General features: G+C 45.6%; 1 protein-coding gene across 2 annotated transcripts; it reads left to right on the top strand.

Moving 5' to 3' along the window:
* Positions 1-13,067: 13,067 nt before the first annotated feature.
* Positions 13,068-131,246, top strand: LOC145350758 (synaptosomal-associated protein 25). 2 transcript variants are annotated; one of them, XM_080200022.1, is made up of 8 exons: positions 13,068-13,275; positions 85,616-85,745; positions 87,063-87,104; positions 107,118-107,166; positions 118,284-118,401; positions 124,179-124,304; positions 126,443-126,587; positions 129,999-131,246. In XM_080200022.1, exons 2-8 carry the CDS (start codon positions 85,674-85,676, stop codon positions 130,065-130,067), a joined length of 621 nt encoding a protein of 206 aa, XP_080056148.1. In that variant the 5' UTR covers positions 13,068-13,275; positions 85,616-85,673; the 3' UTR covers positions 130,068-131,246. The 2 variants fall into 2 exon arrangements, with proteins under 2 accessions (XP_080056148.1, XP_080056147.1); XM_080200021.1 differs by lacking the exon at positions 118,284-118,401 and adding an exon at positions 118,576-118,693 and having other exon boundaries at positions 13,074-13,275.
* Positions 131,247-133,616: the final 2,370 nt, after the last annotated feature.

The following is a 133,616-nucleotide window of genomic DNA, read 5'->3' as shown; positions in this document are numbered from 1 at the left end:
TTTTGCACCGGGAATGGAGCTTCCCAATTTCTGCCCTTATGTGTTACATATTCCACCCACAGACTGTGCGCAGACACATGACAGAGCAGCCAATGCGGAACCCATATGGAAAGGAGTCTTATTTACTCAGGACGCACCATCTGCTCCCTTGTCAGTGCAAGATTAACAAAGTCACACTCCACCAGAAACTGAAAAGCAACACTCAGCCGAGCACCAACTGCTAAACCGCATATACTTATTGCAACACAGTATTAGACAGTATGCAAGAATTAGTGATGTAGTGGTAGAAGATCGGGAAGGTGAGAAGCTGAGCCTCTCTGATGAAGAGATAGCACCAATGTGTGTGGAGTTTGCATATTCCCCCTGTGTCAGCATGAGTTTCCTCCGGGTGCTCTGGTTTCCTTCCATACTCCAAAGATGTGTAGGTTAGGTAGATTAGCCATGGTAAATAGTGTCTTAGTGTTCCAAGATGTGTAGGTTCAGTGGATTAACCTTGGTAAAATGCAGGGTTACAGGGACTTGATTTGATTTAGTTTTGTCACATGTATTGGTGTACAATGAAAACTATTGTTTCTTGCACGCGATACAGACAAAGCATACCGTTCATAGCGAAGGAAAGGATGGAGTGCAGAATTAGTGTCACAGTAATAGCTAGGGTGCAGAGAAACATCAACTTAATGCGAGGTAGGCCCATTCAAAAGTCTGATAGCAGCAGGGAAGAAGCTGTTATTGAGTTTGTTAGTACATGACCTGAGAGTTTTGTATTTTTTTCCCAAAGGAAGTAGGTGGAAGAGAGAATGTCTGGGGTGCGTGGGGTCCTTAATTATGCTGGCTGCTTTGCTGAGGCAGTGGGAAGTGTAGACAGAGCCAATGGATGGGAGGCTGGGTTGTGTGATGGATTGGGCTACATTCACGATGTTTTGTAGTTCCTTGCAGATTGGGCAGAGCAGGAGCCATTCCAAGCTGTGATACAACCAGAAAGAATGCTTTCTATGGTGCATCTATAAAAGTTAGTGAGAGTTGTAGTTTTCTTGTATAGGCCAGGATCGCTTGACTTGAACGCCTCAGACCTGGACTTCAGGAAGCAGTGGATATCCCCATTCATCCATGGTTTCCGATTGGGGAACACATGGATTTGCCTCACTGGGGATAGGGCAGGGGGAATGGACCTGAGCTAAGATGCTCTTTCAGTGAGTTGGTACAATTGTACTTCTTTAGAAAAGGGTGGCAGAGTGGTACAGTGGTTAGCACTGATGCCTCACAGTGCCAGGGAGCCAGGTTCGATTCTGGCCTTGGGTGACTAGAGTTTGCACCATATCACAGGCCAGTTTTTCCAAGTTAGAGACAGCATGTGCCAAACAATTTCGATAATAAAGATAGTGAATAACATATATTGTAGTTTCAGACCTATGTTTTTAGATCAGTTCAGCTTTGTTTTGAGTTCTGTGTTTCAAGATCAGTACAGGGGGCCGGCATAAAAAGCCAGCCTCTCTCCAGCTTTCCTCTTTCTTTTCTTTGTTGTAATGATTTAATTTTAAGTTCTTTTCTATGAAAGAAATTCATTTAAACTCCATCCCAGTGCTGTCTTCCTCTAGTCAAAGGAATAAATGGACCCCACACTATCCAAAATGTCTTCTCAGTCAAGGACCTGATTCTTAAATATGTATCACTATCGGCGATTGTCAGTCTGATAAAATTTGGAACCCCTATTAAAGTTTAAAGTTTATTTATTACTGGCACAAGTAGGCTAGTGCGATGAGATTACTGTGAAAATCCCCTAGTCACCACACTCCAGCGCCTGTTTGGGTACACTGAGGGTAAATTTAGCCTGGCCATTGCACCTAACCTGCACATCTTTCGGACTGTGGGATGAAACCGGAGCACCCGAAGGAAACCCATGCAGATATGGGGAGAACGTGCTGACTCCGCACAGAGAGTGACCCCAGCTGGGAATTGTACCTGGGTCCCTGGCACTGTGAAGCAGCATTGCTAACCACTGTGCCACGGTACCACTCTATGTGTTAGTAAGCACCTGTCAGTCATTCCTGTTTATTAAGAGTGCTACATTAAGCTTCATTGTGCGGTACTTCAACAGATTTGGCCCCTGGAACTATTGTATTAACATGAATTATTTTTTGGTTCTTACCCCATTTCACTTGCATGAAATGGAATAACAGCCTTTCCTATTTTGGTGTGTATTATCTCAGTGTTAGGCACTAGAGTGACTACCTGCTTTGGTTAGTAACGCTATGAACCTAAGGGACAGTAGTTAGCACTGCTGCCTCACAGCGCCAGGTAGGGCTTCAGGGAGAGTTACAGAATAAAGAGATCTAGGGATACATATTCATTGCTCCTTGAAAGTGGAGTCACAGGTGTACAGAGAAGAAGGCATTCGGCATGCTTGGTTTCATCGGTCAGAACATTGAATACAGGACTTGGAATGTCTTGTTGAAGTTGTACAAGACATTGGTAAGGCCACACTTGGAATACTGTGTACGATTCTGGTCACCCTATTATAGAAAGGATATTATTAAACTAGAAAGAGTGCAGAAAAGGTTTACGAAGTTGCTACCGGGACTTGATGGATTGAGTCATAAGGAGAGGCTGGATAGACTAGGATTTTTTTCTCTGGAGTGTAGAAGGCCGAGGAGTGACCTTACAGAGGTCTATAAAATAGTGAGGGGCATAGATCAGCTAGATAGTCAATATCTTTTCCCAAAGGCAGGGGAGTCTAAAACTTGAGGGCATAGATTTAAGGTGACAGGGGAGAGGTACACAAGTGTCCAGTGGGGCAATTCTTTCACACAGAGAGTGGTGAGTGTCTGGAATAAGCTGCTAGAGGTAGTAGTAGAGGCGGGTACAATTTTATGTTTTAAAAAGCATTCAGACAGTTACATGGACAAGTTTGGCTGAAGGGCCTGCCTCCATGTTGTAAATCTCTGTGACTTTATGACATGGGGAGAATGTGCAAACTCCACACAGACAGTGACCTGAGGCTGGAGTCGGAACATGGGCACCTGGTGCTGTGAGGCAGCAGTACTAACCACTGTGCCACCGTGCCATCTTTCAGTCAGTACGTTAGTTATTGTTGAGTTCGATGTGATTATAGTCCAGAGTTGACAAGGAATTAACGTTCTGCAATCTGCACTAAATCACCGCAAGAAAATTCTCTTTCAGGCAATATATTTATATACACCTTGGCAGTGACAGGGTGGCGAAGAGCAGCTATAATTAGTCATGTAGACACATGTCACAATGTGTCTGAACGCTTCCTTTCACATCTGCAATCTGCTTCTGACGGGTGGTCACGTTGAAAGGAGAAAATACCTCAACTGCCAGCAATAAATCGCCAAAAGTGAAAAGCATTTGCACCGTCTCAATTTACTTCTTATTAAACAGGGTGCATAACTTCTATAGTTCAGTTGTAAGTTGACAGTTTTATTCAGAAAAGCCATAAGCGTAGCAGAGAATTAAAGAAAAAGTCCCAGTGATGGAACAGGCAGCTCTGATGTTAAGGTGTATTTATGAAGTATAGTTGCAATCAACAAACATTATGCATGATTGGAATGTTTGATCTTGGCAGTGTTTAAGTTTTAAGTTTATTTATTTGTGTCACAAATAAGCTTACATTAACATTGCAATGAACTCACTGTGAAAATCCCCTAGTCTCCACACCCCGGAACCTGTTTGGGTATACTGAGGGGGAATTTAGCATGGCCAGTGCACCTAACCAGCAACCAAATGCTGAAAAGTCTCAGCAGGTCTGGCAGCATCAATAAGGAGAGAAAAGAGCTGATGTTTTGAGTCCAGCTGACCCTTTGCCAAAGCTCACCCCGCATGTAACCTCCAGGATTACAGGTACTTCCAGGATATACATTCTTCAAAGGCTTTTATCCAGCATGTTTTTTGAACTGTGGGAGGAAACCGGGAGCACCCGGAGGAAACCCACGCAGATGTGGGGAGAATGTGCGGAGTCTGTACAGCCAGTCACCCAAGCGGGGAATTGAACGTGGGTCCCTGGTGCTGTGAAGCAGGAGTGCTAACCACTGTGCCACCGTGACACCCTCTGCGCTTGACAGAATTCTGCATTTGCTTACTGTAGGCATCTCCCACTGAGCGAATTATTTTTAAAGAGAATAATATGAAGCAAGAGGGAAGTGACTTTGAAAATTGGCATGCCATACTGGAATGCTGTGCTCCTCGTGTAAGTCTTCCAAGAGTCTTCCATCGAAGACGACAGCACAGAATGGGTACATCCATCCCATTGTGTCTGTACCTGCACTTCCGAAGAGCAAGACAGTTAGTGCCATTCCCCTGATCCTTTTCATATTCTGCCCTTTTGGCTCATTTAAGTATATATCCAATTCCATTTTGAAGGATCATTCCAGACCCTAATCTTTCATCGCATTAAAAAAAAGTTTTTTTCATAGAAACATAGAAAACAGGAGCAGGAGTAGGCCATTCGGCCCTTCGAGCCTGCTCTGCTGCTCATTATGATCTTGGCTGATCATCCAGCTCAGTAACCTGTTCTTGTTTTCCCCCTAAATCCTTTGATCCCTTAGCCCCAAGTACAATATCTAACTATTTCTTGAAAACAAACTGGGGACAATCTTACCAAAAAAAAATCAAAATCCGTATGAACCTTGACAATATTCTGATTGTAGTGTTGAGAACTTCCACTCCAGAACCTGCTTCTAGCCAAGCTCTTCCAGTCTACCTACAGCACTGTTGTTTCCCTAACAAAGTACGGAATTGTCCAAGTATGTCTTGTCCACAAAAGGTTAATTCATGTTCGCTCTCGATTCATTCACCGATTGTAGAGATTCTGAGATTCGAGAAACATTCCTTTGCCAAGGAGAATGAGATCGCCAAATTGTTATATCTGGCTGACATTGCCATATGGACACAACAGTTTCATTTTGATTAGGGGTGGCATGGTGGCACAGTGCCAGGGACTCGGGTTTGATTCCTGGCTTGTGTCATCGCTGCAAGAGTTCCTCAGGATAGTTTCCAAGGCCCAGCTATCTTCATCAATAACCCTCCTTTCATCATAAGTTCAGAAAAGGGATGCTCACTGATGATTGCACACTGTTCAGTAACATTTGCAACTCATCAGATAGTACAGAAGTCTATGTCCATATGCAGCAAGACCTGGACTCTGGGCTGATAAGTGGCAAGTTGCAGTCATGCCACACAAGTGCCAGGTCATGACCATCTCCAACAAGAGAAAACCTAACCATCTCTCCCTGACATTCAATGGCACAGCCATTGCTGAATCCCCTATGATGAATGCTCAGGAGATTGCCTTTGACCAGAAACCTAACTGGATAAACTGTACAAATACTGTGAATATCTGAGCATGTTAGAGGTTGAAAATTCTGCAACTCCCCTCCTGATTGCCCACAACCTGTTCATCATGCACAGGCTGGCACAGTGGTTCGCATTGCTGCCTCGCTGCACCAGGGGCACAAATTCAATTCCAGCCTCAGATCACTGTCTGTGTGGCATCTGCATATTCTCCCCGTGTTTGCGTGGGTTTCCTCCAGATGCTCCAGTTTCCTCCCACTGTCCAAAGATGTGCAGGTTAGCTTGATTGACCATACTAAATTCACCCTTAGTGTCAGGGGGATTAGCAGGGTAAATGTGTGTAGTTAAGGAATAAGGCCTGGGTAGAATTATGGTCAGTTCAAACTTGATGGTCAGAATGGCATCCTTCTGTACGGTAGGGATTCTACGATTCTGAGGCACAAATCATTATGGAATACTCCTCACTTGCCTAGATGATTGAGCTCTAATGATACTCAAGAAACTCAACAACTTCCAGGGCAAAGCAACTTGTTTGTTCAACATTCATTCAACACCTTAAATATTCATTCCTGCAAACAATGGTAGTGCACAGTTAGAAGTCTCACAACACCAGGTTAAAGTCCAACAGGTTTATTTGGTAGCAAACGCCACTAGCTCACCCCGAAAGCTAGTGGCGTTTGCTACCAAATAAACCTGTTGGACTTTAACTTGGTGTTGTGAGACTTCTTACTGTGTTTACCCCAGTCCAATGCCAGCATCTCCACATTATGCACAGTTGCAGCAGTTTGTCTCAACTACAAGATGCACGGCAGTAATTTGCTAAGGTTCCTTTAGCGCACCTTCCCAACTTACAACCTCCAGCCCCTGGAAGCAGCAGGAGAATGGGAACACCACCACCTGCAACTTCCTCCCCACCCACTCACCATCCTGGCTTGGAAATGTATCGTCCATTCCTTCACTGCAGTTGGATCAAAATCCTGGAACTCCCTCTCGAACAACAGTGTGGGTGTTCCTCCACCACATGGACTCCAGCAACTCGAGGAGATGGCTCACCAACACCTTCTCAAGTGTAATTACAGTTATGCAATAAACTCTGGCCGAGCCAGCAACGCCCACGGCCCACGAATTATATTTTAAAAAGGCAATGTGTTCACACCTACATGTCATGTTAGTGTGTCATCCTTTTTTTTCTCTGAAAGCTGGAATATTGCAATCGGATTTCCCAATGTTACTGAGAGATACTGGATCTGAATGTTAACTTTGGGGGTAGAAAACAGGAGTCATGACTGTTTATGGGTCCAACAGCTCCCACCCACCTCCTCGGGGGAAAATAGTCAAGTTGAGATTTTGACTGGTATCCCATTAAATGGCATGGAGACTGGTTGCTATCCAGGTAAGGGGGCGAGTGACTTCTCGAAGCTGAGAGGCCAGTCAGTGGACTTCTGGCTTAAGAGGGCAATGGTGGACAGTGGTTAGCACTACAGCTTCACAGTGCTAGGGACCTGGGTTTGATTCCCGGCTTGGGTCACCATCCATGCGGAGTTTGCATATTTTCCCCGTGTCTGCGTGGGTTTCCTCTGGGTGCTCAGGTTTCCTCCCACAGTCCGAAAGACGGGCTGATTAGGTACATTGGCCGTGCAAAATTCTCCCTCGGTGTACCCGAACAGGCGCCAGAGTGTGGCGACTAGGGGATTTTCACAGTAACTTCATTGCAGTGTTAATGAAACTTTTACTTGTGACTAATTAATACACTTTTTTAAAGCTAGCTGCAGCAAAGGGTAAGGAACTGAGAGAGTTCTTGAACCCTTTCAGCAGCTTTTTAAAAAATAACAACTGAAACAAAATCGACCAGGCCACTTCTGTGAGGGTGGAGGGGTCGGGACAAGGCCTTTCTAAAGGACACCTTTGGGCCTAACTTGCATCCAGGCAGGTTTGTGGGAAGGGAGGGGAAGTGACAGGGGGGATGGAGGGTCCTCTATACATATCTGAAGTTAGAATCATGGAATCCTACAGTGCAGAAGGAGGCCATTCAGCCTATCAAGTCTGCACTGACAACAATCCCACCCAGGCCCTATCCCCATAACCTCATGCATTTACCCTAACTAGTCCCCTGACACTAAGGGGTAATTTAGCATGACCAATCCACCTAACCTGCACATCTTTGGACTGTGGTAGGAAACTGGAGCATCTGAAGGAAACCCATGTAGACATGGAGAGAACGTGCAGACTCCGCACAGACAGTGACCCAAGCCAGGAATCGAACCCCAGTCCCTGGCACTGTGAGGCAGCAGTCCTATCCACGGTGCCACTGTGTTCTGAAATCCTGGCCTGCTGCTAGCTGCCAGGTTTAGGCAGTTTACTTGTGCCACCCCCACCAGTTTAGAGAGTTGATTAGTGTCACAAGTAGGCTTGCATTAACACTACAATGAAGTTACTATGAAACACCTGTTCAGGTACACTGAGGGGGAATTTAGCACGGTCAATACACCTAATCAGTATATCTTTTGGACTGTGGGAGGAAACTGGAGCATCCGGAAGAAACCCACGCAGGCACGGGGAGAATGTGCAGACTCACAGACAGTAGCCCAAGCTGGGAATCGAACTTGGGTCCCTAGCTCTGTGGGGCAGCAGTGCTAACCTCCATGCCACGGTGCCACCACCCGTGTCCTGGAGGGAAACTGGAGGCCAATTGCAAAACCACTTTCTTACTTACCATTAAGAGGGCTCTTAATTGGCTGCTCACCCCAGAGCCCAAACGCACCTCCCTCAGGATGGCCGGGAATGGTGCTGGGAAATTGGCTCGTTGGCTGGCATTAGTATTTCTGGCCCTGTCCACCTTCCTCCTCCACCTTGGTGGAGCCAGAAGAACCTGCTTCAATGTCGCTGAAAAATTTCAAAGAACTCAGGTTCACACAGTTCCAGGCTCTGGCCACCGGGTGGTGCTTCAGACAAGAGTTTAATTTGTTCTTTCGAGCAAGGGCAAAATATTGCAGATGCTGGAAATCTGAAATAAAAACAGAAAGTGCTGGATATGCAGGGAAGATATTCCCGATGGTGGGGGTGTTCAGAACCTGGGATCATAGACTGAGGATTTGGGGTAGACCATTTAGGATGGAGCTAAGGAGACATTTCTTCTCCCAAAGAACGATGAGCCTGTGGAATTCATTACCACAGGGAGTAGTTAATGCCAAATTATTGAATGTATTCAAGAGGCGGCTGGATATAGCACTTGGTGAAAATGGGATCAAAGGTTATGGGGAGAAAGCAGGATTAGACTATTGGGTTGGATAATCAGCTATGGTGATGAATGGTGGAGTAGGCTCGAAGGGCCGAATGGCCTGCCCTCGCACCTATCTTCTATGTTTCTATATTCTCAGTGTCCATGGAGAGAGAAACACACTCAACATTTTAGGTCAACCATGTTTCAATGGAATTGGAGTTAAAGATGCTATAGTTGATTGGTTACGGTCTTACCTTGCATACAGGAAGATGATTGTGTCTGGCTAATCTCCTGAGCTCCAGGACATGGCTGCAGGAGTTCCTCAAGGCAATGTTCTGGGCCCAACTGTCTTTAAATTGCTTCATCGATGGATGCCTTCAACCAAAGATCAAGAAGAAATTAGGTACAGCTCTTGGGGCTAAAAGGATCATGGGATGTGGAAGGAAGGGTGAATCCGGATATTGAATTTGATGATCAGCAATGATCATAATGAATGATGGAGCAGGCTCGAAGGGCCAAATGGCCTACTCCTGCTTCTATGTTTCAATGTAAGTAGAATGCCCACTGATTGTACAATGTTCAGTTCCATTTGGAATTCCTCTGACACTAAAGCAATCATGCCTGCTTTGGAGCAGACCCAAACAATGTCCAGGATGGTGCTGATAAGTGCTGAGTAGCACTTGTGCCACATAAGTACCAGGCAATGACCACCTACAACAACAGAGTATAACCCTTTGACTTTCAATGAGACCACCACTGCTGAATCCCCCACCATTAATACCCCACAGGCCACCACCACTGACCAGAAACTTAGCGAGACCAGCCATGTAAATACGATGGTTACAAGAGTAGGTGAGAGTTGGGAAGTCTGCGATACTATTCACTTAGTGTTGTTCCTAAACCTGCCCACCTCTCCCACCCCCGGTGGACAAATTGAGAATGTTGTGCAATATTCTCCAGAAAGTTGAATGAATGCAGCTTGAACAACACTGAAAAAGCTCAACATTTTGGTGGTTAAAGCAGTCCAATCAATGAGCATCCCATTCACCACCTTAAACATCCACTCCCTCCTCCACCCCCCCACCATTACTGTCGCAACATGGCTGCAGTGTCATACCATTGACAAGAAGTACTGCAGCAACTGGCCAAGACTCTGTCAACACCACCCTTCAAATCCATGACTTCTAACACCTGGAAGGACAAACAGGTGCATGGGAACACCACCACCGGCAAGTACAAGTCACTCACCATCCTGGCATGGAACCGCAACACCTTTCCTTCACTATTGCTGGGTCAAAATCCTGGAACTCGCACCCTAACAGCAGTGTGGGTGCATCTACACCACATGGACTGCAGCAGTTGAAGAAGACGGCTCACCCACCACCACCTTATCAAGGGTAATTAGGGATGGTGCGGTGGCACAGTGGTTGGCACTGCTGCCTCACAGTGCCAGGGGCCCGGATTCAATTCCACCCGCTGGTCACTGACTATGTGGAGTTTGCATGTTCCGCCTGTGTCTGCGTGGGTTTCCTCCAGGTGCTCTGGTTTCATCCCACAGTCGAAAGATGTGTGGATTAGATTGATTGGCTGTGCTAAATTGACCCTAATGTCAGGGGGATTTGCAGGGTCAATGAGGGTTATGGGAATAGGGCCTCGGTGGCATTGTGGTTGGTACAGAGTTGATGGGCTGAATGGCCTCCTTCTGTACTGTAGGGATTCTATGATTTTTATGCTAGCGAAGCCAAGATCACCAAAGTAATGAATGATTGCATTTTTTTTAAAGGATTAAGCCTAGCTTTGTTTAAGCCATTCAGAAGCAGGGGGATAAAAGTAAATTACTGCTGGTGCTTGAATCTGAAGCAAAAAACAGAAAATGCTGAAAAATCTCAGCAGGTCTGGCAGCATCTGTGGAGAGAGAACAGAGCTGTTTCTCTCTTCACAGATGCTGTCAGACCTGCTGAGATTTCCCAGCATTTTCTGTTTTTGTTTTAGAAGCAGGGGAGAGTTGCTCTTTGCTAGTCATCTTTCTTCTCTCCAGTGCAGATAAGATAAACTGAGATCTACAGAGATGTTACAGTAATTAGCAGTAACTCCAACATACTCCATTGTAGTTCCACATCTAAGCAACCACATAACATTTTAAGTAACTTTCCAGTATTTTGTGACTGCTTTTTTTCTTAAATTTCAGCAAGCATTTCCATATAGAATCATAGAATAGGACCACAGAATCCCTACCGTACAGAAGGAGGCCATTCGGCCCATTGCGCCTGCATGGATAACAATCCCACCCTATCCCCGTAACCCCATATATTTATCCTGCTAACCCTCCTGAAACTAGGGTCAACTTAGCCTGGCCAATCCATCTAACCCGCACATCTTTGGATTGCAGGAGGAAACTGGAGCACCCAGAGAAAACCTATGCAGACATGGGGAGAACGTGCAAACTCTACACAGACAGTGATCCAAACTGGGAATTGAACCAGGGTCCCTGGAGCTGTGAGGCAGCAGTGCTGTAATCCGCGGCATTGTGCCACTGTGCTGTAATCCCCCTGTCAGATTAATTCACTCAGTCAATCCAAATGTTCAATACGATTATCTACATTTGAATACTGGGATCTGGGTAGCCTAGAACGAAACCATTTTAAGGTTAAAAAAAGCAAAGTTAGAAATAAGAGAAGTGTTAAAACAGAAATTCAAAGGGAGAATTAGAGGTGGGGAGGAAGGAAAACATAATGGAAAGCAGATAATTTTTATTTCAAATTTTTATTTACTTGAAATTTGTCAATAATAAATTATTTGTCAATAATAAATGACCAATTATTATTTGTCACAAGTAGGCTTATATTAACACTGCAATGAAGTTACTGTGAAAATCCCCTAGTCATCACACTCTGGCACCTGTTCGGGCACACTGAGGGAGAATTTACTATGGCCAGGGCACCTGACCAGCTCATCTTTCAGACTGTGGGAGGAAGCTGGAGCACGTGGAGGAAACCCCTACAGGCACGGGGAGAATGTGCAGACTTCACACAGACAGTGACCCAAGCCGGCAATCAAACCCAGGTCCCTGGCGCTGTGAGGCAGCAGTGCTAACCACTGTGCCACCATGCTGCCCCTAGGTGTTGTGAGGCAGCCGTGCCAACCACTGTGCCACCGTGTCATGTAGAGTTAGTACTTAGAATGCCAGTAAGCTAATGGTAGCTGCTATTTTCTTTTTTGCAAATTGTTAACCCATTTTTTGGTTTAGAGCACAATGACAATGTTCCACAATAAAGCTACTCCCTGACATCCTGGGAGCTTAACCCTTCTCTCATGGTTTAGTGAGCTGGTGTCTTTCACAATGCCAGTCTGGGAAGCTGGAATATTTAATGCAGGCCAATCCATAATGTGTAGTGTCCATCTGCCCTGGTAGCATCTGTCTAACAACCCTTGAAATTTCCAGACCATTTCTTGTCTCCAGCACTGGCGGTAGGTTTGAAATACTGTATTGCAATTGTGTGTCCATAATATACAGGGAGGGGGGAACTACCCCCAAGTGGACGTGAGTCCAAAATTATAACTTTGTTTTCCACTAAAGTGATAAGGCAACAATTCAACTAATTTACCACCATGTCACTGTAATGTGAGCATATGGGACATGTTTCAGCTGAATTAAACTCAATCTATGCACAAAGTCCAAATGTTTCTTTTAAGGTGAATAGATGGCATTAGGAATATTCCCTCTGAATCCCTTCTGATGGTGGAATATGGAATTATTGGGCAGCATGGTGGCACAGTGGTTGGCATTGCTGCCTCCAGTGCCAGGGACCCGGGTTCAACTTCTGGTTTGGGTCATTGTCTGTGCGGAATATACATGTCCTCCCTGTGTCTGCGTGCATTTCCTCCAGGTGCTCCGATTTCCTCCCACAGTCTGAAAAACGTGCTGGTGATGTGCATTGGCCATGCTAAATTCTCCCTCAGTGTACCCAAACAGGCACTGGAGTGTGGCAACTAGATTTTCACAGTAACTTCATTACAATGTTGTTAATGTAAGCCTACTTGTGACACCAATGAATAAATTTAAACTTACTGTTGGCGATTCCCATACACCAACTTGATAAGAATGCATTGGGCAACTCAACGGTGTCATTCAGTGTATTAAACGGGCTGCATTGAAATTTCACGCCCAGAGTCCACGGGGAATATTAAAGAGCTACGATGCATTTCAGTTCTTTTTACATATATTGGGGAATGAGTAGTCCAGCATTTATTGCCCATCCCCAATTGCCCTGAAGAAGTTGATATCTTGTCGGGCAGCTGGCGTGTTCTTGGAAGGGAAGGCGCTGCCATATCCCCCGCGAGGGGCACATACTCTGGAACAACTGTGCCAAGGGAGGGGTGGGGATGGGGTTGTTGGGAGGTGGGGGGGTGGTGGGGAGAGAGAAATCCTGGGAGCAGCTGCCGATGACTCAAAGCCAGTGTCTGATGTTGGTCTCTCAGCCAGGTCTATATAAAGCACTGACGTCAAAGGCGGACATGCTCGATGGGGACCAGAGCTGTTGCCATTGAAGAAAGAAAGAGAGAGAGAGAGAGTGGGGAGGGTTAGACAAGCACTTGCTACAGTCACACACACACACACACACACGTACTGAGAGGCATCGCTCGCAAAGCAACAGCGGCAGCGGATACCCTGTCTCTCCTACAACATCCAGCCAAGCTAACAGAAGTTGGGAGCTGCCCCCCAACATTTCTTCCTTCTACAAGCCCAGGTGAGAATATTTCGATTGTGCAGGACTTCCACAGCGCGCACGGGAAGTCCCTGGCCAGCAAGCAGTGCGTTAGCTATTTTAACTCAATTGCTAGCTATTTAAATTCTATTTCTTAAAAAAATATGCAGATATATTTGTAGATATCCTTTTGAATGGGACTTCTGGCGAATGCACCCAGTCATTCCCTGTGTGTGTGTTTTGTTTTAATACACGGGATTTAATCTCCTTGCTGCCTTTGGGAGATTTCAGTACCTTGGACAGCGGCAGCTGAGATCAAGGCAATCTGGACTGCTCTGTCCAGCCTCTCCAGTATGTTTCAGAACGCCCCGATCGCTTGTTCAGTTTTACCACAGACACGCCCAAGGTCTACTTTGCAAGGGAAGGAACTGGAAAATTCCCCTCTCCCCTCCACTCCCTCCCCCCCTCTCAACAAAGGGGTAAATCTCTTGTGGCTGGAGGAAGCGGGAGCATGTCCTGAGCTTTCCCCAGACCTGGGGGCTCTGTGGAAATTGCCTACTGCTTCAATTATTATTGAGCTTATTCTCCATGTTGCGAACAATGCATTAAGTTAAAGGCGTTTCCGATGGTCTCTCTCTCTCTCTCTGTCTCTCCGGCGTAAGCGCCTGATGTGTTATCCAGGGCTATTTAGCTCTTTCATCATTTGAGCTTTGTTAAACTTCCATGAGTAGCCACCTACTAATCTTCACGGAATTACGTCAAATAAAATCCTTCCACGTGTCTCCGGGGGAAATATGGACGTGGCTTGATCTAAGTGGAAAGGTTATTGTGTTGGGTGTTTTCCCATATTTGTGTTTTCATTGTGTTTTTTCTACATTATTGCGCTTTGTTTTTTTTTGTGTTGCACTGTGGCTCCACCTGTGGTTATTGTTCTCGGGAAATGTCTGGGGAGAATTCAGTTGCAAATCAAAGTTCTAAATTCAGGCCAGTTCGAGCTGGAAACTTCACCGGGGAACGTCCAGTGTCCTGAACGCTTGATGCCAGAGGGTCACCCAAGAAAATAGGATTAGGGCTGTGACATACAGGAGCATATTGGTCATGTTACTGTAGGCTACTGGAAAGGAAAAGGGGCTTGGGTCGAAAAGTGTGCTTAGTGTCACAAGTAGGCTTACATTAACCCTGCAATTAAGTAACTGTGAAAATCCCCCAGCCACCACACTGCAGCACTAGGGTACACTGAGGGAGAGCTTAGCATGGCCAGTGTAGCTAACCAGCACATCTTTCAGACTGCGGGAGGAAACTGGAGCACCCAAAGAAAACCCACACAGACTCGGGGAGAACGTGCCGACTCTGCACTGACAGTGACCCAAACCAGGAATTGAACCCAGGTCCCTGGTGCTGTGAGGCTGCAGTGCTAACCACTGTGCTGTCAGGGATTTCATGCTTTTAAAAGACTGGTGATCATTGTAGAGGTCTGTGGGGGGGCACTTTGATAACATTTGAAACTATTGATTGGATGGTTTCCAGAACCTCCATTCAGAGCTAAGAATGTCTGTTCATTTGAAAAACTGTTTCATGGTACACAAACCATCACCCCACCCCCATTGTCACAATGTTCCACCACTCCTGGTGACAGCATTGTCAATTCACAACGCTTGTCCCAACATTTTCCCATCTTATTTTGCTGCTTTGCAGTGTAGTTGTGAATTTTCAGTGCTAGGTGGCTGTATGGAGTGAGTTTTAAAGGCTATGGGCTAAATATTAAATTGGAATTAGAATAATTGGATAATATTTGGAGGTCTTCTTACTGTGTTTACCCCAGTTCAACACTGGCATGTCCACATCATTACTAAATTGGAGGCAGAGAGCGAGCGAGCAGGTGGATAGAGGTGAGGAAGGGCATTGTAACCCAGGGAGGGTCAAATGTATGCCCTGTTGTGGCTGATGATGCCCATTTCTGTCACCACTGGAGAGGCAATGGCCTAGTTGTATTGTCGCCGGACTATTAATCCAGAAACTCAGCTAATGTTCTGGGGACCCGGGTTCGAACCCCACCACGGCAGATGGTGGAATTTGAATTCAATTAAAAAATATACCTGGGATTAAGAATCTACTGATGACCGTGAAACCATTGTCAGAAAAACCCATCTGGTTCACTAATGTCCTTTGGGGAAGGGAATCTGCCATCCTTACCTGGTCTGGCCTACATGTGACTCCAGAGCCACAGCAATCTGGTTGATTCTCAACTGCATTCAGGCAACTAGGGATGGGGCAATAAATGCTGGCTGGTCAGTGACGCCTATGTCCTACGAATGAAATCTAGACCATAGATTGTAAGGCTTGGCCAACTGGCTGATAGGATGTTTAGGCCTTAAATGGTAGTCCAGACGTAGGAAATGGAGTGAGGAAGTTGGGGGGGGGTTTGGCAAAATGGGGTGGTAAAAATCTGAGACTGGTGGAAAGATTAGGGTCTGGAGCGGTGGGGAGATTGGTGTCCAGTGGTAAGATTGGTGAGGGGAGTGGAGAAGAAGATTGGAGTCACAGAGAAGACTGGAAGGTGAAAAAGGGATAAGATTGTAAACCAAGATAATGTTGGCGGCCAGTGTCAGGAAGGTTGGGAGTCTTGTGGAGAAGATTAGGAGAATTGGGGGGGGGGGTTTGATGGAGGGCAGGGTGGCATTGGTAATGTTGGGGGAGGTAATTGTGCACTATCTGACTTTGGGAAGCAGGTTAACTGGAGTTAGTAGCTTTTGCCTCCCTTAATCCTCTAGGTTTTTGGAGGTGCAGGGCTGACTGTTAGTGATTTAACCTGAGGATCGCAACACCTTGGGCGAGGAATAAGGTCGAGAAGGCAGGGCCTTCATGGCTAATCTCAGGCAGTACGGGAATTGAACCCACGTCGTTGGCATCACTTCACATCACAAACCAGCTGACCAGCTAACTGAATAAAACCGAGTAACTTGACTGCAAATAAAATTGATTAATCCTGCAATTAACTAAACAAATAGAAAACAATTTCATTAAATTGTTGAGGTTTTTCTTTTTCAGAATGCTGTACCTTTTAGACTTATATTGGGAACATTGAGATGGCCTGGTGACAAGTGGTTAGCACTGCTGCCTCACAATGCCAGACGCCTGGATTCAATTCCTGGCTTGTGTCACCGTCTGTGTGGAGTCTGCACATTCTCCCCGTGTCTGTGTGGGTTTCCTTTGGGTCCTCCAGTTTCCTCCCACAATCCAAAGATGTACAGGTTAGGTTCATTGGCCATGCTAAATTGCCCCTTAGTGTCGGGGGGACTAACAAAGGTAAATTTAGATTTCGGGAATAGGGGACCAGCAAGGGTAAATTGGGATTATGGGGATAGGGCCTGAGTGGGCTTGTGATTGGTGCAGACTTGATGGGCAGAATGGCCTCCTTCTTCACTGTAGAAATTCTATGGCTTCTGTGACTCGATGAAGTCATCTGATATGTTTATATTGTTGCAGTCGATATGTCTATTGAATGTGTTTGGACTGCATTCTGAACCTCACGGATCTGCAGGAAAAAGTAGCTAACAGGTTGACATAAATACAGGAATGTGGCCAATGTCCTAAATTCCAAGCTCAGAGCATTTTAATTCCCAGGCCTGATTTAAATGCCAGCAGTTCACTTCCCACCTGGAACAAGCATACCAAAGTGCCAGAGAGGCTATCAGTCGGAGGGATAGCAACAATGGCCCTTTATTTTTGTGTATTTTGCAGGGGTGAGGTTAAAGTAGAGTCTTGTGAGAGTGAGTCCAGGTCAGATGGGGCTGTGACTTTCCTTGTGGAATTCACAGGGAATTCCCGCCTCTCCTGTAGCTGAGACAATCGATTTTTGACTTACCTAACTTGTTGCTAGACCTGTTTCAGCCAAATTAAGGGGGAAGCTGAAAGTGTTATGTAAGACGACAGAAATGTGAAGTTATCAGGTAAGAAAAACAGAGTGGCAGAGTATTAATTAAATGGTGCACAAACAGAAAATGCTGGAAAATCTCAGCAGGTCTGACAGCATCTGTGATGAGAGAATAGAACCAATACTTCAAGTCTAGATGACCCTTTGCCGCTCTGATGAAGGGTCACCTAGACTCAAAACATTGGCTCCATTCTCTCAGATGCTGTCAGACCTGCTGAGATTTTCCGGCATTTTCCGTTTTTGTTTCAGGTTCCAACATTTTGCTTTTATGTTACTTAAATGATGATAGATTGGGTAATGTTGAAGTATAGAGGGATCTGGGTGTCCTGGTACACCAGTCGTTGAAAGCAACCGTTCAGGTAAAGCAAGCAGTTAGGAATGCAAATGATCTATTGCCTTCATTGCAAGAGGACTTAAATACAAGAGTAAGGATGTCTTACTGCAGTTGTACCAGGCCTTGGTGAGACCACAGCTGGAGTATTGTGTGCAGTTTCCCTACCTAAGATAAAATATACTTGCCAGAGAGGGAGTGCAGCAAAGGTTCACCAGACTTCTTCCTAGGATGGTAGGATTGTCATATGAGGAGAGATTAGGTCAATTAGGCTTGTATTCACTGGAATATAGGCAAATGAGAGGAGATCTCATTGAAATGTATAAGATTCTGACAGGGCTGGACAGACTGGATACAGGAAGGATGTTTTTTTCTGGCTGATGAGTTTAGAACAAGGGCTCATTGTCCCAGGATAAGGCGATAGCCATTTTGGACCAAAGTGAGGAGGGTGGTGAACCTGTGAAATTCTCTACCACAGAAAGTTGTGGAGGCCAAGGCAATGAATATATTCAAGAAGGAAGTAGATAGATGTCTATACTCCAAAGGGGACAAGGTTTCAAGAGTATAGGGGCATTGCACTGAGATAAGGGAATAACTCTGATCATATTGAATGATGGAGCAAGTTTGGATGGCCTAGTCCTACTGCTAGTTTGACCGCACAAATCTAAGAGGCTCTCACCTGCTGGAGGTGAACAATAAAAGATGAGGAGAAACTGGAGAATACATCTGTGGAAACTTAGTATATTTGTCCACTCATTACTGAGGACAAATGCCCCCGTTTTCTTGGACGCAAATCGGGAATGCCAACTTACCTACGATTCATGGTATTGCTTGAGATCCTGATTAAACTTTTGCTTCCCTGTCTGCCACCTCCTTCCTAGTAGAACAATGGAAAAAGAGGTTCATTCCAGTGCCAAAACATGAGACTGTATTTAACCCTCCCAGTTTCTCCTTCTGGAGGATTTTGTGAGAAATCCTTGTACAGATTCTGCTGTTATGCCATGCTATTTTGCAGTTGGTACAGATCTCTGCACCTCCGCTATAAATATTATGTGCCATGATGATTGGCATTCACTGCTGGCCAACCCTTGGGTATGAGATGTGTGACAATATGAATTCTGACTTATTGCCCACATCCAGTAATCTTTGTCTGATAAAGATGCATTTTTACATATTTGCCTTCAGCTCAGGAAGGCATGTTGAGTATAATGCATTGATTCAACCATTTTGATGACAATCACATCCTAAATCATTTTCCTGGCAGGGTGCTAAGTGTTCTGTAACAGATTGGTGGAAAGCCGGCGTTGGTGATTCACTCTCATACTATCTGACATAACTTTGTGAAACTACAGTGGAAACCCTTCAGAAATGGTGCAACCGTCAGTACTTAGGTGTTCCCACCACTCCTTTGGGAGACGTGTAGGTTAGGTGGATTGCCCACGCTAAATTGCCTCTTAGTGTCCGAAGATGTGTAGGTTAGTGGATTGGCTATGGGAAATTGCCCCTTAGTGTTCATAGGTGTGTAGGTTCAGTGGATTGGCCATGCTAAATTGCCCCTTAATGTCCAAACATATGCAAATTAGGTGGATTGGCTGAGCTAATTGCCCCTGAGTGTCCAAAAATGTGTAGGTTAAGTGGATTAGCCATGGTAAATTGCCCCTTAGTGTCCAAAGATGTGCAAGTTAGGTGGATTGGCCAAACTGAATTGCCCCTTAGGGTCCAAAGATGTGTAGGTTAGGTGAATTAACCATGTTAAATATGTGTAGTTATGGGGATAGGGCCTGGATAAGATATTCTGTCAGTGAGTCAGTGGGAACACAATGGACAGAATGGCCTCTTTTGCATTGTAGGGATTCTATTTATTTTGTATGTGTATGATGACATCTCAGCAAGTTGATCCCATGAATCAATACTGTTGCACATCGATTGAGGACAGCATTGTGTTCGGATTTGATGCCTGCACAGTAAAACGGCCTGCCACTTTCTTTTTCCATCCCTGCTATGGCCAGGCCTACCACAGGGAAGCGGTGGGCCAGCTAAAAGCGTTCGTTGAGTTACGACGTGTCTGGAAGATCCTAGCGGCAGGTGGGGTTGGAAAATCTCAGCCATTGTCTTGACATACACGTGAACAACGGTAACTTAAATGTGTTGCCAGATGATCCCAATGCCCAACCATGCAATCGTATCCCAGTATAAACATAAACACTTTAAAAAAACGAAAAGGGAAGTACTAGAACTGGTGAATGAAAATGGAAAAGTAAAATATTAGCTATCTTATTCTCCAGAAATTCTTCAATTTGAGGGACAAATAACAATAGCCTTCTCCCCCTATCATTTAGAACCCTCTGGATTTTTTTAATAACAGACCTTTATAGTTGTTTTCTGTATCCATTGGGGAAAGATGGTGGATTTCATTCCATAAAGGAAAGAAGTGAACTAGACAGGTTTTTACAATGTTCATTGATATGTCTAGGGTTACTATGGGCAGGGGGTGTCCTTGTGGTATTATCGCTAGTCCATTAACCCAGAAACTCAACTAATGTTCTGGGCAGATGGTGGAATTTGAATTCAATAAAAAATATCTGGAATTAAGAATCTACTGATGAACATCAAACAAGAACTAGGAGTAGGCCATCTAGCCCCTCGAGCCTGCTCCGCCATTCAATAAGATCATGGCTGATCTTTTTGTGGACTAAGCTCCACTTAGCCACCCGCTCACCATAACCCTTCATTCCTTTACTGTTCAAAGATTTATCTATCCTTGACTTAAGAGCATTCAATGAGGTTGCCTCAACTTCTTCACTGGGCAGGGAAATCCACAGATTCACAGCCCTTTGGTTGAAGAAGTTCCTCCATTGTCAAAAAAACCCATCTGGTTCACTGATATCCTTTGGGGAAGGAAATCTGCCGTCCTTACATGATCTGGCCTACATGCAACTCCAGAGCTGCAGCAATGTGGTTGACTATCAACTGTCCTCCAAGGGCAACTAGGGGTGGACAGCCAGTGATGCTCATATCCCATGAATGAATAAACAAAGTCAATGGGATGAGATTTATTAATTGAATCAAGTCTGCAATTTGATTGCTATCTCTGTCAATTTTATTTTTCTTCATTCAGTGGTAAGTTCTCGGGGCTATTTTTCCTAAAGCCATTTTCTTCTACTTAATGAAGCAACCATCTGCGTCTCAACCCCTCTGACTTTCCCCAACCACAATCCACTAAACTTCATCCCAGCTGAATTGCCGCAAAAGTTGTGTTTCATTGTGTTGAAAAATGAAGAGTGGGAGTGTAATTACCAAGGCAGATATTCACTGATTTTCAAGGTACACGCCCAAAATTGTTATTTTTTAAAGCATAATAAATACATTTAACCAACTGGTGTGGCACGGTGGCACAGTGGTTAGCACTTTTGCTTCACAGTGCCAGGGACTTGGGTTTGATTCCCAGTTTGGGGCACTGTTTGTGCGGAGTGTGCATGTTCTCCCCTTGTTTGCGTGGGTTTCCTTTGGGTGCTCTGGTTTCCTCCCACAGTCCAAAGATATGTGGGTTAGGTGGGTTAATGATGCTAAATTGTCCCTTGGTGTCAATGGGACTAGCTAGTGTAAATATGAGGGGTTATGGGGATAGGACCTGGGTGGGATTGTGTTTGGTGCAGACTTGGGCCAAATGGCCTCCTTCTGCTGTGTAGAGTTTTATGATTAAATAGAAGAAAAGCTCATGAATTTTCTATTGCACATCTGAATGCTCCAGCTAGTTTTTTTCCCACATGGTCTGGTATACACTGGTGACCTCATGAACATCCCCTAATGCTGTGCAAAACATGATTCATCCTATTCAGCTGTTTACCAATGCAAGTATTGCATCTGAGAAAGGCCACGTGCATCGAGAGCTCATTCTTCTCAAACTTTGATCCCTTTGGTTGTCTGCTGTGCCTGTGCCCGAAAAATAATGTACCTGAGGAATGTTCACAGGTCACTAGGTTCAACACAGTGCATAGAAAGACAGAAAGCAAGATAGTGTGTTTGGGGAAAGTTGGAGGGATTGAAACTTGGCAAAATGGGCTTTGCGCAAATGGATGGCTTCATTAAGGAGAATGAAAAAGCTTGAGGGAAAATAGCTCCAAGATCTTACCACAGGATGAGGAAAAGCAAAATTGACAGATGACCATCAAGTTGCAGATTTGATTCAATTAATAAGCCTTGTCCCGCTGATGGCAACCATCAAGTTATTAGAGAGAAGGAGAGACAGAGAAAAATAGATGGATAGAAAGTGTGTAACAGGATACTGAAAGTGAGAAAAAGTAACCAGCGAGCAGATTTAGGAAAGATCTTAAAAGTGTAAGAAATAGAAATAGGCGTGTGCCACATGAACCTTCAAGGATCTTGAATTTGATGATCAGCCATGATAAAAATGATGGAATGGCACCATGGAACAGTGGTTAGCACTGCTGCCTCACAGCGCCAGGGACCCGGGTTCAATTCCTGCCTTGGGTCACTGTCTGTGTAGAGTTTGCACATTCTCCCCATGTCTGCATAGGTTTTGTCCAGATGCTCCAGTTTCCTCCCACACTCCAAAGAGGTGTGGGTTAGGTTAGCTGGCCATGCTAAATTGTGTCAGGAGGGTTAGCAGGGTAAATATAGAGAGTTGCAGGAATAGGGCCCGGGTGGGATTGTGGTTTGCGCCATCCCGATGAGTAAATGACCTCCTTCTGCATGGAAGGATTCTATGAAAAATGAATGGCGGGGCAGGCTCAAGGGGCTGAATGGCCTTCTCCTCTTTCTAGTTTCTATACTGCTATGTAAACCAGCTTTATCATGGCTGATCTTTGAAGTCAACTCCATTTTTCTATCCAATCTCCATATTGCTTCACTCCCTTACAGGCAAAAAAACTCTCCATCTCAGCCCTGAATAGCCTCAATGACTGAACTTCCACAGCTCTTTCGCTGGGGTGGCATGGTGCCACAGTGGTTAGCACTGCTGCCTCACAGCGCCAGGGACCCCGGTTCAAACCCCAGCTTGGATCTGGGTGGAGTTTGCACATTGTCTGCGTGGGTTTCCTCCGGGTGCTCCAGCTTCCTCCCACATTCCAAAAGATGTGCTGGTTAAGTTTATTGGCCGTGCTAAATTCTCCCAGAGTGTGGCGAATGGGGGATTTTCATGGTAACTTCATGTTAATGTAAGCCTACCTGTAGCATGAATAAGCTTAAACTTTAAAGCCTCTGGGGCAGAGATTTCCAAAGATTCACAACCTTCTCACTGACAATTTTCTCCTCAGTTGAAATGGCTGACTCCTTATCTCTACGGCCTAGAGAAACCATTTCCCTTCATAAAGATGAATCATAAATGCACAGGTTGGGAAGCGTAATGGAAGTATACACAGAGTTCTAAAACGGAAGACTGCAGAGGCAATTGTACAGGAATCAGAGACAGAGTTAAATTAAAAACTGCACACGTAATAAAAAGGCAGAGAGTGGAAGATGTTTCAAGAGAATCAATTCATCTGTGAGCAATGCCCCAACAAATAACCTCTATCAGATATAACAACCACAGCTTACATTTATGTAGCACCTTCAATATCTGAACATCTCCCAAAATGTCTCTCAGGAGGGCTATCAAGCACAAAATTGGGTTTGTATTTCAATCTAGTCAGTGAAAGCCTTTCATTTATTATTTATTCTTCCAAGGGATGTGGTCGTCACTGGCGAGGACAACATTTTGTAATCCATTCTTTACAGCTCAGTTTGCTAGGTCATTTCAGAGGGCACTTAAGAGTCAGCCACATGTAGGCCAGACCGAGTAAGGAAGGCAGATTTCCTTCCCTAAAGTACATTCATGAACCAGATGGCTCTTTGCAACAATTGATGATAGTGTCATGGTCATAATGATGGAGACAAATTTTATTCATTGAATTTATACTCCTCTGGCTGCTGTGAGGGTTGGATTTTAACTCATGCGCTCAGTGCCTGGGCCTTTAGATTACTAGTTTAATGATATTACGAGATGATCTAGAGATCTGGTGATGTTCTGGGGACCCGGGTTTGAATCCCATCACGGCAGGTGGTGGAATTTGATTTCAATTGAAAATACCTGGAGCTAAGAATCTACTGGTGACCATGAAAGCATTGTCAGAAAAACCCATCTGGTTCACTAATGTCCTTTAGGGAAGGAAATCTGCCGTCCTTACCTGGTCTGGCCTACATGTGACTTCAGAGCCACAGCAATGTGGTTGACTCTCAACTGCCCTTGGGCAACTAGGGATGGGCAATAAATGCTGGCCAGCCAGTGAGGCCCATGTCCCATGAATGAATTTTTAAAAAATGACCACAATGCCACCATTGCCTTGCCAACAGAAAGCTAGTTAGGCGTGTGCTAGTTCTGAAGTTCAAGCAGTTTTAATTCCATCAGAGCATTTCACTAAGATTAATATCAACAACAGTCTCTTAAATATATGAGTTCAATTAAATTTTTATGAGTGTGAAGTTACATTCAGTTTGTTGTTGTTGTTGCGATTCAGTGACCTGGATCCGGGTGGGAAGCAGGTCCTGAATTCACACTTGCAATTTCACCACAGGGCAGCCTCCTAACTGGTTGCCTCCATTCCCAGTATACAATTAAGGGCGGCAGGGATGGTTCTTGTTGCTGCTGGCCCAATCAGGAGGCTGATACCTCAGTAGTGTCACTGGGAAAGGTGGTCACTGGTGTACAGGAGAACACATGAGGATGGGCCAGAGAATTTTAAAGACAAAGGCCAGAGATAAGGGCCATCCATTTGGGCGTTTGTGGGATCTGCCTTTCCTTCTCGCGGTTCCTCCCCACTCAGTCTGCCATAGGGAGGTGGCACGGTGGCACAGTGGTTAGCACTGCTGCCTCACAGCGCCAGGGACCCTGGTTCAATTTTGGCCTTGGGTGACTGTGTGGAGGTTGCACTGTGTCTGCATGAGTTTCATCTGGGTGCTCTGGCTTCCTCTCACAGTCAAAAAATGTGGGTTAGGTGAATCAGCCATGCTAAATTGCCCCTAATTTTTTAGCCCCTAAATTGCCCCTAATTATTGAGTTGATCTTTCTCTACACCCGAGCTATGACTGTAACACTACATTCTGCACACATGCCTTTCCTTCTGTATGAATGGTATGCTTTGTCTGTATAGTGAGAAAGAAACAATACTTTTCACTGTATACTAATACATGTGACAGTAAATCAAATCAAATCACAAGTTGTGCTGCACCAGTAGATTATTGAATGAGAGGAATGATGTTGCCAATATAGAAACATAGAAATATTCACAGTACTGAAGAAAACCATTTGGCCCATTGTGTCCCTTCAGGCTTACAAAGTGCTACCCGGTCTAAAGCATGCACCTCTCTTCTATACTGCAGTAGGAGCTGAGATGAAAAGAAAATATTGTTTCCTTTCTACAAGGGGATAGGGGGGTAGAGCCTGGGTGGGATTGAGGTCGGTGCAGACTTGATGGGCCGAATGGCCTCTTTCTGCACTGTAGGGTTTCAATGATTCTATGAAGGGGTACTATAGGCTCCCCATGGTTATAAGTAATTCAAACAAAGGTGCAAATTTGAACATATTCCTTTTATTGACAGAAAATGGGTCCTAGTGTATAAGTATATGTCGCCTCCAGCAAATGAGCCCCATTATGAGCTCAACTGATTATCTTAAATTGATTATTAATGCAACTATTAGTGCACACATGATTGTTCAACAGGTGCTGCCCCATCACAAAATCACATCTAACTGCGGCTGCTGCAGGTCAATCAGTCTCTGAAATGCCAATCAATTTGTACCCTTTTCTTGTGTAATATAAATTGTTGTGATAGTTGGAAATTTGACATTCTTGTCTTTGTTCTGATGAGCGATTCTTGTGTCTGCAATAGGTTTGTTAACCTTGTTCATTAATAAAAGAAAACCTTAAGGATTTTAAAAGCTATAAGTAATGCTATCAAATGTGTGAATTCTGGATGAAACAGGAAAGGGGGCTTCGGCCACAGATCCAGAGAAGGTCAAATGAAACTCACTAAAATATTCCCATAACCCTGGGTCTTTTTTAATTCATTCGTGGGACACAGGCCAGCCAGCATTTATTGCCCATCCCTAGTTGCCCTTGAAACTGAGTGACTTGCTAGGCTATTTCAGAGGACAGTTGAGAACCAACCACACTGCTGTGGATCTGGAGTCACATTTGATTTGACTTGATTTGATTTATTATTGTCACATGTATTAACATACAGTGAAAAGTATTGTTTCTTGAACGCTATAAAGACAAAGCATACCGTTCATAGAGAAGGAAATGAGAGAGTGCAGAATGTAGTGTTACAGTCATAGCTAGGGTGTAGAGAAAGATCAACCGAATGCAAGGTAAATCCATTGAAAAGTCTGATGGCAGCAGGGAAGAAGCTGTCCTTGAGTCGGTTGGTGTGTGACCTCAGATTTTTGTATCTTTCCCGAAGGAAGAAGGTGGAAGAGAGAATGTAGGCAGATCAAGTAAGCGTGGCAGGTTTCCTTCCCCAAAAGGACATTAGTGAACCAGATGGGCTTTTCCGACAATCAGCAATTGTATTTTATAGAATTCAAATTCCACCACTTGCCCTGGCCGGAATTGAACCCATTGCTACGATTTGCACAGGATATGGTTTGGAATTGTAATGTTCCTTTAATTCTGGCCTCTTGAGCATCGCCGATTTTCTTTGCTCCAACTCTGGTCTTCAGCTGCCTGGACTCTAAGCTCTGGAATTTCCTGTCTAATCATTCCCATATCTGTAGCTCTCCCTCTCCTTCTTTAAGGCAGTGCTTAAAAGCTCCCTCTTTGATGAAGCTTTTGACCATCTGTCAGACCATTTCCCGCTGGAGATCAGGGTCACGTTCTGTCTGGTAGACATGACTGCGAAGTGTCTTGGGATGTTTTCCCACGCCAAGGGTATCGTATAAATACAATTTGTTTTTATTATTGCACCAGCATGCCTAATAAACCACAAACAGGGTAAATTGGTGGAGGAATTGTAGCTCTATCCTCTACTCCTGAGCTCCGGAATATCAGCCCCCACCTTGCCTGTTGGTTGCCCTGTTTTGATTTTAAGGACTTCAGTCATATTAAATGGCTTTGTACTGAGTTTGATTACTAGCACCAGATGGTACAGGTTTGTTTACGAGTATTATTTGCTGGCAAAAGTCAACCATTGCAGGTAAGACAACACCATCCGCAAAGTCAGTTGTGAATTTCATCCCCTTTTCGTTAGGCGCTGCGATTAAAGTTGCACTCTGGTGCAGAGACATCGTGAGGAGCACACACGACCAGTTGAAAATCTCCCTTTCTGCAACATTTCTTTGGAGAGGAGACTTTTATTTTCCCCTTTTTCAAAAGCGCTACTTTCGGCTTGTTATTTTCTATTATGTAATATGACTGGGACCTTGATGCTTATTAAAAAAAAGGCCACAGCTGCAGCCTCCTAGTCCCAAAGCTCTGAAAAATAATTACGCACGCTGGAAGCATGCTTTAATTTAACCGTTAAAATCAGAAATGCGCAGTCTAAAGCCAAGTTGTTAAGCTTGCAGAAATGTAATCTTTGTCCACACTGCTGGATTCTTGATGATATCCTATGTAGCTACGACCACAAGCTGCATCTTTAAAACATTCCGAGACAGAAGTATTAATCAAAGAGCAATGTGATTGCAGGACAGGGGACCTAAAGCTTTGTTAAAGAAGAATAGAACATTACCGCACAGAATTGAGCCATTCAGCCCATCGAGTCTGCACTGATTTTTTTCAAAGAGCCATCCAATTGCCCCCCATCCCCCTGTTTTCCCCTATTCCTGTACTTTTCTTTTGATTCTACGATTCCACTTGGGAGGTATGTCGTTGAATCTGTATCCATCATCTATGCCAGGCAGTGCAATCCGGGGCTGGCACGCTGGCACAGTGGTTAGCACTGCTGCCTCACACCGCCTGGGATCCGGGGTTCGATTCCCAGCTTGAGACACTGTCTGTCTGGAGCCTGCATGTTCTCCCCGTGTCTGCGTGGGTTTCCCTCTGGGTGCTCTGGTTTCCTCCCACAGTCTGAAAGACTTGCTGGCTAGGTGTATTGGCCGTGCTAAATTCTCCCTCAGTGTACCCGAACAAGCACCGGTGTGTGGCCACTGGGGGATTTTCACAGTAAATTAATTGTAGTGTTAATGTGTGCCAACTTGTGACACTAATAAATAAACTTTAACTTAACTTAAATCCTTACCACTGATTGCATGAAAACGTTTTTCCATGTGAATCCTTTGGTTTTTGTTAACCAAACACGTTAAATCTGTGCCCTTTTGCTCATCGACCCTTTAGCCTTTGGAAACAGTTCCTCCTTATTTATTCTATCTAAACCCTTCATGATTTTAAAAACCTCCATAAAATCTGAGTGCTCTAAGGAACGCTCTAAACCTTGGTGCTCTAAGGAGAGCAGCCCCATCTTGTCCAATCTATTCAAATAACTTTATATTTGTGCTAATCAGATTTGATTCCAGAACAGATCCTTCTTCAATTCTCTGAAATTAGGCCTCTTGCAATTAAGTGATTCCAGTCCTTCTTTATCCTGGTCTCTATGATACTATGATTGCTATTCCTGTGATGCTCCCCCTTTGTGATAGTCACCATTCGACCCACTCCAAGCCTGGGGATTTGATCCATCAATGTTTCTTCCTCAATGAGCAGGAAACATATTCATCAAGAAAATTCCCCTGAGCACAATTCTGATATCCCCCTGCTACTCTTCCCTTCAACACAGTCACTGCCCCATTCAATAATGGGGGTGTTAAAATCTCATGTTGTCACTACACTATTGTTCTTGCATCACTCTGTTCACCTTGTTTATACTTTTTAATACTACAGTTTGCTGCCCAATCTCCGGCTCATCTAATTCTAGCCCTCCCTCACAGCACTGGTGAACCTGGCTGCAAGGGGATTGGACATTGTTCTGTTCAGCTGTGATCTGTCTATCTTGAACCAGTCCCAGTGTCTCAGGAATCTGAAACCTTGCCTATAATACCATGTCTTTTGCCATGTATTGATCTACCATTTCTTCCTATTTCTGCTCTCAATGCGTAGCACTGGGAGTAATCCAGAGATTACTACTACCTTTTGAGGTCCTGTATTTCTTTTAACTGCACCCAAGCTTCTTAAACTCTGTCTGGAGTTTAAACTCTGCCTCCCCTGAGTGTTAAGCCAGGTTTGGGTTGAAGTATAGAGGATAGGAGCAGGAGGAGGCCATTCAGCCCTTCGAGCCTGCTCTGCCGTTCATCACGATCGTGGCTGATCATCCAACTCATGAGCCTAATCTTGCTTTCTCCCAATAACCTTTGATCCCATTCGCCCCAAGTTCTATATCCAGCTGCCTCTTGAATTCATTCAATGTTTTGGCATCAACTGAGGAAAGGCTGAGGGATTTATTTTCATTAGAGAGAAGAAGGTTACGAGGTGACCTAATTGAGGCATACAAAATGATCAAAGGATTGGATAGGGTGGACAGTGAGAGCCTTTTACCTCAGATGGTGATGGCTAACACAAGGGGACATAGCTTTAAATTAAGGGGTGGTAATTACAGGACGGATGTCAGAGGTAGGTTCTTCACTCAGAGGGTAGTAAGGTCGTGGAATGCCCTGCCTGCAGCAGTTGTGGACTCGCCAACTTTAAGGGCATTCAAATGGTCAGTGGATAGGCATATGGATAACATTGGAATAGTTTAGGTTAGAGGGTCATTAGATTGGTTCCACTGGTCGGCGCAACATTGAGGGCCGAAGGGCCTGTACTGCGCTATAATGTTCTATGTTCTATGTTCTAACTACTTCCTGTGGTAATGAATTCATGTGGTAATGAGGAGTGTGCTCCTTCCAGTTATTTGATTTGATTTATTTTGTCACATGTATTGGGATACAGTGAAAAGTATTGTTTCTTGCGTGCTATACAGACATAACATACCGTTCATAGAGTACGTGGGGGGAAAGAAAGGAGAAGGTACAGAATGTTGTGTTACTGTCATAGCTAGGGTGTAGAGAAAGATCAACCTAATGCGAGGTAGGTCCATTCAAAAGTCTGTTGGCAACAGGGAAGAAGCTGTTCTTGGGTCGGTTGGTAGGTAACCTCAGAGTTTTGTATCATTTTCCTGACGGAAGAAGGTGGAAAAGAGAATGTCCAGGGTGCGTGGACTTCTTGATTATGCTGACTGCTTTGACGAGGCAGTGGGAAGTGTAGACAGAGTCAATGGGAGGCTGGTTTGCGTGATGTATTGTCACCGTCCCTGTATTGTGGCTGTATGTCGATTTGAGAGTGTCAGACCCCCGGAGAATTCCTGCACCTCTTGACTCTTCCTACTCCTTTGTGTGGCCTCCCACCAGCTATTCTGCATCCTGTGTGGCTGTGTGGGCTGGAGGGTGGGGGAGGGGTAAAAATATCCTGATGTGATTCCTGGCTTGGGTCACAGTCTGTGTGGAGTCTGCATGTTCCCACCTGTGTCTGAGAGGGTTTCCACTGGTTGCTCCGGTTTCCTCCTACAACCCGAAAGATGTATAGGTTAGGTGGATTGGCCATGTCAAATTGCCCCTTAGCGTCCAAAGATGTGTGGGATTAGGTGCATTGGCCATGCTAAATTGCCCCTTGGTATCAGGGAAATTAGCAGGATAAATATGTGGGGCTATGAGGATAGGTCCTGGGTGGGATTGTGATTGGTGCAGGCTCAATGGTCTCTTTTTGCACTGTAGGGATTTTATGATTTAATGATTCTATTTTTCTATCGTATCTCAAGGTAAAAGATGAGTTATTTGCTCAGGTTCAACAAGACCCATTGGTCTTACAATAGTAATTGTTTTGAGCCAGAGTTCTTCGTGTTCTCCTGGTGACGGAGGCATTAAATAGCAGATGCCAAGAGTATTTCCATATTAAAGAGAAAGTCTTTGTGGAGACATTTTCATCTTCCTAGCTCACAGATCTTTAAATACTTCGATGAAAGCAAAATGCTGTGGATGCTGGAATCTGAAGCAAAAACAGAAAATGCTGGAAAATTCTCAGCAAGTCTGACAGCATCTGTGGAGCTCTGATGAAGGGTCATCCAGCCTCAAAGCGTTGGCTCTGTTCTCCCCCTACAGATGCTGTCAGACCTGCTGCAATTTTCCAACAGTTTCTGTTTTGGTTTCAGTTTCCAGCATCTGCAATATTTTGCTTTTATCTCAGTGTTTACCTTTTGGACCGTTTGCTTTGGGGATTTCTAATCACGTTACTCTGCTTTCGCCAGATAAAACTGCCAACATCGAGAACAAGTTCCATACTGAGCCAGTCACTGATATTGGCCTCAGTCATTGCAAAGGCTGTTGGAATTGACTTTGATATGTGGGCCCATTGAGTTTGCACCGACAACTATCCCACCCAGGACCTTACACCCATAACCCCACATATTTACCCTTCTAATCTCCCTGACACTAAGGGCCATTTGAACATGGTCAATGCACCTAACCTGCACATCTTTGGAGTGTGGGAGGAAAGCAGAGCAACCGGAGGAAACTGAAACTAAACTCATGGTCTACATAGAGCCATAGAATCCCACAGTGCAGAAGAGGGCCATTCAGCCCATTGAGTCTGCATTGACCACAATCCCACCCAGGCCCTATCTTCATAACCCCATGCATTTACCTTAGCTAGTCCCACTGATACTAAGGGGCAATTGGACATGGGCAATCCACCTAAAACCTGCACATTTTTCGTACTGAGGAAACCGGAGCACTCAGAGGAAACCCACAGAGACAGGCAAGAACGTGCGAACTCCACACTGACAGTGACCCAAGCCAGGAATTGAACCCAGGTCCGTGGCTCTCTGAGGCTGCAGTGCTAATCACTATGCCACTGTGTAAGTATAACTCAAGATATTAAGTTAACATAGAACGAACTAACAGCAATTATAAATAATCACCTTATACCTGAGGAGTTTCTTTCAACGAGTAAATTGGCTCTGAGTAAAACTTAAGTTTTACTTTCATGCAAATGCCACAAATACATCACAGATTTAAAATAAAACAAGTGTTTATTTTAATATGTGTACAATTCCTAATTTTGTAGCTTGTTACAGCAGAGGATTGTTAACAGCTGACAATAGCTACCCACCTCCACAAAGACTCTGCTATACAAAGTCCCTTGGCTGTGCTTAATCCTCAGGAATCTCCTGCGGCTGAATTATTCTAAAGCTGGAAACGGGGTCAATGGGAGAGCACCGTAGACTAAGAGAAACATGCGCACCAATGAATGTTGCATATTCATGTAAATCTTTCTAGGGCATGCTGAAGGCAGGCAGTGTTGGAATAAATAATTGCATTTCAAACAAGGCATGGTCTGGCAAAGGTCCGGAGCAGCTATTAATAGTACAGGGTCAAACAGTTTAATTCATCCCTGATTATCAGCACATGTTTGCAAAATTCCTCTGTGCCTTAAATTTGGGTTTTGAAGAAGGAGGTTCCTGAACTTGGCCAGTGTAGTGGACACAAGTCTAAATTGTTAAGTCTATGAATGGTGAGCTTTGTCTGTGTAGTGCGCAATAAATAACACTTTTCACTGTGTAGCCAATACATGTGACAATAATAGAATCGCTACAGTGCAGAAGGAGGCCATTCGGCCCATCGGGTCTGCACCAACAACAAAGAACAAAGAAAATTACAGAACAGGAACAGACCCTTCGGCCCTCCAAGCCTACACTGACCATGCTTCCTGACTGAACTAAAACCCCCTATCCTTCCAGGGATCATAATTCCTCTATTCCCATCCTATTCATATATTTGTCCAGAAGCGCCTTAAAACTCACTATCATATCTGCTTCCGCTACCTCCCCCGGCAGTGAATTCCAGGGACCCAGCACCATCTGTGTAAAATAAAATTGCCCCGTACATCTCCTTCAAACCTTGCCCCTCTTAAACCCAGGTCCCCGAGTAATTGACTCTTCCACCTTGTCAATCCCACCCTATCCCCACAACCCCACGTATTTACCCTGCCAGTCCTCCTAAGACTAAGTTGCAATTTAACATGGTCAATCAACCTAACCCACACGCCTTTGGAGTGTGGGAGGAAACTGGGGCACCCAGAGGAAACCCACGCAGACATGGGGAGAACATGCACTCCACACAGTCACCTGAGGCAGGAATTGAGCCCAGGTCCCTGGCACTACGAGGTCTCACTGCTATCCAGTAAGCCACACTGATAAATTAATTGGATTTAGATTCCAACAGTTGTCATAGTGGGATTTGAACCTGTGTCCCTACAGCATTAATCTGAGCCCCTGGATTACTGGTCCAGTAACATTGCCACCATCTCCCCTTAAATAAATCAACTCAAATCAAATCAAGTAAGATTAAGTTGGCCATAACTCATTTGGTCGTGTTTTTTCTTCTCAGTCGGAAGATTCTAGATTCAAATTCCGCTCCAGGGATTTAAGAACATAAGAACATAAGAAATAGGAGCAGGAGTAGGCCATCTAGCCCTTCGAGCCTGCCCCGCCATTCAATAAGATCATGGCTGATCTGTCGTGGCTCAGTTCCACGTTCCCGCCCTCTCCCCATAACCCTTAATCCCCTCGCTTATCAAAAACCCATCAACCCGCGTCTTAAAAATATTTAGCGAGGCAGCTTCCACCACTTCAACGGGCAGAGAATTCCAGAGATTCACCACCCTTTGAGTGAAGAAGTTCCTCCTCAACTCCGTTCTAAACCGCCCCCCCCTTTATCTTGAGGCTGTGCCCCCTAGTCCTACTGTCCTTTTTGAGCGGGAAGAGTCTCTCCACCTCTATCCTATCGACCCCATTCATCATCTTATACGTCTCAATGAGATCTCCCCTCATTCTTCTAAACTCTAACGAGTACAAGCCTAGTTTATTCAGCCTCTCCTCATAGCTCAACCCCCTCAACTCCGGCATCAGCCTAGTAAACCTCCTCTGCACTCCCTCCAAGGCTAAAATATCCTTGCGTAAGTGCAGCGCCCAAAACTACACACAGTACTCCAGCTGTGGCCTCACCAATGCCCTATACAGCTGCAGCAAGACCTCCCTACTTTTATATTCAATCCCCCTCGCTATGAAGGCCAGCATCCCATTCGCCTTCCTGACCACCTGCTGCACCTGCAAGCTGGGTTTTTGCGACTCATGCACAAGGACCCCGAGGTCCCTCTGCACCGACGCCTGCTGCAGTTTTTCACCACGTAAGTAATAATCCTTCCTACCATTATTCCTACCAAAGTGGACCACCTCACACTTGCCAACATTAAATTCCATTTGCCAGTTCCTGGCCCATTTGCCCAGCCTATCTAGATCCTTCTGCAGACTCTCCACACCCTCCGCACAATTTGCCGTCCCACCAATCTTGGTGTCATCAGCAAATTTCGACACCCTACACTCGGTTCCCTCCTCCAGATCATCTATATAAATGGTAAATAGCTGAGGCCCCAGCACCGACCCCTGGGGCATTCCACTAGTCACCAACCGCCAATCCGAATAGCACCCATTGACCCCCACTCTCTGCCCTCTATTTGACAACCAATCATCTATCCATGCTAACACCCTACCCCCAACTCCATGCCCCCTGACCTTCTGCAATAACCTCTTGTGAGGTACCTTGTCAAACGCCTTCTGAAAATCAAGAAAGACCACATCCACCGGCTCTCCTCTATCCACTGTCCTAGACACATCCTCATAGAACTCCAGTAAATTTGTCAGACACGACTTCCCTTAAACGAAACCGTGCTGCGTCTGCTCTATCAAGCAATTCCCCTCAAGATGCCTCGCTATTTCCTCCTTGATGACGGATTCTAACATTTTACCTACAACAGACGTTAAACTAACTGGCCTATAATTCCCTGCCTTTTGCCTGGCACCCTTCTTAAACAACGGCGTAACATTAGCCGTTTTCCAATCTTCCGGCACTTCCCCGGAATCCAGCGATGTCTGGAAAATAACCACCAAGGCATCCACTATCAACACAAAATCCGCAGGATGGTGCTCCGCCGTGGGAGTGTTCTGGGGGGCACGGATATCTTTAAACTAGACTCTCTGCCCTGTCAGACAGGTGTAAAAGATTGCATGGCTCTAGTTTGAGAGCAGGGGAAGTCCACCCAATGTCCTGTCTGTTATTTATTACTCAGTTAACATGAGCACCTTTGGTCTGTACACCATCAGGACCCTGACCTTCCGGTCGCTTGCCATGTTAACACACGATCCTGCTCCCATGCCCACATGTCTGTCCTTGGCCTGCTGCAATGTTCCAGTGAAGCTCAATGCAAACTGGAGGAACAGCCTCTCATCTTCCAGCTGGGCACTTTACAGCCTTCTGGTCTCAACATCGAGTTCAACAACTTGAGATGATTAGCTCTGTCCCACTGTGACCCCTTTGTTTTCATTCTATTTTGTTTAATTTTTAACTGTTCTCCACCTTTTCTTTCTTTATCGTCTTTCTTTATTTTTCTTCCCACCCCCCCCTACTCTTTCCCCCTATTTTATCTCCCTTTCCTTAACTTTTCTCCTCCTTTGCTTCCTCTTTCCGCCTTTTTCTCCATTTTACCTCTCTCCCACCCTCTCCCCACCTCCCCACAACTTCATCTGTCGCAGTTTACCCTCTGATTTCAGCTTCTCTGTCGTTTGACCATTCACACCTTCTATTCTCTCTGTGGACTGCCATTAGTAGCCTTTCCCCTTGTTTTTGTGTCTATGACTCATCTTCCTTTCCCTCACCTTACAGTATAAATATCTCCCACTTTCTATGCATTTTAGCTTTGATAAAGGGTCATCTGGACTCGAAACGTCAGCTCTTTTCTTTCCTTCCAGATGCTGCCAGATCTGCTGAGATTTTCCAGCATTTTTTCTTTTGGTGTCACAAAGATACAGATTATCTGGACATTAAATCGCTGATTACGAGAGCTTGCTGTGTGCAAACTAATTGTCTTCTTTCTCACCTTAGTGACAACCATGAAAAGCAGTTCATTAGCCAGAAAATGCTTCTGGATAGCCTGAGGATAAGAGGACACCGCACCAATGGTGACTAGTGGAGTGCCCCAGGGGTCGGTGCTGGGGCCTCAGCTATTTACCATTTATATAGATGATCTGGAGGAGGGAACCGAGTGTAGGGTGTCGAAATTTGCTGATGACACCAAAATTGGTGGAAAGGCAAATTGTGCGGAGGGTGGGGAGAGTCTACAGAAGGATCTAGATAGGCTGGGCGAATGGACCAGGAAATGGCAAATGGAATTTAATGTTGGCAAGTGCGAGGTGGTCCACTTTGGAAGGAGTAATGGTAGGAAGGATTATTACTTATGTGGAGAAAAACTGCAGCAGGCGACGGTGCAGAGGGACCTCGGGGTCCTTGTGCATGAGTCGCAAAAACCCAGCTTGCAGGTGCAGCAGGTGGTCAGGAAGGCGAATGGGATGCTGGCCTTCATCGCGAGGGGGATTGAATATAAAAGTAGGGAGGTCTTGCTGCAGCTGTATAGGGCATTGGTGAGGCCACAGCTGGAGTACTGTGTGCAGTTTTGGGCGCCGTACTTACGCAAGGATATTTTAGCCTTGGAGGGAGTGCAGAGGAGGTTTACTAGGCTGATGCCAGAGTTGAGGGGGTTGAGCTATGAGGAGAGGCTGAATAGATTAGGCTTATACTCGTTAGAGTTTAGAAGAATGAGGGGAGATCTCATTGGGACCTATAAGATGATGAATGGGATGGATAGGATAGAGGTGGAGAGACTCTTCCCGCTCAGAAAGGACAGTAGGACTAGGGGGCATAGCCTCAAGATAAAGGGGGGCGGTTTAGAACAGAGTTGAGGAGGAACTTCTTCACTCAAAGGGTGGTGAATCTCTGGAATTCTCTGCCCGTTGAAGTGGTGGAGGCTGCCTCGCTAAATATTTTTAAGACGCGGGTTGATGGGTTTTTGATGAGAGAGGGGATTAAGGGTTATGGGGAGAGGGCGGGAATGTGGAACTGAGCCACGACAGATCAGCCATGATCTTATTGAATGGCGGGGCAGGCTCAAAGTGCTAGTTGGCCTACTCCTGCTCCTATTTCTTATGTTCTTATGTTCAATGCATATCCTGCCTTCTTACGTTGGAACACTTGCCTTGCAAATATTTTTCTATCTGAATTCAATTTTCTTGGTTTTTTCTGAGTGGGGACTTGGAGTCAGTTGTATTAAATTGGGGCACAGTGGTTAGCACTGCTGCCTCACAGTGCTAGGGACCCGGGTTTGATTCTGGCCTTGGGTGACATTCTTGTGGAGTTTGCACATTCTCCCTGTACGTGCGTGAGTTTCCTCCGGGCACTCCAGTTTTCTCCTGCAGTCCAAAGATGTGCGAGTTAGGTGCATGGCCACGCTAAATTGCCCCTTAGTGCCCCAGGATGTGTAGGTTAGATGGATTAGCCATGGTAAATGTGTGAGGTTGCAGGGATAGGGCAGGAGGAGAGAGCCAGGGTAAGATACTCTGTGAAGGAGTTGGTGTGGACTCGATAAGCCAAATGGTCTCTTTGGCACTGTAGGGATTCTATGATTCTGTGACTCTAACCAATAAATATTGAATTAAAGGAGCAGAAGAACAGATGGATAGATAGAGGAGTGAGTCTGAAATGTCTCCAAGTGCTTTGATGATTTTAGTACTTCAAAAATGGGGGGGTTGATTTTTGCATTAGGTTTTACATGCTCTGCCTGCCTGATGGTCCCAGTGGGATGCCTGATTAATTATGTGGTGTTATGATCCCCGCAGAGACTGATAATTTTTAAAAAGAAATTTGAATTCCAGTGACTGACTGAAATGATCGCATTTCAAGTTTTAAGGCTTTTACTGTAACAAATAAACTAAAAGCAACATTAAATAAATTACTTCAGGAGGCAACTTTATACTCCAAACTACAGAAATAATCGGTGTCTTTAACCATCGTTACACTGTACTCTGTCCCGTACGTGGATACTTAATTCCCCAGGAAAAAGCCCCAAGTTTCTCAATTCCTTTTTTCCTTTTCCAGCCAAATAATATCTAGCCCCCAACTTGATTTTCATCGCCAAAGCTAGATAAGTCTTCCAGGTTTATTTAAACCCTTGCTACCTAAGTATCTTCAATCCAAGCATAAACTCCATCCACATTCTATATAATGAATAGTAGAGATTTACTGTCTTTATCTCTCTGTTGTCTTTCTTTCTCTCTCTCTCTGTCTCTGTCTCTCTCTCTCTCTCCCTCTCGCTCTCTCTCTTGGATTCTTGCAGACTGACTTGGGACATATAAGATAAACCCTTTAACCTGAGATTACATTGGCTTGCTATGGATGCTTCCCCTTTCAAAGCCCCTCTCCATGGCAATGTGAATCACATGGGCCTTGTATCCAGGCAGAGATGCAAATTAGCTATCTAGACCCCCAACTTCATTCTATCTTTGAAGTACATAGACAGTTTAAAGTATAACTGACATCCCTAATTCTGCTGTGTGATGTGGTAACGTCCCACTGGCCATATAGCTGCCCTGGTCATTGTTTACGTGTGTGAATATCTCACATCTTCTCCCCAGTAAGATAAACTGGGACCCTCTTCAACCTTTACCAAGCAAGTGACCCAAACTTGGTGTTGGGCAGGATTCAGATCAGGTCCTCATTCCTACATCTTACCCCAAATTCAAGAGTGTTCCAAAACACAGCATCCTTACAAACTTCATATTTGTAACAGTAAATAGAACAGGTGAGCTGTCAGTATTGAAGATGCTGTTGATCTGCACCCTTCATTTGGAATGCTCACAGGGGTGGCACAGTGATTGGCACTGCTGCCTGACAACGCCGGAGACCTGGGTTAGATTCCTGGCTTGGGTCACTGACTGTGTGGAGTCTGCACGTTCTCCCCATGTCTGCATGGGTTTCCTCCGGGTGCTCTGGTTTCCTCCCACTGTGTGGATTAAGTGGACTGATCATGCTAAATTGTCCCTTAGCAATGAGGGGGACTAACTAGGGTAAATGGATGGGGTTATGGGGATAGGGTCTTGTGGTTCGTGCAGACTCAAATGTTTATTTTGTTAGTGTCATGAGTAGGCTTACATTAACACTGCAATGAAGTTACTGTGAAAGTTCCCTCGTCACCACACTCTGGCGCTTGTTTGGGTATACTGAGGGAGAATGGCCTCCTTCTGCAGTGTAGGATTCTGATATCTGAGGGTGAATTTTAAGAATACATCTGGTAAAATTTGAGGTTGATATAAAAAAGCTCACAACAATGTTCAAACTGCATATGCTGTGAAATTGTGACATATTACAACAACCTGTGGAGATAAAAGCAAGTGTAATTAATTCATAAGTAACTATTGATTGATTGGATTTCTTCAATATTTTGGCAGGTCTCTGACTGAAATATTCCAAACAAACCCCTCTCAGTCTGCCCTGCAACTGAACAAGAATAACTTCTTTTGCTGATATCCATTCTGATCACTCACTGCCAAAGGGACACTTTAAATAACCTGAGACTTGCCACAGATATACATCAAAGCAAAATACTGCAGATGCTGGGAATCGGAAATAAACACAGTAAATGCTGGAAAAGCTCATCAGGTTGGGCAGCAGCAGTGGAGAGAGAAACAGAGCTAATTTTTCAACTCCATATGAGTCTGATGAAGGATAACAAAGGTCCCAGTGTGGGTGGAGAGAACAGTTAATGGAGCATATAGTAACCAGACCTTTATTAATAGGGGCATAGAGTACAAGAGCAAGGAGGTTATACTGAATGTATAGAAGATACTAGTTCGACCTCAGCTGGAGTTTAAATTCAGAGTTTATTTATTTGTCTCACAAGTAGGCTCACATTAACACTCTGCAATGAAGTTACTGTGAAAATCCCCCAGTTGCCACACTCTGGCGCCCGTTTGGGAACACTGAGGGAGAATTTAGCACAGCCAATGCACCTAACCAGCACATCTAATGTTGAAGTTTATTTATTAGTCACAAGTAAGGCTTACAATGAAGTTACTGTGAAATTACTCTAGTCACCATGTTCAGGCACCTGTTTGGGTCAATGCACTTAACCAACATGTCTTTCAAACTGTGGGACGAAACTAGAGCATCTGGAGGAAACCCACGCAGACACGGGGAGAATGTGCAAACTCCACACAGTAACCCAAGCTGGGAATTGAACCCAGGTCCCTGGCGCTGTGAGGCAGCAGTGCTAACCACTGTGCTGTCATGCTGCCCATTGTGTAGTGTGTACAGGAATATTGTGTACAGTTCTGGCATTACGTTATTGGAAGGATGTGAACGCATTGGAGAGAGTGGTCCCCATGATGAGAAAATTCAGATGTGAGGGTAGATTGGAGAGGTTGGGACTGCTCTCCTTGGAGAGAAGGCTAAGAGGAGAATTGCTGCAGTGAATCTTGTAGATGGGATACAATGCTACCACTGGAGGGAGTGAATGTTTCACGTTGGGAATCGGGTGTCAATCAAGCATGCTGCCTTGTCCTGGATGGCGTCAAGCTTCTTGAGTGTTTTTGGAGCTGCACCAGGCAAGTTTTTATTTAATACATTTGTGGGATATGGGCATCGCTGGCAACGCCAGCACTTATTACCCATCTCTAATTGCTCTTGAGAAGATTGAGCCACTTTCTTGACCCATTGCAGTCCATGTAGGAACATCCACAGTGCTGTTAGGGTGGGAGCTTCAGGATCTTGACCCAGTAACAGAGAAGGAGATGGGGAGTATTCCATCACATTCTTTCCTCTGGTGGAAAGGCTTTGGTGGCTAGGAAGTGCAGTATTCACTGCAGAATTCCCAGCCTCTAACCTGCTCTTGTAGCTACAGTATTTATCTGGCTAGTTCAATTCAAATTCTGGTCAATAGAAACCCCCCCCCGGATGTTGATAGTGGGGGATTCAATGACGGTAATGTCATTTTTTAAAATTAATTCGTGGGACATGCATGTCGCTGATTGGCCAGCATTTATTGCCCATCCCTAGATGCCTGTGATGGGTGGTGGTGAGCTGCCTTCTTGAATCACTGCAACCCACGTGCTGTGGGTTGACCCACAATGCTGTTAGGGAGGGAATTCCAGGATTTTGACCCAGTGACTGTGAAGGAACAGCAATATATTTCCAAGTCAGGATGGTGAGTGGCTTGGAGGGGAACTTGCAGGTGGTGGTGTCCCCATGTATCTGCTGCCCTTGTCCTCCTAGATGGAAGTGGTCATGAGTTTGGAAGGTACCGTCTAATGATCTTTGGTGAATTGCTGCAGTGCATCTTGTAGATAGTACACACTGCTGCTACTGAGCGTCGGTGGTGGAGGGAATGGATTTTGGATATGTGGTGCCAATCAAGCAGGCTGCTTTGTCCTGAATGGTCTCATGGGAAGGTGATTAGATTCTTCTTTTGTTGGAGATGGTCATGGTTTTATAAGAACACAGACTGCTTTAGTATCTGAGGAGTCAGAGATGGTGTTGAATATTGTGTAGTTTCTTACTTCCAATCTAATTCAGATCTAGGGTGGCACAGTGGCACAGTGGTTAGCACCGCTGCCTCACAGCACCAAGGTCCCAGGTTCAATTCCGGCCTTGGGACACTGTCTGTGTGGAGTCTGCACATTCTCCCTGTGTCTGCATTGGTTTCCTCTGGGTGCTCCGGTTTCCTCCCACAATCCAAAGATGTGCAGGTTAGGTTGATTGGCTGTGCTGAATTGACCCTAGTGTCAGAGGGATTAGCAGAGTAAATGCATTGGGTTACGGGAATAGGGCTTGGCTGAGAATGTGGTCGGTACAGACTCAATAGGCTGAAGGGCCTCCTCCTGTAATGTAGAAATGCTATGATTAACGATGAGAGAAGGTCATGGATGAAGAGCTGAAGGAGGTTGGCCCTAGGTCACTACCCTGAGGAACTCCTGCAATTGTATCCTGGGACTGAGATGATTGATCTTGCACAGCTACTGCCATCTTCCTCTGTGCAGGTATAACTCCACCTTTTTGCTTTTTAATTCATCCTTGGGATCTGAGCATTACTGGCAATTCCAACATTTATTGCTCATCCCTTCTTGCTTTGAACTGAATGGCTTGTTAGGCCATTTCAGACAGCAGTTGAGAGTCAACTCCATTGCTGTAGTTCTGGAGTCACATGTAGGCCAGACCAGGTAAGGGTGGCAGATTTCCTTCCAGATTGGTTTTTGTAACAATTGATGATTATTGTCATGGTCACCTTTACTGAGACTAACTTTTTATTCCAGATTTATTGATTGAATTTAAACTCCTCCAGTTTCCATGGCGATGTTAGGGTTCAGGTCAGAAACTCCAAAGTGTTTTATGAAACCTGCCTGGATCGCACATTTTGCATCTTGAATTTGGCTAGAATAAGCATGACAGGTTTCACTTTAGGTGTGATTCTAATGACCCACTAGGGAGCTTTTATCAAACAAAGTTTATTTAAGAATATAGTTAACATGTATAGTAAGAAAATTAACAATAACTTCTTATCAATTACAAACAACACCAAAACAATCACGATAATATAAGAACTGTCCCAATCAAACCAATCCCATAAACAAGACCCTTTACCAGGTTTAATACCACATAGACTAATGCTCACGTGATACTGGAATTGAGTCCTTTGAATTGAGTCCTTTGGAGTCTATCCAGTTCTCTAGATAGACTCAGAACAGTTTGAAGTCAGAACAGCTTCCCAAAACACCAGGCACTCGAAGCAAGCCACCAACAGCAGACTCCACCCTTCAGAAAGGCAGGACCTTGCTTTTAGATGACCAGCAGAATTTCCAAAACCAGGGAGGGAGAGACTTTTTTCCAGCTTGATGCCCCTTCTGAAACTAAAATTCAAACTAAACAGCAGCTCAAACTCAAAATGAAAGAACTCCTGTCCCCAGTTTTTTTCCTAACAATGCAGAGTCATAAGCACCCCAGTAAAAATAAATAAACCCCCATTTAAGCAGCAATAAGAAGACTCCTTCAGGCAAATTGGTGCCATAATGAGAAAACAACTAAAGCTAAAAAGGCCGGTTTACAACTGCAAAAAATATGATTTAGAAAATAAAGTACATTAACAACACAATGGGATTTGCACCCTTGTCTCCAGACGTTTGGTCTGGCCCTCTGGATTACTAGCCCACTAACATTAGCACTATGCTACTGTTCCTTTCTTACACAATCCTTAAAGGCAGGGCTTAAATTCACAGTCACTGAAGATGAAAGATTAGAATGATAATTAAGGAGTGATAAAATCCTGTTTGTTTTTTGCATTTCCATCACCTTATAAAATCATAGAACTCCCTACAGTGCAGAAGGAGGTCCTTTTTGGCCCATCGAGTCTGCATGGACTCACCGATAGAGCCTCTTACCCAGGCTGTATCTCCACAAATCTCCCTAACCTACACATCTTTGGGTACTAAGGTGCAATTTAGCCTAGCCAATCCACCTAACCTACCATCTTTGGATACTAAGGGGCAATTTAGCATGGCCAATCCACCTAACCTACCATTTTTGGATACTAAGGGACAATTTAGCATGGCCAATCCACCTAACCCGCATATCTTTGGACTGTGGGAGGAAACTGGAGCACCCAGAGGAAACCCACGCAGACACGGGGAGAACATGCAAACTCCACTCAGAGGCGGGATTTTCTGGCTGCGCTAGCCCTGAGGTTGGAAAATCCCATCCTAGGTCAACGGACCTTTGCGTGATCATGTCTCACCCACTACGATTCCCATGGTGGGCAGGTCGGGGAAATTCCACTCCGACAGTCACCCAAGGCCAGATCAAACTCAGCCCCTGGTGCCATGAGGCAGCAGTGCTAACCATTGTGCCACGGTGCAGCCCAGAGTAAAAGATTTAATTCTTAACTGTGGTTGTCACCGGCAGTGTTCGTAATGTGCTCCATTGCTTCACTGTCCTTGAAATAGGACATTGAGTCACTAAGTTGAAAAGATGTCTTTGCAGGCAGCATCACGATGAACAGAGAAAGGAAAACACAGCAGTGCTTTGTCCCCATTACTGGGCTGGAAGGAACTCACTGGACTGTTAGACTCCCAGATCCAAAGCACATAAAAGCAGACCAAAGAAGAGGAACTGAGGATTTAGGTAACCTTAAAGGAAACGCACCATTACTTGACACATACTGGTCAGAGAATGGTTTTGGAGTCCCGCACTCTGGATATATATGAGGCGGTGTGGTGGCACAGTGGTTAGCGCTGCTGCCTCACAGTGCCAGGGACCTGGGTTCGATTCCCTATCTTGGGTCATCATCTGTGCAGAATTTGCACGTTCTCCCCGTGTCTGCGTGGGTTTCCTCCGGATGCTCTGGCTTCCTCCCATAGTCCAAAGATGTGCAGGTGAAGTGGATTGACCATGCTAAATTGCCCCTTAGTGTCAGAGACATTAGTTGGGTAAATGCATGGTGTTATAAGGATAGGGCCAGGGTGGGATTGTGGTTGGTGAAGACTTGATGGGCTGAATGGCCTCCTTCTGCGGTGTAGGAATTCAATGGATACTCAGATCAACTGTAAGATGTCTGTAGAAACATGGTTTTATACTGTAAAGAGCACAGTACCAAGACTTTGCTGGGAGTTTGGTGAAATTCTCCCTGTTCCTTGTCGAGATCCATGGCTCCTTATACTAAGCCAAGCAATTGTGGGTCAATTTATGAGAAAGTATAGTCCGAGAAACTGGCAGCAAGTTGAAAGTGAAATTGTGGTTCCTCCAGCTCAGGGCACCATCCTCTGAGTGATGTTACACTGTTAGTTCCTGCACACTGTCTTCTAAGTGTTCCACTCTATTAACGTCCAGCGAGTGCCAGATGACTGGCAGCATTCCATGAAGGTACGTTCCCCGTAGCTGACACAATGTTGTCAGCTGGAATGTCAATCATCCATCCCGGTTGGTTTGCCTCGGCCCAACAATTTGGAGGTGTCTGGCTTGGAGGTAAACCCTGACCCCAGCACATTCGCCCCATGGCGCCTTCCTACAGACCCAGATGTGGCTGAAGAACTTTGTTACCGTCAGATTTATAGGTCAGCTAGAGCTATCATCAAGCAGAACATTGGAGCTCACAAATGGCCATTCCTCTGCTTGGACAGGTCCAATGGCTTTATAGAACTACGAAAGGGTGATTGTGGCTTGCTGTGCACTGCAGTACTGGGACAACACACAGAGCCAACACTGATTGAGAATCTCCAGTATGTCAAATAGGTGGAAGGTGATGGTGTTCAGGAGGAAGTGAGATGCAGCTATCATTTCAGCCAAGCATATTCCCCAAGTTATCTTTTTTTAACTTCATTCATGGGACATGGGCGTTGCTGGTTGACCAGCATTTATTGCCCATCCCTAATTGCCTTGGAAGGCAGTTGAGAGTCAACCACGTTGCTGTGGCTCTGGAGTCACATGTAGGCCAGACCAGGTAAGGATGGCAGATTTCCTTCCCCAACGGACATTAGTGAACCAGATGGGTTTTCCTGACAATGGATTCATGGTCATCAGTAGATCCTTAATTCCAGATACTTTTTATTGAATTCAAATTCCACCACCTGCTGTGGCAGGATTTGAACCCTGGTCCCCAGAACATGAGCTGAGTATTTGAATTAATAGTCTGGGAAGGGTGGCATGGTGGCACAGTGGTTAGCACTGCTGCCAGGGACCCGGGTTCAATTCCAGCCTCGGGTGACTGTGTGGAGTTAGCACGTTCTTCCCGCGTCTGCGTGTGTTTCCTCCGGGTGCTCCGGTTTCCTCCCACAGTCCGAAAGATGTGTGGGTTAGGGTAAATTGTCCCATAGCATCAGGGATACCAGCAGAGTAAATATCTAGGGTCAGGGGATAGATCGTGGTTGGTGCAGACTCGATGGGCCAAATGACCTGCTTCTGCATTGTAGGGATTCTATGATGGTTGTGAATAGGGGGTTTTTGTTCACCAAAGGCATTAAGGGTTTGGCAAGTATGTATAAAAGCAAGTATTGGGACTCAGGTCATAGACATCCACGATCTATTAGAATGGCAGGAGATGCATAGGAGGCTAATCGACGTCTTCTTATTCCTACGATATTACTCATTAGACTAATGGTAGTGTATGGCATTACCTCCAGTGATATTATTCATTAAGTTAATGGCAATAACTCAATCCAACTTAACATAATTCTTGACAAATAGCAATACAGATTATCTAGGATTTAATGGTACTGATCATTGCTCCGCCCATGGCTTTACAAACACATGGTAGGGGGATGCATACAATAATGCCCACTGGACCTGATGCTTCTGGATATCATTCAACCTTTATGTTGCCATGAGACTGGTGTGATCTAATGCAGAGTTATTTTCGCTGAAGCATTTTTAAATAAACTTCGGGCCGTCATATGTTTCTCTTCTTTCAGAAGACAGGGAAATGTCTATTTTCAGCTGATCTTGAAATCATAAAGTCACTACAGTGCAGAAGGAGGCCATTTGGCCCATCGAGCCTACACCGCCAACAATCCCATCCAGACCTGATTCCCGTAATTCTACTTATTTAATCTGCTAGTCCACCCTGACACTAAGGGTCAATTTAGCATGGCCAATCAACCTAACCTGCACATCTTTGGATTGTGGGAGGAAACCAGAGCACCCGGATCAAACCCACGCAGAAACGGGGAGAATGTGCAAACTCCGCATAGACAGTCATCTGAGGCCGGAATTGAACCCGGGTCCCTGGTGCTGTGAGGCAGTAGTGCTAACCACTATGCCACCAGGCCACCCTGCAGTTGAGGATTGCCAATTTTCACTTGTAAAGTGACCACGCTTTGTATCGACCTCCTGGTTATTTGTTGTGTGCAATGACCTCTTGATACTTGATACTTGGTCCTATAGAAAGTGAGTCTGGGGAATTCATAGCGGAAAATAAGAAGCTGGCAGATGAACTGAACAGATACTTTGCATTGGTCTTCATTATAACGGATACAAGTAGCATCCCAGAAATAGCTGCACATCAGGAATTGGAAAGGAGGAAGGAATTCTAGAAAATTGAATCCTCAGTGGGCCAAATGGCCTCCTTCTGCACTGTAGAGTTTCTATGATTCTATGATTCTACCAGTGAAGTGGTACTGAGAAAATTGTTGGAGCTGTGGACTGACAAGTCCCTGAAGATGGACTTCATCTTAGGGTCTTGAAAGAAGTAACTGATGAGATAGTTGATGCATTGGTCTTAATTTTCCAACAGTCCCTAGATTCGGGAAGGTTCCATTAGATTGGAACATAGTGAATGTAACTCCTTTATTCGAAAAGAGAGAGAGACAAAAAGGAAGAAATTGCAGGCTGCTTATTTTATCAAAGAGTAAATGTTCGAAATAATTACTTGAGATGTTATAGTAGGGCGCTTGGAAAACTTTGGGGTCATCGGGCAGTCAACATAGTTCTGGTGAAAGTGATATCATGTTTAACCAATTTATTGGAGTCCTTTGAAGCAATCACATGTGCTGTGAATAAAGGGGAACCAGTAGATGTGCTATACTTAGATTTCCAGAAGGCATTTGATAATGTGCCAGATCAAAGGATATGGCAGAAAATAAAAACTCTTGGTGTAAGGGATAACATATTGGCATGGATAGAAGATTGACTATCTAACAGGAAACAGAGAGTAAGCATAAATGGGTCACTTTCTCATCAGCAATATGTAATGAGAAGCGTGCCATAGGGATTAGCACTGGGCTTCAACTTTTTACAGATTATTACAATGACTTGGATGGTTGATAAATTTCCTGATGATACCAAGATAAGTAAAAAAATTTCAGATATGCTTATCTGGGGGATTATCACAGGTCACATAGTTCAGATCCGAGTTCCCACCTCCCAAAGCAGATCTTCTTCTTCCAGCTCACTCAGGGCAGACGCACCAGAGGAAGACAGGAGAAGGCCTTCGAGGATTTGCTGAAACACGAAGAAATGCAACATTGATATCAGCTCTTGGAGACCATCACCATGGATGGAACCAGATGGTGGCAGAGTCTGCGGGAAAGATCCCAGCATTTTGAGATCAACGATGACAAAATGAAGTGGGAAATAGAGAGCGGCCAACAGATCGCACCATGAACCCTGAACTAATCATGCATGACCAGACACCACACATGACGACAAATGTCCCACGTGCCATAAAGCTCTGGTATCATCAGCTGCCATTGGACAAATGGAAGACTTTCATTCTCGCTAGTGAGAGATGGCCAATAATGGGTTCAAAAGTGCACCGTTCTCCCAGGGTCCTTCTTGCCATTGGAATAAATTGCTTACTTCAGTGGCATACCCCCAAAAAAGCAAGAAAGTTAAACATGTCATCGAATTCACTGTCAACCATTTCAAGGAAAGAGTGAACTCGTTCTCTGCCACAGCCCAGATGTGAGGTGTCACTCATGAATTGACAGCAGTACACAGAGGGAGGGAGGCCTGATACATCCTCAGTGCTGCCTCTGAAGTGTGTTGATAACATTCCGTCTCATAAAGCTTAGCAAAACATGTACAATTAAAAGCAAATATTCATAATCCTGCTTATAAAATGTGTAGAGGTAGCCCTTGCTACACTTTCACTGTTAGTAGAGACTGAAGGCTAGGTCTTGGTGTTCTGCCAACAATACTGCATACTCTTGTGAAATTTCACCCCATCCCAATAACATATTTACTCATCAGCAGTTAATCTATGTGATAAGTACAGCATTGTTAACCAGGGTGTTTTTAATGTTTCATTGCAGAGCAAGCAACTATGTCAGTTAATTTTCAAGAAGTTTTTTGAAGGGATGCATTTGTGTTCAACTTTTTCACTTACGTGTGCTGTTCAGTAAAGTTTCATTTTCTTTACGTTTTTTGATTTGATTTATTATTGTCACATGGGCGGTGGCACAGTGGTTAGCACTGCTGCCTCACAGTGCCAGGGACCCGGTTCGATTCCCGGCTTGGGTCGCTGTTTGTGTGGGGTTTGCATGTTCTCCCCGTGTCTGTGTGGGTTTCCTCCAGGTGCTCCGGTTTCCCCCCACACTCCAAAGACATGCGGGTTAGGTGCATTGGCTATGTTAAATTCTCCGTGAGTGTACCCAAACAGGTGCCAGAGTGTGGCAACTAGGGGATTTTCACAATAACTTCATTGCAGTGTTAATGTCAGCCTACTTGTGACACTAATAAATAAAGCTTATGTGTTAGCATACAGTGAAAAGTATTGTTTCTTGCACGCTATACAGCCAAAACATACTATTCATAGAGTACATAGGGGAGAAGGAAAGGAGAGGGTGCAGAATGTAGTGTTCAGTCACAGCTAGGGTGTAGAGAGAGATCAGCTTAATATATGGTAGATCCATTCAAAAGCTTGAGGCAGTGGGGCAGAAGCCATTCTTGAGTCGGTTGGAGAAAGGAGATTGGGAGGGGGGAGAGGAGAAAAATGGGAGGGAAGAGGTGAGGTGGACGAGGTGAAGGGGAAGAGGACAGGAGATGAAAGGGTGAGAAAAGAGGCGGGTCGGGGGAGAGGAAGGGAGGAGATTGATGGGAGATGTGGGGTGGAGAGGAGGGAGATGGGTGGAGAGGGAGAGGACCAGAGAGAAGTGTAGGAGGAGAGGGGAGGAGGAAGAGAGAGGAGGGGAATAGGTAGACAGGAATGAAATAAAACTGGCAACAGAAGAAGGTGGGCGATTTGATGCATAGGTTAGAAGGAGGATAGAGCAGCAAGGTAATTTTGTCAAGATGAAGGATATGTTAACAAGAAAACCTAAACTGGTAACGAGGAAAAACTCACAAGAAGTTACATTTGATTCAGTTCCTGTCTGCCTCAGAAACCGGGACAGTAAGTAAAGATCTGTGGAAGAAAATCAAGGCCTTTGAGATGTTGATGGACAATGGAGTCCCCCCAACCTAGAGTACATTCTGCACCCTTACCACCTTCAGTCCCTTCTCTCAGTAGTGTTCAATATGGAGGGTACTGATCAATCAGGTGAGGGGGGGGAGGATAGTACGTGGCAATCAGAGGCAAATTTCTTTGCCCAGGTTTAACCTGGTCCCATGAGAGTTCATAGCATCTGGCATAGGTGTTGAGGACTCCCGGGGCATTGCCCTCCTCACTGTATACCATTGTGCCAGTGGGACAGGACATGTCCACGGATGGTAATGGAAGTGTCTGGAACATTGTCCGTGTGGTAAGATCCCATGAGAATGACTATGATCAATCTGTGAGACAGCTCTCGCAATTTTTACGCTCATCCCCAAATGTTGTATGCAGGATTTGTAGGGTTGACATTTGTAGGCCACTGTCATTTCAGTGAATCATAGAATCAAAGAATCCCTACAGTGCAGAAGGAGGCCATTTGGCCCATTGAGTCTGCATCGACCACAATCTCACCCAGTCCCTATCTCCTCAACCTTTTACCCTAGTTAGTCCCCCTGACACTAAGTGGCAATTTAGCATGGCCAATCCACCTAACCTGCACATCTTTGGCCTGTGGGAGGGAACCAGAGCACCTGGAGGAAACCCATGCAGACACGGGAAGGCGTGCAGACTCCACAGACAGTGACCCAAGGCCGAAATTGAACCTGGGTCCCTAGTGAGGCAGCAGCACTAACCATTGTGCCACCGTACCACCCCCAGCACAATGAGGTTGACTCTTAAAATGCCCTCAGGGATGGGCAATAATGCTGACGGGCAATAAATGATGAACAAATAAAGAAAAACTCGCAGGAGATAGTGAATTGGAGTAATGATCAGCTTCTGCTGCCGTATCTTTTCATCCCAGCAAAGACAATACTCAGTCCTTTCCCCAGGGATCATTGAGTATGTAATAAGAGTTTGGAGGCAGACATCCCTTCACCAAAATCCCTTTATTTACAATTCCAACAGCAGTACACAGAGTGCTCGCAGTCAGCAGTCTACCTCCAGGGGCGCCAGAGGAACTGACACTCCTGGTTAAATATAAGGAAAGACACCCTGATTTGCCCATCAATTGCCTCCTTAATCAGGGACGTCTTTTTGTGTTCAACCAAACAAACAAAATCAACTTAACTTTGGATCAACTCAAAAAGGGCAGCTCCCTAAAGGAAGGGAACCACCCGAAACAAGAAAGCAAAACAGAAAGGAAATTTAACATCAAGTTAAAATGTGATTAAGAGGGTTCAATAATAACCCCAGTCCCTGCGGTGCCCAGCGGGCATGGAAGGCATTCAACAGTGCCCTTGGACACTGCATGCTCCCTTTCGAGGGACACACGCCCGCCAATATAGCGTGGTAGAGGGGCAGACAGTCAGGTTGGGCGACACCCTTGATCGCCCACTGCCTAGAGCTGTAATGGGCTTGCCTTGCCAGGCCCAGGAGCTGGTTCACGAGGAGGTCCTCCTCCTTCGCCGCCGCCCCCCCTCCGCACCAGGTGCCTGTAGATCAAGAACTTGACTCCTCAATCAGGGAGTTGATATTCCAATAGGCCCACCTCAATGACCTGGTAAACGTCATTCCAGAGGACAATAAAAGCAGCTCAGCATTACATTGCCGTAGACCCCTCTTCCTCATCTCCTTCCCTGATGTATGTCATAACACCAAGTGGAAACACACCAACAATTCTGGGTCTATCTTGCAATTAAACTCCCAGCTCCCATAAGTGATTGAGGGAGTAAAATCTGCAAGGAGTACACTGGTTGTCCCACGCAGCACATGAACATTGTCTGCACGAGTGCACAGTATCAACCTGTAAACACCCGGACCTTTGGGAACCCTAGTTGTCACGGTGTTGTCTGTTGACTGAGTGAAAGGTGATGCAATTGGTTGCTCAAGCAAACAGGGCTTGCCTTATACTTCCATGTACAGCTGATTAACTTTATGATGTTGCTGCCTTCAGTGGAAACCTGAAATAATCTGCAAGCACAAATATTGTGGATATCAATGAGAGTCAAACACTGGTGGCACGCTCAGTTTACAATCAACAGTGGCACCTCTCAATTCGATCAGCAAATTGAGGGTTTCAAGTTTCTACATGTCCAGATCACCAACAACCAGTCCTGGTCCCTCCACACCAACACTATAGTTAAGAAAGCCCACCAACATCTCTACATTCTCAGGAGGCTAAGGAAGTTCAGCAAGTTCACTACGACTCTCACTAATTTTTACAGATGCACCATAGAAAGCATCCTTTCCCAATGCATTACAGCTTGGTATGGGTCCTGCTCTGACCAAAACTGCAAGAAACTACACAAGGTAATGAACAAAGCCCAGTCCATCACTCAAACCAGCCTCCTACCCATTGACTCCGCCAGCAGCCAACATAATCAAAGACCCCTCACACCCCAGACATTCTCTCTTCCACCTTCTTCCATTTGGAAAAAGATATAGAAGCCTGGGATCAGGTACCAACTGACTCAAGAACAGCTTCTTCCTGCTGCCATCAGACTTTTGAGTGGACCTACCTTATATTAACTGATCTTTCTCTGCACCCTAGCTATCACTGTAATATTATATTTTGCACCCTCTCCTTTCCTTCTCCCCTACGTACTCTATAAATGGTATGCTTTGATGCTTTGTCTATTGTGTGCAAGAAACAATACTTTTCACTGCATCCCAATACATATGACAATACTAAATCAAAATCAAATCTCCTCCCATCTCCCTCCTCTCCCCATCCTCTCAACCCCTTCCATCCCCTCTCCTCCTCTTCCTCTCCACCTCCTTCTTCTCCTCACCTCTTCCCTCCTGTTCCTCTCCTTCTCTCCCATTCCCTTTCTCCGAACAACTCAAGAATAGCTTCTTCCCTGTTGCCATCAGACATTTGAACGGACCTGTCTCATCTTAAGTTGATCTTTTTTCTACACCCTGGCTCTGACTGTAACACTACATTCTGCACCTTCTCCTTTCCTCCTCCCCCATGTACTCTCCTTCTCCCTCCCCTTCCTCTACTCTCCTCGCTCCTTCACCTTGGTGTCTTCTCTTTCCCTTCTCCCGATCTCCCTTTCTGCCTTTTTTCTCTCCCCTTCCTCCCTCCTCTCTCCCCAGTCAGGAGTGGAAATGGGACCTTACAACAAAGGTTCCTGTCAGAAAGAATGCTTTAAAAAAACATCAAGGGATTTGCTGATGATATCCACTTTCAGAATAATTTATGTATCACCTTGGTTGCCAGCATTCTTGCCGTTTGCTTGCTTGCCTTTTGCTACCTTGAACTGGAAATTCCAGCTTGACTGACTGTGAAATCAAAGACGGGATGCCGTTACGCTTTGTGTTCGGAGATTATGAATGTGGTAGGATTGGGAGGAATTTGACTGGGAGGAATTCTTTTTGAAAATGCTGCTTGTGTGACACATTGAGTCGGGGCACTAATCTCTCCTGCAATGCTGGCTAACGGCTGTCATTGCTTTGTTGAATGCACCATCCCTATGGAATAATAACATTTTAAATAATAACAGAGTGTGTACATACTGGCGCTGATTGAATAGGATTGAGGGATGTTGTGGGGTTTTTTTTTGCAGATGGTGACATTTTTTTGATATTGTTCTCGGGTACGAATTCCCTCGAGGGGGACAATAGATTGGGATTAGTCGATTGGCTCAAAATTAATAGAACGGGGCTGGCTTTCCATATTCGCGCAAAACGTAAATCCTCTTTTGTGGATCTCTTTAATCTTTCATGTAGTGCAGCTTGACTGGGCCAACAACACAGAACTGTAAAGGTTTAAATTAAATCTGATGACTGAAATGTGGTTTTGGAGCGAAGCAAAGAGCTAACACTTTATCTGGAACAGCAACTAATTATAATGAGTTGGGATGACTGAGCACGCACAACCAGGCATTAGGCTGGTCCTAACCTTCACTTAAAAGAGTTTAAAGTTTATTTGTTCGTGTCACAAGTAGGCTTGCATGAACACAGCAATGAAGTTACTGTGAAAACCCCCTAGTCGCTACACTCCGGCGCCTGTTCGGACACACTGAGGGAGAATTTGATTTAGTATTGTCACATGTATTAGCGTACAGTGAGAAGTATTGTTTCTTGTGCACTGTACAGACAAAGCATACCATTCATAGAGAAGGAAACAAGAGAATGCAGAATGTAGTGTTATTGTCATAGCTGGGGTGTAGAGAAAGATCAACTTAAGAATGAGAGGAGATCTCATTGAGACGTATAAGATGATGAATGGGATGGATAGGATAGAGGTGGAAAGACTCTTCCCGCTCAAAAAAGACAATAGGACTAGGGGGCACAGCCTCAAGATAAAAGGGGGGCGGTTTAGAACGGAGTTAAGGAGGAACTTCTTCACTCAAAGGGTGGTGAATCTCTGGAATTCTCTGCCCGTTGAAGTGGTGGAGGCTGCCTCGCTAAATATTTTTAAGACGCGGGTTGATGGGTTTTTGATAGGAGAGGGGATTAAGGGTTATGGGGAGAGGGTGGGAAAGTGGAACTGAGCAGAGACAGATCAGCCATGATCTTATTGAATGGCGGGGCAGGCTCGAAGGGCTGGATGGCCTACTCCTGCTCCTATTTCTTATGTTCTTATGTTCTTAATGTGAGGTTGGTCTAATCAAAAATTCTGATGGCAGCAGGGAAGAAGTTGTTCTCATGTTGGTTGGTACGTGACCTCAGGCTTTTGTATCTTTCTCCAGACAGAAGATGGTGGAAAAGAGAATGTCCGGGGTGTGTGGCTGCTTTGCCGAGGCAACGAGAAGTGTAGACAGAGTCAGTGGGTGGGAGGCTGCTTTAGCGCAGCCAATGCAGCTCACCAGCACGTCTTTTGGATTGTGAGAGGAAACTGGAAGAAACCCACGCAGGCACGGGGAGAATGTGCAAACTCCACACAGACAGTGGCCCCAACCGGGAATTGAACCTAGGTCCCTGGCGCTATGAGGCAGTAGTGCTAACCACTGTGCCACCATGCTGCCCCTCTTTGTCAGTGAGAAGGTGCTTTACATTCTTCTACTCCTCTCTCCCACTGCCCAAGAACTACTTCTGGCGATATTTTTAAATCACAAGCCTGTCTCAATAGCCCAAGTGCTTTCCTGACATTTATGGGAGAGATTTTAAGATCAGAAATACAATATCAGGGGATTATGTGCCTCCTGCACAATTTGCTTATTAAAGTCAAACATCTACTCTATTGCAAAATTAAAAAAAAGAAAGTCAACACTAAATTCACATTTACAAGAACTTTAAATGTTTATTCAACTGATAGCAATTTCTCAGCCTAATCTTTTTAAATATTTTGGTTATTTTTTTCCCCATCTGAAATTTCTGACTCAAAACGGCACCTTGTTCTCATGGTCACGGCATTATTGAGACCATCTTCAGCGACCACATTAGGGATTCATAATTTATTAACAGCAGAAGTGTGTTTTAGTTAGCCGTGCTGCGTCAGTGGGTGTTTGGATCCTAATATAGCACCACTGTATGTTCAGGTAGAGAGGAGACCATTTGGCCACTCTGGATGTCCTGACCCTTTGCCAAAGGATTTGAAGCTAATCCCATTTCCCTGATGGCTCTGTGCACTAATCTGCAGTCTCTTGGAATTATAGAGAATCATAGAATCCTTACAGTGCAGAAGGAGGCCATTCAGCCCTTCGAACCTGCACCGACAACAAGCCCACCCAGGCTCTATCTCCAAAAACTAACTTATTTACTCTGCTAATACCCCTGACACTGAGGGACAATTCAGCATGGCCAATCCACCTAACCTTAGTTTTAGTTAGTGAGTGTCACAAGTAGGCTTACATTAACACTGCAATGACATTACTGTGAAAATCCCTTGGTCGCCATACTCTGATGCCTGTTTGGGTACACTGAGGGAAAATTTAGCGTGGCCAATGCACCTAAGCAGCATATCTTTCAGACTGTGGGAGAAAACTGGAGTACCCGGAGGAAACCCACACAAACAATATGCAAACTCCACACAGACAGTGACCCAAGCCGGGAATCGAACCCGGATTCCTGGTGCTGTGAGGCAGCAACGCTAACCACTGTGCCACCGTACATTTTTAGAGCGTGAGAGGAAATCGGAGCACCTGGAGGGAACCCATGTAGTTACGGGGAGAACGTGCAGACTCCACACAGATAATGACCCGAGTCTGGAATCAAACCCGGGTCCCTGACACTGTGGAGGCAGCAGTGCCAACCACTGTGCCACCGTGCCGCCCTAATCTCAGGGGATGCGACATACTTTCTCAACAATTGCCTGCAGCAGAGCTCTCATTGCATGCTTCAGCAACTTACTGAGTAAAGAAATTTCTTCCAACTGCTTCCCTCACTCTCTGTGACAGGGGTTTTAATTGATGTGTCTCAGTGGCAATTTTAAAGTGAACGTTTCTCAGCCCTGGCTGTGCTGATGGGACTTGACAAAGTAGCCGCACAAAAGAGTGGGCCTTACGGGTGACGGGTGGTGGGCGAGAGTTATTTATTGGGGAGCAACTGCCAGTCGATTCAGGACTCTTGGAACTGTTTTTATTGTGAGGTTAATTTAACACAGATGCCGTTACCAATGGCAACATTGCCAAGCCAGTGTGGCACCAGATCAGATAGACAAACATTCAATACATCTCATTGTGACATAAAGGGAGAAATAACATACATTTCACCAGTAGCACGGAGTAAGCTCATGATTCAATTTAATGACCCTGCAATTATGCTATGGGATTATAGCGTGCAAGTGCTTAAAATATCCATGTGAAATTCCGCTTTCTGCTGTTTTAGTGGATGTGTCAGCCTATTGAACTCAGATAGTGTTTCCATTAAAACAGTAAGGAGAGGAATTTCAGAGCAACATATTGCTTATCCATTCATTAATATCCATGCCTGGAGCAAGTGGCTTACTCTTGACTCCGCGGAGCCTTTCGACCATCTGTTTCTCTTGTGGGATCCAAGGTTGATAATACTGGAGGCCGGAGTGGAAAAGATCAACAACGACACTCTAGAAGCCCCGAACCTCCGGGCACAAAGCCCTCTGTTTGACTGGCAACTTGTCCACTGATCTACAGTTGCTGTATACGTACTCACTACGGGATGCACTGCAGCAAATAACCAATATTTTCCCTCCTCGCAAGACAGGCAGATTATCGTTGAATTACTCAGCATGCAAAATCCTTTTCTTGTGCCAATTAGCTGAATTTCCAGTAGAAAAGCTCGAAAACTTCAAGTTTCTAGGTGTCCAGATCACCAACAACCTCTCCTGGACCCCCCCCCCCCCATGCTGACACTATCATTAATAAAGCCATCCAAAGTCTCTACTTTCTCAGGAAGCTAAGGAAATTAGGCATGCCAGCTATGACTCTCACCAATTTTTACAGATGCACCATAGAAAGCATCCTTTCCAGATGAATCAGTAGTTTATTTATTATTAGTTCCAAGCAGGCTTACATTAACACTACAATGAAGTTACTGTGAAAATCACAGCTTGGTATGGGCTCCTGCTCTGACCAAGACCGCAAGAAACTACAAAAGGTCATGAATGTAGCCCAATCCATCACACAAACCAGCCTCCCATCCATTGCCTCTGTCTACACTTCCTGCTGCCTCGGAAAAGCAGCCAGTATAATTGAGGACCCGATGCACCTCAGACATTCTCTCTTCCACCTTCTGCCATTTGGAAAAAAATACAAAAACCTGAGGTCACGTACCAATCTACTCAAGAATAGCTTCTTCCTTGCTGCTGTCAGACTTATGAAAGGACTTACCTCGCATTAAGTTGATTTTTTCCTGCCACCTAGCTGTGACTGTAGTGCCCTCTCCTTTTCTTCTCCCCTATGTACTCTATGAATGGTATGCTTTATCTGTATAGTGTGCAAGAAACAATATTTTTCACTGTATATTAATACCTGTGACAATAATAAATCAAATCAAGTTGTTACTTTTTCTGGGCCAGAGAGTCTGAGTGGCCGTGCAGGAAAATAAATCTCCATCATTTAAACATCCTTACACTGCTAAATATCACCCCAATCTCTTGTGGTAAGATCAGTGTGGTTTAGCAATATAAATGCAGGACCATCACAATGTTTGTGGGGAGGCTGGGAATAGAATGCCACTTTTGCAAGACCAAAGAAGGAGCAGAGCTATCGCCCCTCTTCAAATGCAGTCAGTAACCTTAAATAACTACTTTTAAAAAATACAGGACTCTTTTGTCCTGTACGTATTTACCCTGTGTTCACGAGAACCAAAGTTGCGCAGGTCCAAAAAAGTCCCATCCACAGTGTTTTTCAAACATTGTTTGTGCGTCTCTCCCCAGGGATTATTAGAATTTGCCCACACACAGTCAGGTCATTTGGCCCATTGAGCCTCTGCCAGATCTTTGGACGACCCAATTAGTCCCATTTCCTGGCCCTTGCCCCATTGTTAGAATGTAACCAGTGACAGCTTTGTAGTGGATGTAATGTGACCAATGGTAACAAGATGTGAGGGTCAGATAACCCAGTAAACCAAGGAACCAATTACAGAATGATGTAATAGTCAGCTGACCAACTGATTCACTGTAAATAAAAACCTGCGTAGTATTGTGGGGAGCTTGGATTGGCCTAGAACACAGAACATAGAAAGCTACAGCCCAAACAGGCCCTTTGGACCACAAGTTGCGCTGATCATATCCCTACCTACTAGGCATACCTATAACCCTCAATCCCATTAAATCCCATGTACTCATCCAGAAGTCTCTTAAAAGACCCCAACGAGTTCGCCTCCACCACCACCGACGGCAGCCGATTCCACTCACCCACCGCCCCCTGAGTGAAAAACTCACCCCCGACATCTCCTCTGTACCTGCTCCCCAGCACCTTAAACCTGTGTCCTCTCATAGCAACCATTTCAGCTCTGGGAAATAGCCTCTGAGAGTCCACCCAATCTATATCTCAACATCTTATAAACCTCTATCAAGTCACCTCTCATCCTTCGTCTCTCCAGGGAGAAAAGACCGAGCTCCCTCAACCTATCCTCATCAGGCATGCCACCCAATCCAGGCAACATCCTTGTAAATCTCCTCTGCACCCTTTCAATAGCTTCCACATCTTTCTTGTAAGGAGGCAAGCAGAACTGCACACAGTACTTCCAAATGGGGTCTGACCAGGGCGAGTCCCCAAGTTTGGAGTAATGATGTTTCTTTATTAAACCCTTTCTTTGATTTTTAAGTTGGAGTAAGTTTTGTTATATTTTCATTATCTGTACTTGAAGAAGTTCCTTCTGAGGAAACACTCATTACCGTGTCTTGTCCTTATGCTTTCCATTTTGCGCCGAGTCGGTAGTCCCATTTTAAAAGTCCAATTAGTACAAAGAATTATAATTTACTTTGACATCACATTTTCCTTTGCCTTTTTGCTGTATTTTCTGAATGAGGCGTATTGATTATATCATTGAAAGGAAGAGTTCAGAGGCGTTACTGAGCCTAAAGAGTGTAAGGAAACTGAGTCGACATCCGTGGAGATAAATCATTAACTCGGGATGCCTCAGTGATTCTGTCATTTCGAATGTTTATATTAATTTAACTCTGTAGCACTGCCGCCGAGATAGGACTCATATCCTGCAGTAATACTGCCAGCTGAGAGCAGAAACAACAAAAACGCAAGGGGATAATCACTATTTAACATGGACAACAACACTACTTCATTGCACAATTAGAGATCTCTTTCGGATTGCAAGGAAATTACATTCTGTAAAGCTTTCAAATTTCCACTTGTTCACATTCTCCACTTTAATTCATGGGCGGCACGGTGGCACAGTGGTTAGCACTGCTGCCTCACAGCACCAGAGACCCGGGTTCAATTCCCAGCTTGGGTCACTGTCCGTATGGAGTTTGCCTGTGTCTGTATGTGTTTCCTCCGGGTGCTCCATCCACAGTCCGAAGATGTGCGGATTAAGTGGATTGGGCATAGTAAATTGCCCTTTAGTATCGGGGGACTAGCTACAGTAAATGCTTGGGGTTATGGGGATAGGGCTTGGTTGGGATTATGGTAGGTGCAGATTCACTGGGAAGAATGGCTTCCTTCTGCATTGTATGATTCTATGATTGTGGGAACTAAAAGGCGAGTTGTCCAGGTTAAAAATCTCTAAAAATATATTGGCTCAGAATTTGCGAGCAAAGCACTGGCCAGATTAGTGGTGCATACTGTTATAAATACCTAAATGATCCAGAAACGTGTCATTGGGAAGAAATACTTGTTTGATTTAATTTGGTTTATTATTATCACATGTATTGGGATACAGTGTAAAGTATTGTTTATTGTGCACTATACAGACAAAGCATACCATTCATAGAATACATGGCAGAGAAGGAAAGGAGAGGGTGCAGAATGTACTGTTACAGTCATAGCTAAGGTGTAGAGAAAGATCAGCTTAATATAAGCTAGGTCCATTCAAAAGTTTGATGGCAGCAGGGAAGAAGCTGTTCTTAAGTTGGTTGGTACATGTTCTCAGACTTTTGTATCTTTTCCCGGCAGAAGAAGGTGGGAGAGAATATATCCGGGATGTGTGGGGTCCTTGATTATGCTGACTGCTTTTCCGAAGCAGCAGGAAATGTAGATGGAGTCGATGGATGGGAGGCTGGTTTGAGTGATGGACTGAGCTACGTTCACAAACCTTTGTAGTTCCTTGCGGTCTTGGGCAGAGCAGGAGCCCATTCTAAGCTGTGATACAGCCAGAAAGAATGCTTTCTATGTTGCATCTATAAAAGTTGGTGAGAGAAGTAGTGGACATGCCAAATTGCCTTAGCCATACCCAATGAATGGTGAATTCCTACAAATTGCTTGATGATTTGCACTTTAGTCTCGCGAAAATGGCCTTCTAGTCTTCATCTCCCCGCGAATGCCACAACATTTCTGCACTTATACCGCTAAAACAAACCAAACTCACTGCAGAAAGTTGGACTGGTATTTAGCAATATAAGGACTCTTTAAATGATTGAGATTTATTTTCCTGCAAGAGCAAGTGACTTCTCTGGCCCAGAAAAAGATACATTTGATACTGTGCAGCCTCATTCCTTCCATTGTTCTTAGAGGTTTTTCAAAGTACATTTTAAAAAATGTTTGCCTATTTTTCATAGAACATAGAACAGTACATCACAGGAACATAGAACATAGAACATAGAACATTACAGCGCAGAACAGGCCCTTCGGCCCACGATGTTGTACCGACCAGTTAAAAAACAATGACCCTCTAACCTAAATCAATCCCTTTTCATCCATAAACCTATCCACGGATCTCTTAAACGCCCCCAAACTAGGCGCATTTACAACTGCAGCAGGCAGGGCATTCCAATCCCTCACCACCCTCTGGGTAAAGAACCTACCCCTGACATCCGTCCTATAACTACCTCCCCTTAATTTAAAGCTATGCCCCCTCGTGCTAGCTTTCTCCATCCGAGGAAAAAGGCTATCACTATCTACCCTATCTAAACCTCTAATCATCTTATATGTTTCAATAAGATCCCCTCTTAGCCGCCTTCTTTCTAGCGAAAACAACCCCAAATCCCTCAGTCTCTCCTCATAGGACCTCCCCTCCATACCAGGCAACATCCTGGTAAACCTCCTCTGCACCCTCTCCAAAGCCTCCACATCCTTCCTATAATGTGGGGACCAGAACTGCACACAATACTCCAAGTGCGGCCGCACCAGAGTTGTGTACAGTTGCAACATGACGCTGCGACTCCTAAATTCAATCCCCCTACCAATAAACGCCAAGACACCGTATGCCTTCTTAACAACCTTATCTACTTGATTCCCTACTTTCAGGGATCTATGTACACATACACCTAGATCCCTCTGTTCATCCACACTATTCAGAGTCCTCCTGTTAGCCCTATACTCGACACATCTGTTATTCCTACCAAAGTGAATTACCTCACACTTCTCCACATTAAACTCCATCCGCCACCTCTCGGCCCAGCTCTGCAACCTGTCTAAGTCACCCTGCAAACTATGACACCCTTCCTCACAATCTACCACACCTCCGACTTTGGTGTCATCAGCAAATTTACTAATCCACCCAACTATACCCTCATCCAGATCATTAATAAAAATTACCAACAGCAGTGGAACAGGCCCTTTGGCCCACAATGTTGTGCCGAACATTATGTCATATTAAAACTAATCCCTTCTGCCTGCCAGGCTCTGCCTGGTCCATATTCCTCTATGCTTTACATATTCATGTACTTATCTAAAAGCCCCTAACATGCTCCTATCATATTTGCCTCCATCTTCACTCTGGCAGCAGGTTCCAGAGACTTACCGCTCTCTGTGTAAAAAAAATTGCCCCTCACATCTCCTTTGAACTTTCCTCCTCTCACCTTAACTGTGTGCCTCCTGGTGTTTGAGATGCCGGCGTTGGACTGGGGTAAACACAGTAAGAGGTCTCACCAGGTTAGAGTCCAACCAGTTTATTTGATAGTAATCTCACAAGCTATCGGAAACAGTGTTCCTTTGTCAGGTGTGTGGAAGGTTCTGGTTACAGAAGGGTATATAAAGTCACACACAGTTTACAGAATACTGATTAGAATGCAAGTAATCAGTAATCACACCTGACGAAGGAACACTGTTTCCGAAAGCTTGTGAGATTACTATTAAATAAACTGGTTAGACTCTAAACTGGTGTTGTGAGACTTCTCACTGTATTAGACATTTCAACTCGGGGGAAAAAGATTCTGATTGTCAACCCTATCATAATTATGTAGACTTCGATTAGGTCCCTCCTCGGCCTCCGCCACTCCAGAGAAAACAGCCCTAGTTTGTTCAGCCTTTCCCTATAACTCTAATCCAGGCAGCATCCTGGTAAACCTCTTCTCCACCCTCTCCACATCCCTCCCATAATGCAGTGACCAGAGTTGACCAAATTGTCCCTTCCGTCTCATTAATATTTCTCTCTTAATTCTGTCTTTATTTCCCTTTCTTTGTTTCTCTTCCTATATCTTGATTTGATTCCAATTTCCCCTGTTTGCCACTCATCTGAATGACTGATTGCTTTTCTTGTCATAAGATCACAGATGACTTCAGGCTGAAACATGTGCAGTGAAAATCTCAATACATTACACCATGTCAGAAACCTACGCAAGCTGAAAGGGAAACTGTTAGTCAAAACTGTTGAACTGCTCTCCGTAAGCATGAAGGGACATAATTCCAGAGCCTGTGGGTCAAACACGGTTAGGAATTCCCTGAATGTAGGTTAAATGTCAAGCAAAAGTAAGTCTGACAGATGCTGATGCTGCTATAGGTCCCAATTTTCCAACTCAAAGCATTAGAAAGGACATCTTATCGACTCAGCATTAGCAGACGCTTTGTAACTTAGAACAGTGAACATGCTGAGTTGCTGCATGGGTGATAAGGAATAGAATGTTCTTGCCTCATTCAACCTGACAGATGGCATCTTGTACCTTCACCACCCGCTTCCCCTCTCCCTCTTTGTCCCAGCATTGGCAACCATGCCCCCAGACATTTAAAATCCCCCATGACTAGACCCTTCTCTCTTGCCATCTCTCTCCCTTTAGGACCCCTCTTAAAATGTACCTCTTTGACCAATCTTTTGGTAACGTCTCCCACTCTCCTCTTCCGTGGCTCAGCATCTTTAATGGAAGAGATGACAGGGTAAAATAAAATTTCTGTCAGAGAGAAGAGACTTCTTCAGGGTGGGCATTCCTGGAAGAGGTGGAGGGTCATCTAGACTTAAACCATAGGCTCTATTCTCTCTCCACAGACTCTGTCAGATCTGCTGAAATTTTCCAGCATTTTCTGTTTTCATAAAGTCCCTACAGTGCAGAAGGAGGCCATTCAGCCCATCAAGTCTGCACCAGCAACAGTCCTACCCAAGCCCTATCCCTGTAACCCCACACATTTATCCACTAATCCGCCTGACACATAGGAGCAATTTAGCATGGCCAATCCACCTAACCTGCAGATCTTTGGACTCTGGGAGGAAACCGGGGCACCCAGACAAAACCCACACAGACACAGGGAGGACGTGCAAACACCGCACAGACAGTGACCCGAAGCCGGAATCGAACCTGGGTCCCTGGTGCTGTGAGGCAGCAGTGCTAACCACTATGCCACTGCGCTGCTCCATTTCTGTTTCAATGTTCATTAATATCTGATTTATGCCTCTGTGAAGGCCTTTGGAATTGCTTCTTCATCTGAATGGTGGGGTGGGGGGGGTGCCAGATAAGTACAGGTTTTTGTTGTACCTCTATGATAAAGTGATATCTTGTGGAATTGAAGGGCTCATGCTAAATTGACCCTAATGTCAAGAGATTAGCATGGTAAATATGTGGGGTTATGGGATTAGGGCCCTGGGTGGGGTTGTGGTCGATGCAGGCTTAATGGGCTGAATGGCCTCCTTCTGCGCTGTAGGGATTCTAGGAGGACATTTGGAGCCTCGTTCATGCAGTTGAGTTACAACTAGGTGACACCACCAATGGAATCAACATTATTCAGTGCACCTTAGCTGTCAGAATTCATAGCAACAGGTTAGGTGAGTATCCGGTTCTCAGTCAAGTTTCCATATATAACGGTGAACTCCTGCCAGTGACACAGCAGGAGTACGCAAGACCAGCTGTAGACTTTCAGAGGCAAAGTCTGGATGAAGGGCTTTGGCAAACATATCTACTAAACCAAATCTTTAACTTAGTGGGTCACTTGTGTGTCAATGCTGGCTCAATTAGTAACACTCTTGTCTTCTTCGATTCCAGGATTTCAGTGTAACAATCTAAACTGACGCACGGCCCGGTACTGAATGAAGTTTGTAAAGTTTATTTATTAGTGTCACAAGTAGGCTTACATTAACACTGCAGTGAAGTTACTGTGAAAATTCCCTAGCCGCCACAATCCGGCGCCTGTTTGGGTACACTGACAGAGAATTTAGCATGGCAAATGTACTTAACCAGCACGCCTTTCGTACAGTGGGAGGAAACCGGAGTGCCCGGAGGAAACCCACATAGACATAGGGAGAATGTGCAGACTCCACAAGGACAGTGACCCAATTGAACCTGGGTCACTGGCACTATGAGGCAGCAACGCTAACCACTGTGCCACTGCACTGCCCAATGTTGTGGGTGCTACCAGTCAGACAAGTTGCTGTGACTGTTTACATCAACTGATGTAAATAACCACAAAATTGTTCTGGAGCAGAAGGAATTTAGCCTATGGGCCGGAATTTTACTGGCACGCCTGCTCCGATTCCAGGGATGGATGAGGCTTGGACAATAGCATTCTCTATTGGCCTCGGGCAGGATCATACAATCCTTGGGCAGACATGCTGGTAAAATTCTACCCATCACGTCTGCACCAGCTCACCAAATGAGATCCTGACTTGGTGCCATTCTCCTACCTCTCCCCCATACCCCTGCACATTGTTTCTACTCAAAAAGAAAATCCAATATGCTTTTGGATTAACCTGCCTCCACCAGGCAGTGTGCCCCAGACCCCAATCGCTCGGTGTGTGAGAAAGTTCATTCTCAAATCACAGGGGCAATTTTCAACCTGTGCTGGTTGTCTGTGAGAGCGGCGATGCAGGAGAAAGATACAGGGAGAATTGTGGTCCCCGATATCCCCCTCCCCTCGCTGGTGATGTCATGAGGTTCACATCCAGGAAGGGCGAGAAGTTCACTTTAGTATTTTCCCACACATTTGAATCTAATTGCCAACTCCCTTCCCCTCTCTGGATGTTCAAACCCTACTAATGTAATGTCACATCAGCGAGGTTTACAACAGCTATTTTAAGATGCAGGTCAATCAAGGGGATTATCTGGAGGGGCGGGGGGGGCTGCATAAGTAAGTATAGCCTCTGCGGGAAAGGGACATGCCCACTATCCTTGGCACTGCCGTGTGGCATAGGTCAGCATTGACAGGTTGGCACCCTGGCACACAGTACCAACCTGGAACTGACAATCTGTCAGTACCAACCTGTGCCAGGGGCAATGTCAGGGTCAGGTCTGGGGTGCCCTTGGTGGGGGGAGGAGGGGGTGATGTGACCCAATATGTGTGGTGGGGGGAGGGTGGGTGGTGAAGGATGATGAGGTCAGTGACGTGGGGACTTGCAGGTACTGGGGGGGAGGAGTTGGAAGTGGGGGGGGGGTGGAGGATGCGCGCAGTGAGAGGGAAACTGGTGGGCACAAAGAGGCGGGCGGATCAGGTAGTGAGTGGGCGGGGTGTGAATATCAGCGATACTTCATAGTGGTTGTTGGCTCTGTTGGGCGATGCGGCGGGGGGTGCGGGGGGATTGTAAAGGGAGACACCCGATACCTCTGTGGTTGTGGGGGGGTAGGGGGATGGAGGAGAAGGGTGTGCTGATGACCCTTTGAAGATGGTGCCCAGATCTCTGTGGTGCTGGCTCTATCAGGTCCCACCCCTCCAGACTGACAGCCTAAATCACATCTTCCCCCAATTTGTTTCTATCAGAATGTCTCAAGATCTTGTCTGAAGAGTCGGCTGTGCATCTAGAGGAATGCCATAGAATCCATAGCATCCCTACAATGCAGAAGGAGGCCATTTGCAGTCTGCACAGACTTTCTGAAACAGCATCCTCTCAGCATTCTCCTCTCCAAGAAGAACAGTCCCAACCTCTCCAATCTATCCCGATAACTGAACTTTCTCATCCCTGGAACCATTCTTGTGAACCTCTTCTGAACTGCCCAGTGCATTCATATCCTTCCCATAGTGTGGCGCCCAGAGCTGTACACAATATTCCAGCTGAGGTCTAAATCATGTCTTGTTTCAGTTCAACATAACCTCCTTGCTCTTGCACTCAGTTTCAAAGCAGAGCAGTGTCCTGGCCAACATTCATCCCTCAATTAACATCACACAAAGGACGTGGCCGTTATCACGTTGCTGCTTGTGGGAGCTTGCTGTGTGTTCATTGGGGGTTGCTTATGTTTTCTTCATTCTGATTGATAAAAGAACAGAGGACAGTGCAGCACAGGAACAGCTCCTTTGGCCCACCACTGCGCCAATCACATTGTCCTACCTAGACTAACCGCCTGTATCGCTCTGTACACCGCCTGTTCATGTGCCTATCCAGATAGGCCTTAAATGTCGCTAACATATCTGCCTCAACTACCTTACTAGGCAGTGCATTCCAGACCCTCACCACCCACTGTGTAAAAAATATCCCCCGCACATCTTTATTGAACCTTCCCCTCTTATCTTGAACTTGGATCAAAGGGATATGGGGAAAAGGCTGGAGAACTGGATCGAGAAGCTTATCAGCCATGATTGAATGGAAGAGCAGACTCAATGGGCTGAATGGTCTAATTCTTCCCCTATATTTTATGGTCTCATGGTTTATGGATAGTGCCCAGTGCATCAAAACACAGTAAAAGTGCTTTCAGATACTTGGCAGGAGCTGTATAAATGCAAGTCTTTCTCTTTTTTTAACATGCTTTCGATTTGTTTTTGATTTGATTTATTATTGTCACATATTTAGTATACGGTGAAAAGTATTGTTTCGTACACGCTGTACAGACAAAACATACTGTTCATAAATAGAGAGTGCAGAGTGTAGTGTTACAGTCATAGTTAGGGTGTAGAGAAAGACCAACTTAATGCGAGGCAGGTCCATTCAAAAGTCTGATGGCAGCAGGGAATAAATTGTTCTTGAGACGGTTGGTACGTGACCTGAGACTTTTGCATCTTTTTGCCGGTGGAAGAAGGTGGAAGAGAGAATGTCTGGGAGTCCTTAATTATGCTGATTTCTTTTCCGAGGCAGTGGGAAGTGTAGACAGAGTCAATGGATGGAAGGTTGGTTTGTGTGATGGATTGGGCTACATTCATGACTCTTTGTAGTTTCTTCAAGTCTTGATCAGAGCAGGAGCCCATACCAAGCTGTGATACAACCAGAAAGAATGCTTTCTGTGGTGCATCTGTAAAAATTGGTGAGAGTCATAGCTGACATGCCAAATTTCCTGAGTCTTCTGAGAAAGTAGAGGCGTTGGTGGGCTTTCTTAATTATAGTGTCAGCATGGTGGGACCAGGATAGGTTGTTGATGATCTGGGGGACACGGAAAAGCTTGAAGGTCTCGACCCTCTCTACTTCATCCCCGTTGATGTAGACCAGGGACATATTCTGGGAATTATTCAAAGGTGCCTTTCTTTTCTCTGGGATCTCTGCCACTCTTCTACCGAAATTACTGTGAGTGATAGAGAACAAAAACACATCCACTTGTCCCCCTTCCCCCCGTCCCAGCATCGCAGAAATTCAAACCACATAAACCATAGGGAGCCCATTATTTTATTCGATTGCAAACTAAGTAGCGACGGCATTTAATTTAGCCCCCACAACCAGAAATAAGGAGGTATGAAATGAAAGGCAGAGATATGAATAATGCATTCAGCAATGCCTGACGAGTCTTCTTATTTTAAGCACTTATCCTCAATAGGCTTAGAATTTACATGGCTGAACTTTACTTGTTTGACTTTCTGCGGAAACGAGGATTAAAGCAGTGCACTGATCACAGCAGAGTCTAATAGCTGCTGCAAGTGGAGCCTAACACAAATTACAACAGTTGACATGTTAAGTGACTGCAGAACAGTCTCTGAAGTATTGCAGATTTTTACTTGCACTACGAGACCTATTTTCTATTGCCAAAGCTGTTATGCTTTCAAAATATATCAATTCTTTTAAGAGACCATTATAATCATTAAATTGAGTTGTGAAAAGTAACAGTGGGCGCTACTTAGCAGTGACTGTCATAAACTGCATTATTCAGTCTTTTATTTGCAACTTCTAGGGCTTCGCTCCTTCAGTTCCATTTATGCAGGCGCCTACAAGTTCCACATTTTCCACAGCACTGGAATATTTTAATAAGGCACTTTCTCACAGGATGGTTTATCAGATTTCTACATAGCCTGGTACAATGATGTGAATAGTGACACAGTGATCCATGCATTGCACTTTGAGCTATCAGTTAAGAATGCTCGTTGGGGACTAACATGGCAGATTACACATACGCAGTATGGTGGCACAGTGGCTAGCACTGCTGCCTCACAGTGGCAGGGACCCCGGTTCAATTCTCAGCTTGGGTCACTGTCTGTGCATGTTCTCTCAGTGTCTGCGTGCTCCAGTTTCCTCCCACAGTCTGAAAGTCATGCTGGTTAGATGCATTGGCCGTGCTAAATTCTCCCTCAGTGTAGCTGAACAGGTGCCGGAGTGTGGCGAGTAGGGGATTTTCACAGTAAGTTCATTGCAGCGTTAATGTATGCCTACTTGTGATGCTAATAAATAAACTTTAAACATAAATGGGGGTAAATACAATGTTACTTAGAGCTGATTGCACAGATGTGAAAGTGATTATTGATAGGTAATTCCCAGCTGATAATGTTAGCAACTTAGTTTCACCGTACCTGCAAAGCCAAATATAGCCCGATTGGCTGGCACTCTGACTCATTTGGACCAGGATCACTGTGGGTCTTAGACAGTCGATGCCAACCTTCTGTCGACCTCTGTATTGCAAGGCATTATCCAAGGTTTCTATCATAGCTCCTTTGTAACATGTGGAACATAGTCAACTATCAAAGACCTATTAATGCTTTTGAGTACTTTTGGGAGAATTATCCATCGTGTTCTTGCTTAGTGTGCAAGTTAAAAGAAGACCCACTTACCAACCCCTCAACTTGTGTAAATTAGAAGTAGGAACAGGAGTAGAGCATACCCGGTCAGCTATTCGATGAGATCTTGGTTGATATTCCAACTTTTCAACCCTGTCCCAATATCCCTTGATTCCGTGGTTTCCAAAAAGCCGATTAGCAAGGGTGGAAAGAAGTAGGGGGTCCTATTTCACCATTTTGATTCTAAGTGCAGGGCGGACTTGAAAGTGGGGGTGTTTCAGATCCAACTTTTAGACCTGTTTTCAGGCACCCCCATTCGCACTCTGCCTGAAAAAATATCAGTGATTCTGAATTGTGCTGAGGAAGCCTGTGGGCAGGGCTTAATGCTGCCGAAATCCTGCAGCTCTGATCGGCGCCTCCAACTGCGCATGTACAGAAAGAAAGTGACAGAATGCTGCTGCCCTGCCCTATCCCTCCTGGGTTGGACAATGCCTCGCCCTGGCCCCTACTGACATTGCCCCAAGCCCACAACATTACTGACCCCTTTATCCCCCACACCCCCCATCACCCAGACCAATCATGGGCCCCTCCTCCCTTCCCCTCCACCAATCCCAGGCAGAGTGGCAGCGGACTCACATCCCCCCCTAACCAATCACAGGCAGAGAACCATCAGACGCTTGGCACCTACCTCCTCACTAACTGGCACAGTGGCGGGCACAGATCGCACCACTCATCTCACACCCGACTTTATCACGTTTTCATGCCTGAAGATGGATGCAATGCCCAGGATCGGGCCTAGGATCTTTACAGAGGGAGGCGATGGCCTCGTGGTATTTTCGCTAGACTATTATTCCAGAAACTCAACTAATGTTCTGGGGACCTGGGTTCGAATCCCACCACGACCGAAGATAGAATATGAATTCAATAAAAAACATCTGGAATTTACTGATGATGGTTGTTGTTGATTGTCGGATAAACTCATCTGGTTCATTAATGTACTTTAGGGAAGGGAATCTGACGTTTTTACCACGTCTGGCCTACATGTGATTCCAGAGCAATGTGGTTGACTCTCAACTGCCCTCCAAGGGCAACTATGGGCAATAAATGCTGGCCCAGCCAGCATTGTCCATGTTCCACGAATGTAGTAAAAAAAAATAAAAATACACAGCCCTTAAACCCATGACTACATGTTCCTGGATGATTCCCAACCATCAAACACCTTTACAATCCCTGTAGGGGCTGATTAACATTTAAGAAAAGAAAGTAGAACTTCAAATTTATAGCTGAATTGATGATAACACAAGATTTTGTATTTAAAACTTCAACGGTAACAAACAGACTATAAGCACTATTGGCTAAACAATATTTTTGTAAGCAATTTACACTTTATATTGCAGAACAGAACTTTTCCTTTTATCTTCAAAATAACAGAAAAATAATTTACTGTTATATTTTACAACGTCCTTTTAGGAGACTTTCAATTCACCCAGAACCAGTCAAAAGTGAAGAAACCTGACAACATCTAGCCTGCAGAACTATCCTTCACAGTGAGGGGTTTTCAATGAGGTCCTACTACTAGCACAAGCTAGATGAATCTTCCAGTCTCATTTCAAATCCTCACAAATTTGGTCTTTTCAATCCAAGCGTGGGCTCCCATCTGCATTCCAGTGTAGTGAACTATAGAGACTTGGGCCTTCTAGCTGTTCGCTCTCTCTCTCTCTCTGTCTCCCCTGGATACTGGCATGTTGCCTATATCTGTGAGTTTTTCAAAGTGATCTTAAAAACCCTCCTCCTGACAAAGCCCATCTCCATGGCAACGTGAATCACATGGGCCTTGTATCCATGTAAAAATGATAATTGGGTATTGTTGAGTCCCCCAACTCGCTTCCATCTTGGGAGTAAATTAACAGTTTATAACTTTATATTCTCAACACCTTTCTGAGATTTTGGAGATTTACGCAGTCAAACCACTGTAAATACAGATGCTGCTGCCATTGTCTCAGTGTGAACACCTCACAACTTTTTACCAACAAGCAACCCACGCCTCCATTTAATCTTACACAGCCACATCACCCAGGTCTGTTGTCAGGTGGACTTCAGAACAGGTCTCCTTCATTTTAGCCTGAAGAAAAGGCACGGTCCTGAAACATAACAATCTTATAAATTTCATATTTACAACATCTGGCGGCAGGCAACCATTTACAGTTCTCATTAAAGGGTTTCTTAGCTTTATTTTATTCATTCGTAGGGCATGGGTGTCGCTGGCTGGCCAGCATTTATTGCCCATCCCTAGTTGCCCTTGGAGGGCAGCTGTGGCAGTGGAGTCACATGTAGGCCAGACCAAGTAAAGACAGCAGACTTCCTTCCCTGAAGGCCATTAGCGATGGGTTTTTCTGACAATTGGCAATGGTTTCATTGTTACCAGTTGATCCTTAATTCCAATTTTTTACTGGATTCAAATTCCCCCAGCTGCTTTGGCAGGATTCGAACCCGAGTCCTCAGAGCATTAGCTGAGTTTCTAGATTAATAGTTTAGTGATAATGCCACTAGGCCATTGCCTCCCACATGCAGTTACAGTTAAAGAAAGCTGAATGTAGGTTTGGCTCATGTTTTTAGTGAGGGTTAAAAATTGGGTTAGAGCTTCAGAGGTTTCCACATTTAATATTCTTGATGAGCTGTCTGTCGGGAGATACAATTTGCTCTGGCCATCTTGCTGGCCACCTTCCAACGAGAACCCCAGCACCCAAATGGGTCGGGTCCTCCACCACTTGCTCTGGGTGGGGTGTTGCACAAGCACCAGTCCCCATACCTCCCTGACTCGCATCTGGAGTGAAAATTGCTCCTCTGCGTGCAGCACGTTCATCATGGTCTTGGCTGAATGTTTCATGTTTATTTTATTAGTGTCACAATTACATTAACATTGAAATGAAGTTACTATGAAAATCCCCGAGTCGCCACACTCCGGCGCCTGTTTGGGCACACTGAGGGAGAATTTAGCACAGCCAATGCACCAACCAGCGCGTCTTTTGGACAGTGTGAGGAAATTGGAGCACCCGGAGGAAACCCACGCTGATACCAGCCTCCTATTGCATGGGGGAACTTTGCAACTGTAGATTTTGGGCATCTTTAGAAGGAATTGGGGCTGTTTTCAGAAACAGCCGAGCATAACCACCTCCCCATGTTACCTCCTCTTATGCCTATTCTGTCCAAAGTCTGTTCCATCCATTGTAACTCCTTGTAATTTTCAATCTGCTTTTATTTGGGGTGGCACGGTGGTTAGTACTGTTGCCTCACAGTGCCAGGGACCTGGGTTCAATTACTGGCTTGGGTCATTGTCTTTTTGATTTGATTTACTATTGTCACATGGATTATTATAGTGAAAAGTATTGGTTTGTGCGCACTATGCAGACAAAGCATACCATTCATAGAGAAGGAAAGGAGAGAATGCAGAATGTAGTGGTACAGTCATAGCTCAGCCAGACAGAAAGATTAACTTAATGTGAGGTAGGTCCATTCAAAAGTCTGACAGCAGCAGGGAAGAAGGTGTTCTTGAGTCGGTTGGTACTGGCCCTCAGACTTTTGTACCTTTCTCCTGATGGGAGAAGATGGAAGAGAATATCTCTGGGGTGCGTGGGGTCCTTGATTATGCTGGCTGCTTTTCCGAGGCAGCTGGAAGTGTCAGCGGAGTCAATGGATAGGAGGCTGGTGTCAGCGTGGGTTTCCTCCGGGTGCTCCAATTTCCTCCCACTGTCCAAAAGATGTGCTGGTTGGTGCATTGGCCGTGCTAAATTCTCCCTCAGTGTACCCGAACAAGCGCCGGAGTGTGGCGACTCGGGGATTTTCATAGTAACTTCATTTCAATGTTAATGTAATTGTGACACTAATAAAACAAACATTAAACATTATTTTCATATTCTTTGGGAAATTTGTGAAGCAGTAACAAAATCAGAATAACCTATCCAACTGACAGCACATTTTACTGGAAGTACCAGTCTCAAACTGGCATCTACAGCATCAGATGTTCAACCAACTGGGGGCATCTTCTGCTGCCAACTCTTGTTTCACTCTCCACCCAGCAACAACAAGGCAGCTCCGCGCATGGGCTCAAACATTAGAGAGAGAACGGACTCCCTCATGCTTTTTGCAAAAGATTCAACGTGCAGTATGGAAGGTTTCTGGACAAGCTGGTGGAGTGTCCAAACTTAGCGTCGCACCAGATTGGAGCTATACTGTAACTGGCGTGAAGGCTGGGTAGTGGGGTGGGCTCACACTGCTTGGATTTAGTGCACTCACAAGTCAGATTTGTGGCTTGTAGGTTTACAGATTTGTGACAAAGCAACTACATTGTCAAATGTATTATTCATGCAATATCACAGCAAGACCTGCAGAATATTATTTTCTTCAAAAACAGATGAAGTATGAAGCTCTAATATAGTGTTGTGAGGCAGTTCTATAGGTCAAAACTAGTCATTTAGCTACAGTGATAGACTTGCTTGAATTTCTGATTAGAAATATTGTGACTACCTTTCTACCTTATTCCCCTTTAAACTTGACCAATTTACTCCTTTTTGGAAAATAGTACGAGTCCTCGATGTTTGTTAAGTCCTTTATTAGTTGCTTGGAGTTTGGGAAAACAAGAAGCAATCGCACTGACACACAGGAGTGGGATTTTCCAGCCTCAAGACCAGAAAATCCTACCCAAGGTTGACGGATCTTTGCATTGTCCATGTCCTGTCGGCTACGATTCCCATGGGCGGGCGGGATGGGGGAGAATTCCACCCTCAAACTATGAGAAGGTTTGTCAGGGTAGACGCTTGAGGGGTTGGTTCCACCCCGCCACCATCTGGCTGGAGTGTTGGAGTGTCTAGAACAAGGCGGTCACAATCTCAGGATAAGGGGTCCATGTCCTTTAGGATTGGGAAGAGGAGAATCTCTTCACTCAGAGAGTTGTGAATTTTTGGAATTCTCAGGGAGCAGTAAATGTTCAATCCTAGCATGTATTCAAGCCTAACATCGAGAGGTTCCTGGGCACTCCCAAGTTGTAGGAAGTTGGGACAAGGAGAGACATTATTGAAGGTCAGATTCAAGATGGCACCAGAGTTTGGCAACTTCTTGCTTGCTGTCTCCAGCAAACCTTCTATCTTTTACTCTTGTTCTATTCTTTTATGTCTGTACTTTCTTATAAAACACTGCATTCTGCACCCTCTCCTTTCCTTCTCCCCTATGTACTCTATGGCATGCTTTGTATAGCGCGCAAGAAACAATTCTTTTCACTGTTACCAATACATTTGACAGTAATAAATCAAATCAAAAGGTGTGGTTAAAGATCAACAATGATCTTATTGGGCAGCACAGTGGCACAGTGGTTAGCACTGCTGCCTCTCAGTGCAAGGGACTTGAGTTCAATTCCAGGCTTGGGTCACTGTCTCTGCGGAGTTTGCACATTCTCCTCGTGCCTGGGTGGGTTTCCTCCGGATGCTCCAGTTTCCTCCCACAGTCCAAAGATGTGCGGGTTAGGTTGATTGGCCATGCTACATTGCACCTTAGTGTCAGGGGAACTAGCTGGGGTAAATGCATGGGAATATGGGAATAGGATCTGGGTGGCATCGTGGTCAGGGCAGACTCAACGGGCCACATGGTCTCCTTCTGTGCTGTAGGATTCTATGATTAAACTGGATGATGGTTCTTGTTACTGTCGTGTTAATTTATTTCAGAAAACCAGGGAGTGCAGAGGATCACAGATTGTGATTACATAACCAGGTAACAGGACAACCCACAAGTGATATGGAACCAATTGCAGCCTGGAGTAAGGTTGAATTCCTTAAATGGCTGTGTAAAGTCAAAGTGGGATTCTCTACCTCACCCAATGGCTGTGCAGATATCTCCCCACCTGGCATCTCACCAAACATGCTATGGCTGCTTAGAACATGTGAAACATTTTATTCTTAAATAGCTAAGACTAAAAATTGGCAGTGGGGACGGGATTGGCAGAGTGGACAGACCAGCAAATCACTTCCCAACCACCTAGTAGCCCTGAGCCAAACCCTGGAAGGTGAGTGCGATAGATTGGGGTGAGGTTGTCTGGAGCAATAACTGGGGAGCAGTCAATATACAATACAATCAGGCAAGAATTCCTGCATTGCTCTGGTTCCAACGTTTAAAGTTTTATTCATTGAAGTTAAAGTTTATTTATTTAGTCACCAGTAAGGCTTACATTAACACTGCAATGAAGTTACAGTGAAATCCCCCTAGTCGCCACACTTCGGCACCTGTTTGGATCGATGCACCTAACCAGCACATCTTTCAGACTGTGTATAGAAACCGGAGCACCCGGAGGAAACCCACACAGACACAGGGACAATGTGCAAACTCCGTACAGACAATGACCCAAGCTGGGAATCGAATCCAGGTTCCTGGCACTGTGAGGCAGCAGTGCTAACCACTGTGCCACCCACAGTTTAGTTTGTTTATTTATTATTGTCAAAAGTAGGCTTGCATTAACACGGCAATGAAGTTACAGTGAAAATCCCCTAATCGCCACACGCCGGTACACTGAGGGAGAATTTAGTATGGCCAATCCACCAAACCAGCACGTCTTTTGGACAGTGGGAGGAAACCGGAGCCCCCCGGAGGAAACCCATGCAGACACGGGGAGAATGTGCAGCCTCCACACAGACAGTGAGCGAAGCTGGGAATCGAACCTGGGTCTCTGGTGCTGTGAGGCAGCAGTGCTAATGTAGTGACTATATTGTCTCTTTTTCAAAAACAACTTACCTTGTTTAGTGGTTGTTTAGCCATCACTGAGGATTTCTCAGTGGAACCAGCTCAGGTCCTTTGAGTATTAACAAATAAGATCAAAACTGTCATTAGTCTGCCCACTTTCACACAGTAGGACCCAAGGGCCTGTTTCAACCAGCTGCCGGGTACGAGAAACATTGGCCAACACAATATTGGGTCCAACTTTTATAGATGCATCATAGAAAGCATTCTTTCTGGTTGTATCACAGCATGGTATGGCTCCTGCTCACTGAACGTCACTGGATGAGTAATCCAGAGCACCCCGGTTAATGCTCTGGGGACTTGGGTTCAAATCTCACCACAACAGCTGGTGGAATTTAAAATTCAACTAATAAAATCTGGAATCGAGAACTCCTTTCAGTAATAATGATCATGAAACTATGACTGGTGGCTTTAAAGACCCATCTGGTTCCCTCATGTCCTATAGGGAAGGAAATCTTCTGTCCTTACCTGGTCTGGCCTATAGGTGATTCCAGACCAACAGCAACGTGGCTGACTCTCAGCTGCCCTCAGAAACAGCCTGGCAAGCCACTCAGTTCAAGGGCAATGAGGGATGGGCAATGAATGCTGGCTGTGTCGGTGACATCAACGTGCCATAAGGGGATAAATTAAAAGAAAATCTAGCTTGCTGCCTCAGCTTTGTGAGTTGGTCTGACGGCCTCAGAAGACAGTGACATAACTCTAATGTGAAACCCTTAAGATGAACCCAATGACTGTATTGCGCTGGTACAAAGGAACAGGAATAGGCCATTCAGCCCCGCGAACCCACTCTGCCATTCAATGACTGATCTGTGGCCTCACTCCATGTACCTGCCCTAGGCCCATATCCCTGATTCCCCGACTCAATAAAATAGTGTCTGTCTCAGACTTAAATCTAATAATCGAATCAGAATGGAAATCTGTCATGGAAGCTATTGAACTATGTCTTGGTGAAGTTGGGGACCAGTGCAGTGTGTTCTGTTAACTAGACTTTCCCCTCCACCCTTCAACCTGAGTATAACCTGATTGGTTGGAAGAATGAGTTGCTATGGCAAGGGGAGAGGAATGGGTGAGCTGGGATTTCAGCGAAAGGCGAGGCTAACAATGTATCTTCCTTAATGAGATATAAGGATTGAGAAGGAGGGAGACTTACAGTCAAATCAGGTACAGCATCAAAAGAGAATGAAAATGAGAAAGAAAGATTTAAGTTTAAGTTTACTTAATAGTGCCACAAGTAAGCTTGCATTAACACTGCAATGAAGTTATTGTGAAAAACCCCTAGCTGTCGCACTCTGGCACCTGTTCGGGTACACTGAGGGAGAATTTAGCACGGCCAATTCACCCTAACCCGCACATCTTTCGGACTGTGGGAGGAAAGCGGAACGCCAGGGGAAAACCCACATACACACGGGGAGAACATACAGACACAGTGACCCAAGCTGGGAGTTGAACCCGGGTCCCTGGCGCTGTGAGGCAGCAGTGCTAACCGTTGCACCATCAATGTAATCTGCCATTTTAGTTCTATTATACAGTGCCTTCCACAATTGTTGAAGAATAAGGGCATCAGGCACATGGGAACGCCATCACTTGGCGCTGTGAGGCGGCAGTGCTAACTGTCGTGCCGCCCTTGAATTAAGGGAAAAAAAAAGATAGGATGGCACGGCGGCACAGTGGCTCACGGTGTTGCCTCACCGCACATTGTGAGGCAGCAGTGCCACCGTGCCACCCTAGCTCTGCAGATTTGCCATTTACAGAATATTTCCTAATCCTCTGAAATTGCTGGCGGGTTTGTGCATTAAGCATGACGCGCATCGTGGAAACACAATTCTACTTGCAACAAAATCCACCTCATTCTGTCAGCTGCCTTGTCAGAATTAAGCATTGAAAAGGGGAATACAGGCGCTAATAAAACAGGATCAAATTTCCAGTCAGATTGGCGAAACATCTCCCCAAGGAAATTTTGATTCAAGGGCATTTTATCTCATGGTTATTGCAGCATGTTGGATCGACAAGGAACGTGATTTCTGGATTCTCAAAAGATCTACCAAGCGCACATTTGTTTGATTTTATTACAACTCTTCACTTGTTATTTGGCAATTTATTGTCTTCACGTTTTAAAACTTCTTTCACCCAATAACAGCAATTAAACTATTACTGGGAGAAATAAAGGTTTAATTTTTTTTTCTCTTTTAAACTACCTCAGGGGGAATAATCTAATTGGGTTTAGAATCATTCTGTCCCCTCTCTCTGTCGCTAGAGAGTTCTTCTTTAAATCAAAGTTTCAAGAACGGGGAAAGTTACACTCGTAAAAGATTTTTAAAATTGTCTTCCTTTTGATTGGATTTCCATCCATGTTACTTCATTTTCTGCCACAGCTTTTTGGGCGTTTGATGATAGTCACCGTGGTGACCCACTTCTCCAATCATAACTGGAGTCTCTCTTCAAGTCCCACAAGTCTCCTTTCCATCAAGACTGGTCCATCAACACTTATCGTGTTTCCACGCTGTTCAACCTGCCACTACTGGTACACACTGTGTGTTTGGTAACGTGGCCCCTTTAAGGGGAGGGGGCCTTCAGGGTCACATGATCAGGGCTGGACCCTGTGGAGACGCAGCGTGGGAAAGCCAGCCAATCAGGGGCACGAGCATCCTGGGTGGGGGTGGGACCTGAGTTGGAGTCAGGGAGGAGAAGAGAGTACAAAGACAGGGAATGCTGGAAAATCTCAGCAGGTCTGACAGCATCAGTGAGGAGAGAATAGAGCCAGCGTTTCGAGTCTGGGTGACCCTTCATCAGAGCATCACAGATGCTGTCAGACCTGCTGGATTTTTCCAGCATTTTCTATATTTGTTTCAAATTCCAGCATTTGCAGTATTTTGCTTTTATATATATAAAGAGGATAGATATCAATTGCAGAGCCTTGGTTGAATATATATATAAATATTGCTTTTTTTAAGAAGTTTATTTATTAGTGTCACAAATAGGGTTACATTAACACTGCAATAAAGTTACTGTGAAAATCGTCCCATCATCTCACTCCAGCACCTGTTCGGGTACACTGAGGGAGAATTTAACACGGCCAATGCACCCTAACCAGCACATCTTCTCAGGCTGTGGGAGGAAACCGGAGCAGACTCACGCAGATACGGAGAGAATGTGCTGACTCTGCACAGACAGTGACCCAAGCTGGGAATTGAACCAGGGTTCCTGGCACTGTGAGGCAGCAGTGCTAACCACTGTGCCATCGTGTCGCCCCACTGTGCCAGGGGGATCATTACAGAGTTTACAACTCAGGCAGCTGAAGACACAGCCAGCAACTGTGGAGCAGTTAAAATTGGGGATGAGCTGGAGGTCAGACTTGGAGAAGCCTGGGATTGCAGAGGATCTTCGAGCTGGAGGAGGCAACAGAGAGGGCAGTGCGGAGGGAGGGGGTTGGTGGGGAGGGGGGAGTGGGTGGGGGTTGGGTGGGGGAGGGGGGAGTGAGTACGGGTAGGGTGGGGGTGGGGGGAATGGATGGGGGTGTGGGGGGGAGTGGGTGGGGGTTGCGTAGAGGGGGTTGGTGGGGGAGGGGGAGTGGGTGGGGGCTGGGTGGGGGCGGAGGGAATGGATGGGGGAGGGGGGAGTGGGTGGGGGTTGGGTATAGGGGGTTGTGGGTTTGGAAGGTGCTATCTAAGGGTCTTTGGTGAATTGCTGCAGTGCAACTTATAGAGAGTACACACTGCTGCTACTGAGAATCGGTGGTGGAAGGGGTGGATGTTTGTATGTGTGCTACCAATCAAGTGGGCTGCTTTATCCGGGGTGGTGTTGAGCTTCTTGAGTGTTATGGAGCTGCACTTATCCAGGCAAATGGGGCATAGAAAGTGGGAGATATTTATTCTGCAAGGGGAGGGAATGAAAGATGAGTAATAATCATAGAAACCAGGGGAAAAGACTGCTAATAGCTGTGCTCAGAGAGAGTAAAGGGTGTGAATGGCCAAACTGCAGAGAAGCTGTAAGCTCTGACAGATGAAGATATTGGGGGGGTGGGGTGGGGGGGGGTGGAATGGGACAGAGGTAGAATGTAGAAAAGGGGAAGCGTGGGTGGAAAAGGTAAGGAAAGGGGGATGAAGTAGGGAGAAAGAGTGGGCGGGGAAAAAAAATGAAGAAAGACAATAAAGAAATAGAAGGTAGACAACTGTAAAAATTAAATAAAATAGAATGAAAACAAACTGGGCCCCCTCCAACTCGATGATCCTCTGCAATTTCTGATTCCTCCAAGTCTGATTATTAGCGCATCCCCAATTTTCACTTCTCCATAGTTGCTAGCTGTGTCTTTTCTCTCCTTACAGGTGTTGCCAGACCTGCTGAGATTTTCCAGTATTTTCTCTTTTGGTTTCAGATTCCAGCATTTGCAATAATTTGCTTTTATCCTGGCAAGTAGGGAGTGTTCCATCACACTCCTGACTTGTGCTTTGTGGATGAAGGTGAGGCTTTGGAGAGTCAGGAGGTGAGTTACTCGCTGCAGTATGCAGCTGTCAGATGGTCAACAGGACCACAGCGAGGGAAACATGCTGTGTTTCTCCCAACCTGCTCTACACATCGCCCCTGTCCCAGGGCAATGAGGGTGACACTTTACCGCTTTCTGGAGTGGTGCTCAGTTCTGACAAAAGGCCACCTTCTCAGGGCTATCGGAAATGGGCAATAAACATTGGCATGACCAGCAATGTCCACATCTCAAAAATGACCTTTAATAGACCAAGCGTGGAAGCAACAGCATCCGTATCACAGACTAATAGGAATGGTTTGAAACCTCCAGCTATCTTCTGCTGATGGGGAGAAGGGAATGCTCTCTGTAGAATATGTGTGGTTGCTAGCTCTGAACTAGGGGCTAAGTCTGGTTTGACTTCCAGTGCCTCTCTTTCTTGGAAGTGTTACAAATTTCATTGCCACCCCTGCAGTTCTGCTCAGTATTAAATAATTGCTAGGTTACAAAATTATAGTATCACGCCATTGAATTAAAACATTAAGCTAATCTACAAGTAACTACTGTATGTAATGAATGCAGCTGGTGTGAATTTTATTACCGTTTATAAATGCAAAACGGTATTTTATCATTTTACACATGCCGTGAGGATCATATTCCAGCTGTGTAACTTCAATTCTGTTGCGGGGGAGAAGGGGTTTGAAGTTCATTGTGATAATGGTCACAACAGTCTTAAGATAAGGTGTTCTTAAGGAGCTGGAGTAGGCTGTTTGGCCCTGGAAGCCTGCTCTGCCATTCAATAAGATCACAACTGATCTGATTGTGGCTATCAAGAGATAGTCATTGACTTTAGTGGTGGCACAGTGGTTAGCACTGCTGTCTCACAACACAGTAAGAAGTCTCACAACACCAGTTTAAAGTCCGACAGGTTTATTTGGTAGTACAAGCTTTCGGAGCGCTGCCCCTTCATCAGGCGAGTGGGAGTTCTGTTCACAAACAGGGCGTATAAAGACTCCCACTCGCCTGATGAAGGGGCAGCACTCTGAAAGCTTGTGCTACCAAATAAACCTGTTGGACTTTAACCTGGTGCTTTGAGACTTCTTACTGTGCTTACCCCAGTCCAATGCCGGCATCTCCACATCGTGGCCTCATAGCACCAGGGACCCAGGTTCAATTCCCAGCCTGGGTCATTCTCTGCGTGGAGTCAACGCGTTCTCCCCCGTGTCTGCGTGGGTTTCCTCCGGGTGCTCTGGTTTCCTCCCATGGTCCAAAGATGTGCGGGTTAGGTTAATGGGCCGTGCTAAATTTACCCTAGTTTCGGGGGGGTGGGGGGATTGGCAGGGTAAATATGCGGGGTTATGGGAATAGGGTGGGATTGTTGTCGGTGCAGGCTTGATGGGCCGAATGGCCTCCTTCTGTACTGAAGGGATTCTATGATTCAGGAAACATAGTGGAGAACATGCCCCTGGCTACATCAATGGGAATGAAGTGGAAATGGTCGAGAGCTTCAAGTTCCTAGGTGACCTGACACCTGTCCTGGTACCCCCATGCCAACGGGATGGTTAAGAAAGCCCACCAACACCTCTACTTTCTCAGGAAGCTAAGGAAATTTGGCATGTCCACTACGACTCTCACCGATTTTTAGATGCACCATAGTAAATGGTTGTATCACAACTTGGAATGGCTCCTGAATGACCAAGACCTCAAGAAGCTACAAAAGGTTGTGAATGAAGCCCAATCCATCACACAAACCAGCATCCTACCCATTGATTCTGTCAACTCTTCCTGCTGCCTAAGGAAAGCAGCCAGCATAATCAAGGACTCCACCATCTTCCAGCGGGAAATAGATACAAAAGTCTGAGATCACGTACCAACTGATTGAAGAACAGCTTCTTCCCTGCTGCCATCAGACTTTTGAATGGACCTACCCCACATTAAGTTGATTTTTCCCTACACCCTAGCTATGACTGTAACACTACATTCTGGACTCCCTCCTTTCCTTCTCCCCATGTATTCTATGAACGGCATGTTTTGTCTGGTCTGAACCATTTGTAGTTTCTTGTGGTCTTGGACAGAGCAGGAGCCATGCCAAGCTGCGATACAGCCAGAAAGGATGTTTCTATGGTGCATCTGTAGAAATTGGTGAGTGGACATGCCAGATTTGCTTAGCCTCCTAAGTAAGTGGAGGCTTTCTTAACTATATCATGGGGGAACCAGGACAGGTAATGGGACGCTTAGGAACTTGAAGCTCTCGACCATTTCAAGAAACAATACTTTTCACTGCATCCCAATACACGTGGCAATAATAAGTCAAATCAAATTGTCAAAAAGGCCATTGGCCCCTTTTAATAGATCGCCGGGTGGCAAATACCTGTTGCAGGACCCAGTCCAGAAACTTGTTCAGCCTGAACTCAGGTGTGTTTGTGCATAAACTGTCCAGAACAGGGTGAGAGGATTTTAAAATCATGGAGAGTTTAGAGAAAGTCAATAAAAAGATACCTCCAAGTATCAATAACTAGAGGAAATTGATCTCAAGCGTGCGGCAAAAGGAACAGGCGCCACATGAGGAAATCCTTTATATACAGAACAGGATTTGGATTTGGAATTCACTGCCCGGTATGGGCACAGTGGTTAGCACTGCTGCCTCACAGCGCCAGGGACCTGGGTTCAATTCCAGCCTTGGGTGACTGCCTGTGTGGAATTTGCACATTCTCTCCGTGTCTGCACAGGGGGTGCTCTGGTTTCATCCCACACGCCAAAGATGTGCAGGTTAGGTAGATTGGCCATGTTAAATTCCCCCTTAGTGTCAGAGGGATGTAATGACTTCAGTCAGGCCATTGAGATTGGCCTATTGGAATATGAACTCCCTGATTAAGGGTCCAATTGATGGACCAATCAGGGAATCTTTGCCTTGTACTTAACCGGGAGTGTCAGTTCCTCTGGCATCCCTGGAGGTAGACTGCTGACTGCGAGCACTCTGTGTACTGCTGCTGGAATTGTAAATAAAGGGATTTTGGCAAAGGGACCTCTGCCCCTCCAAGCCTATTACAGGGGTTAGCAGGTTAAAAACATAGGGCCTGAGTGAGATTGTTGTCGGTGCAAGTTCAATGGGCTGAATGGCCTCTTCTGCACCGTGGGGATTCTATGATTCTGTGATAAGCATGATGGATACCAAGTGGCTTCCAGAAGGGAATATGATAAGAGGGAATTTTCCTAAAAGTGGGTGCTGCAGGGGAGATGAGGACTGGCTGGATTACCCTACGAAATAGCTGGCACAGACTTGACGGGCAGAACAGCCTCGTGCCACGCCGCACTATTTTACCATCGCCTGATTAACGTAATGTAGCAGCAGAGGCAGGGCTGGGGTTAAAAGCAATCTCAGTCAGTCTTGAAGCAAGGCAGCTGTGCTCAAGCTGATAACAGATAACTGAGACACTCCGCACTGATTTCCTGCCAGAGCTTATTAGAGCGAGATCCTTTCATTAAAATTAATATAATTTGGGCTCTGAGAATGAAGCAGCGTGGTTTATGAAGATCAGTCAATTGAATTAAAGTTTTAAATTCGCTGCCGGCTACTCGTTATGGTTTTATTTCATGCACGTAGGATTTTTGGTTTGCCCAGCCAACAGACGAAACATTCTGACTAAACACAGGAGGTGTAGCATATCAGAGAAAGGAGATAAATCTGACAATTATATATGTGCCACAGCGTGTGTTTTAACACTCACAAAGACTGGATAGGTAAACAGGTTGTTTTTCTCAAAGCTACGCTGGCTGCTACCGATATTATGCACTCTTTTTTGCACAATATAAATCTATGACTCAGAAATGTCTTAGTATGATTTTAAAAAACTTTTGCAGCACCAAGGTTTTATTTGACAGCTGGCCCTCAAAGCAAAATCTTCACGTTTAACAGTCACTCAGTAAAACTCGGTGAGGACATGTCGACGAATCTGGGTTTGCTGGTATTATTCGGATTAAGGACGTTGCTACTACTCCAGTCCCCCAGGTAAAGAGCAAAGAACGCAGAAGAGTACAGCACAGGAAGTGGCCCTTCGGCCCTCCAAGCCCCCGCTGATCATGATGCCCGAACTAAACAAAAGCAAACCTTCTCAGTCCCAATCCCTCTATGCCCTCCCTATTCATGAACCTATCAAGATATCCATCCTGGTCTGGCCTACATGTGACTCCAGAGCCACAGCAATGCGGTTGACTCTCAACTGCCTTGGGGCAACTAGGGATGGGCAATAAATGTTGGCCAGCCAGCGATTATACAGATGCCTCTTAAATGTTGCGAATGTGCCTGCTTCCACCACGTCCTCTGGCAGCGCGTTCCCGGCACCCTCTATTCTCCGCGTGAAAAAATTCCCCCGCACCTCTCTCTTAAACTTTCCCCTTCTCACCTTGAACCTGTGCCCCCTTGTAATTGACACTTCCACCCTGGGGATAAACCCCGGGCTTTTTTTTATTCATTGGTGGGAAATGGGCGCTGCTGGTAGGCCAGCATTTATTGCCTAGTTGTCCTTGGAGGGCAGTTGAGAGTCAGCCACATCGCTGTGGCTCTGGAGTCACATGTAGGCCTGGCCAGGTAAGGATGGCAGATTTCCTTCCCTAAAGGGACATTAGTGAACCAGACGGGTTGTCAGGGTCAAGAGTAGATTCTTTATTCCAGATTTTTTTTATTGAGTTCAAATTCCACCATCTGCTGTGGTGGGATTCGAACCGGGGTCCCCAGAACATTAGTCAAATTTCTGGATTAATAGTTTAGCAATAATACCACTAGACCATTGCCTCCCCTTTAACACTTATGCCCTTGGAAAAAGCCTCTGACCATCCACCTTGTCTATGCTTCTCATAATTTTGTAGACCTCCATCAGGTCTCCCCTCAGCCTCCATCTTTCCAGTGAAAACGATCCAAGTTTATTCAACCTCTCCTTATAGCCAACACCCTCGAGACCAGGCAAACATCCTGCTGAACCTTCCTTGCACTCTCCCCAAAGGTAGGCTAATCTTTTCTACTGCCAGGTTAAGCCTAGACTTGACAGAGCAGGTATTTGCTGAACACTTTGAATGTCTGATGTCGGTCAAAGTGAGAATTAGCCGTAACTTTGGGCGTTTGGCAGGTTGTTGGTCAGAAGCAAAATACTGCAGATGCCAGAAATTGGAAGTGAAAATGGAACGTGCTGGGAATAGCCAGCAGGGCCGGCAGCATCTGTGGAGAGACAAATTAATGTTTGTGACCATTAATCAGAGCAGTCGCCATTCAGAGTGGGCCTCACTGCCGCATCAGTAAAATGGGATGTCGCCCATCGCTTAACTTTGACAATAAATAGTTATATTTTGTCACCTTCTCCAATGGAAAACACAGGAGAAGAAAAGGGTTTTGTCTCTGTGCTGAAACGTGTCGCTTCAATCTGTCCCCCTTTTTGTTTCTCATAGAGCTGCCTGGTGCTGTCATTCCCGGGATCTCAGTTTCCAACTCCAGCGCTGATCCATCATGGCCGACGATGCAGATATGCGCAATGAGCTGGAAAATATGCAGCAGCGCGCTGACCAGGTGGCTGATGAGGTGAGTCAAACAGTACAAGAGCACTCAGCCCTATCGCCATGTAATAGGGTTTGTCTTATTATCGTCACAAGTAGGCTTACATTAACACCGCAATGAAGTTACTGTGAAAATCGCCCCGTCGCCACACTCCGGCGCCTGTTCGGGTACACGGTGGGAGAATTTAGCACGGTCAATGCACCCTAACCGGCATGTTATCCGGACTGTGAGAGGGAACTGAAGGAAACACATGCCGACGGGAAGAATGTGCAGACTTTGCGCATTGACCCGAGGCCAGATTCGAACCCAGGTCCCTAGTGCTGTGAGGCAGCAGTGCTAACCACTGTGCCATCGGGCCACAGGGAAACCAATCCCCACCGATTGGTTTCCCTGCGGTGGTGATATTTCAGTATTACCATAACGCCAAAAATAAGCAGTGGTGGAAGACACTGGAGGAGCAGCAGCACACGTCTGAACAGAGGATTCATCTCCATTCTCTGCGGCTCCAGCCCAGTTACATTAATGATTACGCCCTCTGGCCCTCACACCACCTTACTGTCCCACCCACCCTCAATTCCCTCTCATATCATAGTTTCTTGATGACCGTTACTGACATCATTTTTTTTTATTTCCAAAATTAATCAATTATTTCAAATTAGTGGGTGGCACAGTGGTTAGCACTGCTACCTCACAATGCCAGGGACCCACATTTGATTCCCAGCTTGGGTCACTGTCCATGGGGAGTTTGCATGTTCTCCCCATGTGTGCATGGGTTTCCTTCAGTTGCTCTGGTTTCCTCCCACTGTCCAAAGATGTGTGGGTTAGGTGGATTGGCCATGCTAAATTGCTCTGCAGAGTCAGGGGGATTAGTTTGGGTAAATGCCTGGGATTATGGGGATAGGAGCTGGGTGGGGTTGTGATTGGTGCAGACTCGATGGGCCAAATGGCCTCCTTCTGCACTGTAGGGATTCTATAAAATTCCCTAACTAATGTTGTGGGATTTGAATTCCCAAGATCCTAGTCCAGTAAAACAACTTTTATGCTACCATATCCTCAAAGGCTTGGAAATGTAGTGGAGTTCAATAATAACTTTCGGATGGGACTGGGATAAAGTACTTGGAGGAAGAAATTTGGGAACGGGATGGAGGAATGGGACTAATTGGAATGCCCATTCAACAGATTAGCGTAGACTCAATAGGCCAAATGGCCATCTCTATTCTCTATGATTGACAATCATTCTAATCTATGATTCTTTATGTGCTTTAAGAAAAATGGTTAAGCTGTTTAATTTTTGCTTCTGATTTACTATCATGCATCTTCTATCTTTCTTTCCATTTATAGTCTCTGGAAAGCACCCGTCGCATGCTCCAACTGGTTGAAGAGGTAAGGATTTAATGTTTAGATGTCAACTATATTCTTGTGTTTTCCATAAAGCATTGAAATGATTTTTGTTGTTTCGTAGGTTGATTTTAAAATAATCCTCATTCTCCTTGATTGAATGCCATTACAAATCATTTTTATACGTACATACAAATTAGGAGCAAGAGCAGCCCATTCGACCCCTCGAGCCTTCTCCGACATTCAATAAGGTCATGGCTGATCTGATTGTGGCCTCAACTCCAGATTCCGCTCTGATAATCTCTGAGTCCCATGTTAGCCAAAAATCTATATAAAAACAGTTTGATATGGCTCTTGCTCTATCCAAAATGGCAGGAAACTACAAAGGGTCGTGAACAAAGCCCAGTCCATCACTCAAACCAGCCTCCTATCCATTGACTCTGATTACACTTCCTGCTACCTTGGGAAAGCAGCCAGCATAATCAAGGATCACACGCACCCCGGACATTCTCTCTTCCACCTTCTTCCACCAGGAAAGAGATACAAAAGTCTGAGGTCATGTACCAACCAATTCAAGAATAGCTTCTTCCCTGCTGCCGTCAGACTTTTGAATGGACCTACCTTGCATTAAGTTGACCTTTCTCTGCACCCAAGCTTCGACTGTAACACTACATTCTGCACTCTCTCCTTTCCTTCTCTATGTACAGTATGCTTTGGCTGTAGAGTGCACAAGAAACAATACTTTTCACTATATGTGACAATAACAAATCGAATCAAATCAAATCAAACTAAAACTCTACATTGACCCTGCCCCCAATCTCCCTGGGGAAGAAAGCTCTAAAGATTCACAACCTCTGCAAAAATATTTCTCCTCATTGCCACTTCAAATGCGAGACTCCCCTGGTTTTAACCTGCGTCCTCCAGTTCTAGTCTAGTTATATCTTTGGTTTGGAGAATCGAGGCAGCAACAATCTCTTGTTAGATGCTAATCAAAAGACTGAGGCCTTTCAGCCCAAACTCTATCACCTTGCCTGTCCCAGAATCAATGAGGGTGAGGTTCCCAGGACGGAATTCTCAGTTGGCCTCGGTGGTGGAGGGGGGGTGGGATTTTACAATCCTGCCCGAGCAAGGCCATAAAATCCCGCCCCGCTTGTAAATCCCATCTTTTTGCTCACCTTACTTTAATGAACACTACTCATTTGTGGCAGATTTGAGGAACATAGGAACAGTGGTTCAGCCCTTCTAGTTTTTTTGCTGCTACCCCATCGTGGATCTCAATCCAGATGGTGAAGTATGAAACTTGATACAAATCCATTTCTGGATGGTTGGTTTATTTACAGGATGCAGCATTCCATACACCTACTTCCTCATTGCTAACACTCCGATCATACCCTCTCTTCATAATATTTTTCTCACATAACCTATTTATGACACTCTGCACATTCTTTGTATCCTCCTCACAACTTACCTTCCTACCTATTTTGGTATGATCAAAAACAACACTGACAATACGGTCAGTCCCTTCATGCAAATCATTACTGTGGATCTTCAATCGTTGAGGCTGGCACAGATCCCTGTGGTGTTAATTTGATCCCTGGCAAGGTGGAAGCCTGAAACTAGTCACTAATACTTAGAGTCAAAGGGTGGGATTTTCCAGCCACGCTCGCTCCAAGGGTGGAAAATCCTGCCCCAGGTCAGCCGACCTTTGTATGGTCCATGGCCCGTCCGCCACAATTCCCGTGGTGAGCGGGATGGGAAAATTCTGCCCAAATGCCAGAATTTTACAGCCTCGCTCATCTGAAGCGAGTAAGATCCCACCCAAGGCCATCGGGGAATGCCGTTCTGTGAGCCACATCCACCCTGATTCTGGGGCGGGTGTGGCAGTAATATTCCAGCCATAGAGTTATAGAGCAATGCAGCACAGAAACAGGACCTTTGTTCCAACAGGTCCATGCTGACCAGCTAGTCCCAATTGCTCACATTTGGCCCATATCCCTCTAATCCTTTCCCACCCATGTACTTATCCAAATGCTTTTTAAATGTTGCTATTGTACCTGCCTCAACCACTTTCTCTGGCAGCTCATTCCATACACGCACCCTCTGCGTGAAGAAGTTACCCCTCAGGTCCCTTTCACCTTGAACCTATGCCCTTTAGTTTTCAATTCCCCTTCCCTAGGGAACAGACTATGTGCATTCACCCTATCTGTGCCTCCCATGATGTTATACACCTCAATAAGATTGCTCCTCATTCTCCTACATTCTAAGGAATAAAGTGTCAATCTGGCCAACCTCTCCCTATAACTCCTCAGGCCCACAAGTCCTGGAAACATCACTTTTCATGACAATAGGTTTATTTGCAGGATGCACCATTGCATCTTCCTAATCATTAACCCAATGTCTCAACAATCTCTCTTTATACTCTTTTTAAAAGAAGTGGTCAATAAAATAAACAATTAAAGAGGAGTGAAGCCCCTCCATTCCACCCTCCCACCCCCCCCCATTCCCCACCCCGAGGGCACTGTGACAAAAAGTCAAAACTCTTTATAAGTGTTCCAAATGCTTAATAAAACAATGCCCTTGTCCTGTGTCTCTTACTAATATAATTAACATTGCATTTACATGTCAGATCCTGGCTGATCTATATCTTAACTCCATCCAACTCCCTTGGCTCCATACCATCTTTACTCTCTACTAACAAGAAACTTATTGATCACAGGTTTAAAATTAGTACAATTTATTTGAAAAAAATCAAAATTCTCTGATTTTGTTTCTCCCTTTCTTTCACTCACAATATCTCCTGTTTTTGTGGAGTTCCCTTCATCTGGGATACTGTGGAACTGTTCAGGACCCTGGACAGCTCCTCCCCTGACATGGGTAACTTCCTTATAGGAATTCGAAACGTAAACACAGGAACATAGAAAGTATGTTCTTCGAGTCTGCACCAACCACAATCCCACTCAGAGCCTATTTCTGTAACCCCACATACTTACCCTGCTAATCCCCCTCAATCTAGGGTCAATTTAGCACGGCCAATCAACCTGAGCCACACATCTTTGGACTGTGGGAGGAAACCGGAGCACCCGGAGGAAACCCACGCAGACTCCACACAGGCAGTGACCTGTCAGCCCCTCAACTCCCCTTCACTTTGATACATCCCCGGAATCGGCCTGGTAAACCTCCTCTGCACTCCCTCCAGAACATCCTTCCTCAAATAAGGAGACTAAAACTGCACACAGTATTCCAGGTGTGTCCTTACTAAAGCCCGATATAATTGCAGCAGGACACCCCTGCACCTATACTCGAACCCTCTTGCTATGAAGGCCAACATACCATTTGTCGCTTTTTACTGCTTGCTGCGCCTGCACATTAACCTTAATGACTGGTGCACCCGGGTTTCATTGCACTTTTCCCTCTCCTAATTTTTGGCCTTTCAGGTAGAATCTTCCTTCCTGTTTTTGCTGCTGAACTGGATAACCTCACACTTCTAACTGGGAGTGAACAAATGGGATGGAATTTCTTGCTTGGCAGAGAACTATCCAGTGAGGGAGAGCACTTCTGTTAGCCATGGTTAAAAGTCAGCGTAATTGTTCAAATATTAGGGACACCATTTTCTCTCCGCTCTCCTCCCCTTCCTTGAGCTTGGCACCGTGTGGTCAAGCGGATATTTGAGCAAACACGGCAAATACGTTACACCCAGAAAAGTGTCCTGCATGAAACTTGGATAGATTGGCCCAGAATATTACCAGCTCTTTGGAGGTGGCCTGGCAGGCAGGAGGGGTGGGGAAGGACATGGGAAGGAGCCAGACATGTTCCCATTGCCAGAGGCTCAATGGGAATGCCAGTGGCTTGGTTGCCCATGACTGGAGATGGGTGACCAATGAAGGTGACCTATTGATAATGGGTGGCACGGTGGCACACTGGTTAGCGCTACTGCCTCACAGCACCAGTGACCCGAGTTCGATTCCGGCCTTGGGTCACTGTCTGTGTGGAGTTTGCACGTTCTCCCCATGTCTGCGTGGGTTTCCTCCGGGTGGTCCGGTTTCCTCCCACAGCCCAAAGATGTGCGGGCTAGGTTGATTGGCCATGCACCCTAGTGGCGGGGGGATTAGCCGGGTAACCGTGTGGAGTTATGGGAATAGATTTTGTGTGGGATTGTGGTTAGTATAGACTCAATCGGCTGAATGGCCTCCTTCTATACTGTGGGGATTCTTTGGATAACCACTTTGCCAGGAAACATTGGAATGCTCACCCCACCCTGCCCCCTATTGCATGGTGAAATCGCTGGCTTCCCAAGGAAGTGGGGGGGGAGTTGCAGGCAGCCTTTCACCCCTTCCAAAGACCCCATAGAGGGGGCCACCAAAAGTAACAGCTGCCCCACCATCCCGAGGACACTGCTGAAGGGTTTCACCCCCACAAAGTGTCAGGGCCTATCTGCCTGCCGCATCAACGTGTTATTTTGAATGCCAGGCCCTTAGAGGTCTCCTCAGTGTGGACACCCACTATCTCTTTCCCCTTGGCAATCTCAGACACTGATTGGGCAGGCAGCGCGGGGGGGCCGGCTGGCATCTTGAATGGGACAGGAAGGTCCCGGCCACAGGTTCTGAAGGGCCAGCCCCGGTAAAAACCACAGCCGTGGTTCTCTCATTGGAACTCGCAGTGAGGCGGAGAGAATTCCCGCTATTTTCCTTGCTCTGTTGCCAAGTGACCACAATAAAGAGGTAAACAGGTAATTACAGAAAGTCGAGACACTCCACAGAGCTGCTGATTCTCTTTTTGAAGGTTGAGCTAAAAATTGAGTCCGTTCCCAGGCTGACAGCACACCATGTGGGAATATTAGAACATAGAACATAGAACGCTACAGCACAAACAGGCCCTTCGGCCCACGAGTTGCGCCAATCACATCAACACCTACCAACCTACAGACCTATCTATAACCCTCAATCTCATTAAACCCCATATACTCATCCAGAAGTCTTTTAAAAGACCCCAGCGAGTTCGCCTCCACCACCACTGACGGCAGCCGATTCCATTCACTCACCACCCTCTGAGTGAAAAACTTACCCCTAACATCACTTCTGAACTTCCCTCCCTGCACCTTAAATCTGTGTCCTCTCGTAGCAACCATTTCAACCCGGGGAAATAGCCTCTGAGAGTCCACCCTATCTATTCCTCTCAACATTTTGTAAACTTCTATCAGGTCGCCTCTCAACCTTCGTCTCTCCAGGGAAAAGAGTCCCAGCTCCCTCAACCTAACTTCATAAGGCATGCCTCCCAGTCCAGGCAACATCCTTGTAAATCTCCTCTGTACCCTCTCAATAGCTTCTACATCTTTCCTATAGTGAGGCGACCAGAACTGCGCACAATACTCTAAATGAGGCCTGACAAGGGTCTTATAAAGTTGCAGCATTACCTCCCGACTCCTAAACTCAATCCCTCGATTAATGAAGGCCAGTACACCATACGCCTTCTTGACCACCTCCTCCACCTGCGAGGCCGATTTAAGAGTCCTGTGGACCCGGACCCCAAGATCCTTCTGCTCTTCAACACTGCTAAGACTCCTGCCCTTGATAGTGTACTCGTTCATCCCGTTGGTTCTGCCAAAATGGACGACTACACATTTATCCGCGTTGAAGTCCATCTGCCACTTCTCCGCCCAGTCCTGCATCCTATCTATGTCCTGCTGCAACTTTTGCCATCCTTCCAGACCATCCACAACACCACCGACCTTCGTGTCATCAGCGAACTTACTTACCCATCCCTCCACTTCCTCATCCAGGTCATTTATGAAAATTTATGAAATATTGATGGCTACCACGCAACTGAGCTTGCTAGCATCACTCAAGATGACATTAATATGAAACCATCTAATCATGAATGAAAATGAACTCTATCCCTTCGGAACTGTAATAAAGTAAAGAAGTTTATTTATTAGTCTCACAAGTAGGCTTACATTCACACTGCAATAAAGTTACTGTGAAAATCCTCTTGTCACCACACTCTGGCTGGTGCCTGTTCGGGTACACTGAGGGAGAATTTAGCATGGTCAATGCAAGGTAGCACAGTGGTTAGTACTGCTGCCTCACAGGGACCTGGGTTTGATTCCTGGCTTGGGTCACTGTCTGTGTGGATTTTGCATGTTCTCCCCATATCTGCGTGGGTTTCCTCCGGGTGCTCCGGTTTCCTCCCACAGTCCAAAAGCGTGCAGGTTCGGTGAATTGGCCATGCTAAATTCTTCCTCAGTGTACCCAAAAGACGCCGGTTTGTGGCGACAAGGGGATTTTCACAGTAACTTCATTGCAGTGTTAATGTAAGCCTACTTGTGACCAATAAATAAACCTTAAACAGCACAACTTTCGGACTGTGGGAGGAAACCGGAGCACCCGGAGGAAACCCACGCAGACACGGGGTGGGGAGAACGTGCAGACTCTGCACAGACAGTGACCCAAGGTGGGAATCGAGCCCAGGTCCCTGGCACTGTGAGGCAGCAGTGCTAACCACTGTGGCACCGTTCCGTCGCTGTCCATCTGTCCATGGTATCTTTAAAGAAAAAAAATTTGTCCATGTTTATCATTGGAAAATTAAACCTTAAATCTAGCACACTGGTTTGTTTGAGGTGGCCATTTTTAGAATAGCAGGCAGTATCAAGTAATTAAATTCATCAGTATAATAATACGCTAGCTGTTCTTATCTGAACAATCCCAGAGTATATATAGTTTGGGACAATTAATTCTCTCGCTTTATGCAAGGAGTACATATTCTTAGAATGAGGCTAACTTGTTGTTAGGGAAGAGTTTTACATGTGTCTCATACACAGTGATGTACACCTCAAGCTGACCTTACAGGGTTTAATGATCACTGCTGTCTCCAGATTTTATTCTGACGGAAGGCCAGTAGGCACAAGTCAACAGCGATACTGAATCATGTCGGTTAGGTTCATCACTCGCTCTGAGGAAACTCTGAAAATAGATCTGCCAACTGTGCCCTGCCATTGCGATAACATTCTTAAAGGACTGTGCCAGTAGCTCTGCCTCGCATTATACAGACATCTGCCAAGTCAAGCGCTAGGGAATCTATTGCCAACGGCAAGTGACAGCATCTTTACAATTGGAGGTTGGAAAAGTGCGGAGGATAAAGATCACTGACACCTTCATTAAACCGTCACAAAAGGAAAGTGTGGATAAAACTGTCCGAGAGACACGCATTCACCTCCACAATCCTAATAACACCAGGTTAAATTCCAACAGGTTTATTTGGTAGCACGAACTTTCGGAGCAGTGTTCCTTCATCAGGTGAGTCTCGTGAACTTTCAGAGCACTGCCCTGAGACATGGAGCAGGATTTTTCCTGCGGACCTCTGACCAACAACCCCCCCCCCTCCCCCCCCCCTCAGGCTTAAATGGAGGGGGGGGGAGGTAGGCGAGGGTGGCAAGCCTATACTAAAGGATCTGCAATCACATGTAGATCAGGCTAGGTAAGGACGGCAGATTTCCTTCTCTAAAGGGTGTGAATGAACCAGATAGATCTTTACAACATTCGATGATGGTTGTCACGGTCACCATTGCTGAGACTAGCGTTATATTCCAATTCCATTAAAGGAATATAAATTCCATCAGCTGACACAGCGTGATTTGAACCCGTGTCCCCAGATCATTAGCCCAAGCTTCTAAATTGCTAATTAAGTGATATTGCCACTGTCTCCTCCATTTCTCATGTTTCCGTGTTAGTTGATAACTACTTGGGGCTTGGGGAATCTGCAAAAGAGGGTCTGCTTCCTCTGTTGCTGTTTCTTTCCATGGGGGGCATGAAGGATATATGCCACACGAATGGAAAGGCAGTAATCTGCTCTTTGGTGTACTGTAGGGTTGACGTGAGTTGATATTTTACCCTGTGGTAGCTTGCATTGCGTTCAGGATTGCGGTGAGTTGGACTGGCATTGCCATTCCTGCGACAGAGGCAGATCAGATTTGGCTGATGCCACATTTCCATCATTGTTGCCCTGGTAAACTGGAGGCATGGGCTTGTCACCACTGCTCCCCCCCCCCCACCATTCTCCATTTGAGCCTGAGGGAGTGGCGGGGGGGCAGGGGTAGAGGTCAGAGTCCCACAGGAAAAATCTTGCCCCATGTCTCAGGTCAACAGAAGGTTCTGATGAGAGGTCATTAAGGTTGATCATTAACATTGAACATAGGGAGAGATTTCTCGTTTCTCACTGTGGTCACCAGCTAGGCAACTAATTCACATCATGGGCATCGCCAGCGGGCCAGCATTTTTTGCCCATCCCTAGTTGCCCTTGTTCAGAGGGCAGTTGAGAGTTAACCACATTGCAAGAGAATTTGAATGCAGGAGCAGGGGTGTCTTGCTGCAATTATATAGGACCTTGTTGAGGCCACACCTGGAATATTGTGTGCGGTTTTGTTCTCCTTATCTAAGGAAGGATACTCTTGCTATAGAGAGAATGCAGAGAAGGTTCACCAGAGGTTTACCTCTGGAATCACATGACCAGACCAGGGACAGCAGAATTTGTCCTTTGAGGACATTAATAAACCGACAATGATTTCACGGTCATCAGTAGATTCTTAATTCCAGATATTTTTTATTGAATTTAAATTTCGCCATCTGCCGTGGCAGGATTCGAACCCGCGTCCCCAGAACATTAGCTGAGTTTCTGGGTTAATAGCCTAGCGATAATACCACTAGGCCATTGCCTCCCGAATTGACACACTGCTGTAATACGGAGGGTTTTGCAGCTTCAATGCTGCCAATCAGTTCCAGGATCGAATCCATTAGGCAAGCCCAGGCTTGGGGTGATCCCTCTCCCTCATCGGTTACCTGGCTCATGTGACCTACTCTGCAGTTTGACCTTAGAAGTGGGCAAATGCCACATTCTCTCTCTGCAGATGCCCTGACCTGCTCAGTATTTCCATCATTATCAGCTCCTACCGACTCATAGAACCCCTACAGAGCAGAAGGAGGCCATTTGGGCGATTGAGTCTGCATTGACTCTCTGAGAGAGCGCTTTATCCAGGCCCTATCCCCATATATTTAGCCCACTATTTGCCCCTATACATATTGGGACACTGGAGAGGCAATTTAACATGGCCAAGCCATCGAATATGGGAGGAAACCAGCGCACCCAGACGAAACCCACGCAGACAGGGGCTAACTTGCGAGCTCCACTCAGACAGTGATCGAAGCTGGGAATCGAACCCGGGTCCCTGGAGCTGTGAAGCAGCAATGCTAAGCCCTGCGCCACCATGTGGGGATTAATGGGAGTGATAATTATCTGGCAACTGGGAATTTTGCTGAACAGTTGCTCTTTGGTCTTGTTGATACGTATGGTGGCATAGTGGTTAGCACTGCTGCCCTCATACCCTCTTTACTCAGAGGGTAGTAAGGGCGTGGAATGCCCTGCCTGCAGCAGTTGTGGACTCGCCAACTTTAAGGGCGTTCAAATGGTCAGTGGATAGGCATATGGATAAAATTGGAATCGTTTAGGTTAGAGGGTCATTAGATTGGTTCCACTGGCCGGCGCAACATGGAGGGCCGAAGGGCCTGTACTGCGCTGTAATGTTCTATGTTCTATGTCCTATAGCGCCAGGGACCCAGGTTCAATTCCTGGTTTGGGGTCACTGTCTGCTTGGAACCTGCACATTCTCCCCGTGTCTGCATGGGTTTCCTCCGGGTGCTCCGGCTTCCTCCCACAGTCAGAAAGACATGCACGGTTAGGTGCTAAATTCTCCCTCAGTGTACCCGAACAGGCACCGGAGTGTGCTGACTAGAGGATTCTCACAGTATAAAAGCAAATTACTGCGAATGCTGGAATCTGAATCCAAAAGAGAAAATGCTGGAAGATCTCAGCAGCACCTGTAAGGAGAGAAGAGAGCTGACGTTTCGAGTCCAGATGACCCTTTGTCAAAGCTCACAGTAGCTTCATTGCCAATTTGCGACACCAATAAATAAACAGTTAAAAAAAATTAGCCTCTTGTTCCTCAGCTCCATGACGAAGAAAGGGGCTTGCTTTTCTCAAGTTTATTTTTTCAGTTCCTGGAAGAAGCTTGTACTGAGTGGCGTCCAAATGTTTCACTGTAAAATCTCCCCTGTGTTTAATGCAGACATGAGGATTTCTGTGTTCCCGTCGCTTGATTACAAACAGCCACCAGTGAAAATGGAGGCAAAGCTTCCCCGATCTTGATGAGTCTCCTACCTCTCGATTAGATACAACCGCAGGAATTACATTAAGTATCTTGTGAAGGGATTTGAGCGGCGAGATTAAATTCTGCAAGGGCTAAATAAAAAAAAAACGCATTACTGCGAGTGAACACAGTCCTCTGGCTGGGATAATGAAAATTTTGTTTCAGCTCAAATCCTTCTCGTAGATCTAAACCTCCGGATGGTGTTGGGGGAAGGAGTAAGGGGAAAGGGGTTAGCGGTGGGGGGGGTGCAGTGAGGTGCTTGTAACATTTTTTACATTCATTTATGGGACATGGGCGTCGCTGGCTGGTTCCAGCATTTATTGCCCACCCCTAGTTGCCCTTGGAGGGCAGTCGAGAGTCAACCACATCGCTGTGGGGCTCTGGAGTCACATGTAGGCCAGACCGGGTAAGGACGGCAGATTTCCTTCCCCAAAGGACATTAGGTTTTCTGACAATCGACAATGGTTTCATGGTCGTCAGTAGATTCTTAATTCCAGGTTTTTAAAAAAAAATGATTTCAAGTTCCACCGTCTGCTGTGGCAGGATTCGAAACCCAGGTCTCCAGAATATTAGCTGCATTTCTAAATTAATAGTCTACCAACAATGCCACTAGGTCATCACCTTTACTTAACCTGCCGAGGCCTGAATTTTACCTTGGGCTTCAGGACCCTGACGTACAGATTGTCTCCTGAGCTGGTAGGAGTCGGGGGGTGGTGGGTCTCCTAATTGGCTGCCCATGGGCTTACTGTCCAATTACTGACAGTGGGCATTTCCCTGATTCATGGGTGCAACCAGAGGGCTGGCAGCGCTACTGGCGAGAGGTGGGAGCTGCTGTGGCAGGTTGGAGAACCCAGGAGCTCAGAGAGGTGGAGGGTCCGAGGAGAAACCCCTCCCGGGGGGGGGCAGGGAGGGGAGGGCATGGCAGCTGATGTTGCTGCCCAGCATTTATTGCCCATCCCTGGTTGCCCTTGGAGGGCAGTTGAGAGCCACCCACAGGTAGGCCACAACAGGTAAGGACTTCCTTTCCCTGAAGGGCATTGTTGGGGTCGATGGGACCTCTTTCCCTCATTTGGGTTTGGAGCCTCTGGCTCTGATGCCACCCTCTCTCCCCCCACCTTTCTCTACCCCTCCCTCCCCCTCCCCACATGACGAGGTGTTTGTCACTGTTTGCCACCCAAAATATTCGGCCCAAGGAAACAGAGCCACAGTTTTGCAGATAATAAACAATGGCCCCAGACTTTGTTAAATTGTTAGAGGAGGCAATGACATAGCGATAATGTTACTGGACTAATAGTCTAGAGACCCAGGGTAATGTTCTGGGGACCTGGGTTCAAATCCCACCATGGATGGTGAGATTCTGAATTTAATAACAATCTGGAATTAAAAGTTTCAGAATGTGTTGTCATAAAATCCCATCTGGTTCACTAATGTCCTTTAGGGAAGGAAATCTGCTGTCCTTACCTGGTCTGGCCTACATGTGACTCCAGAGCCAGCCAGTGATGCCCACATCCATTAATGAATTTTAAAAAATCACATTCCTAGCAAATGGCAAAGCAACCAAACAGGTCAACACCAGAATTGTCTGATTCCTCTCTCCCACATCTGATATTTTTATATTTCCTGGACAGAAGATGCAGTGGTTAAATAGAACACGCAATTCATTCCAAGGCCCCAGATTTATTTATTAGTCACAGGTAAGGCTTACGTTAACACTGCAATGAAGTTACTGTGAAATTCTCCTAGTTGCCACAGTCCAGCGCATCTTCAGGTCAATGCATCTAACCGGCACATCTTTCAGAATGTGGGAGGAAGCTGGAGCACCCGGAGGAAACCCACGCAGACACGGGGAGAACGTACAAATTCCACACAGACAGTGACTCAAGCCCGAGAATCGAACCTGGGTCCCTGGCGCTGTGAGGCAGCAGTGCTAATTACTGTAGAATTCATAGAATCATAGAACCCTATAGTGCAGAATGAGGCCGTTCAGCCCATCGAGCCTGCACCGAGCACAATCCCACCCAGGCCCTATCCCCATAACCCCATGCATTTTACCCTAGCTAGTACCCCGACACTATGGGGCAATTTGGCATGGCCAATCCACTTAACCACCTGCTCCCAGCAGCATCCCAAGGTCCTGGAGACTCCAGGGCAATCCTGGAGCATAGGTGACCGGAGTCCAGGTCTGCCCGGAGCTCCAGCCCAGACAGGACAACTACCTTCCAAAGACTTCTCCAATGGCAATGATTCTGCCTGGGTGGAGCTTAATTGCAGCTAATGGTTTCACGTTCGCATCCCTGATTGCGTGTGCACCAACTCTGACAGAAAGTTGATTTAAAAATGATAGTGTACATGAGGAAGCAGTAACTGCAACTGATGTGATCGATCCTCACAGACGGATATTAAAATGTCTAATTTAGAGAGTGGGATGCTTGATGTGATTCCAAACCTCATCCGGTGGTAGCGCATCGAGCGACTGCCTGTCAGTCTGGCAGCAGCCTCAGAGATTTCCAGCCACGCTTTATAGCCAATTCTGCTTTTGTCTGTAATCCCTTTGTCTCTGCTCTAATTCACTGTTGTCACACAGCCACCCAGTTGTTAAAATAGATTGAGGGAAGAGTTTTGATCTTAAAGGGGAAGCTTCTCATGCATTTGGGCTGCACAGTGGTTAGCACTGCTGCCTCACAGCACCAAGGACTCGGATTCAGTTCTAGCCTTGGGTCACTATCTGTGTGGAGTCTGCGTGTTCTCCTCCCGTGTCTGTGTGTGTTTCTTCTGGGTGCTCCGGATTCCTCCCACAGTCCAAAGATGTGCAAGTTAGGAGGATTGGCCGTGCTACATTGTCCCCTTAGTGTCTAAAGATGTACAGGTTAGATGGATTGGCCATATTAAGTTACCCCTTAGTTCCCAAAGGTGTGCAGGTTGGGTGGATTGGCCATGGTAAATTGCCCCTTACTGTTCAAAGATGTGCAGATTGGGTGAATTGGCCATGCTAAGTTGTCCCTTAGTGTCCAAAGATATGCAGGTTGGGTGGATTGGCCATGCTAAATTGCCCCTTAGTGTCCAAGGATGTGTAGATTCAGTGGATTGGCCATGCTAAATTGCCTCTTAATGCCCAAAGGTGTGTAGGTTAGGTGGATTGGCCATGCTAAATTGCCTCTTAATGCCCAAAGACGTGCAGGTTAGGTGGCTTGGCCATGCTAAATTGCCCCTTAGTATCCAAAGATGTGCAAGTTTGGTGGATTGGCCATGCTAAATTGTTCCTTAGCTTCCCAGAGTGTGAGGGTTGGGGTCATTGGTGAGGTAAATAGGGTCAGTGAGAGGTGGGTCTGGCTAAGATGCGCTGTTGGAGAGTCAGCGCAGACTCAATGGGCCAAATGGCCTCCTTCTGCACTGAAGGAATTGTCCGATATTCTTAACAAATCCAAGGGGAAGGAATACCTTAGTACCCTGAAATATACTATAGGCAAAGAGTTTCCTGGTTGAATAGTCTAAATGCAATAAATCTCAGAAAACTAGTTCAGTCTGAGTGTGTACATTTAAAGAAAAACTTTCTTCAACTCATTTCAATGGAGGTAAACAAGGGGAAAGATTGGATAAATTGATTCGTTTTTCAAGGCTGTTACACTTCACAATAACTTAATTACAGTGTTAATGTAAAAGTCTGAGGTCACATTCCAACCGACTCAAGAACATCTTCTTCCCTGACTTTTAAATGGTCCTACCATACATTAAGCTGATCTTTCTCTACACCCCATCTGTAACTGCAATACTACATTCTGCACTCTCTGCTTTCCTTTTCCCCTGTGTACTCTATGAACGGTATGCTTTGTCTGTCTATCATGCAAGAACCAATACTTTTCACTGCATCACAATACAATAATACATCAAAGCAAAGTCCATCATTGAGGAGGCTGGTGAGCTTCTCCTCACTCAGTGTGCCAACCTACAAAGTATCACTGGGACCCGTTCAGCCTGAGGAAGCAGAAACTCCCATGTTAGGCAAGTTTACAAGGCCCTCACTGCTGGTACAGGCCAGGGCCCAACATACCCAGACCCTGTTCTAGTTTCTTGCCAGGAGCACAGCACTCCCGAACTCTGAAGACCCTCGAATTTCCACTCCGTAATTTAGAATGCGTTTCCCTTTGATGTTAAGACCACACAGATAATCTCAATATTGACCAGTCCAATAGCAACAATTAGGAAAATAGATAGGAATGATGAAGGAATGGTAGAAATGCATTCACGTTTATTTATTAGTGTCACAAGTAAGCTTACATTAACACTGCAAAGAAGTTACTGTGAAAATCTCCGAGCTGTCACATTCTAGTGCCTGTTCGGGAGAATTTAGCATGGCCAATGCACCTATCCAGCATGTCCTTTAGACTGTGGAGGAAACCAGAGCGCCCAGACACGGGGAACAACTCCGCACAGACAGTGACCCAAGCCGGGAATCGAACCGTGGTCCCCTGAGGCAGCTGTGCTAACCACTGTGCCACCGTGCCATCCCTTGAAGTACTACATGAGAAAGAAACAAATTGAAATTAAACACAAAATCCGTCGTTGGGAACAGAATTCTTTGTAGGCTCCGTATCTGGTGTCTAGGATTTTTTTTTGCTTACGCAAGGATTTGCTATCATTTCCTCAGACAGGAGATCGGCAGTGACTATTTGTTCACCAGCATGTTCCTTCAAGGAAATTGATTAAGAGCCACACAATTGCTTGACGGGTGTGAACCACCTCCGCAGATTCTCGGGAGCCTCATCTGTTTGAGTGCGAGCAGACCAGCTGCCACTGGGAAAATCAATATTCCTCTCACTTATTGACAATTTCACACTGCATCGGCATTTCAATCAGATGTGACATTGATGTGAAAGTGGGGATGGGTGGGTGGGATCTCTGCACAAGGTGGCCACAGTCACAAGTTGGACAGGTTGGATCATTGAGGGGGGGTGGTGCAGGGGTGACTTTAGTTATCATAAAATCATATAGAAGGAGGGCATTCAGCCCATCGAGTCTGCAACCGACCAAAATCTCTCAAAGGCCCTATTCTCATAGCCCCATGCATTTACCCTAGCTAGTCCCCCTGACACAAAGGGACAATTTAGCATGGCCAATCCACCTAACCTGCTCATCTTGAGACACTAAAGGACAATTTAACATGACCAATCCACCTAACCTGCACATCTTTGGACACTAAGGGGCAATTTAGCATGGCCAATCCACTGAACCTGCATATCTTTGGACACTAAGGGGCAATTTAGCATGGCCAATCCACCTAACCCGCACATGTTTGACTGTGGGGGAAAACTGGGGCAACCGGAGGAAACCCACGCAGACACGGGGAGAACGTGCAAGCTCCACACAGACAGTGACCCAAGCTGGGATTCGAACCCTGGCTCTGTGAGGCAGCAGTGCTAGCCACTGAGTTAGCTGGCAGAACGCTAATATCACGGGCTGAGCTTGACAGGTTTTGCACCATGGGTTCCCGTGTGGTGCCAAATAAATTTGCGATGGACAAATGGAAGGTCTAGGGGGGTTCATAGGAGTCACCTGTACTCCCTGGGTGGGCTAGAACTTGCCAAGGGATATATTGAACAGGATCAGGTGGTGCTATTGACAGATTGTTCACCATGTTTAGACAGCTTGAGGTGACAATAAAGATAACAAATAGAATACTGAGTTGTATTTCTGAACCAGCTGGCTTCAAATCAAAGAGCTATCAGGAGCAGATTGTTAAACTATTGTTTTAGGTTCTGTAGCCTCGTAAATATTTTCTAAGCCTTGTAAAAGGTACACTCTCACATTGTCTCGTTTGGAAGGGTTGTCACAGAGAACACCTTCGTTGTATAAAGCTTTGAATGGGATGCAGGAAGGAAACCCGCAATAGTTGGAGATAGGCCAGACGGCAAGCGTGCGGGACTACAGGTTCAGAGTTCTGAAGATTTTTTTTAAAGTTTATTTATTATTGACACAAGTATGGGTGGCACAGTGGCACAGTGGTTAGCACTGCTGCCGCATAGCACCAGGGACCAGGCTCTATCCTTGGGTGACTGTGTGGAGTTTGCACATTCTCCCCGTGTCTGCGTGGGTTTCCTCTGGGTGCTCCAGTTTCCTCCCACAGTCCAAATATGTGCAGATTAGGTTGATTGACTCTTACACAGGCTTACCCCATAAACCCATGTATTTACCCCGCTGATCTCCCTAACCTCTATATCTTTTGATGTTAAAGAGCAATTTACACGGCCAATCCACCTGGTCTGCACGTTTTTGGACTGTGGGAGGAAACCGGAGCACCCGGAGGAAACTCGCGCAGATATGGGGAGAGCATGCAAACTCCACACAGACAGCGACCCAGAGGCCAGAATTGAACTCAGGTCCCTGCGCTGCGAGACAGCAGTGCCAACCACTGCGCTGCCCTTTATGGGGGATGTTTCCAGAGCTATGGGTATAGAGCAAGAGGAACGGCATCAATTGAGCAGCTCGTTCAGGGAGGCAGCATTAGCCAGGAAGGGCTGAATGGTCTCCTTCTGCATGGTAACTTTGTATGGTGCTGAGTTGTTCCATGAAGGTTAACTGCTATTATACAGATACTTTCAATTGTAGAGTGAATTAAATCACAGTTAAAGAAGCATTTTGAGTAGCAGTCCGGTCCAGATCAGCTCATTTTAAACACTCCAGCAGAAATCAAATGTCATTAATATGGCAAGCTCAGTTTTGTCAATATCTGCTCAGGCATGCTTGTAGATTCCCAGGAGGAGTGCTAGGGGAGAGGCCCTGATATCCTTAGAGGCAGCTGCAAGGGATTAATTGGCATTTTTAATCATCTGATGTGGAAGTGGAGATAAAATAATAATAATGTTTTCATGACGGGACGCAAATTGAAGATGAGTGCAAAGATGCAAGAACGTAAGGGAACATTAGCATCAGGAATTCGCCACAAAAAAAACTATCGTTGAATCATATCTGAACAAATTATTTTAAATCCAGTTCAATAATTGCTTGAAATGACTTGATTTGATTTGTTGTCTGATGGGAGGGTTAGCAGGGTAAATATGAGGGGTTATAGGAATGGGTGGGAATGTGGTCAGTGCAGACTCGATGGGCCAAATGGCCTCCTTCTGCACTGTAAGGGTTCTATGACAATGAAATGGCTTTGACCGCACAGGTCTCCTCCCACACTTCAAAGATGTGTGGGTTAGCTGGATTAATCCTTCTAAATTGCCCCTGGGGGATTAGCTACTGTAAATGCTTGGGGTTATGGGAATAGGGCCTGGGTGGGATTGTGGTCAGTGCAGACTCGATGGGCCGAACGGTCTCCTTTGGCACTGAAGAGATTCTACAATTCTATGATGATGAAATGACTTTTATTGCACACGTCTCTTTCCACAGTTCAAAGATGTGCGGGTTAGGTGGATTGGCCATGCTAAATTGCCCCTGGGGGACTAGCAACTGTAAATGCATGGGGTTATGGGGATAGGGCCTGGGTGGGATTGTGGCTGGTGTAGACTCGAGGGGCTGAATGGCTCCTTCTGCATTGTAGGGGTTCTATGATTTTATGATTCTATGTACTGGGATACAGTGAAAAGTATTGTTTTTTGCATGTTATACAGACAAACAGACTGTTCATAGAGTACATAGGGGAATATAATGGAATTTCAATGGAAGACCATTACAGGGCTGTGGTGAGGGGAGTCGGATTACACCTTGGGGAAAATCAGTGGTGTCCCAAGATGTGCAGGTTAGGGACATTGGCCATGTTAAATTGCCCCTTAATGTGTAAAGATGTGCAGGTTAGGCGGATTGGCCATGCTAAGTTGTCCCTTAATGTCCAAAGATATGTAGGTTAGGTGGATTGGCCATGGTAAATTTTGCGAAGTTGGGGAGAGACATTATACTTTGTGAGATTGGAAGTTAGAATCTGATGTTCATAAAATTGAAATCAAAAATTGTAAAATGCTAGGGAGGAGAGCAACTGCCACCTGCCAGAGCTAACAGCTCTCAGCTCTCTCTCTCGAGAGAATCTCTGGCTCTCATAACTTCATCTAAATCTTAGAGAAAGCACCTTCTAGATAGAAAAGGTACCAAAAAAAGAAAGCAGTTCCAGGCAGAAGAATCTACAGAGAAGGCCCAGAATATTCCGGAAGACATGGTTGTAATTTAGAGAGTGGCTAAATTATATTTTTGTTAATGAGTGGGAATTGTATATATTTATCATAGAATTCCTACAGTATGGAAGGAGGCCATTTGACCCATCAAGACTGCACTGACCACAATCCAACCCAGGCCTTATCAACGTAACCCCACATATTTACCCTGCTACAATAGGGTCAATTTAGCATGACCAATCCATCTAACCTACACATCTTTACACATTAAGGGTCAATTTAGCATGGCCAATCCACCTAACCCACACATATTTGGACTGTGGGAGGAAACCGGAGCACACAGAGGAAACCCACACAGACACGGGGAGAATGTGCAGAGTCCGTACAGACAGTGACACAAGGCTGGAATCAAACCTGAGTCTCTGGCGCTGTGAGGCAGCAGTGCTAACCACTCTGCCACCATGCCACCCAGCGTTCCATTAGAACCTTGTTCTGTTCGGGAATAGTTAATAGAAGAGATTTATTCGGTTTGTTAATAGTTTAGCTACTTTGCTCACTGCTAGTTAGATAAATAAATTGTTATGTGTTGATTATAGAGAGAGTGTCAGGGATTTATTTGTATTTAACCACTAGAAGTTGCCAAAGAGCAGGTCACACCACTTCACACACACTTTTTACAGATTATAAGACAAGATACTCCTCTTTGGATATTTTGGTGTTAGTTCTCAGAGAGGGGATAAATCTCCCCTGGAATTCTGGGGATTATGCAGGAGGGTTGACCTGGGTAAGATGCTCTTTTGGAGTGTCAGTGCAGGCTCAATGGGCAGAATAGTCTCCTTATTTAAAAAAATAACTAACAAGGGTATTTGTGATATTATAAAGATAAATTAGTGCTGAATCCTGTGAGTTTCAAATCGTAGAATCCCTGTAGTGCAGAATGAGGCCATTTGGCCCATCAAGTCTGGACCAACCACAATCCCACCCTGGCCTTATCCCCGCAAACCCATGCATTTACCCTAGCTAGTCCCTTTGACACTATGGGGCAATTTAGCATGACAAATCCACCTAACCCACACATCTGTGAAACTCCCCCAGTCATCACACTCGGGCGCCTGTTTGGTCAATGCACCTAACCAGCACGTCTTTCAGACTGTGGGAGGAAACCGGAGCACTCGGAGGAAACCCAGGCAGACACGGGGAGAACGTGCAATCTCCACACAGACAGTGATCCAAGCCGGAAATACGAACCCAGGTCCCTGGGCACTCTGAGACGGCAGTGCTAACCACTGTGCCACCTTGCCACTCGCAAATGCTTGATTTTTCTTGGCTTACCTTTCAGAATCAATGCTACCTTATCAGCTATTAGCCAAATGGTCTCCTTTTGTGTGATATTATTGCTATGGTTTCGATAAGATCGCTTATTTATTTTTGGATTTTATGATGTACTTGAGCAGCCACCATCATGCTTTGGTCAACTTTACCATGTCTTCATTCTGTGTGAGTTTGATGAGAAAATTACAATTGAGCGAGTGTATCACAAACCTCTTACAGACACCACAAGACCACTTCATAACCGTCATTATAAAACAGTACAGGAACATTAAATGCCACCTAACATCATTGAATTCATCATTTAAACCAAACTCTGGTCTTTAAACTTGCTCTTGCCTCTTGGTTGTTCAGCATTCAGGAACATCTTTGCTGACTCATTTTTCTCTTTCATTTATTTCCTCCAACTTGTCCCAACGATTTGGAGAATAGAGTAAGGATGCTGGCATCAGAACTCTGGTCATGTTGGATGAACAAGGAGGTAAGTTTGACTTGTTGAAATTTGTTAAATCCTGTACTGGGTGCTTTGAAATGTTATGTTTTGAATTCTCTTACGATCTATAAAATGCTGTAATGACGTGATGAATTATATTACCTTAACCCTGTGCAAGCAGGAGGGGATATAAAATGGACCGTTGATTTGCAATTGTTTGCTTTACACCATCACACAGAGTCAAAATTACTCCCTTGAATTCTAATCCATGGAATTAAGGCAAGGTGACACAATGGTTAGCATTGTTGCCTCACAGCGCCAGGGACCTAGGTTTGACCTTGGGTGACTGTCTATGTGAAGTCTGCATGCTTTCCCTGTGTCTGCGTGGGTTTCCTTCCCACAGTCCAAAGATGTGTGAGTTAGGTGGATCAGCCATGCTGAATTATCCCTCAGTGTCCCAAGGCACGCAGATTAGGGGGATTACCATGCTAAATTGTCCCTTAATGTCCCAAAATGTGCAGGTTAGGGAGATTGACCATGCTAAATTGCTCCTTAGTGTCCCAAGATGTGCAAGTTAGGTGGATTGGCCATACTAAATTGCTCCTTAAGTTTCCCAAGATGTGCAGGTTAGGTGGATTGGCCATGCTAAATTATCCTTCAGTGTCCTAAAATGTGTAGGTTAGGTGGATTGGCCATGCTAAATTATCCTTCAGTGTCCTAAAATGTGTAGGTTAGATGGATTGGCCATGCTAAATTGGCTCTTAGTTTCCCAAGATATATAGGTTAGGGGATTACCAGGGTAAGTGCAGGTTACAGGGGTAGCGGGTGTTGTACCCTGGGAAAGATGTCCTGTTGGAGAGTCGGTGCAGTCTTGTAGGGCTAAATGGCCTCCTTCTATGATAATAAAGGGACTGATTTTGACTCTGCGGATCATACATTAAATATAACAAATTATTACGTTGTGTTGTGAATTAAAAATCCACTGCTACAGAGGCAGACCAAGTGAAACCCAACACTTCAAATCAGTCAATCCCAGCTCATTCTCCGGAAATGCTAAACAACTGGACTCCAGGCCAAAGAGATTGAGAATTGAGGGAAGGTAATCTGAGGTTTGCTAGTGTATTGGGGAAATATTTGAACAGAACTTTGATTAACACACCATCCTGACTTGGAACAATATTGCCATTCTTTAAGGGATCAAGCTCCCTTCCTAACTGCGCTGTGGGTTTGCCCGCACTAGGTGGACAACAATGTTTGAGAAGTGGCTCAGCACCTACCTTCTCAATGGTCAGTTAGAAATGGGCAATAGATGCTGGCCTACTCAACGGCACCCACATCCCGTCAAAGAATATAGAAACAAAACTTACTTAATATGCTTATAACCAACTCAAACTCCCAACCTTCCATGGTCCCTCTGACTCTTAATATCTTGATGAAGGATGAAGTCATCTGCAAATGTTTGCTTCCGTCTCTCACAACAGACACCTCTTTCAACCTCACTCCCTTCTGTGTACGCCTCTATCTTCACCAAAAGTCCACCTATCTCATCAATATTCATTGCACTGGTTGCAAAACAAGCGACACTATGGACGGGAGTTTACAGCCTCCCTTGTCCCAAAATCCCAGCCAAGGTCAACGGACCTTTCCATGGTCATCCCCCGCTCCTGCTCTGATCCCCATGAGGGGCGGGAGGGTAAAATTCCATTTACACCTGAAAGGGTTTAAATGTCCACCCAAAGTTTCTGGAACAGCAGAAACGGAAGTGTTATTTCTGGTGTCTTGGAGCTTTTTGTTTTGACATGATGCTGTTTCTTACTTTTTTTCTCTGAGATCTGTATTCTGTATCCTGGAATGCTTTTTTTTAATTATCTGCCACAGTAAAAAGAGATAATCTTTGAAGACCTTAACTTTTTTTCTGAAGACTAACAGGGGTTTCAAGGGGCTTTTGTACATGCAAGAGAAAGTAGGGTTGGATAATGCTAGATTAGTGAAACCCCTGTTATATCATTAACCCACTTACAGTTATAGCTGCATCAAGTTGGTAACAGTCACTAAACTATCAACTCAACAGATCCGGCACTCGGAACTTGGATAGTAAGTTATCAAAGTAATTACCTTTCCGCCTTTGAGCTCCTCAGATTTTATTTCTGTTAAGCAAGATAAATAAGACATTTTAGGGAAGAAATACAGTTCTCGTTGTTCCGGTGTAATTGGTGGTTACAACACTGAGGCTGGAATTTTACCCCCTGCCCGCTCCGAATCAGGGCGGACGAGGCTCGCAGAACGGCATTCCCCGTTGGCCTTGGATGGGATCTTATGAGCCATGGGTGGCCAAGGTGGTAAAATTCCGGTCTTGCTTTCAAATTTAATGATATGAGGGATCCACTGCAAACATGAACAGAATCAGAATAACTTCTCAAAATGTTACACACAATTTTCAAGATTCTTTGTCCCAATTACTGGAGGATGCCGTAGGGCTTCTAACCTTAGGGAGCAAATGAGTTGAAGCATCTCCACATCATGGCAAAATGTTAAGCACACCACTGACTTAATGTTTTAACTCGAGCTCCCAAGACTGGTTGTGTGCAAATCCTTCAGGAGTGTCAGTTTGCCTCTTAACAATGGAGTGGCTCGGTGGCACAGTGGTTAGCACTGCTGCCTCACAGCACCAGGGGCCTGGGTTCGATCCCCGGCTTGGGTCACTGTCTGTGCGGAGTCTGCACATTCACCCCATGTCTGCATGGGTTTTCTCTGGCTCTTCTGGTTTCCTCCCACAGTCTGAAACACATGCTGGTTCGGTGCATTGGCCATGCTAAATTCTCCCTCGATGCACCTGAACAGGCGCCAGAGTGTGGCTACTCAGGGATTATCACAGTAACTCCATTGCAGTGTTAATGTAAGTCTACTTGTGACACTAATAAATAAACATTGAATGGTAGTGGCTCGTGTGGAGGTTTTGGGATTGTTTCATGGATTTCCCAGGCTTCCAGTAACTTGGCAGTGAAGGTAAGAAGCCAGCAGCTATGGGAGTCTTTCTGACTCACATCAGGGTACATGGCTGTTTGGGAGGTGACAATTCCAGCATTATCCCACCTTTAAACGAAGTGAATCTGAGTAGCAGAGAGGGGGAACAGTAGAGAAGGGGAGCAGCAGAGAGAGGGGCAGCAGAAAGGGGGATGGCTGAATATCTTTGACATTTTGGAACACAAAGGTTTCGGGAAGTGCTACACCAGCTTGTGCTGCTTATCTGCAATCGGTTTAAAGAAATCCTGCCCTCTGCTGAGCCTAGTGACCGTGCGTTACCAGCCGCTGCCAAAGTGACCACCACCCTCAACTTCTCTGCTCCCTGATCCTTCCAGGCTCCTACCGGAGACGTATCAGAATCTCTCAAATGCATAAGACTGGTGACTGATAGATTGTGGGCTGGGGCTGTCATTTTTGTGAACTTTGTCTGCCGCGTCTCCAGTCAGAATGAGCGGGTAATCGGAGTTGCACCTCTGCCTGGTTTCCCGTGGATGCAAGGCATCATCAACCGTACACGCCGGCAATCTGAGCAATGCCATGTCACCCAGGGGGGTCTATTCAACTGCAGGAGCTTCCACTCCATCGATGTCGTGTGGCAGATCAGAGGCTGGGAATCCTACAGCGAGTCACTCACCTCCTGACTCCCCTAAGCTTGTCCATCGCCCACCTACAAGGTGCAACTCAGGAGTGGGATGGGATACTCTCCACTTGCCTGGATGGGTGCAGCTCCAACCACACTCTTAAGAAGTTTGATACCATCCAGGACAAAGCAAAGCAACCCTGCTTGATTGGTACAAACATTCCCCCCACCACCGATGCACAGGGTGTACCGTCTACAAGATGCACTGTAGAAAGTCCTTAGGCAGCACTTTTCAAACCTATGACCACTACCATCTAGAAGAACAAGGGCAGCAGACACCTGGGAACACCACCAACTGGAGGTTCCCCTCCACTCGCCATCCTAACTGAGAATCATTGAATCCCTACAGTACAGAAGTAGGCCATTCGGCCCATTGGACCTGCACCGACAACAATCCCACCCTATCCCGGAAACCCCACATACTTACCCCGCTAATCCCCCTGAAACGAGGGTTAATTTAGTATGGGGACACATTGTCCTTCCTTCACTGTCACTGGGTCAAAATCCTACCACTTGCTCCCTAACAGCGGTACGGGTTTACCTACACCCCATGGACTGCAGCAGTTCAAGAAGGCAACTCACCTCCATCTGTTCAAGGGTAATTAGGGATGGGTAACAAACACTGGCCTTGCCAGCGATGCTCACATCCCGTACATAAATAAAAGATAAATAAAAATGTGCAGCTGGTACGCAGCCACATAAAGATCTTGATGCAGATGTGCTCAAGATCCCTGGGAAGCTGCTGTGATGCTTTAACCCCTGTGGAAATCCAAGTTTCTTAACCCCTTTGGACCTGGTGAAGGGATAGCTGTGAGGATTCAGGTTGTGCTGATAACACCCAGCTGAAACCCAACCAATGAAGTCCAGTAAAGCGACAATGAATGCCTAGTATCAGCAGATGCGTGATTGGACAAGCCATTTGTGTGTTGAAGATGTGCCTGGACTTGGAGTCACCTTTGGAAGGCCTGTCAGTAGAATCAAAGAATTCCTACAGCGCAGAAGAAAGTCATTCGGCCCATCGAGTTTGCACTGACTCTCTGACAGAGCACCAACATGTCCTATCCCAGTAACCCCATGTATTTACCCCGCTAATCCCCCTAACCTGCACATCTTTGGACACTAAGGGGCAATTTAGCATGGCCAATCCATCTAATCTACACATCTTTGGACACTAAGGGGCAATTTAGCATGGCCAATCCAGCTAACCTGCACATCTTTGGACACTAAGGGGCAATTTAGCATGGCCAATCCAGCTAACCTGCACATCTTTGGACACTAAGGGGCAATTTAGCATGGCCAATCCATCTAATCTACACATCTTTGGACACTAAGGGGCAATTTAGCATGGCCAATCCATCTAATCTACACATCTTTGGACACTAAGGGGCAATTTAGCATGGCCAATCCATCTAATCTACACATCTTTGGACACTAAGGGGCAATTTAGCATGGCCAAGCCACCTAACTTGCACATTTTTGGAGACTAAGGAGCAACTTAGCATGGCTAATCCACCTAATCTGCACATCTTTGGACACCAAGGGACAATTTAACGTGGCCAATCAACCTGACTTGACGCAACTTGTTTTCTTTTTTTAATTTATTTATTGTCACAAGTAGGCTTACATTAACACTGCAATGAAGGTACTGTGTGAAAATCCCCTAGTCACCACACTCCGGCACCTGTTCGGGTACACTGAGGAAGAATTTAGCATGGCCAATGCACCTGACCAGCACGTCTTTCGGACTGTGAGAGGAAACCAGAGGAAACCCACCCAGACACGGTGAAAATGTGCAAACTCTGCACAGATGGTGACCCAAATCAGGAAGCGAACCCAGTTCTCTGGCACTGTGAGGCAGCAGTGTTAACCCTTTTCTCCCTCTGTGTGTGTGGGTTTTTTCTGCTGTCTTCTCCTGCAGTGGGGGAAGGAAGGAACAGTCCAGCGAGTGGCTGTAATGGTGTGCGGTCACCTGGTGGGGTGCCAATGTGGTTGGTGGTGGCAGGCTTTCCAAATGAAAAATGTGCCAATTATACAAACAAATCCAACTCCAGAAACCCAGAGCAACGAAACTAAATGTCAAATGCTTGCTTGAAGCTGCAACACCTCATCACTCAGCAATGCAAATAGGACTCAAAAACCAATGGTGTCACTGACACCTGGTGAGCAAGCCTCATGGTTGTGAGGCAAAATGTGTCAGATCAACGATCATACAGTATGCAAAGTAGGAATAACTTAAGACAGTAACTCCAATCTACAGCCGGCAAAACATTTCCATGAAGCTGTATTTGACGTGATTTAAATTCAAAGGAGACACTTAATCACAAAACATGCATCAAGTTGCATCAAGTCAGATGGATTGGCCATGCTAAATCGTCCCTTGGTGTCAGGGGGATTAGCAGGGTAAATATGTGGGGTTAAAGGGTGTAATAAGTCTTCAGAGGCCCAAGTCCCTTCATCAAAATCCCTTTATTTACAATTCCAACAGCAGTACACAGAGTGCTTGCAGTCGGCAGTCTACCTTCAGGAGTGCCAGAGGAACTGACAGTCCCGGTTAAATACAAGGAAAAGATTCCCTGATTGGCCCATCAGTTGACTCCTTAATTAGGGAGTTCCTATTCCAATAGGCCAACCTCAATGACCTGATTAAAGTCATTACAAGTGGATAAGGTGGGATTGTTGTCAGTGCAGGCTCAATGGGCTGAATGGCCTCCTTCTCACTGTGGGGATTCTATGATTCTAAGTGTTGTTAGGAAGTTCCTTTTCTAACAAGCCAATTTGATATAGAATTGAGCCATACTTTACTCATGTTTCAAAACTGGTAAACATGTGTTTTTCATTGTAATTTACATTTTAGTAATGTTGTGTAGAGAGAGAGAGTGGGGGGGAGGAGGGGAAGAGGGGGAAAGAAAAAGATGAGCATTTTATTGAACACCTTCCTTATTCCAAAGTGATTTACTGCCAATTAAATTCTTTTGAAGTGTAGCAACTTTGGTCGTCCCATAGTACAATAAAAATTGGAAATGCATAGCAGGTCAGGCAGCATCTGTGGAGAAAGGCCCAGAATTAAAGTGTTAGGACATAAGCAATAGGAGCAGGGATAGGCCATATAACTGCTCAAATCTGCACCGCTATCCAATTGTGGCTCCATTTTCCTTCCTGTCTAGTCCTTCACTCCCTTGAAGGTCTGACCATTGAACTTCCATCAGAACTGGACAAGGTTTGAAGTGTAAGGTTTAATCTGGCTCCCATCCATCCATCTCTGTTAGCTTGGCTCAGTTGTTGCACACTTGCCTCTACAACATAAGGTTATAGGTTCTAGTCCCACACCAGGCTTGTGTGCCAAAAATTAAGCTGTTATTCCAAGGCACTACAAAGGGAGCGTAGCATTTTCAGAGATGAAACATTAAGCTAAAGGACCCCATCTGCCCTGCTGGGCAATTGTGGATATAAAAGATCCCCTGGTACTGTTGAAAAGGAGAGCAGGGTAGGAGGGAACAATAAAATCTGGAAAATCAAAGATCGCCATAGAACGGAATAACAGTTAGAAGTATAGAATCCCAACAGTGCAGAAGGAGGCCATTTGGCCCATTGAGTCTGCACCGACAACAGTCCCACCCAGATCCTATCCCTGTAACCCCAGTATTTACCCTAGCTGTTCCCCCAACTTACACATCTTGGGACATGAAGGGGCAATTTAGCATGGCTGGTCCACCTAACCTACCTACCTTGGGACAGACACCAAAGGGTAATTTAGCATGGCCAATCCACCTAACCTGCGTATCTTTGGACACTAAGGGGCAATTTAGCATGGCCAATCCACCTAACCTGCATTTCTTGGAACACTAAGGGGCAATTTAGCATGGCCAATCCACCTAACCTGCATATCTTTGGACACTAAGGGGCAATTTAGCATGGCCAATCCATCTAACCTGCATACCTTTGGACACTAAGGGGCAATTTAGCATGGCCAATCCACCTAACCTGCACATCTTTGGACACTAAAGCATAATTTAGCATGGCCAATCAACCTAACCTGCATACCTTGGGACACTAAAGGGCAATTTAGAATGGGCAATCCATCTAAAGAAACAGTAAGCCTTCATCAGGTGAAATTCCATATTCGAGTCTCAAAGTCGATCACATTTTCTGTTTAGATGAGGGAATAAGGTTTGTGCAGCATGTACCTGAACTGTTCTTTATAATTACAGCAAGAACTAATAAGTAAGTAATTAGCCATGGTCCACAAAGGACCATGGACATCTGTCTCAATTTGAGTCATCATTGGACTGGGACAATTAACTGTACATAGCTTAATGGGAGACCAAATTGCAAATGCGGAATAGAAATTAGCAACGACACATGTTCAGGTGCAGTTGTCATTATTGTGCTTGTGTGATAAAGAGGTGGCACGGTGGCACAGTGGTTACCGCTGCTGCCTCACAGTGCCAGGGAGCTAGGTTCAATTCCGGCCTTGGGTGAATGTGTGTGGAGTTTGCACATTCTCCCTGTATTTGCGTGGGTTTTCTCCGGGTGCTCCGGTTTCCTCCCACAGTCCAAAGATATGTGGGTTAGGTGGATTTGCCATGATAAATTGACTCATCGTGTCAGGGGAAGTAGCTAGGGTAAACAGGGATTATGGGATAGGGCCTGGGTGGGATTGTTGTCAGTGCAGGCTCAATGGGCTGAATGGCCTCCTACTGAACTGTAGGGGTTCTATGTAAAATTAAACATGTTGAGGAATCTTTTTGATGGTGCTTTGATTCTGATGGAGGTGCTACGTATTTTTATTTACTGGGGACCTATATTTGACAGCTTACAAAAATTAAATCAGATAAAGCAAAGGAAATATATATTGGGTTTGAAATTTTGCCAGGTGCTACGTAGCACATGATGTTCTTTAAAATAGTTTTGTAATAGATTTTGAGTAAGAGCTCTGATTATTACTGTAAGATTTAATCTTACTCCCATCCATCCACCTCTGTGCTGTCCTTTCCTACTTTGAAAGCAAGAGGTGCTTATGGATTTACACTGCAAGGGATCAGTGGATTTAATCTCCTTATTGTGCACACACTGCTAGCAGAGACTGTTCCGACTTTTAAATACATGCGTCAGGTGATTGCCAGGGCAGTTGCAACTCATTAAGCTGCAGAGTCAAGACACCCCACTGGCTGGCTAATCAATAACACCAATGTGTTCTGTAATCATGATACTTCCCCTGTGCTTTGATGAACTGCCGCTAGTTAAAGGTGTTAGTCGCAGAGAGGCACTCTAGAAAAGCTTTTCAACGCTTCAGAGTTTGATTAATTTGAATTTTAGCTCCCTCGGTTAGACTGAACTAGCTGAGAGGTATCACATGCACATCCGATGACAGATCGATCTGGCTGTTTAGATGTCAAGAAAGTTTATTTATTCGTGTCAGCTTACATTAACACTGCAATGAAGCTACTGTGAGTATCTCCTGGTCTGGCGCTTGTTCGGGTACACCGAGGGAGGATTTAGCGCAGTCAATGCACCTAACCAGCATGTCTTTCGGACTGTGGGAGGAAACCGGAGCATCCCCACGCAGACATGGGGAGAACATGCAGACTCCGCACAGGCAGTGACCCAAGCCGGGAATCGAACCCAGGTTCCTGGCGCTGTGAGGCGGCAGTGTTAACCACTGTGCCACTAGTGGATCTAACTATTCTGGTCCCATTTCCCAGCACTTGTATGTCTTGGCATTGCAAGTGCACACAGAATCATAAAATCCTGCAGTGCAGAAGGAGGTAACTTGGCCCATTGAGTCTGCACCAACCAGGATCCCACCCAGACCCTATCCCCACAATCTCGTGTATTGATCCTAGCTAGTCCCCCTGACACCAAGGGAAATTTAACATGGCCAATCCACCGAACTCGCACACCGTTGGACTGTGGGGGGAAACCAGAGCACCCGGAGGAAATGCACGCAGACACGAGGAGAACGTACAGACTCTGTGCACAGATAGCGACCCAATCGAACCTGGGCCCCTGGCACTGTGAGACAGCAGTGCTAACCACCATGCCACCATTTAAATGCTTCTTAAATATTAATATCGTATGATTTCTGTTACTCTGCAATAGAAAGGTTTACTCTCATGAGAACATTTTCCTTCACATAGTTGACTCTATTGTGGAAAAGGTCAATTTTAGGTATGTTTGCAGTGGGGCTGCTTCATAGCTATGTTTGAAAATCACTACATAATTGCATTTTTTTTAAAAGAAGAAAGACTTGCATTTTATAAGCAACTTCAGGCTGAGCCAAAGTGCTTTATAATTAATAAGATCACATGGAATTGGAGCAGGAGTAGGCCATTCAGGCCCTCGAGCTTACCCCACCATTCAGTAATTTGAAGGCTGATCTAATTGTGGCTTTTGCGCCACTTTCTTGCCTGGCCCTCAAAAACCCTCGATTCCCTCGTCAATCAAAAACCCATCTAACTTAGCCTTGAATATTCTCAATGACCCAGCCTCCACTGTTCTCTGTGGAAGTGAATTCCAAACACAGATGACCTTCAAATTCCTCCTCATCCCTATCTTAAACTCACCTGATGAAGGACCAGCGCTCCGAAAGCTCGTGATACCAAATAAACCTGTTGGACTTTAACCTTTAAACAGGAGAGCCCTTAAACAGACTTTAAACTATGTCCCAGGTTGGGATTACTCCACAAGAGGAAACATCCTCTTGGTATCCATCCTGTCAAGCCCCCTGCATAAATATTATACATCTCAATAATGATTTTAGATTATGATCACTGTTGTAATGTCGGAACTTGAGGAGCCAGTTTGTACACAGCAAGATCACACAGACAGCAATGAGATACTGGCCAGATGATCTGATTTTGTTGGCTTAGAGATAAATATCGTTAACATCTACTCATTCCCATCTCCAAATATGTCCTCTACGTCCGCCATGTAGAGCAAATGGGGCCTTCAATTTGCATCTTATCCCAAAGATGGTACTTCTGACAGTGCAGCACTCCCTCAGTACCAGAGTGCTAGCCCAGATGTTGTGCTCAAGTCTCCCAGGATCGGAATTGTCCCTCAAACATCTGTCTCAGGGGCAAGAGTGCTAGCAGATGAACACTGGGTGAGACAAGAGTGTAGGGATAGGAATTGTACCCCACAAACATCTGTCTCTGGGGCAAGAGTGCTAGCAGGTGAACACTGGGTGAGATTGGAGTGTAGGGAAAGGATAGTTCCACATCCAAAAGTAGATTCTGCGAAGACTTGATTTTTCTTCTTCCTCTGTGGTCTGTTCAGGACGTTACAATCTTCAAGCGTTCATGACGCGAAAAGATGAGATAATTCTTTTCCTTCCTAGGCGGGGTCAACGAGAAATATTTTGGTCCAGCAGCCATGATACATACAGTGGTCGCAATGCATCGAATTAGTCAATCTTTCTCTATCTTCATAGCTGAGTTTACATGGTCATTAATGCAAACCAAAATTCATTCCACTACTATCATCCCTTTATCCTGACCAGAACAACTTGATCGTGTCGAAGATGGCATGAACCATATCAACCAGGACATGAAGGAAGCTGAAAAAACTTTAAAAGATTTAGGGAAATGCTGTGGCCTTTTCATATGTCCTTGTAACAAGTAGGTACTGGGTGCTGGCTCTGATGTGTGGTGTCCAGCTGTCAAAGTGAATGTCCACAGTGTTCCTTTTTGAACTGTTTTTCTTTTATTTTTGTTGTCCTTACTTTCTCATCTGCTTCATTGTATGGGGATGTATCAACAAAACCAAAAAAAAAATCTTGTGTGTTTAATCAGAGCAACTGGAACGCATCGAAGAAGGAATGGATCAGATCAATAAGGACATGAAAGAAGCAGAAAAGAATTTGACAGATCTAGGAAAATTCTGTGGTCTTTGTGCCTGTCCATGTAACAAGTAGGTGGTGTCTGTCTGCCTGCCCTGCCCTGCCCTGCCTAAGCATCTGGGCACCCAAGGCTCAAATTAAGCCTTGTACAGCTCATCCACGCTTGGCATTAGTGGCAGGATGAGCGATTGGCATGCAGAGAAACTCGACTAGTTTAAGAGGCATCCATTTCATAGTGTAGCCTCTCCAGGCCGATCTAACGCATAAGCAAAAAAATCAGGCATGCTGCAAGACAAAGCCTCCCCTCTCGGTGTCACCCATGCAAGCGATGCCCTCAGCATGCACAGATAGCAAGCTATAATCTGGAGATGTGGAAACATAAGTAATAGATTATTACCAGAACACACTCAGTTTATCAACCAATGGATGTGTCCGAGAATGACCCATTTTATGTGTCATGTGATGTGGATAATAGTGTGCAATGTTCAGCTAAGCAGCAATGAATGAATTGGGTGCTGTAAAGGATTTTCGGCACTTTGCGATCTACCTTAATGTCTAACACAACCAGGTTCATTATTGGACGTCATTCATTGCTTGGGGGGGGAGTTTAATTTTAAGAAAAATGCATGCGAGAAGAATTTGGTTAGTGCATGTTACGGCACAGTCTGAACACAGTGTCAAACCCAGCAATTTGGACATCAATTGGTCTATCGTAGCCTCCATTCTGCATCATTTTGTGAATGGATAACCTTGTGGCCCAGGCATGTTTATCGGGACTAATATCTTTCACGCCTGAGTGTGTTCTCGTGTGTCACGTAATAGTCTATTAATTCAGCACACCAACTTCATAGAAAAGATGATGATACAGGATCTGAGCATGTGCAGTAAGTTGTGGATAACTGTGGATGGTTTGCAAACTCCCAAATCCTGAACTCTAAGCAAGAACAACGGGGACAAGTTGGCATTTCTTTCAAAGTTTCCCAAATATAAAGAATTTTTTTTCTCGCCCCCCCCCCCCCCCACCACCCAGATCCTTGGGAGTCCAGGTCACTCTCCTGAGGCTGACTCCGATGTGGTTCCCAGACTGGATGGGCCAAGTGGCCTCCTTCTGTACTGTAGGGGTTCTATGATAATCCAGCCTAATCCCACTTCCACACATTTGGTCCGCAGCTCTGTGAGTTTGGGCACTGCAGGTGCCTGGCCCCTTTTCAGTGGGTTGAAATTTTCTGTGCCTACGATTGTTTCAGGCAGCCAGTTTCAGACTTTCCCCCCACAGCCTTTGTTCCCAGTGTCAAGGTCATATGGTGCCATTGGTCTGATCATAGAACCATAGAGACTTGGAAAGTCCATGGTACAGAAAGAGGTCACTCAGCATGTTGTGTCTGCAACAGCCAAAAAGACCAATTGAAACAGTGGCACGGTGGTTAGCATTGCTGTCTCACAGCGCCGGGGATCCAGGTTCGATTCCCAGCTCAAGTCACTAAGCGTGGAGTTTTCACATTCTCCCCATGTCTGCGTGGGTTTCCTCCGGGTGCTCCACTTTCCTCCCACACTCCAAAGATGTGCGGGTTAGGTGGATTGGCTGTGCTAAATTGCCCCTTAGTGTTAGGGGACCTAGCAGGGGTAAATGCATGGGGCTATGGGGTTAGGGCCTGTGTGGTCGATGGCCTCCTTCTGCAATGTTGGATTCTATGAAAACTCCTTCACATAAAATCCACCATTTGGCACCCGTTCTGCTTGGTAAAGGTGGTGGAGGTATGACGGGTTCCACCCCCACTGAGATAAAAGCAAAATACTGCGGCTGCCGGAATCTGAAACAAAAGCAGAAAATGCTGGAAAATCTCAGCAGGTCTGGCAGCATCTGTGGAGAAAGAATAGAGACAATATTTCGAGTCTGGGTGACCTTCATCAGAGCTAAATTGTTTTAATGCATGGTGACATAGTGGGTGCCATTTTCAAGGCACCTGCACCCTACACCAGCGCTTTATTTTTTTCAGCAAAAGTCTCCCATTTTCGAACAAAATCAGAACATTCTGGAAATATTCGGCAGTCAGGCAGCACCTGTGGAAGCAGAGACAGAGTTGGTGATCCAAGTTGACGGCCATTCATTTGAACTGGGAAAAGTTAGTGATGCAGCACAGTGGGTAGCACTGCTGCCTCACCGCGAGAGGGACCCGGGTTCGATTCCCGGCTTGGGTCACCGTCTGTAAGGAGTTTACACATTCTCCCTGTGTCTGCGTGGGTTTCCTCCAGGTGCCCCGGTTTCATCCCACACTCCAAAGATGTGCAGGTTAGGTGGATTGGCCAGGCTAAATTGCCCCTTAATGTCCCAGGATGTATAGGTTAGATGAATTAGCCTTGGGAACAGTCTGGAGTTATGGGAATAGGGCAGGCGAGAGGGCCTGGTTAAGATTCACTGTTGGAATGTCGCTGCAGACTCAATGGGCTGAATGGCCTCCTTCTGTAGGGATTCTACGATAACTTAAAACAAGTTTGGAGGCTGCAAAAGTGGGGGAGGGGAGGAGAGAACAGAAGAGATGGGGTGGAAAAGAGGAAATACACGGACACACGAGATGGGAATGGAGAGCAATGAAGGTGAAAAGAGTGAAAGAGACCACATGAAGATCCCGCCTGAGAGAAGAGCAGAATTTCTTCACATTTTGTGAACAGAAGTGGCTGCCAAAATAAGCAAAGACAATGCCAGAAATACTCAGAGGGTCTGGCAGCACCTGTGACTGTTTATCAGCCTCTGTACTTGTATGTAACCTTCAATCCATCACACCTCCATCTTTTTCTCCTTTGGATGAATGGGCGGCACGCTGGCACAGTGGTTAGCACTGCTGTCTCACAGTGCCAGGGACCCGGGTTCAATCCTGGCCTCGGGTCACTGTCTGTGCAGAGTCTGCACGTTCTCCACGTGTCTGTGTGGGTTTCCTCCGGGTTGCTCCGGTTTCCTCTCCAAAGATCTGCAGGTTCGGTGGATTGGCCGTGCCACGTTGTCCCTTGGAGTCAGGGGGATTAGCAGGATAAATACGTGGGGTTACGAGGATGGAACTTGGATGGGATCATTGTCAGTGCAGGCTCAATGGGTAAATGGCCTCCTTCCGCACTGTAGATTCTATGACGCTGAAATGTTGGGCAAGACTTTATAGCCTCGCTCGAGCGAGACTGGAAATCCCCGCCTGAGATCAACGGACACTTCTGTTCTCAGCCCCCTCGCTCGTTCCGATTCCGTGGCTGGTGAGGGTGGTAAAATCCCAGCATCTATCTCTGTCTCTCGGCCCACAGATGCTGCCTGACCTGCTGAGTATTTCCAGCATTTTATTTCTGATTTCCAGCATCCGCAGTACTTTGCCTTTGTTCATTTCTGATATTTGCAGCAATAAGGTTAAAAAATAGACATTAAGAACATCCCCACTGCGACTTTCTTCAACTGTGGGTACGAGTTTCCCCAGTGGTCAGTAGCTAAGAGCCATAACTGTTACAGCTTGCCTGTCTAGGGAAAGAATGACCTTTATTCTAATCGAGCCCATGTGGAATATCTAAGAAGCATTATAATGTTTTATAACAAAATTGGTTAACAGTGAAACATCTGGATATTGTCATAAAGACCAAGCTACGTCACAAAACATAAATTCTGGACCTGAGTCAGCATTCACAAACTGATTCCTAGTATACCTGAATGGAATTTCACAAGATCTCCATTCAAATTTGCTGAAATGATGAAGGCCCTTTGGCCCATTCTTCCAAAATGCTACCCCCCCACTGATTTCCCATTGTGTTCAATAATTTGGACTCCTGCCTTGTCCTCAACCACCTGACCCATGGCACCAGTTAATCACCTCCATCGTGATTAGGGTTGGACTGCTACCAGTTGCCACTGTCCATGAAGGTTTCAGAATAAAAGTTGCAAGTTTTAAGGGAAACTCACCCAATGTGTCTCAAAATCTGTGGGTTAGGTGAATTCGTCACAGGAAATGTGTGGGGTGAGAGGGTTCGTCGCTTGATGAAGGGGCAGCGCTCCAAAAGCTAGTGACTCCAGATAAACCTGTTGGACTTTAACCTGGCGTTGTGAGACTTCTTACTGTGCCCACCCCAGCCCGACGCCGGCATCTCCAACTCAATGAAATTAATGAGATTGAATATCGGGTGGAGGGAACCAATGGCATGTTTTGCGAGCCCACTCAAGTGTCCCAAAACCAATAGTCAACCTCACTGCTAGATTTGGCTAGATGGCTTAGAGTCAGGGTGGTTTTTAAAAAGAGAGTGACCGTCTTCACACAATTAGCACAGTACGTGCTGCACATTTCAGACTCCTGATACTGCAGCGATGCCATGATTTATACCTTGCTGTAGCTGCACGCATGAGAACGGGTCTTTCTAGTCATACAAAGTGCACACGAGCTTTGCGAGTCGCGATTATTCTTTTTTTTCAGCTTGCGATGGACTAATTTCCTTGGTTCTGGCTTGACAACGTTCTAGTCTTGTTTGACTACCAGAGATCCATTCCAGTTGTGTGCTTAGTCGGTCATTAGTGCCCTCACTTCCGGTGCTTTTTATGCAAGCGAGTCAGCGGGGTAGTGGATCAGCCTGAATGTGCTTCATATCTCCTTTTCATGCCTAAGGTTCTAAGCATGAACAAGGTGCAAGGATTTACTCAGTGCTTTCCCTTCCCCAATCCCGATAGTCCACTGATTGCTTTTTTTCTTTCTTTCGCTGTCGCCTTTGTTCCACCGTACGTGTGTCTTCAGTTTGTACATTCGTTAACGAGGGGTGTGTGTGTGTGTGTGTGTGTGTGGGTGTGGGTGTGTGTATACAGCAGGCTTTGGTGTGTGGCTAATGTATAAGTACCGATATATTATCTCAAAATTCAGCCAGTATTTCCAAAACCGTCTACAAAACATTGGTAGATTGGTTCTGAAAAATATATCAGCAGCATCGTGGCTGGGAATACAAGCCCCCCCCACACAAGTCTATGGACCTCTGGCCCATCCGATGCATTCCTTGTGGTGGGTCCCACCATGGCGGGACTGGAAAACCCCAGCCCATTCCACCACAAGGAATGCATCGGATGGGCCAGAGATCCACCTTACAGCTCGACCAGCTATTCTGATAACTACTAGCCACCCGGTTCACAAAATCAAATTCCAGTATTATTTTGAAATGTTAATTTTAATTCGTTGAAAATCAAACTGCACGCTCTCCCGACCAACTCTTCTGGAAACACGACAGTCTGATTTCTGTCACGTGGTGTGCATGCTTAATTTGGCAGTCTTTTCTTTGTGTCTGCTAATGTTAGTGTGGTACGTCTTGTTCTATGTAACAATCCAAAGTTTAATTAAATCCATGTTATTAATAATGGAAGTAATGATTCCTATGTGAACCGCTGTGCACTGCAAACTGTTTGGTGCGGGACCTGGCGACACTTTTCTTGTCTGAACCGTGTGATATATCGGTATAATTTCCTAAAATATCCACCTGCCTGATGTGGTTGAACGCATGTCATCCCGGTCTGCGCCGTAGTTTCCGTGTCGATGATCTGTTCTACTTGTGCAGACTCAAGTCAAGCGATGCCTACAAGAAGGCCTGGGGGAACAACCAAGATGGTGTCGTGGCCAGTCAGCCCGCTCGCGTGATGGACGAACGTGAGCAGATGGCGATCAGTGGAGGATTCATCCGCAGGTAAGATGAGCCGTTTATATTCGTAGGCCCAAAGGCGTGGACTAAGCCATGACTGGTGCACTAACTGAAAGGGGCAAACCTTTCGGTGGAAATGGGCCAGAACCTTTAGCAACAGGAAGGGCTCACAATTCGCCACGTTGATCAGAAGGTTTAGCCCTCATGGATGGAATTGAATGTAACTCACTCGGGTCCAGGTCACTTCATGGTTGGAGGAACCTTGGTTGCTTCTGAGGAGGAGGCCCGATCAGATTAAGTGCCCCTATGTTATATCCTTACTTGAGAAAGGATATACTGGCACTGGAGGGGGTGCAGAGGAGATTCATTAGATTGATTCCAGAGTTGAGAGGGTTGGCTTATGAGGATAGACTGGGACTATACTCATTGAAATTCAGAAGAATGAGGGGAGATCTTATAGAAACATGTACAATTATGAAGGGAATAGATAAGATAGAAGCAGGGAAGTTGTTTCCACTGACAAGTGAAACTAGAATTAGGGGGCATGGCCTCAAAATAAGGCGAAGCAGACTTAGGACTGAGTTGAGGAGGAACTCTTTTGCCCAAACGGTTGTGAATCTATGGGGGAGATCTCATTGAGACGTATAAGATGATGAATGGGATGGATAGGATAGAGGTGGAGAGGCTCTTCCCGCTCAGAAAGGACAGTAGAACTAGGGGGCACAGCCTCAAGATAAAGGGGGGGCGGTTTAGAACGGAGTTGAGGAGGAACTTCTTCACTCAAAGGGTGGTGAATCTCTGGAATTCTCTGCCCGTTGAAGTGGTGGAGGCTACCTCGCTAAATATTTTTAAGACGCGGGTTGATGGGCTTTTGATAAGAGAGGGGATTAAGGGTTATGGGGAGAGGGCGGGAATGTGGAACTGAGCCACGACAGATCAGCCATGATCTTATTGAATGGCGGGGCAGGCTCGAAGGGCTAGATGGCCTACTCCTGCTCCTATTTCTTATGTTCTTATGCTCTTATGAATTCCCTTCCCAGTGAAGCAGTTGAGATTACCTCATTGAATGTTTTTAGGGCAAAGATAGATACATTTTTGAACAGGAAAGGAATGAAGAGTTATAGTAAGCGGGCGGCTAAGTGAGTCCACGAGAAGATCTGCCATGATCTTATTGAATATCGGAGCAGGCTCAAAGGGCCAGTTGGCCTACTCCTACTCCTAGTTCTTATGTTCTTATGTAAGTGGTGAGTGCCTGGTAGAGGCAGTAGTAGAGGCGGGTAGAATTTTGTCTTTTAAAAAGCGGTTAGACAGTTACATGGGTCATATAGGTATACAGAGATATGGGCCAAACGCAGGCAATTGGGACTAGCTCAGTCATTTAAGAGTGGGGTGGCATGGACAAATTGGGCCGAAGAGCTGTTTCCATGCTGTAAACCTCGACATTGTTTTCTTTAACTACACAGAAAACAAAATCATCAAAAATATAATATATAATTTCCATCACCATGATGGTATTTCCATGACAATGATCAGAACAATCGCAGGAAGAAACAGTGGATGGCATTTTCTGGTCTCTCCTGCTGGGGGGATCTTCCAGTCCTGCTAAAATCAATGGGAATTTGAATGGCTAGCCGCAGCTGTTGTGGGGAAACTGCCACGGCAGGACTGGAAAATCGAGGCTACGTTGGTTAAAATGTTGTCGGTATATAAGAAGTTTTAGAGACTGTTGAGAATGAAAGTTCAAAGGACAAAATCATATCAGCACAACCCTAACCTGAACCCCAACCCTAACTGTAACCCTAACCCTAACCTTAATTGTAACCCTAACCTTAACCCTAACTATAACCTGAACCCTAACTGCAACCCTAATCCTAACCCTAGCCCAAACTGTAACCTTAATCCTAGCTGCAACCCTAACCCTAATTGTAAACCTAACCTGAATCCTAACCCTAACCCTAACTGTAACCCTAACCCTAATCCTAACCCTAACCCTAACCATAACACTAACTGTAACCCTAATCCTAACCCTAACTGTAACACTAACCATAATCCTAACCCCCAAACCTAACCCTAACTGTAACCCTAACCCTAACCCTAACTGTAAGCCTAGCCTTAACTGTAACTTTAACCCTACATAGGCAGATTGCCGCAGTTATGTTTAACAAAATTCTCCTCTTATGCAGGGTAACTAATGATGCACGAGAAAACGAGATGGATGACAATTTAGAGCAAGTTGGTGGCATCATTGGCAACCTTCGCCATATGGCACTTGATATGGGCAATGAGATTGATACACAGAACCGGCAGATCGACAGGATTATGGAGAAGGTGAGATTTATGCTCTATCAATCTTTTAAAGATATTTGGGGCAAATATAGTAAAGCAAAATTTATTTATTAGTCACAAGTAAGGCTTACATTAACACTGAAATGAAGTTACCTTGAAATTCCGCTGTCATCACACTCTGGTACCTACACTGTTTGGGTACACTGAGGGAGAATTTAGCATGGCCAATGCATCCAACCAGAATGTCTTTCAGACTGTGGGAGGAAACTGGGGCACCCGGAGGAAACCCACGCAGACATGGGGGGGACGTGCAGACTGCACACAGACTATGACCCAAGCTGGGAATCGAACCCAGGTCCCTGCGTTTGTGAGGCAGCACACCACTGTGCCACCATACTGCCCTGTTGCATTCTTTGTAATGAGTTTCGACTATTTCTGAACTACTGGCATTCTTGCTTTGGCTTACTCGTGAAACATGAAATTGTGATAAATATTGTTGTGTGGGCTTTCTTAATGATAACGTCGTGTGGAGGGTCCAGGACTGGTGAATGGTGGGATCTGGACGCTTGGAGTGGGCAGGAACTGGGATATCGGCTCTGCTGCCTCATAGCGCCAGGGTCCCAGGCTCAATTCCTGGCTTGGATCACTGTCTATGTGGAGTTTGCACGTTCTCCCTGTGTCTGTGTGGGTTTTCTCCAGGTGCTCCGGTTTCCTCCCACAACCTGAAAAACGTGCTGGTTAGGTGCATTGGCCGTGGTAAATTATCCCTCAGTGTACCCGAACAGGCACCGGAGTGTGGCGACTTGGGGATTTTCACAGCAACTTCATTGCAGCGTTAATGTAAACTTACTTGTGACTAATAAATAAACTTAAGCTTAAATTTTAAAAATTTCAAATCCCAGTTGGTTAATCATCAAATCCCACAAGCAGTAAGAGTTTGAACATTGAACTATCACTTTTCCCATTCTCCAAAGCGAGGTTTGTGGCAACGAGAAGCTTTCACAAGAGAAATGGAGCTCAACATAATGTTTCAACCTCTTTGCATTTCCAACACATGGTGAAATGTGCCGTATCTGAATCTGCCTATATTGTGTGACAGATCACTGTCCTTGTGGTTAGGGTGTAAACGTTGCGGGCTATATTGCCAAGTGATTCATAGAATAGAATCATAGAATCCCTACAGTACAAAAGGAGGCCATTCGGCCCATCGAGTCTGTGCCATCGATAACTTCACCTGGGTCCGATTCCCATAGCCCCACACATTTACCCGGCTAATCCCTCTGACACTAGGGTCAACTTAACCTGGTCAATCAACCCAACCCGCACATCTTTGGATTGTGGGAGGAAACTGGAGCACTCAGAGGAAACCCACGCAGACACGGGGAGAACGTGCAAACTCCACACAGACAGTGACCCGAGTCGGGAGTTGAACCCAGGTCCCTGAAGCTGTGATAAAGCAGTGCTGACCACTATGCCGCTGTAAAAGGTGTAAAAAGTTTAATGTTGGCACAAAACGTGCAGACTCCACACCGACAATGTGCTGGCTTGGCCAGCGAGGCTCACATCCCATAAAAGAATTGATGTGGTTGTTTGAAATTTGGCATTCTTGCATTTGTCCTGATGACTGCAAGATGAAACACTTTTGGCAGTAGGTCTCTCTTTTCAGCAGCAGGTCTCTCTTTTCAGCAGCATGCAGGGAACCTGCTGGAAACCCTACAGTGCAGAAGGAGGCTATTCAGCCCATCATGTCTGCACCGACCATAATCCCACCCAGGCCCCAACCCAGCAACCCCAGATAATTACCCCACTAATTCCTCCATTGGACTCAACCTGAGACACTAAGGGGCAATTTAGGACAGCCAATCAACCTAACACGCACATCTTTGGAGTGGGGGAGGAAGCTGGAGCACCCAGGGAAAACCCACACAGACACAGGGAGAATGTGCAAATTCCACACAGACAGTGACCCGAGCCGGGAATCGATCCCAGGTGCCTGGAGCTGTGAGGCAGCAGTGCTAACCACTGTGCCACCCAAGCGTATGATTGTCAACAGAATGATCAATAAGCCTCCCCGTTCGTTAATGCTCCTTTAAGGTATTTTCTCCAGCAGTGTCCAGAAGAACAATCTTGAGTTCCTGGAGGATTGGCAGCCTTGTATTGTGCGGCTGTTTCGCTGCCTTTTGGTCTGCAGCAGGGGACAGTGAAACATCTGCACACATTGCAAAGGGGCAGCTGCTATGTGCCACTGCTCGGGAATGCTACACTGGGCTGCTCCAGTGTGCTGCCCCTCTGCGATTTACCATTATATCAGCATCAGCAGCACTTGTGTCCTGTTAATTGAACACTTCTTATCGAGCACTTGCTTGGGAATCAGACGTTTGCATACAGAGTTTGTGGAGGCGCAGATTTGATCCTCATATCCTCTGCGCTGTTGACTCAAAGGGAAAGATTGGGTAAATTGAATTGTTTGCTTTCATGAACGAGCTGTTCTGAGTTGGAAGCGAGCGTGGTGAAGGGGCTGAGATTGATTTATATTGAATGGCTGTTCCGCCTGGCTGGGGGAATCCAGCATGGTGGGTTGGAGTTCAGGGGTTAGTGGAGAGGAGGTGGGGGGGGAGGTGGGCTGCAGAACCCCGCGGATATTGCAGTCCCTGAACGTCCGAGGGGACCGGACGTTTAGGGCTGAGGTGGGGAGATACTTGCCAAAAACCTCAGACCTTGCCCCCACGGCCAGGATTCTCCAGTCCCGCTGCAGTCAATGGAGTTTTGGCCGTGCGTCAAGTTCTCCATTCTCGCTGGCAGAGAGGCTCATTTTTACACTCAGAGTGGCGAATCTTTGGAAATCTCTACCCTCCGTGCATGCTCAGTCATTGACTATGTTCAAGACAGGGGCCCGAGAGAATATTTTCACTGAAGGAATTAAGGGACATGAAATAGGGCAGCACGGTGGCACAGCGGGTTAGCACTGCTGCCTCAAAGCGCCAGGGATCCAGGTTCGATTCCTGGCTTGGGTCACTGTCTGTGCAGAGTCTGTACATTCTCCCTGTGTCTGCATGGGTTTCCTCCGGGTGATCCAGTTTCCTCCCACAGTCTGAATGATGTGCTAGTTAGGCTGCGTTGGCCGTGCTAAATTCTCCCTCAGTGTACCGGAACAGGGGATTTTCACAGTAACTTAGTTGCGGAGTTAAAGTAAGCCTGCTTGTGACACTAGTAAATAAACTTTAATGTGGGAAGATGGAGCTGAGTGGAGGACTCAGCTGCTTATTGAATGGTGAAGCAGGCTCAGAGGGGCATATGGCCTACTTTAGCTCCTATTTCTAATGTTCTTGACTATCCTAATAATATTCTGTGCCTCTGGCTTAATTATTCTTCCTATCAGTATTTTGGTGTTGTGCTGTTTGTTTGCCTTTCCGCTGCTGAATTACTGTGTGCATTTTTGTTTTTACATTTTAGGCCGAATCCAATAAAACCAGGATTGATGAAGCTAACCAGCGTGCGACAAAGATGTTAGGCAGTGGTTAAACCCTGCAGGAAAGTGCACTATTCCCTGGCACTCTTCAGAGAGCAGCGTACAATTTGATTTTTGTTTTGTGGTATTTACTGAATAGGTTTGCACACACGCACACACACGACAGACCCAGTGTAAGAGTTGCCCCGTGTAGCTTGTCATTTTTCCAACCAGAACAACTGAATTATTTATTACTTAGGCAAATCGTTTTTCCAAAGGATGTATATAGGGCTTTTAGCTCACTCGTGACATGTTTCTTCCTTTCGTTTTTATTTTTAATTATCTGAGTTTGCTTCGTAAGGTAGGACAAAAAAAAAGCCGTTTTCTTTTTAAATGCAGGATGTACAGTATTGTCCTCGTGAACTGTGTCACTACATTACTGCCATTTTCCTGAGGGTGTCGTGATGGTAAAAAAAAAATGCATAGTAAAAGGAAAACTTTTATGTCTTATGTTCATTTCACAGAAGCATTCTAACTTAACGTCAAAGGAAGTGTGGTGTATGTAACTGTTATCGTCCTTGCACTGAGGTGATGTACTCAAACAAATTATGCATGATACTAACCGTGAGACCTTCTGCTAAAAACGCTCTAAAACGTGGCAGTGGTGCCCTGGCAAAGCATGCTCAGTATTGGGACGCAGTTGATACTAGGTTATACCTGCAAAGTCTACAGTCGTGCCACATTTTAAGTTCTAGCAACAGAACTGTGGGCACAGTGCACAATAAGGATAAAGCGTTTCACTCAATGGACAATTTCTGCATATGGGGTTGGCTCAAAACTTGATGCCAGATCAATACACATTGGCTTAGTGGTTAGACATTCTACCCACAAGATTCAGAAGCTGCTAATGGTAATTAAACCCGATGGGAGGATTGCACTAATAGGGGAAAATAGTTGTGTACATAGGCCTGAACATTTCTGAAAGATATGTAGTTTTTATAAAGAAATTGTATTTTGTTTGTTATTACCCTGTGTGTTTTGTAAAGGTTTCTCGTTGCTTTATGTATTTAGGGCTATGCACAGCAAATAGCTGGACGGCGTAGTTAACGAAATGACTAAACACAAGTAGCAAAAACTGTTGAGATAAATGTCATTGTGGCATGTAACACAGAGTTCCTTCTGCCTCCTGTCAGTTTGTGAAGTGGTTAATGTTTTGTAGCGAGCTAAAATGATTAAAAAATGACAAACCTTAAGCTATGTGCAGTTTATTGCCCTCGAAACTTTCTGGAAAAATCTATGACGCACATTGAGGCAGTTTTAATCTCTTTGATCCCACGGGCAGAAGAGTTCCTTTGTACATCACATGTAACAAAACCAGAAATCTCATTATAAAGGGCATGTCCACTGTTTTGCAGTACTTAACACACAACAGAAATCTCCCTATGTGATCTAAACTAGTTATTATATCCACTGGTAGAACATTTTCCAATTCTTTTCAAGATTATCTGACGTGTTGTGGAGATCCTTTGAGCTCCTTGCCAAAACATTATCATGTACCAGCAGATACCAATTTCCAACACCTTAGAATCATGGCCATAGAATCATAGAATCCCTCCAATACAGACCAAGGAAGAAACCGCAGGCAATACAGGCAAGCGTAACAATCTGCAAGAAACATCCAATCTTTGATTTTGATTTGATTTCACTTGATTTGATTTATTATTGTCACAGGTATTAGCATACAATGAAAAGTATTGTTTCTTGAGCGCTATACAGACAAAGCATACTGTTCATAGAGACGGAAAGGAGAGACAGCAGAATGTAGTGTTACAGTTATAGCTAGGGTGTAGAAAAAGATCAACTTAATGCAGGGTAGGCCCATTCAAAAGTCTGATGACTTCTGCAGGGAAGAAGCTGTTCTTGAATCGGTGGGTGCGTGACCTTTTGTATCTTTTCCTCGATGGAAGAAGGTGGAAGAGAGAATGTCTGGGATGTGTGGGGTCCTTAGTTATACTGGCGGCTTGGCAGAGAGAGCGGGAAGACAGAGTCAATGGATGAGAGGCTGGTTTGCGTGATCTTGTTTGGGCTATGTTCACAACCTTTTACAATTCCTTGCGGTCTTGGGCACAGCAGGAGCCATTACCAAGCTATGATACAACCAGAAAGAATGCTTACAATCTCACTTGCATGTAAGTTTCACACGACCTAAGTCTAGACATGTGAGGGGAAGTCAATTTGAGCTAAACATCATTGCATCTGGGTGGGTACATGTGTTCCTACTTGTTATGGGTAAAGAGACAGAATGAGAAAGCAAGGAGAACATAAGAGAAATGAGAAGAGATGTCACGCACAGTTAAATGCCAGAATGGGCTGTAAGCTGTTGACAGGACTATGGTCCAGAACTTGCTGGGTTCAGGCACCATCATGAGATTCCCTCACTCTTCTGTTCAAAGTTCTGTGCCCTGCAAGTTGTTGGAAATGTGAACGATTTAACAGGATTCCTGGGACATTGATGAACGAAGGGACCAATGGACCATCTCTTTAACTCATGTTTGAGGATTGAGAGAGAGAGAATGGGCCAGGAAATGGCAAATGGAATTTAATGTTGGCAAGTGTGAGGTGGTCCACTTTGGTAGGAAGAATGGTAGGAAGGACTATTACTTACGTGGCGAAAAACTGCAGCAGGCGACGGTGCAGAGGGACCTCGGGGTCCTTGTGCATGAGTCGCAAAAACCCAGCCTGCAAGTGCAGCAGGTGGTCAGGAAGGCGAATGGGATGCTGGCCTTCATAGCGAGGGGGATTGAATATAAAAGTAGGGAGGTCTTGCTGCAGCTGTATAGGGCATTGGTGAGGCCGCAGCTGGAGTACTGTGTGCAGTTTTGGGCGCCGCACCTGCGCAAGGATATTTTGGCCCTGGAGGGAGTGCAGAGGAGGTTTACTAGGCTGATACCGGAGTTGAGGGGGTTGAGCTATGAGGAGAGGCTGAATAAACTAGGCTTGTACTCGTTGGAGTTTAGAAGAATGAGGGGAGATCTCATTGAGACGTATAAGATGATGAATGGGATGGATAGGATAGAGGTGGAAAGACTCTTCCCGCTCAAAAAGACAGTAGGACTAGGGGGCACAGCCTCAAGATAAAGGGGGGGCGGTTCAGAACGGAGTTGAGGAGGAACTTCTTCACTCAAAGGGTGGTGAATCTCTGGAATTCTCTGCCCGTTGAAGTGGTGGAGGCTGCCTCGCTAAATATTTTTAAGAAGCGGGTTGATGGGTTTTTGATAAGAGAGGGGATTAAGGGTTATGGGGAGAGGGCGGGAAAGTGGAACTGAGCCACGACAGATCAGCCATGATCTTATTGAATGGCGGGGCAGGCTCGAAGGGCCAGATGGCCTACTCCTGCTCCTATTTCTTATGTTCTTATGTTCTTATGTTCTAATCAGTGGAATGATGGAGATGGAACTATGATAAGGTAGACTTAATTCAGATACAGAAAGAGAAGTAAACCGAGGGAAAGCAAGATTGGATTAAGGAGGGCAGAAAAGAAAATGAGAGAATAATAAATTGAAACTCTCCAACAACAATTTGTTACCTGTTGGAATGAGACCCCACAGTTTCAGTTGTATGTG

The sequence above is a fragment of the Carcharhinus amblyrhynchos genome, chromosome 12 (genome assembly GCF_965287045.1).
Source record: "Carcharhinus amblyrhynchos chromosome 12, sCarAmb.v2.hapA, whole genome shotgun sequence".
NCBI lineage: Eukaryota > Metazoa > Chordata > Chondrichthyes > Carcharhiniformes > Carcharhinidae > Carcharhinus > Carcharhinus amblyrhynchos.
Note: the sequence above shows the minus strand (reverse complement) of the source record. Positions and strands in the feature narration are given on the sequence as shown.

Coding starts and splice junctions, on each gene's coding strand:
- LOC145350758 (XM_080200022.1), top strand. CDS start 85,674: ATGGCCGACGATGCAGATATGCGCAATGAGCTGGAAAATATGCAGCAG. Junction 118,402..124,178: donor TTCATATGTCCTTGTAACAA/GTAGGTACTGGG, acceptor CTACTTGTGCAG/ACTCAAGTCAAGCGATGCCT. Junction 124,305..126,442: donor AGTGGAGGATTCATCCGCAG/GTAAGATGAGCC, acceptor CCTCTTATGCAG/GGTAACTAATGATGCACGAG.